Source organism: Abrus precatorius, unplaced genomic scaffold (assembly GCF_003935025.1).
Source record: "Abrus precatorius isolate BTA unplaced genomic scaffold, Abrus_2018 Scaffold3, whole genome shotgun sequence".
Lineage (NCBI taxonomy): Eukaryota > Viridiplantae > Streptophyta > Magnoliopsida > Fabales > Fabaceae > Abrus > Abrus precatorius.
The window spans coordinates 14,302,760-14,446,938 of NW_020874373.1; the positions used below are offsets into that span (position 1 = coordinate 14,302,760).

Below are 144,179 nucleotides of genomic sequence, written 5' to 3' on the forward strand. Positions count from 1 at the left end.
AAAAAATTAGTTAGACAGTAAAATGAAAAAAATTATAAGTAGTAATTTGAAATAAGTCATATTTAGAGGTAATTAAAATATATTTAAGCCTTATTATCACCATCAAATTTGAATAACAAATAAGTTTTTATTTTATAAGATAACTATATTATGCAATAACAATTAATTGCATAGTTGTTGATTTTTTGGATGACATAAGGTTTTTTTATTTGAACATATTTTTTTACTATATTTAATATTACTTCTAGTTCAATTATTAATAAAGAGAGATAAAAACAAATTTTATCTTTTTTTCATTGCAAACCACTATCGTCTATTACTTTTTACCTTATACTTGATACTGTCACTATTATCTTTATTCCTTATAATTAACTATCATTATTAATATTACTATTATCATTGTTGTTGTCACCATGGTTACTCACTCACTGTTATTATTGTTACATAACTATTATTTACTATTGTTATCGCTATCAAATTTGAATAACAATTAAGATTTTATTTTGTAAAATAACTATATTAAGCAATCATGATTGATTGCATAGTTATTAATTTTATGAATTACAGAATATTGTTGCATTTGAACATATTTTTATTATATTTAATATTATTTCTGGTTCACTTAATTATGAAAAAAGATAAAAAAAGAATTTTATTTTTATTTATCTATCTATCTGTATGCAAATTTAACATAATATTAATTATTATTCTTTCACTAATACTATTTTATCTATTTAAAATATTTATTTTATTTGTATAATTTAAGAGTCAAAATAATACCGTAAAGGATAAATTAGTAAGTTTAACAATTAATATCAATAAAATATTAAATTTATTTATTTATATAATTTTTTTCTAGACAAATAAATAAAAACAAAGGTAGTATTATTTTTCTTGATTATAATTGTGATAGCATTAATTAGTAAAATAAGAATGCAAAAGGATTCTTTTGAATTTATTGAAATACAATTTGTTTTATATTTTCATCCAATTATGAATTGCTATATCATTAAAAATTGACTTCTGTTAATTAAGGGATAATTTTAAGTATCTAAAAATAAAAAAAAAATTGTTAAAAGATAATGTTTATTACACTTTAATATTTTTAATACATATTTTTTAATAAAAAATATCACTTTTAGATGCTTATTCTCAACTTCAAAATTGATTTTTTTTTTATATGCAACATGATTAAAAAGTTCTACCCAAACTTCATCTAATGAAACTCGTATATAATTCACCAAGAAATAAAGAGGGTTAAAAAAATGATTGAAAAGAATGTTACTAAGTAAGGAAACCCTTCAATTGGAAAGGCATGACAGCGTATTTACTCGTGTTGATGTGCATTAGTCAACATCTAATCCACTCCACAATCCACATGTTGAAAGTTGAATTGTAGATGAAATCATGTACCTATCTATATCCAGAGACATACATGTCAAGGAAATGGCAAAACGCTAAACATCAATGTTCATGTCACCCAATCAATGGTGATGCTCTACACGTCAATTACTTATAACCATATTTGTCTCAGTTTGGAAGATATGAATTTGTAGATACCATGGATTTGAGTATTATTCTTTATTTTTTTACACTAGTTAGTTTTTAGTTACTGTTATCGATTATTTTGCATTTAAAATTAAGCACCATTAAGACTCTTTATTCTTTTCTATTTGTTTTTACAACGTCAACCTATATTACCAAGTGAGCGATACTTCAGAGTTATATTTGATCAGAAGAAGGTTAGCAACATATTTTGTGACATGCTTTTTTTAAAACCTTCAAAATTATTAAACAAAATTTATTCAAATTATAAAAATATTAATTTAATGCTCTAATGCTTCCTAATTTGCACTGTTCTTTTCACTGCTTATGTAATGGGATGGCACCAATGTACTAATAATAATGGACAGGGTCCAATGCCAACAACCAAAGGAAGACAGTAATTGTAGAAGACAAAGAAATAAATAGGACAACCTCACGTTTGAGATAAAATCTAGCCAAATTTTGGGTCCATCAACCAAAATGTAGTTATTCTCTGTCAAACTTTATTCCAACTTCCATAAAAATAAACAAACTTTGGAATACTATAATAAAGTAAAATGTTCTTTTTTTGGAATAACATAATGAGCATGCACAGAAAAAAAAATCGTTAAAAATCTTGAAAAACATAATAAAAAATTGTAAACGATTATATTTTTCTGAAAATAAAATGAAATGATGGTAGGGAAACAAGTTCATTCTGAACATAAATCTGGAAAAAGAATTAACATTTTCATACAAAGTGAAAAAAAAAATGAATACGCCATTGAAATATTATATAATTTTATATTATATTAACATTTTATATTCTGATAAAAATTTAGCGTTTTCCTGATAATATTTTTAATGGTTTGATAAAATCATATTTATCAGTATTTAAACTGTATAAAGTATTAATGACCAAAAATAAAATCGTATTCATCTAGGAAGCGATAATTGTTCCACACGACAATTTAGTTTCCATTTGAAATACTAATAAAAATAGTTCAGTTGTAAAAATATTTTGATAACTGCTTTTAATTTTGAAAAAATAAAATTAATATTGGTCCTATCTTCAACAAAAAATTAATGATTTTTTAAGAGGTTAAAGGTTTTCCAACTTCAATTATATAAGTGTAATCTGAGTAAGCTTACTCGTAACGCGAGTATGCTTTTTTCAACCTCTAAGCTGATTAAGGGTAGTCGGGAAGGAAATAATTTAATTGATTTATCCTTAATTGAGTGGAGTACTCGGAAGGAAATAATGTAATTGATTCACCTTAATTGAGTAGGGTACTCGAGAGATAATAATTTAATTGATTCATCCTTAATCTAGTGGGATACTCGGAAGGGAATAATTTAATTGATTTATTCTTAACCGAGTGGGAAACTCGGGAGGGAATAAGCAAAAATTCATAATAACCGAATACTTTGTAGAAAAACGGTAATTTTATTGATGAAGTGTCTCGTTAAAAACATTCTTAGAAAAACATCTTTTAATGTTCTTTTAAGAGGATAAAATCTGAGCAAGGAAAAGAGTACATTGAATTACATAATAAGCTTTAACTGAAATAATGTTTGAGATGTGATACATCCCAGTTGGTTGCAAGTTTCCCTTTTTGTCGATCTCGTCTTGCTTCTCCTGTGGCTATCCATACTAAGTCTTCATCCTGAAATTGCCTTGGTTTAAGTTTTGAATTGAACTTTCTCACCATTACTTTTCTACGGGCCTCGGTTATGATTGTTGTTTGGTCACGTATTTCGTCCAATATATCCAAGTTAATAGCTAAAGATTCAGCATTAGAGTATTCGTCAAAGTATTGCCTTCGAAAAGACGGTTCACCAATTTCAACTGGTATCATGGCATCAGTACCATAGGTTAATCGAAAGGGTGTTTCTTTCGTACTGGTTTGAGGAGTACACCGATATGCCCATAGAAATTTTGGTAGTTTTTCTATCCATTCTCCTTTTGCTGAGCCTAGTCGTCCTTTGAGTTTGTGCAAAATGACCTTATTTGCTGCCTTAGCTTGTTCATTACTCTAAGGATGCTCAACTGAGGTGACCCGATACTTTATATGCAAACCTTCTAAAAACTCATTGAAGCATCGATTTGTAAATTGTAACCCATTATCTGTAATCAAAGCATGTGGTATGTCAAATCGTGTGATGATGTTCTTCCAAGTGAATTTCTGAACATTATTCGTTGTGATGGTAGCAAGCAGTTTGGCTTCAATCCACTTGGTGAAATAATCCACATCGACAATGAGAAATTTGCATTGTCCTTTAGCTAAAGGAAAAGGACCTAACAGGTCCATTCCCCAAATTGCAAAAGGCCATGGTGAAGTGATCGGATGAAGGTTATCGGCATGCTGGTGTATGTATGGGCCATACTGTTGACAAGGGATACATTTTTTGACAAAAAGATCACAATCTTTGGATAGGATCGGCCAAAAGTACCAGCTCTTAGTATCTTTGTTGCCATTGTTTGGCCTCCTGAGTGAGTACACAAATACCCTCATGAATCTCCTCATCACATAATTGTCTTGGTCTTCACTGAGGCATTTCAACATTGGGGTTGAAACCCCTTGCTTGTATAACTCATTGCCGAGGAGGGTGTATTTGGTTGTTTGCATTCTTATCTTTTTAGCCTGGGTACTATCATCAAGAAGTTTATTGCTGACGAGATACTGTATGATTTCGATCATCCAATTTTGAGGCATGTTGTTTATTTCCATGTATTCTTGCTCCAAAATGTTCGACTTATGAATTTATTGTTGGATCATACTTTGAAGTTGGTCGGATTTCCTCTGACTAGCCAACTTAGCGAGCTTATCAGCTTGTTCATTCTGGGTTCTTGATGTGTGCCGGATATGTACTTCGTCGAACTCGCCTTCTATTCGTTTAAATTCCTGATAGTATTGTAATATGACCGGATCTTTTATCTAATACGTACCGTTAATTTGTTCGGCCACAACTTAGGAGTCGCTCCAACATGTGATGCGTCTAACCCCAATTTCTTTTGCTAATCAAAGACTAGCAAGCAACGCCTCGTATTCGAATTGATTATTGGATGCCTTAAATTTGAACCGTATAGATTGTTTAAGTACCACTGCGTTCGGTCCTTCCAGGATAACTCTAGCTCTATAACCGCGAAGGTTTGATGACCTATCTACATGTAACTTCCACATATTGTTAACAACCTGCACACGATTGGTAAATTCATTGATGAAATCTGCTAATACTTGAGCCTTATGACTTTGGAAATAATGCCTTAACCGTCGTACTAGGACTTGCTTCGGTTGTTCATGTAATAAGACTGAATTAATGGCTTTATCTGATATGGGTAAATAGATGACCATTTCCTGCCCTTGTCTTGGCTTTGTTAAGATGGGAGGTGTTGCCAACATGTTTTTGTACTGAACGAAGACTGCTTCACACTCGTCCGTCCAAATGAATTTTTGGGATTTCTTGATGAGGTCAATGAAAGGTCGAAATCTTTCTGCCATTGCAGGTAAAAAACATAATAATACAGCTATTCGGCCAGCTAGTTGTTGTACCTCTTTTACATTACAAGGACTCATCATATTAATGATAGCCTGACACTTATCTAGATTTGCCTCAATACCTCTTTCTGAAAGCATGAATCCTAAGAATTTTCCTCCAGCTACCCCAAATGTACATTTCTCAGGATTAAACAGCATCATATGTCGTCTTAATTCATTGAATACTTTAGCTAAATGTTTGACATGACTGTTGATAGAAATATATTTAATTACCATATCGTCGATGTAAACTTCCATACACCTCCCTATTTGTCTTACAAAACTCTTGTCCATCAACCTTTGATATGTTGCTTCTGCGTTTTTAAGACTGAAGGGCATAACTTTGTAACAAAAGTTAATTGAGTCTATTATAAAGGCCGTCTTTTCTTCATTCGGGAGATATATACGGATTTGATTGTATCTGGAGTATGCATCCAAAAAGGTAAGTATCTTGTGGCCAGTAGCTCCATCGACCAAGGCGTCGATGTTGAGAAGGGGATAAGCGTCCTTTGGACATGCTTTATTTAAATTAGTGAAATCGGTGCACATCCTCCACTTTCCATTTGTCTTTCTTACCATAACAATATTAGCCAACCAGGTGGAGTATCAAACTTATCAAAAAAGTCAGCTTGTAATAATTTGTTAGTCTCTTCCCGAACCGCTCGTGCTCTATCACCACCTATCTTCCTCTTTTTCTTGGCGACTAGTTTGGCCCCCCTTGTAGACTAATAAATGATGGCATAATAAATTGGGGTCTATGCCTGACATATTTGAGGCTGACCATGCAAACAAGTCAACATTACTTGTCAGTTAGAAATCCACATTTTACCATAATTTTTAGTATGATTTTGTTAATAAATAAGTAGTAAAATGCTAAGTAAACTTGAAAATATCATAAAAATTGCATACTATTTATAATTGTATAAATAATTTAGAATTTTAAATTTTAGTCCAATTCTGAACAATTTAACTCAAAAGTGACTGAATCCTTGTACAAAAGCTTGAGCTGAGAATTTGAGTTGAAGATTGAAGTGAAGAAAGTAGAGGAATTGAGCTTAAAAGATGAAGAATCAAGTGTTATATGAAGGGCGTAATCACTCTGAGTACATAGAGTGAACAATTTGAAGAAAAAAGTTCATGAAGATCATCAGAGTAGCTACTTCAAGTGTTCAGAGTAGCTACGCAATTGAACGCGTAGCCACTTCAAGTTCCCAGAGTACCTACGCACAACGCGTAGCCACTTAAAGTGTTCAGAGTAACTACACACAAGGCTAATTCAGAACTGTATAGTGCGCGTAACTACTTCCAATGATCAGAGTAGCTACGTAGTTGGCGTAGCTACTTCAAGTGCCTAGAGTAGCTACGCAAAAATAACAGAATTTTAAATATCACTTCTACGTGTCAACTTTGAATGATTTAAGTTCTTAAATCAGATTTAGAAGCTTCTAGAAGACTTTTGATGCTAGAATTCTTAGAGAATAACATGTGGAAAAGCAAAAGGCGGAAAAAATCATATAAATAGAAGTTAAAGGTTCAGAAAAAAGGACTTTTGGTTCATTTTTGTTATTTTTTACTTTGTAACTATTTTAACTTCCAAGAGAAGTCAGGGAGACAGATTGGGAGCAACTTTCAAGCTTCATTTCTAGAGGAATCAAAGTGAAGATTGGGTCTTTGGAAGATGTTCTTCTGCTTCTTGTCTTCTTCTTCTCTTACTTCTCCTTTCTCCATTGTAATGTTGTTCTAAACCTTTTTGGTTAGGGATCTATGGATCCAGATTTGATGTTGTGATGTAATTGTGGATTGAATCTTGAGATTTTAATTGAATTGAGTATGTGATTCTGTTCTTAATGCAGTTGTGAACTAATCATTCATTCAATTGAATTTAGAGGAATTTTCATCAATGGAAATTGAGTTTGTTTCTCATATCTAAATCATATGCCTAGGTTATTGAGATCTTAGGAATAAGTATCACGATCTAGTAATCTTATAATTTCCAGAACTTAATGCAACATTTGATTAAATTTCACCTAAGGGATTAGGGAGGTTTAATTAGGTATTAGGATCAATGAAGCAAAGAATTGTCCTTTGGTTAAAGAAGTGAAGTTGATTAGAAATCAATTAAAATTCTCAGAGTTCATAGCATGATTATATTGCAATTGAAAATCTGGTGAAGTGATTCCTAACTATTTTCTATATAGTATTCTTAATACAAATTTTGTATTTTGTTTTTACAGCAATTCCATCACCTTTCAATTGTCTTTATTTCTTACTCTCACATGTTACAAACCTCTCAATGAAATTTTATGTTCAACTAATTGTTGAATTGTGAAATGGTAATTGAAATAAAATCCTTGTGGATGATACTTGGGGCTCATATTGAATTCCAAATTTTATTACTTGCTACAACTACCTAGTACACTTGCTAGTTAGTTCTCAAATTTTGTGACAATCAGCACCTTTTGGAGTGTCTGGTGCTCGTCCGAGGACAAGCCTGCTTCGAGATACGTGATCTCCTCGAGTTTTTTTTCCTATTTGAAAAGGTTTATTATTCTCGTTGCGTTCAACCCGAAACCCTTCATCTATTCTCGGGTCAAGTTCTACATCTAAATCAACCTCTAACCAAGGAGATATGATGTTGACATCTCGTCTGTGTGAGGGAAGCGGTTTTACACATAAGCTTGCAAAATAACAGTCTCTGGTCATCTTCTGGTCTGCATGGACCGTGACAATTCGGCCTCTGTCTAAAAAGAATTTCAAGGCCAAGTGAGGAGTAGATACTATGGCTTTCAAGTTGTTGAGAGATGGGTGAATGAGCAGTATATTGCATGACGTGCTTGCATGTACTACTACGTAAGTTACCTTCATAAATCTTCCATCCTGTTCTGAGCCGAAAAGGGTGTATAGATCTATGCATCCTCAAGTTTACACTCACTCACCTAAGAATTCGATAAGTGGTTCATTATATTCCTTCAATTCTTCTTCTGGTATACCCAACTGCTTTAAGGTATTCTAAGAAAAGATGTCAGCCAAGCTCCCTTGATCAATTAAGATTTTACAGATCGTGCAATTAATGATATCAACACTTATAACCATGGGATCATCCTAAACAAGGTCCACCCCTTAGAAATCTTTGTCAGTAAACATGATTGGAGGGATTCAGATTTCGCTTCCCAATGATATATAATTTACTGATCAGACATGCCTCAAATGCCTTTTCCTGGCTGAGTTAGTAGACCCATCTCTAGCAAATTCTCCTGCTATAGTGTTAATGACGACCGCGAGAAGGCGAGGGTACTTCTCACGCTCGTCATGATGTCTAACAGGTGGTTCTTTCGATCTATTGCACTACCTTTTTGTTCTTTCATCATATCTCTTTGAGGGTTCAGACTAGTAATCCCTACCCCTCTCAGTGCGTGTTTGTACAAATCCTTGTAGGTGTCCAACTTTAACAAATACTTTGATATGGTCTTTAAAGGCTGTACATTCTTCAGTGGCATGCCCCCTATTTCTGCGGTATCGACATAATTTTGACTTGTCTTCCCGAGGAAGGGTATTGGCACGCATAGGGATGGTTAATATCTCAGTTGTCGGTGCTTGCTGGAGTACCATTGACCGATTGGTGTTGAGGGTTGCGCAGGTGGTGTATTTGGGTGCTCTCATTGATCGCTCAGTTTCACCTGTTTGGTCTTTGTTTTCCTGCCGATTTTTGAATGGTTCATTCATGTTACCTTCTCTTGGGTTTAACCCTAGTTCCATTCTTTCTTAACCTTGATATTCAGCCAATTCTTCCATCTGCATGTACTTGGCTACACAACTTCTCAATTCATCTAAATCATCGGGTGGTTTTTTGCATATACTGTTGACGAAAGGTCCCGATTTCAAAGCTGTGGTAAGGTGATTCATTGTGACTGCCAGCTTTAGGTTGTGAATTGACAGAGCCACCTTGCTGAAACATTCCATGAAAGCTCTAAGTGTCTCTTTCTTTACCTGACAGATATTTACTAATGCCAATGACGTCAATGGTGAGGATGACTTGTAGTAAACTGCAATTTGAATCGCCTAGTAAGCATTGCAAAGGAATCGATAAATGAAAGGGGTAACTTGGTAAACCAGTTGAGAGCTGGTCCTTGAAGTGAGGTTGGAAAGATCCGGCATAACAAGGCATCGTTCTCAGTATACAGGCTGACTTAAGTTGTAAAAATATCCAAATACTCTTCTGGGTCAGAGGTTCCATCATACTTTTCCAATGATAGGTCCCTCCGATTTTCTAGTAACTTAGCTTCCAAGATAAGTTGGATGAAAGGACTCCAACCTAATGTTCTATCTCATTCAATGGAAGGAGTAGTTCTTGTTTGCAAGCATGTTTTCGGCTTTTCCTACAAGGCCAAAGATTCTCCTTGCTCTTGGACGAAGGGGATAGTTTGAGAAGGAATGTAAGTTCTGATTTTTTTTCCTCAAATTGGCGTTTCCTTCCCTAAATCTGACAACTCAAGAGTGTCTTTTTCTCTCAACCTTTGTATCTCCATCATTTCATCCGTCAATTGTCTTACTACCAAAAAGAGGTTTTCATCTCCTCCCCCTTCGACAAAAACTTCAGGTATCGGTGGGTTAGGTATAGTATCCTCATGCTGATGAGAGGCTCCCCATTGTTGGCTCTGTTCTTCATGCTGGCTCCTTGTTAGTACCATGATTGATCTAAATTTGAGGCAAATCGGGCCCCACAAAGGGCGCCAAAATGTTCCTACTTGGGATACACTGGTCATCTAGAAACTCCTCTTCTGCGAAGGAAAACGACATCCTTATAAGTATCTCTGTCTTTTCTCTGTATGACGTGGGTGGTGTATCTGTAAAAGGTACTTCAATGATAAAGTCAGATGTTGATTTAAACAATAAATCCTATTGAATATTCGAAAGTCAACATTTTGCTTGTACTTCTTGCTTTCCTTTTATAGACAGTATTTTGGGCTAATGGGCTTCATGAGTTAACCTTGTCTTAGGCCTTCTGTTTAGATATATAATTAATGATTATCTACCTTAATCTATTCCAATATGTCTAATTTATCTTAACTTGACTGGGTGTTTGTCTTTGTGCCGAGAGGGTACTCAGATTCCTTTTCTTTTTTTTTTCCAAAATGGCCGAGTAGTGCCTTGTCTAGTACAGTTCTTATAATCTATAAAACCAAAACAATACTTGAAAATATGGCTTTTGTTTTTGCGATAAAATGATTAAAACCTCAAATTCATCTCTAAAAGATAGAAAATTCTTTAATTTGATTTCTAAAACAAATAAATATTAAAATTAATAATTAAATGTATACTTTTTCATTTATTTTAATTCTTCTATTAAAATTCATTGATCAACTCTTAAAAAATGGTAATGTAACATTGTAACACATTAGGTGTAAGTCTTGTATAAGTCTAGAACAATTGCCTCCTAGTTTGACACCTTGATGGGAAGTGTCAACGTGTTTCTTAACACCAATCCATAATACCAATCATTCCTATTCCTTCCTAAGCTTATGCCAACGTGCCATTTATGTGTTAAGATAGAGATCACCTTGTGAGACTGTGTGATCATTAGTATAATCGTGTCATTTTGTTAAGGTTCATGGCTAACTAACCTATCACTATGTAGCATTTGCTAAGTCGACGTAGTTGTTTGGGCTATATGCATTCTTTTGTGTAGGATCCACTACCATCAAAGTGAAGGCATCCATGGATGAGGCTATGAATCTGATTAACAAGTCATTCACATGTAATTGGGAAATAACTTGGTTGAGAGTGCATTTCACAATTCCCAATATCATCACAAAGTTGAAGAAAATGAATGCTTCTTATTTTGACATTAGTTTTGCATGAATACATACCTATTTAATGTTATTTTAACATTTATACCCACAATGGCGTATCTGTATAGAGTTAAGGTAGGCAAATGTATCTTCTTAATTTTGATAAATTATTTTTAATAATATAATTTTTTTATATTTTGTACCCCCTAATTTTATATTTTTGTACCTCTTAATTTTTTTATATTTTTTTTACTTTTATAATTTAAAGTTGATCAAATAATTAAGTTCAAGCCCAAACTTAAGTCCAAGTCAAACTAATTTGTAATTCTTTAGAATGAAACATGCTAAAAGTTGAAATCAATTAAAAATAATAATTTTTTATTCTTACTTTTTTACTTTTCTTCTCCAACAAGTTTGTAAACTTTCTTTTTACTTTTCTTCTCCAACAAATTTTGTAAACTTTCCCTAAACTTCTATTGGCCTAACTTACGGTAAACTTCCACACAAAATTACTTTCAAATGAGCAACAATTTTCATCAAACCCTAAAGAATCAAGTTCTCAACCACAACAAATTGAGCTCAACTTAGAAGACTTGCCATCAGATCCAGGAAAGCGCATAAAAATTTCAACCTATAATCCTAATGATAATGATAAGATTCGAAGAGCATATTTGCAAAAAGGACCTTGCCAACTTACTTAACATAACTTTCCCCAAAGAAAATTTGAGAGTTCTTTAAGAAGATTTTCTCTGTCTTGGTTTAATGAATTTGGTAATTGGTTGGAGTACAGTATTGAAAAAGATACAGTTTTTTATTTATGTTGTTATTTTTTCAGGCCTGAATTTGGAAAGCAATCTGGTGGGGACACATTTGTCACAAGGGGTTTATAAGTTAGAATAAGAAAGAAGCACTCTCTTCTCATGTTGGAAGTCCTAATAGTGCTCATAACATTGCTTGGAAGAAGTGTCAAGATTTGATGAATCAAAATCAACATATTAAAGTTGCAATTTTTAAGCAATCTAAACAAGTTCGTGACTTATATCGAAGGTGTTTAACTGCATTCGATTTCTATTGAAGCAAGGATTAGCATTTTGTGGCCATGATGAATCAATCAATTCTATTAATCAAGGTAATTTCCTTGAACTTCTCAAGTTTCTTTCATATCATAATGTTATCTTAGGAAATGCACCTGAAAATCATCAATTAATTGCTTCATTGATCCAAAAGGATATAATTAATGTTGCAGCATTAGAAACCACAAATGCTATTATTAATGATATTGGAGAAGAACTATTTGCTACTATTGTTGATGAAGCTCGTGATATATCAAATAAAGAACAAATGGTTGTTGCTTTGTAGTATGCTAATAAAAGTGGAAGTATTGTTAGTGCTTTGTTGTCATGGTGCATGTCTTATCTTTGAAAATGGCAATTACTGAATTATTTTGCAAATATGGGCTTAGTGTGTCAAGAATTCGTGGACAAGGGTATGATGGTGCTAGTAACATGCAAGGTGAATTTTTTGGTCTTAAAAGTTTAGTCTTGAAGGAGAATTCATCTGCATTTTATGTACATTGTTTTGCTCATCAGTTACAACTTACACTAGTTATTGTAAAAAATCACATTCAAGTTGCCTCTTTTTTTAATTTAGTGTCTAATTTATTAAATGTTGTTGGGGGATCTTGCAAACGACATGACATGCTTCGTGAAAAACAAATAGCCAAAGTTAGAGAGGCATTGAGAAAAAGGAGAAATTCTCAGTAGACAAGGTTTAAATCAAGAAACTAGTGTCACACAAGCTATTGATACTCGATGGTGTTCACATTATAGAACTTTGATAAATTTGATTTTGATGTATTCTTCAATCATTGATGATCTTGAAATTATAAAAGAAGATGGATCAAATGCAGATCAAATAGCCGAAGCCAATGGTCTTTTAAATTCGATAAAAGATTTTGATTTTGCATTCACGTTACATTTGATGAAAAAAGTCTTAGATATTTCAAGTAAACTATCACAAGCATTACAAAGAAAAGATCAAGATATAATCAAAGCCATGAATTTGGTTAACATCACAAAGCAATGATTACAAACCATGAGGGATAGTGGATTTGATTCTTTATTGAAGGAAGTAATTTCATTTTGTAATGTGCATACCATTCATATTCCTAATATGGAAGATACTTTTTTGTTCAAGGGAAGATCACAACGCAAAGCTCAAGTTGTCACAGTAGAGCATCACTATCGAGTTGAATTATTCTATACTATTGTGGACATGCAACTTTAAGAACTTAATTATTGTTTCACAGCGGTAAATACTCAGTTGCTTCTTTGTATGATGTGTTTAAATCTAACTAATGGCTTCTCTGCTTTTGATAAAAGAAGACTAACTGACTTTGCCAAGTTTTATCCACATGAGTTTTCTTCAAGTGATTTAGTAATGCTTAATAATCAACACGAGACTTTTATTATTGATATGTGTGGTAGTGTCGATTTTGCATCCTTAAAAGGAATCACCATGCTTTCAGAGAAGTTGGTTGAAAATAGAAGATATATTGTTTATCTTCTTTTGAAGTTAGCAATGATTTTACCAACAGCCACAACAACAGTAGAAAAGGCCTTTTCTGCTTTGAAAATTATAAAAACTGGTTGCACAATCGAATGAGAGATGCTTGGATGAATGATTGTCTAATAACTTATATTAAGAAAGATATATTCAATAGCATTGATAATGAGCTAGTCATTTAACGATTCCAAAACATGAAATTACGCAGAAGACAATTGTAAGATATGTAATTTTTCTTTTATTATCTATTATCAATATTAGAATTTTAATATTGATATAATTATTTTTATATGATGATGATATTGTAAGTCTTTTAATTTTTTAAAATAAAAAATTTGCAATTCCTAAACTTAGGTCTTAGATTCGTCATTGTACACCTGACACCTTGTATAAATTAAAAAGTAGTTATGTTGTAGTTGTATAGAATATTTTATACTTATACTTAAATTAGGTATTAAAATATCATTACTCTAGTTAAAGTGATAATGAGCAGAGATGAATATAGATTGAATTTGAATAAAAGTAATTTAAATTTATTTAAAATCTAATTATACATATTAAATTTTAAACTAATCTATTTTAATTTTTTAAAACATGTTTAAAATTGATATTTAATTTAAAAATAGTTTTAAAAATATTCATATGTTTTCAGAAAAATTAATATGAACATTATAGGATAAAATGTATTTTTATTTTGTGTAGATATTATTTTATTTATTTATTTATACTTGTTTTAATAATTTTGATTTTTCATAATTTAAACTGTTTTAAAATAAGTTTTATCATTACTTAATAATAAATTAATATGTGTTTAGTTATATTATTTTAAAATATTATTGACTTGACATAATTAAATGTATAATATGTTTATTAAATAATGATAAGAAATAATTTTAAAAGGTTAAAATAGAATATATTTATAAAAAAAAAACTATAAATAGACTATACTAAAATCTTTAAGATAAATATAAATATACTAAGTAATTATTTCATATAATATTTCATTTTTGTCTGTAACAACTATATAGTGTTAGAGCTTGTTTGTTTACTCTTTTAAAATAGAATTTTTTATTTTTAAAATTAAAAAATAGAAAAACTTGCTTGTTAATATAAATTTTTTAAAAAATTTATTTTTAATTTTTAAAATTAAAAAACAGAATTACTATTTTAGGTGTTTTGTTTTTATTTTTCTAAAATTAACAAAAATTTAACCAAAAACAATTTTAAAACCTAAATTATCAAACAAACTTTATTTTATCTTTTTTCTTAAAATCAGTTTTATAAAATTATTTTAAAATACAATTTTTAAAAATTAAAATTTAAAACTAAATCAAACAAACCTATAGTTGGTGGGTTATTTTAGGCATATATATTAAGTCATTACTAAGGGGTTCCATTGATCAAGATTTATCTATTTTGATATAAAATTATGATATTTTTATAAAATTATTTTATAATAATATTATTTTATAATAATCTATATAAACATATAAAAAAAAAATTTGTAAATTTAATTGATTAATTTAAATAATTGATAACACTAATATTTTATTAAAAATTACCTTTTTTTAGCTTTAACATAACAAATAATTATTTAATAAAAAATTATTATTTAGATATTTAAACTCAATTTTAAAAACTAAAATTTAAAAAATATATATGTTTTGTTTTATTAATTAGAAAATACATATAAAAAATATTAATAATTTTATCTGTTTATACTTTTATACGAGTTGTTATAAAATAATTTTTATATAAATATCATTCCACTTTGACACACAGGCAATTCATTCACAAACTCATTAATTTGTGTTCGTGACAATAGATGTTGAGTAGATATAAGTTCAATAGATAAAGAAGAAATCTGGTTTTTAGTAAATTAAATTTAAATATATCTAAAAAAAACATTAGGTATATGATTTCTTAATTAAAAAACTTAAACTTTAAAATCTAATTTAGTTTGAGTTATAGATTGGGTCTACATATTCAAATTTTTTTGCCTAAAGATGAGGCAAAAAATTGATAATGACATCTCTTGAGATATGTTTAAGTCAAATTTAGATTTCTTTTGGTTATGGCAGAGATTAGACATTTAGTTTTATTTTTTATTAAGCAAAAATTAATTTGTTTAAGCAAAAATATAGAAAATGATAATTTTTTTATGCAAAATTAGGTTAAGCGATTTTTTTTTTTGCTAAAGCGAATCTGCGCTTAATCGAATTTTGCATCTTCTCTTTTCCTTCTCCTCATGCCTAACACTCTTTCTTCAACCTTCATCTTCAACTTTCTTTAACCTTATTCAACCTTTATATCCAATCTTATTCCTTCTCTTGTACCCAACTTCTTTCTTCCTCTCCCAACTCCCTCTTCCTTCTACCTCATGCCTAACCCCTCTCTTTCACTTTCCACTCTCACCCCACCTCATATTTATCTTTCCCTCTTTCTTTCATACCCAACTCGCCACCTTTCTCTACCTCCACCATTATCTCTATACCACCTGCTCTCCTTATCTCCATCCATCTTCAGTCCTCTCTTCCTCACACTCTGCCTCCACCTTCTTAACTATACAAAATTCGCTTAAGCCAAAATAATTTGCTTAAATTAATTTTGCATAAAATTTTTTATTGTTTATTGTATTTTTACTTAAGTAAAAATAAAATTGAATATACAGTTTCAACCGTAATTGGAGGGAATCCAAATCCATTTAACTCCTATATACTAACACTAGTATGTTGCATGGTTGATTCTAAAGTTGGAGAAATTTCTTCACATCTTGTTGAAGAGGTAACTAAATTTTGTAAATAGATAAAATTAATTAAAAAAGAGTTTGTACCACCTATTTTTACTATTCGTACCATCTATGGTCTTTTTTGGAATTTTATTTTTAAATGCATGTCCAATACATTTTAGAAATTAAATTATAAGCTATAATTATTAATTATGCAACACTTGTGAAGGATAAAACTATCTTCTAACTTCATGTTAGAGGAAGAGCTTATTTGCTTTGCATCTCAACCTTTGTCTCGAAAGAATCACATATGACCAAAAGTAATAAATTGTGGTTGAGTCTCTTAAACTCATGAGGGATAAAATAAAAAACAATAAATAAAATATTTATCATATATTTATATAATTAATTATTGATAATTAATTGACTAAACTAGCATTTTAGTCTTTGAGAGAGTTTGAGTCCAGCATTTTAGTCCCTGAGACATTTAAAATATCACATTAATCTACAACTTCCTTCTCTGTTATGCATTTTAGTCCCTGACGTTAGACCCCATTAAGAGACCGTCACAAAAGGCTGAGTTGTCACGTTAAGTGCTACGTCAAAATCCCTGTTGGCAACAATGACGTCATTTTGGAAGCTAGCGTGGCAGAGATAATTGCAAAACAGTGTCGTTGTCATTGAAACCACTTTTACCCAAATTGAATCAAACATTTTCTCATTATTGTCGAAGAGCCCTACCCTAAGTCCAGGCTCTCTCTCGCCCAAATTCTTATTCGTAATTGTGTTTGAGGGTGAAATATTTCAAGATTGAATTTTATTGTAGTGGAACAAGGGCCAACAGATGGAGAATTCGGTAAAAAAAAAAATTTTTAATTCATTGAGTCAATTTTTTAGTTTAGAGACGAAGAACCTTAATTGTTCAATATTTTGGAGACAACAAACCATAAGTGTTCAATGTTTTGAGGATGACGAACCCTATCTGTTTTCTTTCTCCTTAATCAATGTGAATGTGGTTATTGAAAAATATTTTTTGTTTGTTATCGAGAAAACAACAAGGGATGGTAGGAAGTGGTCCCTGGTAGGTAGTGGTCCCCTATGTTTCCTACAACTTTTTAGCTTTTAAAATTAAAGAAGATAATGTTAATGAAAGTGGTCCCTTTCTGCATGGTTTAACCCATTTTTCCATGTGCGTGCTTGACTTTCATTGTTTATTCAGTAAATTAGTTTAAAATTGCAAAAGGTTGCTAACTTTTTTTATAATTTTTTCTCTGTAAATGTAGACAATTAAGTTTTACATTCACTATAGAGGAAAATTTTTGGAAGAAAATAGAATTAAGAAGGGGTACATGTAGGATAAAATTGAGGTTTGGACTGATAATGATGAAGATATGGTAGATATTTTTAGCTTTATAAACTTTGCCAAGGCAATAGGGTATTTCACTAACATAAAAAATATATTCTGGTCTGACCTTGATAAAAAGTTTGATGAAGGTTTGAAATTATTAAAATATGATGCTGATATGTTGGAAATGGTGACTGTTGATAAGAGAAATAGAAGGGAGATGCATGTCTATTATGAACATGAGATTGGTACACCACAATTGCTTGAAGACAGTGAAATTTTAATGTTGGAAGGCCCTGAAGGTGATATTGAAACAATGGGAGAAGAAATTTAAGTAGAACAAGCAACAATAGAAGAAGATATTCAAGTTGAACAACCAACAATGGAAGAAGTACAAGTTGAAGATGTTACAGCTGAACAATTAGAAGTTGAAGATATAATACCAGTCCACAAAGTACAAGTTGAAGTTAATAAGAAACAGCAAAAGAAAAGGGCAAACGGAAAAGGAAAAGGCGACTCTAGTAAATCAACTAGGGAAATAAGAAGAAGAAGTTTAAGAATTGGAGCCATGAAAGAAAACTTTCAATCTACTACATCAGAGAAAAAATAAAAAGAAAAAAAAAGCATGGGAAAAGAAAAAGGAAAAGGGAAAGAGGCAAAAAAAATTGAAGGAAAAGGTAAAAAAAAAATGACCTATATTGATGAAGAAGATTATTTACATGAGGAACTTTTTGAAAATAGCATAGAAGATGTAGAAGAGGTAGGTCATAGGGAAACTCCAGAAAGAGAAGAGCATTCTAAAAATTCATGGTGGTCTGAAGAATTAAGAACTCCACCAAACTCAGATGATGAAGATAGTAACAAACAAGTTTTTCCCAAATTTAATGAATCTGCAAAATTTGGAAATGTTTACTTGGAGCTGGGAATGGAGTTTGAAAGTTCACAATCTTTTAGAAAAGGTGTTAAAGATTATATAATTCAGATGGGAAGAGAAATAAGGCGGGTAAAAAATGACAAAGTCAGAGCAAGAGCTAAGTGTAAATATGAAAACTGCAAGTGAAAAATATATTGTGCAAAAAATAATGTCATACATAGCTTCCAGATCAAGACTTTTCTCAGTGAGCACAGTTGTGGCATGGCTTTTAAAAACAAACAGCAACACAAGATTGGGTTGTAGGTAAGCTTGTTATCAAACTAAGGAAATACCCCAATATGAAACATTCTGAAGTTGTTGAGTACTTTAAAAAAAAATTGGTGTGCAGATAGAAGATACCAAAATATATAGATCAATGGTTAAGGCAAGAGAGATTGTAGAAGGAAGTGAGAAAGAACAATTTGGAAAGTTGTAGGACTATTGTAGAGAACTTTTGAGAAGTAATACAGGTTCAACTGTTAAAATGGAAACTGATCGTCAAGTTAAAGATCCACCGCAATTTAAAAGATTGTATATATGTCTTGCTGGGTGTAAAAATTGCTTTAAGGCTGGATGTAGACCAATGATAGGGCTTGATGGTGCATTTTTAAAAGGTTATTACCGAGGACAGTTGTTGACAGTAGTGGGACAAGATGCTAATAATCACATATGGGAAAGCCTATGTTATTGTGGATGTTGAAAATAAGTAGAATTGACAATGGTTTTTATCATTCTTTCATGAAGATATGGGATATTATAAGCAACATGGTTGGAATTTCATATCTGACATGCAAAAGGTAAACATCTACATAAGATATAGGTATTCATTACTTAGAATTGATAAGGACTTAATTGCATGAATAATAAATAAGTTAGGGACTAAATTGCATGATTTTTATTCTATCAAAGACTAAAGTGAACTTCGTATTTTATTGTAGGGTTTGATTCCAACTTTGCAAGAAGTGATGTCAGGTGCACACCATAGGTTTTGTGTGTGGCATCTATGACAAAATTTCTATAAGCAATGGAAGGATAAAGTCTTGAAGCACCTTGTATGGGAATGTGCAAGATCAATCACCATCTCACAATTCAACGCAAACATGTATACAATAAAGACAATGAATGAGAAGGCATAGGCATATTTATGGTTGTTGTAAACTTTTCTTTGGCAAGAACTTTTCAATGATTTATTTCCACTAAAGTGTTATGACTTAGAATGGCTTTAAAAATCTATTTGTGTCAATATGTCATCTATCAAATGATAAAAGAGTTCAAAGAAAAAAATAATATTTTTTTCTTCAATGCTCTCCTCTTTCCTTTCAAATCACACATATTTGATCTACTTATAATGCATTCTAAATTACAAACTCATATAGCCTCCAAGTTACTACTACTTGTCCAATTACAAATAGTATTTTCTAACAAACATAAACCATTACTATCGCACATCCTGAGATGACGTATTTATTATTCGCTATGTACAAAGTTATCACTTATTAGTACCTGACAGAACAGGCTAAAAAATTGCTCTGTTTCATTCTTCTTTTCATCAATTTTTTCACTAAAATATAAACAAAATGAGGGTCGATAATGATTACAAAAATATTCTTTATTAATATTAAAACAAAATTTTATCATTATCTTACAACAAAGTACATGACAATACACATCAAAATATAAATAATTTGTACGAACAACTTTAATTTCTTAATTTTAGCCTCTGAATATGTTATTTTTGCAGCCAAATTCTTCATCCATTCTTCATTCACAGCTGTTGCACTTGTAAGAGGAGATGTTACTTGAGAGGTTGGATAATTAGCAGCATTATACATATCCTCCATGCTATTTTTATTATTAACCCATGCAAAATAATTGCAATGTTCACCAACCTACATCATGTGTAAGAAGTAATTTAATTTAATTTAAATTATCATAAATGACAATTGAACACAACGATAAATTAACTTTATTTACCATATATTTGGGACATCCAAAGAACAATCTTCCAAGATTAGCTTCTGTTTGTGAAATTCTAACAGCTGCTTTCAACTTACAATGACACATCTTGCCATTTTATTTCTTATTTTGTTCTGATGATGACCTTGAAGCAAAACTCATCAGAGGGTTTATATTGCTATTACTAGCCATATAAGTGTTGGAAACCCAAATCGTGCAAGGAAGGAAGAAACCTAATAATAGAAGCAAGATACCCCAACAATAGAGGAACGGAAGAAACCCAACAAAATTAAGTAACCCAATTGCAACCATGAACCCTAACCCTAATGGTGGAAGAAGACCAGAGGCACAACATATATTTTGACATGTTTGATTCAATTTGGGCAAAAGAGATTTCAATGACAATGACACCGTTTCGCAATTATCTCTGTCATGCCAACTTTCAAAACGACGTCGTTGCTACCAACAAGAATTCTGACATAGCACTTGACGTGACAGCTCAGCCTTCTGTGACAGTCTCTTAACGGGGTCTAACGTCAGGGTCTAAAATGCATAACGAAGAAGGAAGTTGTGGACTAATGTGATATTTAAATGTTTTAGAGACTAAAATATTAGACTCAAACTCTCTCAGAACTAAAATGCTAGTTTAGTATTGTTCGTCGTTCTAAATTTTAATTTACAAAACATACTAATTAACGCGAAAGGAACAATTTTTTTAAGCTCAGAAGGAATCATATTCGTTCTGAAATTTGGTTCATTTCCCATGGACACCATACCATGTCTTGTTTGTCATATTTTTGTGTGTGCCTATGTCCAGCAATATCATTAGGATAACATAATTGATTGAAACGGGAAAAATCATTTTCAGATTCAGTTTGCCCGTCGTTTTCTTGTTTCTAGTTCAATTATTGGAACTCATGACTCTGGCTCACTAATTCGAACATGCAGCTGTGGGCCTAAATCTTACCCAATAAACTTTCTTCAGTTTACTACGTTTCTTTCTTTTATTTTTATGTCTGTCGTACTCAACTTTTATCTTTCCAATTCATTAAATTAATGTTTTACAGTTTCATTAGATTTTCAATTTGTAATTAAAAATTTTCAATTCAATATCATTAAATCTCACTAACATTTTATTTTATTATTTTAACACGGCCTCATTGCTTGCCACTGACTTTCTCAGGGAGTGGTTGAGAGGAGGAGAGAGAAAATAAGGTAAATTATTAAATATTAATATATTATGTTTATTTCGTAAAATGAGAGAAGTTTTTGTTAATTTATGAAAAAAAAAGAAAAAATTTATTTTACTGTTATATCCTTATAATATCATCAATAAGCAGCTGAAAGATATTCCTATAGATATATAACCATTAGAGAAAAAATTTAACAACTTAAATTCTAGTGAAAATATATTATTCACTTTTTCGTTTATACAAAAAAACATCAATGATTTTCTATGCTGCTAATAAAATATTCAATTTCTAACAGTAGATTAAATTCTAATTTAATTTACGATTACATTTTTCATATTTTATTTTTCTATTATTTATTTTAATTCTACCATTATTATAATTAAAATTGTAATGATTTCATCTAACACTTAGTTCACTACAACAAAAGTTTTTTTTTTTTTTTTGAGCAATTACAAGTAAAAGTGATGATCAAACTTTCGTAAAGTCTACTTTGCAGCAGTTACCAGAGCGTGCAATCTTCAGTTTGAAGACCAAATATTGCCACAGCTTATGAAACCATTAGCATGTTAATATTGGCAGTTTGAATTGTTGCCAAAATCTACTGTAATTATTTACAATGCATTTTGAAAAAGGTTAAAAAACATTTTTTTAATATATTTTTTAACTTACTTTTGATTATTAGTTAAAATTTATTAAATACTACTAAAGTAGAAGAAAAAATATTAAATTAAAAGTAAAGAAAACTTAAAGTTACATAATTTTTGTAGTTTTTAATAAATTTTAACTAATAATTAAAAATGTGTTAAAATAAATGTGTTTAGACAATATATTATTAATAAATTTTAATAAAAATACATTTTATATAATTACAATAATTTTGCAGCTGTCGTTAAAAAGAATGAAAATAAAATACTTGTAACAGCAAAAAAAAATGTAATTTGGTAGAAAATGATACGGTGATTTACTTGCCAAATTAATAAAAATTTGAAAAAATATATAGAAATTTTAAATGGCTACAAATATTAAAAGAAGTAATTTCTTAAAATTGTTTATGGCAGTTTTATAATTACCTCAATTTTTAAATATTGCATCAAACATAATTTATTTTTTGTTTTTAAAAATTTTAAACATGCTTATAAATTATAAAATATTCTCTTAAAGAGTAATATTCAATAATAAATCTAATATAATAGTTTATCATTTTTTTAAAGGCTATTTAAGTGTACTTGATAATATTTTTGATTAAATTTATAACTCTAATTATCTAAGTTTTTAAACATTCACAATTTTTAACTTAAATTATATAAGAATTATGTTAATTACTGTTATTTTGTTAATTATAGAGTTGATTAATTAAGCATTCAAGTTATTGGAGTCCAAATATCACAAAGTCCAAAATTGAGAGTTTCATTTCCAAGACTTAGAAGTGAGCCTTCCAACACTAGCTTCATAAAGAGGATATTAGGTTTCTAACCCCTAGGTGTTCCAACACCCAAGAATGGGTAATCCAACACATGGAGCTTAAGTTGTCATCAAAGCCTGCACATTCCAACATTCAAAATTAATTGTAGAAAACTTGTATAAAGATCTACAAGCGATCTAACTTCCATGCATGGTTGGCATTATAATGCCAAATAATACTCTAAACTCTATAAATAGATATCATGTGAGTAAATTGTAAAAGATTTAGTGTAATTTTTAATTTTCTAATTCTCTAAGTTTAAGTTTAAGAATTCTTTTTAATCTTTTCTTTTATTTTGTAGTCATTTAAAATACTTTTTTGTGTCTATATAAATTACTATAAAATTTATCTTTGTATTTTATATCAGTTCCTTGTCTTATCTTATAAATATGTGTAGCTAAATTATTTTAGGTTAGAATGAGATAAACTTCTGTTTAATTCTCTTATATTATCAATAAATCTTTATTTTTATTTTATACAATTGAGTGAGTTTTTGCTCTTAATTCATTTTTTGGTTTAACTAACTTTAGAATTATTATAAATTTGATTTTCCAATTGAAAATTTGGTTTTTGAGTTTAATCTAAAAAACTTAGCACAATTTTTGATATATTGTGAAATTTGCTCAATGATTATGAAGTTTTTTTGAGTTCTTGAAACATAATGCATGTGTTAATTAAGCAAGCTTAAGGAATTAGGATGTTTTGGTTAATTGTATAGGAATTTTTCGTCCAAAAAATTAGAGTTAATTCAACATTAAAGAACTTAATCTTCATAGCATGAAAAGTAAAGCACATGAAATAAATTACAATATAGGAGAGGCAAATAGAAGTAAATATAATTCTAACTTTTGTTTATTAATTTTTCTGTACTTTTTGTGCTGTATTTATATTTATTTTTTAAAACAAAAAATGTCAAAAATATTTCTATCAATTTCCTTTATTTTCTGCACTATATGTCTTTCTACTATACTTTTAGTTCAAATAGAAGTCGAAAAAAATAATATTTGTGCTTGACCATAACTTCATGGGATTTATCTAACCTATACTTAGTTAAAAAGATTGGTGTAATTGTTAACATTATTCACATACGTAAACAGACTGTTTAAAAATTAAGCATACTTATTGTCAATAAGTATTGATGCAAGCTCATCAAATCATGCCTTAATTGAAAAATCCTATAATCATTCTTTAAGATCTATCTAAATTGTAGCGTCAGTTAAGGCATAAATTACACTTGTAGTGATTTCCTTACAAATTAAATTAAGTAGTAAAAAAGCAACAATGTTATTGTTACATTGCCAAGCCAAAGAAATTGGGATGATTTTCATCAAGTTCTAGGATAGAACCATCCACAAAACTCAATATTTTACCGGTTAGTGCCATTTTTATGACATGAGACTATGATATATAATTGTCACCGATGAGTATCTAAGAGAAAAAAAAAATAGAACTAGGATTATCTGCCGCATGAAGATTGAAGGATTTAATTGATCCTTCATGCTAAAAAAAATTGTACACAATTGAGGGAAAAAAATTAGAGAGATATAGAAATATTTTCATTGATACCTATCAATATAGAACCAATAGAAAAACTATTTATTCATAAGAATGTAAGTATTTATAACATAAGTACATAGTTATCCTTTCATAAAGACTAACTAACTTAACGAAAATAAATAATTACATCATATCAAATTTTAATCTCAAGTTTTTGATCTTATAACGATTATGAATTAGGGCTTATTTGTAGTTGACACATCCAAATCATTACTTTTAATAGAGTAAATTATTAAGTGGTTGATGTGAAACTTTTGGTTTCAGTCTATACCATAATCCTTGTAAATATCTAAATAAAAAAATATTTAAATTAATAATAGAATTTGCTTATACACCTTATCCGAATCATGAATTATCTTTTTTAAAAATAAAAATAAAAATAAAAACTATAATAAATTGTAGCATATAAAAAACTATTTAATAATTTTAACATATTCAGCGGAAATGAATTAAGCTATTCCATGTGACAACAATAGCAACCACAATTCAAATAGAATGCTTAGACTTACTTATGTTTTCATTTTTTATTTTTTTTTACATTACAGGATAATTAGATATACTAATCAATCATGCTATCATGATCTACTTATTTATATAAATAGGTTGAAATTTATTATTTTATAAATCATACATTCTATTTAATTAAATAGTTAATTGATAAGAATTTGACTTGTTATTATAATGAAAAACAAGTATTTTTATAATTTTAATATAAATTTATTGATTATAGAATTATAGAAAATGAACATCAATAATTCAAATAAATTATATATATATATATATATATATATATATATATATATAATGATATTGGTTAGACAAAGATTAATAAATCTCGTTTATTAAATTACATGTATATAAATGATACATATAATGATATTATAATTGAAATGACTTAAGGAATAATTCTTGATGATTTATATTACTTTAAAGAGTTAATAGAAAATTTTCATGAAAAGAAAATACTATTATTTCCTTTGACATTATCACAGTAAATAACATGTGATTTGTTATAGTGTAATTCTAAACACTTAATGTCTTTAGAGATTAGTTAAATAGATATAAGATATGATTAAATATTTATAAAATTATTGATTAATTAAGAAAAAAACTCGTCAATTTTTTATAATAGGTTTGAACTATGTAATTAAGACCTTGATCATGACAATTGAATAAATAAATAAAATAATGAGTTTCTTAACTTGCTCATTATGTGTTATTAGAGTTGACAATATCATGCTTTCAAGTCAATTTAAAGGTCCAATTTTTTTTTAAAAAAAATCATTATGCTGCTAATAATTTCTAAAAGATAAAAATTTTTATGTCATGTTATATTGACACTAAAGAGTGTTGTTAAATACAAAGTTTAATTAGTAAATTAATTTAATTAACTTGCTTCCAGCTTTATATTAAATATATGGGATTCCCACATTTAAGTGTTTTTATTTTTATTAAAGAAAATTTATTATTTAATAAATTATCTAATTTAATCAAATAAATAAATTATTTTAAGTGAAATATTATCGTATTTTAGCTAGCACTAAAAATACAAGTAATATAAAAATTGAGCACCTATTTAGAATAAAAATTCAGCTGATTATGTTTCAGTCAATTTTTTCAATGGTTTAAAAAATAAATATATTGTTGTAAACGGTAATTTTTGCTCAAAATTGCAATATTTAGTATGACTTAAATCAATTCAAATGCTATTGAGAAATTTGATGCTGGCAACCAGCGAAACTGTATGACTTGGTCCAACAATTTTAAATTGCTAAATGGATAAGAGATAAGAGTTTGCATTGTGGCTCCTGAAAGATTGGAGATGGTTGTCTCTAGTGTGCTCAGATGGCCAAGTTGACAGCTTCTCATTTTCCCCCTCTCTTCATTCATTTTATGAGACTTTATTTTAAGAGTAATTAAGAATTAATTTGGACGTGAATACCGGTGAACTCTTCATTTTTTTTAATAGAATTATGAGACTTTATGAGCTACATCCGAATATTTATATACATTCATTTTATTAGTTCAATATAATTTAGATATAAAATAGATCTTTTTATTCGACTGCATGGGTTGTGAATACTAATTTATCCTACAATAATTTGTAACCAGATTAAAATGATTATTAATATTTCATCACGAGTAAAGTCATTAGTTAAAAAGGAAAAATTCAGCATTGTCCCACAAAGAGACTCACCGTGTTAGAAATGGACCACTATGATTTTTGGACATCTAAGAAACACAGTGGACACACTTGGTTTGGTTGGACTATGAAGCCCTTCGTTGGGTAATCATTAATGGACTTTGTTCACCCAACCTATCCCGTTTTGTCACTTATTGCCCCAAGTTGAGCGTCCACTTGTTCACGTGCTGTTATGTAACATTGATTCTTTTTCTCTCAATATATATTTATAAAGGATTTGCATAAAATGGTGCAAAAATAGCACCTCTTAATTACACTTGTCCCAAAATTTAGATTGTCATCTCAGTTGAACCAGGGAACAGGATCACTTTGAAGTTTGAATTGCAGGACCATGCAGTTGCAATCCTTACCCTTCAACATTTCTGAGTTTACCTTTTTTTCCCTATTATTATATGTATAAAAATATATTTTAATGGCATAGATTTGTACAGTTGAAACTTCAACTACAAAGAATCCAAATCCACTTAGTAGATATTGTTGTCTATGCCGCTTTTCTTTTCGACATAGGCTGACGTGTATTTTGAAACATCGATGGCAGTGATGGTAAATAAGATGTTATTCTTTTGACTGATTAGTGCTGACAGGGCATGAAAGAAGATTCCAAGTGAGACAGAAACGTGAGCTTGCTTTGCATAGCCAAAAAAGAAAAAATAAAAAAGGAAAAGACATTTCATGAGAACAAATTTAAGTAAAAAGAGATATGATGATGATTGAGACAACATTGCTGTTATTTGAATCTTAGAACTTTCAATATTCACAGCTTGTGCGAAATTATTTATGTAAGCTATTATCATTGTGGGATTGACTAGCATGTTACATGATTTTTAATCGAAAAAAATTTTGTAATTAGGTCCGATGAGTGAAACATTAAATAATAAAAAAAGTTTATTTAATGAAAAGTAATAAATGCAGGAAAAAAAAAAGGTTTGTGCACAAATCTAAGTATTTGTTGAGTTTAACTTATTTTAAAAAAGAACAAATGAATTTTTATAATTTTTTTGAAAGAAATTTCACAGAAAAAAAAAGAGAAATTACTTCTAAAAAATCCCATGCAAAAATTTCGTATGTATTTTACTTTAATTCTTTTATATTTTAGTAGACTTACTTTTGCTTTAAATTGAATTTATTTCCTCTTAGCATATTAGAGCTTAGGACATGCATTGTGACAAGACATCATACCAATGCATGTTCCGAGATCCCATCCACATATCCAAAGCTCTTAACACTGACTAGAAAAATGGCAAAAAATGTGATCGGACAAACTCTGCCTCAAACTGGTGAAACTGATACCGGGTCCTAACCCACATGCAGCCAAGCATTTGCAGGAGAAAATCTCTACTATTTATTTATCAAAGTTTATTTAACGATAAATATTTAATTATAAAATGATAAATTTAATTGTATAATTGCTTAGTCAGGTGTTATATTTTAATTAGATTGAATCAGTGTAATAGCACTCTTAAGATTTTCGTTTCTGATATTGTTAGAGAAGTGTCTGCTTATTATTGTGATGTTAATGACTCTAGTAACTTGTAAGCAAATATAATTGACTTTTTTAAAAAAAATGTGTGTTTGATAATATTTTTGAAATATAAACACTTATTTTGTTTTCTCAGAATTTTTAAATAAAAAGACAATTTTTTTCCTTAAATTTTCACTTCCAATCATGTGTAAAGGAGACGTGTTGATTGTGAAGTGTATGATTCACATGATTAAATTCCATGAGACTACAATGGACCCTCTTAGAAACATTTTATATTTCCCTTTAGAAACTGCATGCTGGCTTTAAAGTCAGATAAAATTAATTTTAAAAAGGGAGAAAAAAATTGCATTAAAATATATTGTTTTCATTAAAAAGAGCAAAAAAAAAGTGCCTACATCTTTAGAATTTGACAACACCAATAGCCATAGCTAACCTTATAAACAAAAAGCATAGGTATACACTCAAGAGTGCTGCTCCTAAGGATTTATCCAGCCTCATATTCTTCTTTGGCAATATGACGAGGGCCAAAAGCACCCCAGCCATCAAGAACAAAATTGTTTCGTAGAGTGAAGGATCCTTAGGAATAACATAAGAGTCTGGATGTTCAGACCATGCTGAGAGAACAAGAGGCAAGCCCAAACCCATCAAAGTATTAAACATAGGACCTGCATAACACCCTGATATAGCCATTTGGACACCATCTGACCCACCATTCAAAGCCATGGCACCATTGGCTATCAAATCCCCAAGTGAGTTACCCCAAGCTAGCACAGTTAACCCAAGGATTGAAGGACTAATACCAATGATGTTCCCTATTGAAACCAAGAGGGAAACCAACTCCTCAGCAATTATATAAGTCCATGTTACACTCATTACAAAACCCCCTGCCAGCCATGGAAACAAAGACTTTCTTGGCGGGCTACACCTCTCAGTTGTCACGCATGCCATGTTGCCCAAAACTATCCCAATCAAAGCAGCTATTATGTAGATAACTACATTGCTTCTTGAACTTACATTTTCCCTTTGAGTATTGAAAAGAACAGCTAATAAAACTGGTGCTAATGTGACAGATATAACTGCATATGGTTTTGACCATTTATCCTCACTCACCACTGGTATTGTAAGCTTTCTTGGTAAGCAAAGAGGTAAATCTAGTACTTGTACAAACTTCCCCAAGCTAACACAATCAAATAATGAATTATTACCAAAATTCTCTGGCTTTTCCTCCTTATCTTCAACAATCACTATCTCTGCCAAACTTTGCTTCTCATCATCAACACACCCCAACAAAGGTATGCTAGTCTCTAGTAACTCATCAGAAGACACTGAGTATCCCCTTTCATTTTTGCCCTCTCCATAGATAAGGTGTGTGGCAGAGACAGCACACACATAAAGAAAGTAGATACAAACATAGCAGACTGAACCCAACAAGTTAATTGTACCAATGTAAATGATGACAAGGAGGATGAGAAGAGAGAAAAGGAAGAAAAGGGTGTCCCTAATGAAACTAACTTTATTAACTGCAAATTGGTCTTGGCTAACAAGAATGCTTATAATCCCCAAGACAGCACAAGACACAAAGAAAGACCCTCCCAAAATGCTGTTGAGTCCAACAGCACCATTGTTGGATGATCCAGTGAAAGAAACAACACTAGCAAAAAAATCAGGAGCCCCATTTCCCAAAGACAAAAGGGTCACTCCAGCAATGGTGGGAGAGAGCCTCAAGATGCTGGACAAACCTTCCAAGGAGTTGCAAAAGTAGTTTGAAGCTGTGTCACCCAATAGGTAGAACAACACCACAAGCCATAAGGCAAGAAGGACCTGTCCCGAAATTGGATATTTTCCTAGATTACAATAGAATATTTGAAGATAATTTATGTACCCTTTTGACCTGCAATCAAGATGGTTTTTCACATATAAGCACTTAGAGCTATAATCTGAATAATTGTGTAGGTTGGTGCAGCCTTCAACACTAATATCTCTAAGCAACCTTGCACGGTTGAAGATTGTAAGAGGGGCATTAGAATGGCCTTGAAAGTTTGGGTTATAAGGGTGAAGATAATCATTTAGAAGAAGAAAGAGGAGAATGATGAAACACAAGTTGAGGACAAGAGTGAGTTTTCTTGATTGAAGCTTGAACTTGGAGAAAAAGGGTGCCATATAGAAAGAGCAGTTTTTTAAGGATACGGTAGTTGTGTCAATATGTGAAGTGAGAACTTAGAATTGGTGTCCATATGAGGCAGTACTAAAAAGAGAAGGAGTGCGAGCAAGAAGACATAAATAGGAAATTTAACTCTCAAAACTTTTAAGAGTTCTTGCAGCATCAAGGTAGAACAAACAATTTTGTAGATTGTCCATTAGAAAGCAAAAGCTATAAAGTGTTTAATTTGATGTCATTGCTTTGGTATGTCCCATGTGTGGGATTAGAGTTAGGTATATTGTACTCACTTGTGTGGATAGCATGGGGACGTACAAAGGGAAAACGGATAAAGCCAAACTGCAATTACCAAAGTTTTGAAAAGACTTCAGATTTAAGTGGTAGTAACATAGCAATGTATTAAAGCAAAGCTACACAGAAAATGCTGCAATAATTGGTGGTGGTGGTGGAGGAAGTGATCAAATTGTAACCTGAACAAACTTCATCCATCTGACAAAAGTTTTACCTAATTGATCATTATCCTCAACCCTATGCTAAGTTTAATAAAAATAAAATTAAGGAAAAACTAAATTAAAATTAAAATTGAAGAGAAAAAAAAAAGTTATTTTAAAAAAGTCTTTATTTTCTCTTCAATCAAATAAAATAAATAAATGGTTACCAATATTTTCGTTTTCTTAGAAATAGATGGTACAATAATATAATATTGCAGTGTTTTTTCTACATCATGATATTGCAGTTAGCATGTCGTTTACTTTTTGTCCTTTTACATAAATACCCCTTTATTTTAATCTAGAAGTAATTATACTCTCTACTAAAAGTTTAAATATACATCAAGCATTTCCTCAACCTTAATTAGAATCAAGAGATTTACCTATAATCACATAATTGAGAGCTACTTCGCTCTGGTGCACAGTTTTAAATTATGTCACAAAAATTTCCTAATCTATTGATAATTGTTGTATTTTTATTATTTGAAGAATAGAATAATCCATTTGTCATTTGTTGAAAATTTAGAAGTCCAAATATTAAAACTAAATAATAAAAAGTAATATTCTTTATCAAATAATTAATTTTTAAAGAGTTATCCACTCTTGTATAATAAAAATAACTTATATTTTTTATAAATGACATCCTATATATCTGCCCCCATATAACAAAATTATATAATCATTTTATTTTTATTTTGTTATTTGGCTTTGTGTACAAGAATCCAGCGAAAACATATGATACACAATGTTTGGACTAGGGTGGAAATGGCCAAAGTTAAGCCAGATATTTAAAATTCAAGTTTGATTTATGAAGAAAAAAAATGTTTAAGTTTGATTGATTTATTTAAATAATCTAAATTTAAAGTTTGAATTTAACTTAATTAATAATTTTGAAATTTGAATTTAGATCTTTATTTTGTTTATAATTTTTTATAAGTTTTAAATAATATGTTATTAATTTTGTATTTAATGAATATTTTTGTTAAAAAAATTAAAATGGTAATAAAATGTAATTTTATCTGCATAAAATGACTTAAGTTTAAAAATAAAAAATAATATAAAAATAGTATATTTCTTTTAAAATAATTATAGTTATTTGTTTAAAATACAACTCTTGAAAATTAAAATTAGATAAAAGATACACACAATAATAATAATAATAATAAAATAAATATAAATTTTAATAACTATAATAAATAAAATTATAATTATTTAATTATATATGTATATTATGTGAGCGCGCACGTAAGGTATTTATGAGCTATTAATGTTAAGTTTATAAAGTTTAAACTTAATTTATTTAAATAATTGAATCTACTTTTAAATCTGAACTTATTTATTTAATTAATTAAATGATCCTACTCAAACATTTAACGAGCCAGACTTGAATATTTTACGAGTAGTTCTACTATTTCCATCTCTAATTTAAACCATTCAAATCAAACATATAATTTATGTGAGCAAATTCATTGAAGTCGTAGAAGTGTTCCGTAAAATATTTTTGTTAAGTTTTAAGATGATAGTAATTGAAAAAAATGGTGAAACATAAAAGTAAGTTAGATAACTAAAGTGTAACTTAAAATAAACTTAGAAGATTAAAATATTAATTAGTTTTACTTATTTTTAATTAACTATGTAATAAAAAAGAAATTTTGTTTCCCTTAATTACTTTTATTAAAACATAATTTTCTCCAATTAAACATTACATATATAATAAGATGTTTTCGAATTACTATTGAAATAAATTATCTAGCATTTAAATAAAGAATTTTTTTAGATTTTTCAGAATTAGAAATTTGAAATCTTCGTATTTTTAGAGTAAATTATCTTTTTAAAACTTTAAAAATCATATTCCCATCCTTCGATGAATGAAATTAAATATGTTGCACTTTATTGTATTTTTTTGCAAATGAATTTCCTCATGATGATGAACAGCTATGAATGAGTTTCACATGATATTTCTTTTTTTTTTTCTCTAATATTTTCATTGTTATCCCAAATAAATTTAAAGCACCATATTATTCATTTTAAGATTTTATAAAATGAAATGTAGTTTAAAAAGTAAAAGTATTGTATCTTATATTTATACGATACTATGATAAGGTTAAGGGAAAGTAGCTTTTATATGCAAATACAATAAAAATAATAATATACATATAATATAGGTTTGCTTGGGTTCAGTTCAATTCAATAATAATAATAATAATAATAATAATAATAATAATAATAATAATAATAATAATAATTGAATTTTAATAAAAAAATTTAAAAAATTATAGTTTTTTATTTGATCAATGTTTTTTTTTAACAGTTTTAAAATGATTTAATTTAATTTTGAGCACCCCTAAACTTCGTTTAATAAATATTTTTTAGTCCTTATTTATCGTATTTAAATAATTTACAAATACTCATAATTACTTTCTTTTTTGTTAGTAGTACGTGTTAAAATAGTGGGTGCATTAGTATGACTATGAACATATATAATTACAAAATGATATGGAAGTATACACTCAAATTAGTGGTAAAACAATCTACAAAATCAGAAGCAAGACAACTATTTTATTTAGCTCTTTTATCCTAATCAGGTTTAAAATTCAACCATTATTTTGGGAAGACAAATATCCTATACAAGAATGATAGATATATAATCTTATTGTTGTCATGAGCGTATACTTGTGTTCATGTTAAGGCAGACAAATATCTCTCGTGGCTTCAATTGAAAGTATCTGGTGTGGGTATGGGAAAAGGTACTTTTAATGAAAATGAAACTATTCAATCATGGACCACATTCATTGTGAATAAGAGGAAGGAATGAAGCTTCCAATGTCCATTAAAAAAACAGGTTAATTTCTGCTTTTTGTTATGTTTCCGTTGTCTTCATTAGTGAGGCATAATAATTCCATATCTTTGATATTGAAGGCCATGCAAGGCATGCAAAAGACAAAGGATCAAGTTTGTAGCATTCATTGAAAACATGCAATCCGTAAGAGAATCAACTCATTAGCTCAGCTTATTAATCATAGAAATAATTACCTTTCTTAATTTTTAAGCAACTAACTAATCCCTCATTAAAATTTCAATAGAATCACTGAATTAGCAGTTAGCACACATGTGTAAGACCTTCTACCTGTTCTCAAATGTATAACAAAATTACTCAGTAAAAATTTAGATCTTCTTACACTGACAAGTAACAATACCATAATATGGTTATGTTAAAAAAATACATATTTACATCAAATTTATTTCATGGAGTCTGTAATTAATTATGATACGTCCTTATTTGATAAAACTTATATTTTCTCTCTCTAACATAATTATATTATATTACTTAATAATATGAGGATATTCAAATTTCTTAACTAATTGTTATCCTATTTTCAAATTGATAAGTATATCACTATCACTATTTTCCTCCTATAATCTTATTCTGTATGATTTTAGTTAAGGTACAAAATAGAGGATAATAAAGGAGACAAGAAAAAATTAATAAACCCAAGTGTCGCTTTATATTCGTGCACTAAGCTCAAGTTTCCCATCATGGAGAACCTCCAATATAAATTTAATAAAGGAAACTTCCCAAGAAAAACAAGAAAACAGCATTGAATATTTACTTTTGATTTTCATCTCAAGTTTCCTGTCTTGAAGCGCCTCTACAATAGTAACTAATAAGCCGAGGAAACTTCTTATGATCGTACAACATTGTCAGCATTGATTACGTTGTTTGATCGGTGATTGGATTTGATATAACTTATACTCCTGTTTTGAATCATCAAGCATTTTCTGTGGCATTACTGTTGTTATTCCGGTTGGAAAAGAGAAACGTTATTTCTACACTAAAGTTGTTGGTTTTATTTTATATATATATTAAGAGAAATAAGAAGAAAAGAGAGAAAAGAAGTGATTATATGAATAATGGGATGGAGAAACATAAAAAATATATGTATTGTTATAGAAATTTATCATAAAAGATATTGTAAATAAAATATAATTCGTTGAAAATTGTACTGTAAAGACAACAAAATTTGTGGTATTTTTAAAATATGAACATATAAAAGTAAATAATTATATACAATATTAATTTTTAAAAATTCAAAACAAAGTAAGATTTAAAACTAAGATTCATTACTCTGTTTAAGTCCAAGGTAATGCACTTAATTGTTTTAGATTTAGTCTTTTGCAGTCAAGATTTATCAACTTATAGCTCATTAAAGAATAAACATCTCTTTATTTTAATCCTTCTTTTAATTCAGTTAACATATTTTAGCGGCATCAACTTAGTATTTTGTTAAATATGACGCCTAAACGTTAATCATACTATTTCTCTTATGATTAAATCAACGTACATTTTCTTGAGAACGATGCACTCTTTTTAATTACTTCTTTTTTTTATCTAACTTCTCTTTATTGATTTTAAATTGTTTCTAATTAATTATGTATATCTTTTTATTACTTTAGTTTTTTCCTTTTCTAATTTCCTTTTTAAATTCTATCCAAATTAATTATATTTAATTTTTTATAACTTTAAATAATTTATTTTTTAACATTTTTCTTTAATTTATACCTTTTATTTTTTTGAATATAAAATTTGTAACACCTTAATTTAATTTTCTAAATAAATAATTTTCATAAAATTAGGAATAATAAAATTTCATTCAAATAATTTTTCAGTGCATAAGTTCAGTAAAGTCTTTCAAAATAAAGATGTATTACAATTCATATCAAATCAATACTACACAACTAATTTAAATACATCAAAATTTTCAAATAAACTTCTAAGTCCTATAACAGTCTCATCCATCTTTTTACTAGGTTCGCTGATCGTCTTGATCACCTGAAAAATAAATATAAAGGTGAGTACTCTACACTATCATATACAAACACAGAGACTCACCTTGCACATTTTATATATATATATATAGCATAATTCAAATCAAATATAAACAAGCAATAATATTTTTCCATTTTCAATTCACAACCAAGTGCGCTCACTGTACCAACAAATAATCCATACACACGTACACTCACTGTACGCAGCCACGTTCACTGTGATACTGTGATCACAGTTTCCTGACGTCCTCAACCTTAGGGACTTACTCAATTCCACATCATGGATGGTCACTTAATAGCTCCCGCCCCACGGATATAACGTGTGCAGTCACGAGCTCATTGGTAAAAGTATTAGTCAAAGGTCAAGTCAGGAGGAGAGTGTGTGGCATGTGATGCACTCACGCTCATTGTTGGTGTCACCACCACGTTCTCTTCCCCAAGATATTTCTACTGCCCCATCTTCCACACCCAGTGTATGGCTGAATCATTCATAGTTTCCAACATTTCAAACACACCACAATCACATTCAACATGCTATCCACACTTATTTCTAATCATTCACATTATTAAATCATCAATCAATGGCATGTCACAATATACAATCACCCACAATGGGTTCAACCATCTCATCCAACATCACATTGTATTCAAACACAATAATTTTCATCAAAACACATATTTTCTACTTTCTATCTCAGCCACATTGCAATAATTAGCAAAATAAACGGTATTTAAAACACAATGAGATAGGATAGAGTCCCTCTTACCTCAAATCGAAGACCCAACGCAATCCAACGATAGAAAACGTCCCTCACACGGATTTTTGTTTTCCAAACTCAACCACAACCTTCAATCTTGCTCACAATCGGCTTTGGAGGTAGTTTAATCAATGAAATAGGGTTGGAAGTCGAGAGAATCAAAGAGAGTTTGAAAAAAGGGATGAGAAATGAGCTTCCCAAATCCTAAACTCCTTAAATACCCCTTCTGATCGCGACATTCTCGCTATAACGAAATATTCTCACTGCAGCGAGGTTCCTTCGCTAAGCGACACCCCATCTCGCTACAGCAAAAATCTCAGAGGAAATTGTACTTTGTCTTCTGCAGAATCTCGTTACAGCAAAACTGCATCCAGATATGCACCCTCTTCTGTTGCCTTCTCGCTCCAGCGAAAATGTAATAATTTCAAGTTCTACGTACAGAGCCTTCTCGCTACAGCGAGAATGTCCCTGCAACACACTCCAATCTATATTTTTTCAAATAGCCTAGTCCAATCACAATTCAAACATGTTCAATCTCCATTCGAATCAATATTCACATTCATACTCTCATACACATAGTCATACACTTCCACGTCATCACACATATATTCAAATCATGCATCTAAACACCACACACACACATATATCCAAATAATAACTCACTTATTAATAATAAATAATTTACAAAACTTGAGGCATTACAAAATATTTGTCTAATTGTACCAAAAACTGGCTACTTAAAATATTGTCTTAGGATAAGTTAGTCTTCATTTAATTTTGTCTCCTCTAAAATAAATAATTTCAAAGCATAAAACATCTTAGGATCTGTTTGTATTATTTTATAAGTCCATTTTTTTAAATAAAAAATATTACTACCTTGAGATGTACTTTATAAAGCGAATATAAATTGATTTCAATCATAAATCTTGCTTCATAAATCCAAACATGTTTTCAGTGGTATTTTTCTTTTTTTATGAATACCTATGTTTTTTCACCATAATAATGAAAATTTGAAAAGTATTTATCATATTAAATACTTTAGAAATTAATTATATTATTATTATGATAAGTTAATTTAACAATAAAAGTATTGTGTGGAACAAAAGTAAAAAATAGAACATACCAAAGCATAATAAGTGACATTTTGTGGTGTATGAAGCATGTTGAAGAAGCACATTTTTTTCTTATATTTAATTAATTTTGTTAAATTTTAAAAATAAAATGAAGAGTAAATATTATGTTGAAATTTTAGACTATTTACATGGTTTTGATTCGTGATTGTATAGTTAATATCATTAGAATATGGTGTTTGATATTAATTATAAATAAAAAAGAGAAAGTTAATGTTTATATCTCTTAGACTTCTAAGATAACTACTAGGTAGTTATTTCTAATGGTAACCATCAAATAATTATGTTTTATAATTTTTTCTAAAAAATTCCTCTATGTATACATAGGACTTATATTTTATCATGGATGATGATAAAAATTTGGTTATAATATAATCATAACATATACATCAAAGTGAAAAAGTGTTTGTAAAACTATTTTTTCTTTAAAATATCGACAACACAAAACTGAATTTACCTTGTGTTCTTATTAGATGTTAATTCATAAAGCGTGAATTATCATTATTAATCTTCTTTATATCTCAAAGAAAAATTTCGTGATACCCCACACTTTTATAAGAAATAAAATATTACTTTTAGAAAAGTGTGTATTCACCCTAGAAGATTATATTGCCAAGTCTCAATTGTTATAAATCTCATTTCCCTTATTCATTTTAAAGTTCTAACAGATTAATAACTGCGTAGAAAGTTGAGTGCAGGAATCCATATTAGGGTTCTTTGTTTTTATACGGGAAAAAATTATTAAAATATAAGATTTTAGACAAAATACTAAAATATGAAGAATTTTTAAAAATTGTCATCAACAAATTTTGGTGTTTTAAATTTTTTATTATTTTTTGAAAAATCATCATTAATGATTTGTTGTTTTTAAAATTTTATTATAACCTTTTGAAAAATTAATATCAGTGATTTTTTTTTATAATTTCTTTTATTTCTTTAAAAAATTGTTATTGATACTTTATAACTTTTATCTATTCTATCTCTGAAACTTTATACTTGCATTAAAAATTGACAATCTTTGTATCTCATATTTTTATAATTTTGTTAAATTCTATATTTTAGTATATATTATTTTTAGATTTAATTATATTTTTAATCCTCATAAAAATAACACTTTTAAAAATAAGTCATTAAAAAAATTTGTTAAAATTTAATACATAACATTTTTAAAATATAAAAATTTAGTCAATATCATAAACTGTGTTTTGTTAATGAATGATGAGTTGGATAATAGAATTAGTTTTTAATATTTTTAAAATGTAATGTTAACAATAAAAATTAAATCTATATATCTTAAAAAGTTAAGAACTAAATATTAACACATTTTTTTAAAAAATTTATCACAAATGGTGCCATATTTATATATATATATATATATATATATATATATATATATATATATATATTTGCCTTATCTTTAAGGCAAATACAACAAAACCTCTATGTTAAAAGCACCGTGGAGGGAACTATGTTTCAAAATTAGACATGAAGGGCAGAGTGAGACAGCACACAACAAGGAAGCAATAAGTGAAGGGTTGATTACTTGTAAGGCTTTATGTAAGGGCGTCACACCCTTCTGTTTTTTTACCACAAAATTTGAAAACTCGTGAGACTAAAATATTTCACTTTCATCCATTTTTTAACTTTGACTTTCTTCTTTCAGGGGAGTAATCGGATTGTGGTGCTTTTCAAGTCCCACCATCACCATTTTTAAAGATAAGTGGTCCCCTACGTTATTTTATAAAATCTACTATTTATTTTGTATTATATTATGATTTATTTTCAAGATGTATTCCAAATTTACTCTATGTTTGTTTTGTATTAATTTTCTGTTTTTATTTTAAATATGTGTGAACTTGTTAAAAAAAGAGAGAAAAAAAATATGAAGTTAATGTTATAATATTTTGACCTAACATAATGACTATTATTATTTCTAATAAGATTAGTAAAAATTTGTTTACAATTTTGAGAGTATTTAGACATTTTAAATATATTAATTAATAAATAATTTTTAAATTTATATTATTCTGATCAATTTCCCGAACAAGACCTAACATGAAAAATAAACAATTTAGGTAGAATTTGCGTTAAAGCCTACATATTGCCCTTTACCCTCAGGACAAAGGCATGTAAGGCCAACCCCACTTAGGTAGAAAAAAAGTAACATTAAAAAAGAAAAAACTATTTTTGTCCAGAGTACTAGTTAATTCATATAGTTTCTTATAAAAAAAATTAGTTAACTAATATAGTGATATATTTTCAATTTTTTTAAAAAAAGTAACATTAAAAAAAATAACTATTTTATCAATTGAATCTTTTTTTCTAAACTTAATTATGCAAATTTAATAGTTGATTCTGTATTAAAAAAGCAAACAAAAATAAATAAATAATCTTCTAAATTGTATATTTTTGTCCAGAGTACTAGTTAATTTAAACAACTTCACACCAGTTGATCTAAAAATTTTAATAATTTTATAATATATATTATAAAATACTAAAAGGCCCTCATGAATTTTTATTTACGGTCTCAAATACCTTGACCCAAACTTACCTTTCTTCATTAATTTTTTTCTAGACTTCAAATATTAAATATAAATTTTGGGTAAGTTTTAAAATCAATAACAAGTGTATTTAAAATTTCATTTCATTTTCTAAATTTCTACAAATAATAATAGAGTTTAAAATTAGCTGTCAAAGTTAAATGGAGGAAAATATTATGCGAGAATTGATAATAATTGCTCGCCACAATTAAAATTATCATTTACATTAAAATATAATAGTTCATCCCTTTAAAAAAAAAAAAAAAAAGGGAAATGTGAATTTTTGAAATTTGAAAACAGAGCAACTTGATTTGAACATCTCTCCAGTAAACAAAAATTGTAATTTGCCAAATTGAAAAACACAACTTCGTGAATTATAGGCATTTAGCCTGCCACACCCACTTGTTGGATGTAGTGATGTCTATTGTGATGCTATATAGATGTTCTTTTTTGTTTTTCTAGAAATTGCTGTTATAGATTTAGATGCTCCAATTGATGCTTCTTCTTGTGCTGGTGCAGCTCAAAACACTAGCTTGTTTTTCTAAAGATGACAAAAAAACAAGGTTAGTAACGACTTATAGCAGTCTCTTGAAGAGAAAATTGTATTTATTTACCTTTTATTTTTTCTTAGTGCAAATAAGTCCCTTGCAGTTCCTCTTATTGTGGCCTTCAACCCCACATTGAAAGAGGTGGCACCTTCATTTGTATAAAAGCAATGGGTTCTAAATTCTTGTCTTTGTGCATAGAAGCCTTTGACATATCTGTTTTTTGGGTCAAAAAGCTTATTTTCTTGAATGACTGGATTGTTGTTTAGCTCATTTATATCCGATTTCTAAATAAAAAATATTCAATTATTTCTTCAAATTACATTAATGCCCATACACCATTGTGAATGTTGAAGCTTGACGTATAAGTGACATAAAAGTTTCACTGATTTGAGCAATAAAAATACTAGTAACGTTATTTTAGACACATTCTTAAACGCACACTTCATAATTAATCTATTTATTAAAAAATTAAAATATTTATCTTGTAACTTGATAACATTTTTTCAAAATTATCTTTATTTTTAAAAAAGTAACTAATTATTAAAAAAAAAAAAAAGAAACCATCCTTTTGAGGATAAATCTGTAAGCTTTGGCAGTATACGTAATTGGAAGGAAAAAAAATAAGCGGCTCCATAATATCAAAAGTAGAGCCACGTAATTTTAAAGAATATAGCCCGTTCTTTAAAAGGCACAAACAAAGTCTCAATGTTATCCAACGATTAAGAACCCCTTCTATTAAATTGAATTCTAATACGAAAGACTTGCATCAATCTCACGAGAAATACAACTAATGCTGTAGCCATGAAAGCAAAGCAACAAGACACCCAACAATATCTTGAACAGAATATTACCTCTACCAAGAAAAAAACAAAAAAAGGCATCACCTATGCAAAGAACCCGTTTAAGGAATAGACACCATCTTAAAGTCAGCGACAATTTAGCTATAAAATGAAGATCAAGGTGACTCATATCCCACTAATAACTAACTAATGAGACAACCCACACACCCATATCCATATACAAAACAAGTGCTTTTAAACCATTGACGCAATCTTGGACTGTGAACCACTAACAAGTAACAACTAACAAGAAATTTGAACTCTTAGCTGAAGTATGGGAAGCAATTGGACTCAAGCATTTACAACTTAACTAAGCTACTTTTAGCATAATAATTCGACATGTGTTGAAACTAGTCACACTAAAGCGTTCTTCACACATCAGTCAGATACTAACTTAAATTAAATGCTCTACCTCCTAAACAAGTAAAGTGCTCACTGAACCAATCCAGCAATATCATTTTTTGAGTTGTATAGCCCTATAATCAGAATGAAAGGTTCCATATCTATGCCACAAAATCATCACCCTAATTACAAGGATCAAAATGAATCTCCAAGTCCATTCAACCTACCATTACCAGTTAGTCCACGGAAATTAGCATGAATCATTGTTTCTTGTCCTCCAGCAGTATTCTTGGAGACTTCATACCGTTGCATTTGTTTGGATGCATCACCTGGAAAACCCAATGTTCAATAAGAAGTTAAAGAGGAGCCGAGAAGAATATCAGGAAAGTATCCTTACCCCTTTCTAACGCATCAGCCAGTTTATCAAGTGCTTCAATTATTGCTATTTCTTGTTCCTGGAGCAAATTAAATATATTCATATAATTTAAGGTCAAAATTGTTTAAAGAGGGAAAAGGCAGAAATTACCCTAAGAGTCCGTTTAGCTCTCTCAATGTCAACCGGATCAGGTTTCTCTCTACTGAAAAGCATCTTTTCAACCTGCCAAAAATAAGGAATTATCACATTGCAATGAGAATCATAGAAAACCTGAAATTACAGAATATGTTAATTGATTGCTAAATGCATGATGTATAAAAAAAAAACGTAAAAGATCCTACAAAAAAAGAAAATTAAAATTGAGTAGGCAAGCAAATCATGAACCAAATACTTGGAACAGTCCAGAAACCTTGCATAATTTATTGATAAATAATTTAGTCTATGAAAAAAAGCTATTTAATATGAAAGCTTCAAATAATTTATAAATCTTCATTTAAAAATGAGCCTTCTTAAACACCACATTCTTGAAATTCGTTGTTCTAGGTTGACAACAAAATAACATGCCAAGTACAATAAAATAACTGTCCTACCTTAAAATACATTTCATTTCTAAACCCATTCATAGGATAATTTAACAAAACTTATTTTATTCATTAATAAAAATAAATGTAAATAAATATATGATAGGATCAGGCTAGCAGTTTCCAAGGAGTATCATACACAAATACATGTGAGGCACAACTAGGACAGCATTCTATTTTTTAAACCTTTCTTTTTCAGTCTGGTTAAGTGTCGGACAATTTTTATTTTATCATCAGAACACAAGAAAAGTCATCAAAAGAAGCTCCAACAGCATATGTATCACCAAAAATCCTCAAATATCGCCACAAAAACCTCAAATATAACCACACAATGAATCATGATATAACCTCAAAGATTCACTTTAACTTATCTTGTCCAAATTATACAAGATATTACAATATGAAATCCATGGATTTACCAATGCATTATTGGGCAATATGCCAATTCTCAGATGCTTTACCAATGCATTTCATGATTTATTTCATCAAATAAACAGTGGAATAATGTTCCATTAATTGGCCCTCTATTTACATTTGTACTCTTATCATTTAATAAGGTTATATTTCATAATTTTACTATCCATTCCAGGATTATGAACACAGGAACAAAACATCAGTGTAATTTTTAGAAGAAAAAGCGATTAGATTTTAAGGAAAACTACAAGTGTAATGTAATACTTTAGTAAAAACGAATATATGTAATGTAATATTCATTAGCTATTAGAGGAGCCACCCCTGCAGACATACTAAGTACCAAGATATTGAGGATTTAATAAGATAGACAAGAATCATCAGCATTTAAACATGGCTTTATCCATTACAAAATGTATTTTCTCGCAATCTTTTCATATTCATGAGTTCTATGAATTGCCAGTGAAAATGAAATTAACAAAAAGCAAATACAAAATAGATACAAGTAAGGATTTTGCTTACATCATGGATAACCCTATCTGTTGCACGAATCTGAATTAAATCAGATCTGTTCTTTAACTTGACACAGTCAGATCTGTGAAAATCCTTCTCTAATTGATATTTTCCTTTCAGCACTCTTCCTCCCCCAATAGGTGGTAACTGAACATTATAATTGAACATTTCTGTAGACTGCTCCACATTCCCATGGGAAAATTCAGCAGTCAATGGATCACCATTAAATTTTGGCTGCACAGACAAAATCACAATTAATGAGCCTCAAGTTCAACTGTTTTTATATTGTAATTTTGACTGATCATAGATATCAAATGAAAGCATGTTATCAACTGTCCACATACTATACCTGGCTGGTAATGATCCTGAGAAATGCCAATCCAAGAAAAAAAGAAAAAACTACCAAAACATGCTGTTCTAATATGAGGAACATTACTTTTATTGCCTTGTTAAACATAGTAACATACACTTTGTTTGCAAAAACATTCATAAACACATAAAACAAATATCCAGCTAATTATCTAAACCATACACTCCAACGTAACCTTAGTTATTTTTATAAGTCCCTCTAAATTTTGAGGATGATTCTTCAAGCATCTCTTTTGCAGGAAAAACAATTAGCAGGCATGGCTATGCTACCAAGAAAGTGGTTAAACTCTAAATACTAATGAAATTTGTTGAAGTTAACAATGTATGAAATTTATTAGAAATCTCTTACTTGGTCAAAGGTATGGTAATCAGTCATTGAAACAAGTGATTCTGATTTTGAAGATATGATTTTGTACAAAATAAATTTTAAAATTGATTGTGGAAGCATAGGCTTTTTATTAAAAAAAAATCATTAAAACAAGGAGAAAAAATTACAAACAGAATGAAGGACATGGAATCTTCCTTAACCCAAGATCAAACAGAAAACACCTAAAAAAAGAAGGGAAAAATTAATGGAGCAAAGTTGTGCAACGCCTCAATATATCTGCTAGGAAAACGACATAGAAAAGCCCTATGCCTTACACCAAATAGAAGACAAAAGCCTAATCTTTATCCTTAGGTCAAGTATTATACTGTAGAAACCCAAAAAATGCGAATTATGCTTAAAGCAACTGCACTAAAATGTAGCATTGAGGAAACATTGCCATTTTTGCCTCTTTACATCTAGCAAAGCCAGGAAATCTAATCATCAATAATTGGTCCAAATACCTAGGACATACACAAGATTCAATTTATTAAAAATGGCAAATAAGGAATACCATAAAGAAACAGAGGCAGAATAGTGTAAGAACAGGTATGGAACTGACTTAACTGAGTCTGAGTAAACACCACAAATTACACATAAATCAGGGGAACAAGCTTTTTCCAGTCTACATGTCATCAGCACTGATTCTATAAAGTATAATATACAGTCCAAATAAAAGACTTGACCTTAGAGGGAGCTCTGGAGTTCCAAAGGGATTTAGCAAGAAGAAAAGTAGCTCCATTCAAAGAACGTGTGAGGTCTTGGAAAAAACAAAAGACTTGCATAAAAATCACCACAGAAGGGTCAAGGGATCAAATCATTTAATATGTGCTAGAAGACAAATGAATAGAGTCAAATTGACTGTATAAGAATTGATCTTAGAAAGGTAAAACATCTTGGATATTATTGCTAGGCAAAATTTCTTTTCAAATAGCAAATTACCAAGAAGGTGTTTTACACTAAATAATTGTGAATTCAAAATAAGGATATTTAAGTAAATATGTTGTATTAGGAAGTTTGAGAATTGATTTTGCAAAGCACAAGTCACAGTTTTTCACTTTTATTTTTAGACCCGTAGTCAATTCTCAAACTCCATAATTGTTTGCATTCTGTTTAGGGCATTAATCTGGCATTCATTCAGGACTGTCCAGAATCTATATCAGAGAGACTCTAAACACAGACATTCCAATATAAACAATTTTAACATATGTATTGGGCTTGATTTTACTCACGGGCATCGAAGAAGGAATAGGAATAGCAAGTAGAGAAGCTTGGCTCCGTGATATTTTCTTCTGAGGATAAAATGAAGCAGAGGATGGAGTTTTCAGTCTTATTGAATTTCTCACTGAAGCAGAAGCACTAGCCTTAGTATAATCCTGAGCATGAGATGCTAATTTCCTCTGCTTCCTGCATCATTAAATGTCAAAAGTAGTAAAGATTCTACATCGCCATAACAATGAAAATAATAGTGCATCGGAATATGAACAATAAAACAAATACCTTATTTTTTTAATTAACTCATCTGAATTTATTTTTGCCAGGATTTCTCCATGTTCAACATCTGTCACATTTAGTTCCTTGCGCAGCTCAGTCATAAGCCCCTCTTTGCCCTGCAGCCACAAACAAATTTTAGAGGACACTTTACACAATTTGTGACAATTTGCAAGAGTATACGCAACAAGGAGACCAACTTGATCACAGAGAACACGTTTAGAATACATATTTACCCATGTCAGAAGATCAGATTGAGCAATGAAAGCCTTCAAAATAGAACTGTAAGCCTCAGTTTCCAAACAGTGAATATGATGCTGCAAGTCCATTACATCCCTTATCCCATGAGGTTCTGTAATCAATGCAATTAAAAGATCAATCATCAACTTATATTCCATCAACACACAATGATCTACGTGATATAAATTCACATAATGCATACCTTTACTTACATTGAGAAAATCAAAAGAAGCAGCAGTAATTACACACAAAAAGAAAAAAAGAGGCAACAGTAATACATAATATGAGCAGCCATGTACATTGTACAAAATCAATGGCATTCAATTACGTGCACAATTCTAAATTGGGTCAAGTACAATATCTTATTATGATATCAGATATTAAAGGACCAACATAATAGAAATCATTGAAAGAGTCAAATGGGGCACAATAGAAAAAGGCAGTAATCCCCGCTACAAAGCGATTAATGGGTCCATTTTTCAATAAACAACACTACCAACAGCCACAGATCCTTTAATAAATTATTCCTCCATTAAAATATTTAAAAAAGGAGATATCGTTTCCCTTTCCAGGAATAATGTAGAAAATTCAAAGGGCTGACCAAAAGGGTCAACTATATGTCACCAATAACCTAGGCAACACACAAGTACTGTCGGCCACTGTAAACCTCATACATGATCACACTTTACATTGTACTAAACAAAACTATTTTATCATTTAATTATTTACTACACTGTAAACCTCATACTCATGATCACACTTAAAATTATCTATTCAGTTTCATGAAATAAAAAATCAGGCACAACAAACAACACAAACAAGGAGACATTGGCACAACCCAAATGCTCAGTTCCAAAGCGGAAAGTTTAAAGCTATTTTGGGTTCTGACCTTTGAATTTGACTTTTTGGGGTCCCACAGGCATTTATTTATTTATCGGCGGCCAAAGAGAAAGAAAATGTTGGATGAAAGTTAAGAATGAAAATAGAAAAAGAAGAGAGGCGAGGGAAGGTTTACCAATAGAGCGGTGCTTGGTGGTGTCGTAGGTGAAGTCCATCATCATCACTCTCCAACCTACACTTCCTTGCTGCGCTTAGTAGTAGTGCTGACCCACATTCCTCAAATGCTAAACCAAATTTGATTTCAACTTCAATTACTTTTTCACACACAAAATTTCCTCTTATTTCAACTTTTATTTTGCCTCTTTCTCCTTCTTATCAATCATTATATTTATCTTTTTTTCCTTAAAAAATAAGAAAAATACTTTTATATAATATTTTTAGGAGTTACTAAATACTTGTAACCAAAATCAGTTTTTCTCATTGTGTACATATTTTAATATAATAAATATAGTTAAAATTAATCTAAATACATATTTTAACTATATTTAATAGTTTAAAAATATATTTAAATTAATTATGTCTAATTTAAAAATAAATAGACCTTAAAATTATTAGTCAACATCTCATTTTAACTTTTTTTTATTAATTTATTTTTAAAATATATAAAACATTACTAATTTTCTCTTTTTTGTCTCAATATATTTATATTTTATATCTTGAAAATCTTTAATTTATTAATATCCTTAAATTTATAAAATTATTTATAAGAAAGCAAATTTATGAATATAAAATTTCAATATATGATATAAAACTAATTTTTATTTTTTATACCATCACAATTCTTAAAAACTAACATTGTTGTCCTGTAATAAAATATAAAGATAGTATTTTTATGAAGTTTTAAAATGTTATTTCGTAATTCAATGATATTTTTAGTCATTTTCTTTTGTTATTTGAATTTGAAAAAAATACATTAATCTTTGTTTAAAATTTATCTATCAATAATATTTATTTTTAATTAGAAAATCTAAACCCTTTTAGAATGTGTATCAATTTCATGTTAACTTACTTTTATGTTCAAAATAACGAGTATTTAAAACTTTGTTTGATATTTTGGAAGGAAAAGAAAAAAAATTGGTTTAAAGAGTGCAGAAAGGAAAATGAGGGTTAATGAAAAATCTTTCAAATAAAAAAAATATTATATTATATATATATATATATATATATATATATATGATATGGAGGGTTTATAAAACTCATCTCTTTCACGTTAAACTCTTAAATAAAGATTATCACTAAATAAGTCTTTCATTTTTTCCTTTTCTCCTAAAAATTATTTTTCTAAAATATTTTTAATTTAATTTAATTTAATTATATTAACTCATCATATGTTGCACTAGAAAGAAAGAAAAAAATTGGTAGCATGTTTGTCTTCGATGAGACAAAAATATTAACTTTTAGTAAAAATGAGACTTTCAATTTTAATTTTTTTAGTCATCAAATTTTTCTTTAATCCTTGGCTTTCTAAAGTTGAGTTATGCTTGAAGATTCAATAATATATTGGTATAAAGTGCTTTTACAGTACTATACTATGCTTTTTTGCTTTGCTTTATTTGAGAGGAAAAAAAAATTACTTCAACAAAGAATGGATTGGTGCTCTAAGATTGAAGCAAAATGAAAATACAACCTAAGCATTGAGAAAAATAAAATAAAAAAACAAGTAAGTTAATTATAAAATTGCATTTTTTGTTGTTAAGAATGTGTAGATAGGTATTGAATTTTTCTTTTCTAATTTTATTTTAAAGGTTGCATTTTTTACCATAATATTTAATATTATGCTTGTGAAACAAAAATATAAAATTTTCTTAACATTACTTTATCCCCAAAATCTATCATTTGTCATTTGTTATGATTTTTTATAAGTTTAAAATATACAATTCTACATGTTCAATAATTTATATTTTTAGACGATACTATTGACATTGGACTATAAGATTTCTAAAGTTAATATAATTATGATCAAAGAACAATCCAGATTATCCATATTAAGAAGTTTTATACATTTTCAATATTTTTGTCACATCACACAAAACTAAGTGCGATCAACAAATAATTCAAGTTATATATACCTAAGAAGTCTTATCTATTGCAATATTTTTGTCCATCACACAACTTGCATGTCTAAAACATTCCATGAATATTAAACTCACGCTATACAACTCATGCTCAGTGACTAACATCAAATGATAAAAACAAGATAACATAAACGAGGAGCAAGAAAACTACAAGTCTCACATATGCTACTCATTTTTCTTACCTTACACAATTAACATATAAAAAATCTTATGATGTGATCCAGCCTGAGCACCTAGCAGAGGCAATGGAGTTGGAGGCTTTCCATAGGCCTATAACTAAGGCTAGGGCCAAGAAGGCCCAACTGACATTATCCACTCTTGTGACACATTTAAAGGTCCATCATATGGAGACTGTAAGATTATACATGTATATATTTTTTACTTACATTATTCATGTTTAGAGTAGGATTTTTGGGTCTTGTATTTTAATCATGGGCCTGGGTAGCCCATTGGGATTTAGGGTAAAGTCTCTTGTATTTTTTTGGGCTTGTATTGGGCCATGTGTTTAGGGCATGTATTCAACCCAATTTTTATCCTCTTATTACTTTTTGTTCACGGACTATTAGAAATGTATTTAGATCTAGAGTTAGCTTACCTATATATAGGTTAAGCCCCTTGTGAAATTCAGATTAAAATTCATTTGTTTAGTTTTCATATATGTTGTGAGTTTGAGTTTTTTAGAAATCCTCTCTATAATTTTTTAGGATTCTCTTCTTTTATCATGAAATTATTTCATGTGGCGAGGCAAATTGACTTATTCCTACTTCTTTAGGGTGGTGCCATTCATGTGTAATCACCTCTCTAATTCTCTCATATTTTTTTTTAATTCTTCTTCTCATTTTTGGTTCCCTCTAATCAGTGATCTACTCAATCAAAATTTCTGCCTCATTTGGTTTGGTTTCTTAGACCTACACAAGCAAAGAATTGCTACACATCCTCTTAAAGATCCATTTCCTTGGACTTTTTTGAAGAATGCGTTCAAGAAACTCTTTATCTTCTCTCACTTAAAAGTGTTTATGTGCATAAACCCTATTGTTTTTTTTTTCCCATAACTATACTATCATTTGGTACCACTATTTTGTGAAATAGTGTCAGCTCTCAATAATTGTTCACACATAAGTAACATGTTTATGTTTCAAAAATTAAACTTTGTATATCATTTATAAAAACTTGCATAACATGAGTATATATATATATTTATTATTTATACATGCTTGATAATTCTCAAATTTTCTTATTTTGACATTTATTAGGCCTGTAATTATATACCAACTCATATATATTTAAAGAAATATTTATTAATGTACATTTAATTTAAAAAAAAATTATTTTAACAAGTCATATTTTAAGTATACTTTAAGAAAATTAAAGTTTTAACTTATTTAACATTCTTCTGAAAAAATAAATGAGTGTTTGCTAGCAATTATGAGGGCTAATATATACTATTTTTTTATATTAGAGTCTAACAACTTATATTTTTAGTTTATTTTAAAAAGTAATTATAATTTGCTAAAGTATTCCTTTAAAAAATAGATGAGTGTATATATGTGTAGTTGTAAATCTTACTCAAATTTTTTTAATATATATTCATTTGAAATAATTTATTTTTAATTTTGAAGTTTGATTTTAATTAAATTATGCAAGCACTCATGGTAACTCTTTATGTAATTGGAGTTTATATCGTTACTCCTTGAGTTTTATGTAGTTCATTTTTTAATGAATAAATGATTTCATTCGTCTAATTTATATAGCTTATTTTCCAACAACTTGGGTTACATGCCAGTTCTTACTGATGAAAAAAAAATGACATTTGAGCATCCATAATAATGTAAAGTAGGAGAGGGAGAATGAGGATGAGAGCAAGTTAATATTTTTATAATTATATTAGAACTTTATTATAAACTTCAAAAGTATAATTATTTTAACCTTTGATATATTTAAAGTTAATCATTTTAGTATTTGAAAAAAACAGGAAATCATTACGCAATGAATTTGGGTGGATAAATTTAACATGGACGTTCTATTGTATTTAATTTGTTGAAATGACTTAATTATTGGAAATTTTTGTTTTACTTCTACATCTATAAAATAATTAAAAAAATAGTTAAATTTTTTTCAATATTGTCTAAATAATTTAAATTCAGAAATAGAATGAAATAAAAAATATTATTATAATTATTATGAGAAATTAAACAAGTATTTTCAAAATCATTTCTTTACAACTGTTGAATTTATTACTTCAACTTTAAATATAATAAAATGTATATTAAATAAATAATATAACGAGAAATGACAACTCTAAAACAAAAATGGGCTGAAGTCCCTAAAACCGAATTACAAAGCCCAAATGAGTTACCATGAGCTCAGCGCGCGTCTGAACCAAAGAGCAGAAGCGGATAACGGCACTTCCTTCACCTTCTCTCCCCTTCACCTGTGTCCCATACTCACTCCCCATTCACCACTCACCACTCACTACTCACTCACACTCAACGGCTTCCTTCAAATTTGAAAACCCTAAGAGCGAAAGAAGAAGAAGAAGATGCTAGTATGTCCTAGCAGCTCCCTCCATGGCCTCGCCACACTGCACCGCCATTCCCAACCCGCTCACTTCCTCCTCTCCAACCCTTTCCTCTTCCCTCCTTCCTCTCGCTTCGCCGCTTCTCGCAAATGCAGCTTCCCTTCTCTATTTTCCGGCAAGAACCGTCACCGCTTCCGCGTTAGAGTTTCCACCGATTCATCGGAGGTTTCGGAGTCCGTCGTCGGCGACGCTGCTGGCCCGCACATTCCGCTGCAACCTTATTCCGTGAAGATTCCTGTTGGTGATAGACATGTAGGTAGTTTAATCATGTTATTGTTAATTTTGTTGGATTGAAGCATTTTGTTTCTGCTTTGTGTAGAAGTGTTTGTGGCTTGTTTGGGAATTGGGCTGTGTGTGTTGGAGGTGTGAATTCAATTCAAATGCATTTGACAGAATGGATTTTGTTTTTTTCTTTTTCTTCTACAAGGTTGAGTTAACCGATGGATAAAGTTGATTTTGTGACATTTCGTTAAGTTGAAAAGTTTTTTCATAGAATAGTGATGCTCGCTACGTGGATTTTAAATTGTAGATATATTTATAGTTCGGTTAATAAAGGACTGAATTAAGTTTTGTATAAAATATATGAATGGATGAAAATGTGGAAGAGGTTGCTAATCTCCAATAACTGGGGGGAGGTTAGCAATCCCCCTCATGTGGGTGTGCATGCACGAAGTTGGTGCCTGAATATTGTGAAATATGAAATTGAAATCTTCTTTCACTAATCTACTGTCACGAAAGGTTCTTTCAAATTCAATGTACGTGAAGGATTCTAGGAGTACTTATGCTTGCCCTCTTGTAACTGGATGTTTGAAAGATTGGCAAGATAGTTGATAGTTGACTGTTGACAGTTGACAGTTAATAATTAAGATGGGGTGTATCTTTCCTTTTAAATGGTCTATTGACCTTGTAATCTTGTTTAGACTTGATTGTAAGTATCATGAGCCATATATATGGTTGACAGTGAAAGATTTAGGATGGATCATGGTGTATTTCTTGTTCTAACCTTGAGAAGGAGTCTAAGCCTTGGGTTTGATATTATGTTGCCTAAATACATAGCCCATTTTGTTAAATGGTTGTGATAGTCACCGGGATACCTATATATATTTATGAGAAAGTCAAATGTAAATATGAGTAATATGACCAAATTGATAATCAAGATTTTCATTTTCTGCCTATGTTAATGTGTCTCACAAAAAAAATTCCAAGGCATCATTTTCTAGCTAAATACATGCAGAAATGGAATGGTTTAATAATTTTTTATCTTTCTATTGCTGGAGTAAAGTTTGTTTCCATTTATTTGCAAGACTTTACGCCCTTGATAAGAGATTTTTTTTGTTCCAAATGGGAAATCTTCATAATATGTTATTTTTACATTACTGTTGTACCTGGGGTGGGTTGTTGCAGTTTGCTAAAATAGATTTATGGAGTAAAAGAATCACATTCAGTACTAGTTTGATTTACGTATAAGGATTTGTGACGTTCTACAGATTTTGGTTGAGACTGGTCATATAGGAAGACAAGCAAGTGGCTCTGTTACAGTTACGGACGGAGAGACTGTAAGTTCCCATATTTCTTCTGTTGATTAGGTTTTCCATGATTGTGGACATTGTCATATAGATCAAAATTGTGTTAAAAAAGAAAATTTATTTCTCAATGCTGGCTATGAATCATACACTCCAAAAATATTCCTTTTTTGCAAAAAAAGCACTCCAAGAAAATTTGTCATTTTGTGGCTTCAAAATATTGTTTTTTCCATTTTTGTAAAATAAAGTAATGTACATTTGACTATCATTTATTAGCTTGCTCAAGTAAATAATGTACTATTTTTTTGGCTGTAAAATGATATTTTCTTGATGCTATATAGAGATTGTCTAGTGAGTGTTAAGGCCCATACACTAGCATTTGACTATGAAATGTTTAGTCAGGATTAGAACATTGAATAAATTAATATGTTGTTTTCCATAATGCAATGGAGAGTATGGAAATTGGAAAGGAATTCTTATGATGATGCGTTGAAACATGCCACAAATTCAATGGCACTTACCATCCTTTTGTTTATTGAAGAAAAATTTTGTCATTAGGATGAAAACTTCCATTAACTTATGCTTCAAGAACTCAGCTTTTATTTTATTTTTTGAAAAATTCATCCAGTTGGTTTTCTTATTGCAGATTGTTTACACAACTGTTTGCTTGGATGATGTTCCCAGTGAACCATCTGATTTTTTCCCTCTTTCTGTTAATTATCAAGAGCGTTTTTCAGCAGCTGGTCGCACTAGGTATGACTATTGCACATTTCCATTTCCTGGTGCTATTTTACTTGTTGCATCTGCATGAAGTAAGATTTTCTTTTTTTCTTTGGTGTTTAATACTTCAATTACCTTTGTTTCAGTGGTGGTTTTTTTAAGCGAGAAGGAAAGGCAAAGGATCATGAGGTTTGCTTTTCTAGTTATTAACTTTGGATTTACAAGAAATTTGATCCTGGACACCCATCTGGGATTTCCACAATTTGAGTTCTGACTTACATTGGCAATTTGCTTCGAGAATAACTTTTGCTCATGAACAAACCAATTCTAGTGTACACTTGCATTCTAGTTTCCAATCTGGAAAAAAGTGAAATGTTTCCAAGAGTTGAGAGACTGGAGAGCTTAATTGCATTGACAAGCCTGCTTCATGCCACTTCCACACTGTTTTGTTGTTATGCTTTTCCCAAGGGGGATCCCTTATCTCCTTTTAAAATAAAAATAAATAATAGAGAATATTCAGTGAAAGATATTTTACTAAAAGTCTTGTATATACTTCATGTTGAGAATCTCTTTAATTCCATTATTAATATAGTTACCTTCTTTCCTTTTATATATAAATCTGATTGATTATGTAAATAAGGTAATTAGGGGTCAGCTGTAATTACTCATTCAATCCCTATAATCAAGGGATTCAGTCTGTACAAATGTAATTATAAGGACTGCTGAATGACAATGAGAATACTCAGATTTTACCCTAATTATTTTCTGTGCTTTTGTCTCAAGTCTTCAAAATAAAAAGATTCAAGGGAAACAAAATCCAAATATTTTGTTTCCTTTTGTTCATGGTGGTGACTGATGTTTGCTTTCTTAGTTTTCTGTGCACTTATGCACTTGGTGAAGTCCTTTTATCCACTAATAGAGCCTGATTGGATATCTTTTCATCATTTTATGTGAAGGGTAACATAGTCTATTATCATTCCCTTTGACAAAAAAGGTGAAACCTTTTTATTTGTTATTATCACAAGTCATGACTCATTCAAGGTTGATGTCTTGTCCTCTAATTTGCTCTTGGTTTCTTGACTTTCTCCTCTATTTTTTTGGCACCCCTGCCCTAAATCTGGAACATGTGTTGATTCCCTCTTCTCACTGCCATTTATGTTATGCAGCCTTAGCTATCTCTTTTACACAATGAGGTGGCTTGGCTGTTGTTAAGTTGTTTTGATTGTTTGGGATAAGATTAGGCATATGGTTTCCACATAGTGTAAAGCTCATGGGGTGTCCCTTAGGGATTGGGTTGATTTACTTTGCTGATTTCCTTTGTTCCTCGATACATACTTTTTTGTTTCCTCTTTTTTAAGGAGAATTACCCATCCACCATTTCCTCTGTATTCTTCTTTTGTTTAGGTTGTTTGCAAAATGTTGGATTTATCTGCCTAACTTGGATACCTTATTTTGCTTGTTGTAGAAATTTAAGAGTAGAAATAAAAATAAGGTGCCACTTTGTAGTTGTGCTCTTTTAGCATGATTGAGTGCTGTGGATTTGGTTGTAGTGGGAATGCCAGCATTTTTAGCCTGAGATAATTTCCTCCTCATACTCAGTGGGAGGGTCTTTTTCTTTCTGGTGGGCTTGAACACTTTTTTTTTTTAATTTTTAGGGAAGGAAAAGGATTTGCTTGAATAGCTAATTTTGGTGAATGCTCCTGTCTTTTATGTGAGGATTCTTGATTCTCCTGCAAGCTATTACATTTCTAGCTTGATGAAGTTTTCTTTTGGTTGGATATAAGACCAAAATTTTGATTTAGTAAATCTAGATCATTCTAAAATCTAGGGATACTATGGTATTTTGAAATTCAATAAGACTAGGAGAAGAATTCTATTGGTGTATCTTGAATGCAATCCTCATTCTTGGTGTTATTGATAGGAACTCTTGTTTTAAGATTTAGATAACTGAATTTGGTTTTGCGTTAGCTACTAAAAAATTAGCCCTATATTACTTCAGTTAACCACGTACCAACTGAATTGCCTATGTTTTATTCTTATGTGGTTGAATGGGACTGTGCTTAGTTAAGTAATTTGAAATGTATATCCTTGTGGTATATTAGAGCTGGGCTTCTAATATTCATATTTGCCGAACCTTCTTGATCTTAAAAGTTCAAACAAAGGAAATATGTTTTATCTTGATACACAAATACAATATTAGTATTGGATATGATTCATATACGATACTTCTTTTCTCTAAAAACATATGATATGATACGTTTAAGATTCATATATAAATTTATATAAAAAATTCACAAAATATAATAAATAATTATTTTAATTAAGTTACAACGAGGCTACTGGCTTAAATATGGAAGAGAGGGAGTGAAAGTTACTGGGTGCTCGCTGTTGGTTCGAAGCTACTAAAGTGTTGTGATCTCCATTTTGAGAAGTAGCAACAGTCCCAACTCCCAATGATCATGGTCTTCCAACTCATTTATTATGATTAATAAGGAATAGTTTCACAGAAGAGTTATTTGATAGTGCATCACTTAAATGTATTGGAATGTCAATGGTCAAGGATTGAAGTGTGTCAAAGACATATTGAGGTTTACTTCGTTTTATGAAAAATGGTTTCCATACTTCTTGAATATGCATTAACAGAGTGTCAAAGACATATTGAGCAAAACGGATTAAGTACAAAGGCTTCCTCCCAAGATGTTTGAGAGCCTGGTCTCTCCCTTTCCGAAACCACTCAAAAGTTGCCTGCCCTCCTTCCTACCTCTTCTCCTATTTTTATTCTACTCGTAACTGCCTCAGGCAGTTACGCTTGTCCCCACTAATTAAAATAGCAACTGCTAAAATAATTAATAACTGCGAAGATAATTCAATCCTATTAAAAAACCTAAGTCTTGGCTCTCTTCTTATAATATTTACTTATAAGGGGCCTAACAATACTCCCCCCCAAAAGAGTCACCTTGTCCTCAAGGTGAAAAGAAGGAAATTGCTGCATGATGGTTTCCACTGGTTCTGAAGTGGCTTCAAACTCTAGTAGGTCAGTCCACTGAATAAGCACTTCGGCAGTCCTGTGAGTAGTGTTATGCACTGCTTTCACAGCACCTGGTGTTACCCATAGTAGTCAATAGCGGCCACTGTCGAGGAGGAGCGGCAGGTCACACCGCTATGGGGAGCTTATAGCGTTGTGTTTCAGTGGAGCGGCCATCGCGCTGCGAATAGTGGCCAAATCGCGGGAGAATCGCAGCCATAGCGGCTGCTATTCCATCCCTTGCCAAAACCCGACTTTGCCTTTGCTTTCTTAACGTTAGACATCTTTAAATGGGGGTAATCTTGGGATTTCGCCCCCTTTTACATTTTTTATATCTTCTTCCTCATGACTCACGACTCACGAGCCCTAATCTTCATTTTTGTCTCGCAGTTTTCTGGTTTGTTCTTCTCCTTCTTTCTTCCCCATCTTCATTCTCTGCGACATTCTCTTGCTTCCGGTGTCCTTCTTCTTCTCAGGCAAGGCTTATGACGTGACAGAGTCGTCCACCGGTTATCTTCTTCGTCTCCGGCAAAGCTTCTGACATAACTTAGACGTGTTCTGGTCGTCTTCATCTCTGATTGTCTTCTTCAACTCCGGTGAAGTTTCCAATGTGATCCAGGCATTTTCAGTCATCATCATCTCTGATAAAACATCCGATGAACCTGCACATTTGCTAGTGACTGACCAATTCTCTATTTTCTTATCTGGTTTTTATTTCTCTCTGTTTTGGATATTATTTTTATATTAGGCATAATACTTAGAACTTCAAAATAGCGGCTATCCCGCTATCCGCTATAGCGTTTTTTGGGTCGGCCACTCCGCACCGCTATCCGAGATTGACTACTATGGTGTTACCTGCTATTCCAACTCTTTAGACAACATAGGTGGTAAAGGTTGAGGATTTGCTGAGGGGGAGAGGGCCTTCTTGAGTAACGAAACATGGAACACGGGGTGGATTTTACTCTCTCTGGTGGAAGGGCTAACTGAAAAGCAACTGCTCCAATCTGTTTGGTGATCTGAAAAGGACCATAGAAACGTAGACAACTTCTCATTTCTCTTCCGAGCCAATGATCGTAGCCTGTACGGCTATAACTTGAGATAAACCCAATCGCCAATAGCTAAGGATGTTGGGCGCCTAGATTGGTCAGCATACTTATTCATTTGATTCTAGGCTTTGATCAAATTTTCTTTGAGATCATGTAACATTTGGTCCCTGTCATAAGTCATCACGTTCACCTTTTCCATAGTTGACGAAATAGTGACTCCTTTCAGAAGATGGGGTGGGTCGCGGCCACACAATGCTTTGAAAGGAGTCAATTCCAGAGAGCTGTTGTAGTTGGTGTTAAACCAGAACTCAGCCCAACTCACCACCTAGGCCATTGCTTAGGTTTAGTTCCGGTGAGGCACCTCAGATAAATCTCTAAGCACCGGTTGACCACCTCAGTTTGGCCATCTGTTTGTGGGTGGTATGCAGAGCTAAACTTGAGTTTAGTGTCGGCCAACTTGAATAATTCTGACCAGAAGTGGCTTAGGAATATTTTGTCATGATCTTATACAATAGAAGAGGGGAAGCCATGCAATTTAACTATCTCTGTGATAAAAATTTCGGCAACCTCTTCGGCAGTAAAGGGATGGCTAAGTGCAATGAAATGAGCGTATTTAGTCAATCTATCAACCACTACTAAAATGCAATGTTATCAATGGCGGATGGTAGAAACCAAAAAAACTGCCATAAAGTTATAGCAGCTGTCATGGTAGGTTATTGTAGATTTATGGTGGATATAATAAAATATATAAAAAAATATTATAGGTAACTCAAAATATATGTAGCTTAACCTACAATCCAAAGTATAATTTAATACAAAATTTGCAAGTATCAAATGTCAAGTTAATAATAAAAATAAAGATTATCAATTTATTCTTCTTCAACTCCAACATAATCATCCTCTTTCTCATCCACCAAGGCATATCCCTCCTCCTTTTCTCCCTCAGATTGTGGAAGATTAATTTCTAATTCATCTTCTGTTTCTTCCGACTTCTCTTCATCTACTAATTCTTCATCATCATCTTCAAGAACCATTTTCTCTTTTCCTTTTTGCCGTTGAACATGCCTTGATTCTGGAAACTTTTGCAGCTTTGATAGTGATACGACTTGATGAACTCTTTCTTTTCTTAGAATGATGCCTAATATATGTTGTAGGCTCTCCAATTCCAGAAACTTCATAAATAGTTGCCCAATTTAAAGTGTTATCACTATAAAAAACTAAGTCATTTCCAACATCTTCATCATGATCATCATCATTTATTTTTCCAACCAATCACTCATTACACTCATCAATGTCATTAAGTGTAATTGGATTAATTACATCTTTAAGATTGTAACGTTCTTTGAGTTGTTGATTATATTTCACATAAACTAAGTCATGTAATTTTTTGTGATCAAACTTATTTCTCTTCTTTGAATAAATTTGCAACGTGAATTTAATTAAAATAATATTAATTAGTTTCTTTCTAATTTCTAGAAGAAAGTAATAGGCTTGAGAGATGAGATATTACTTGCTTAAAAACACTTTAGTTGCGTTCACATTCAGATTCACTACATGTCAAGCTCAAAATTTTGAAAGCTAGTTGCTACAAATGTGAAGTTGAATGTCCATACATTCTCCACCATTGAGCTATAAAATGAAAGATAAATTATATTTGAGAAGATGAATTATATCCTTAAAATTAAAATGTTAAAGACTTTGGTGAATTACCAGGAGCAATACTTTTTCTTTGTGATTTTGCAAAGTCTGACCCAAACAGACCACCGCTACTCTTATAAATTGGTAATTCAAGTAGTATGCTTTGTTGCACATCGCAACTTGGCACTAACCTCTTGATACAATCATACAACCCATTTGTAACTTTCAAGTCAAATTCTATTTGAGGATTGTCATAAAAGAACTCCGGGTTTAAAATGTGACCAGCTGCATGTAATGGACAATAAAGCTGACAAGTTCATCTATTATCAATGATTTCAAACCCATCTTTGTATTTGTTTTCATTATTTTTGAATGATTTCAGAATAGCTTCTTTACCTTTCTCCATTGCTTCATAAATATATTTCATGGCTGGTCTTCTTTTCTCATCAACCAAACGCAACACCCGAATAAGAGGAGCCATGATTTTCAAAGTATATACCACATTATTCCAAAATATAGGATTTAATAGAATTTTTTTTGCTTGCTTCCCTTTAACTTCCTTTGACAATTTGTTTTTACACCACTCCTCAGAAGTAAACATCTATCTAAGATTTGCCTTTTCTTAATGAAGCCTTTCTAATGATAGAAAAGAAGTTGCAAATTTAGTAACTGCATGCCTCACCAATTCTCTCTTGTTTGAAAATTTTCTCAACAAACTCAAGGTACTTAAATGACTGTAGATAAAACCAATAACAGATATTCCCTTTTGAATTGTCTTCTTTATCAAGGAAAACTTTCCAATATCTTCAAGCATCAGATCTATGCAATGAGTTGCACAAGGAGTCCAATAAAGATGTTATCTTTTTGCTTCCAACATCTTACCAGCCAAGATATAATTGCTCCCATTATCCGTTATCACTTGCACAACTTTATCTTCTCCAATCTCCTCTACAAGAGCATCAAGCATCTCAAATAATTTTTCACCAGTCTTCACAAAATTAGATTCATCAATGGACCTCATAAACATAGTCCCAATAGGAGAATTGACCAAGAAATTAATTAAACATCTTTGCTTTTGATCCGTCCATGCATTTGACATGATAGAACAACCATGTTTGCTCCATTGCTCCTTATGATTTTTCATCAAAGAATCAGTATATTCTAGCCCTTTCTTAAGAAGTGGAACTCGAATATCATGATAACTTAGAGCTGGTAAATTTGGACCAAAGGTACTAGCAGCTGTGAGCATTTCTTGAAAGTTCTTTAGTTTAACTAGGTTAAAGGAAATGCCAGCTTGATACCAAAATCGAGCTATGTATTGATGGACCCTTGCCTTGGCTTCTTTGTCACATCATTCTCTTATATTTGTTTGTCTCAATTTTTTCTTTTTTCTTTTTTCAATGACACTTTTGGGCTTTCTACAAAACAAGTCCATTGGCCCTTTCTGATTTCCAATGGCAACTCTATGGGTTTGGCTATCCTCTTCATCCTCACTTTCATCATAGTTTATACCTTCTAAACTTCTCACGTTTGGCATCTCAAAATTATTTTGACTCTTTTTTTCTTTTGATATGTTTCAATCTCTTTTCTAACTTCTTCTGGACACTTGGGACAAGCTTTCACGTTACCCTTCTTTCCAATTAAATGTTGTTACACTTTAGTGATTCCAGCACTCATAACTTTTCCACACGTTCCATTTCCTGGTCTATAACATATCTCAAAATCCAAACCGAGTTTAGAGGTCCATCTAAAATATTCCTCGCTCATTAGTCGTTGTTCGGTCAGAAATTTGAGGCTCTTCTGATCAGTCAGAATTATGAAGAATTATGAAGTGTCTTCCCAACAAGTAGTGCCTCCATTTTTGTACAGCCATCACAATTGCCATTTAGATTGTGCCCTATTAGATAGAGTCTGGCTGAGGAAAGCCACAGGCCTGCCCACCTGCATTAGAACCGCCCCTAGCCCTGTGTTTGATGCATCAGTTTCTATAGTAAACATTTTGGAGAAATCGGGGACAGTCAGTATAGGTAATTCGGCCACCAGGTTTTTTAATTTTTTCAGGGCAGCTTGTGCTTCATCATTCCACTGAAATTTATCCTTCTTCAACAGTTGGGTCAAAGGTCTGACTATCTTACCATAGTCTCTAACAAACCTTCTATAGTACCCTGTCAATCCCAAAAATCCCCTCAAAGCTTTAATATCCTTAGGTATTGGCCAGTCCAGCATAGCCTCAATTCTTTGTGGGTCTGCTGCTACCCCCCTCTATTGAAATGATATGCCCTAAGTAAAAAAATTCGTATTTCAGAAAGATTACCATATATAACATAAAATTTCTCCGCCTATTTTTTCTAATTGAGCCTCTCGATCTATTATTATACCTCTAGAAGTTGAAAGAATTACAATCCCCATGCCTCCTAAAATTTTAGGGATTCGTTGATAATTAGAATATATTCGCAGACCAGGTGTACTGATCCGTTTTAAATTTAAAAAACTTTTATATGATCATTTTCTTATTTATTCTATACCGTAGAGTTAAAACTAAATAATATTTGTCGCTTTCCCTATGTTTTCTGATGTTTTCAACAAAACCCTCTCGTAAATAATTGGTTAAAAGTACATTTTTTCTTATTAGCAAATAATTGGTTCTCCTTCAACAGCGCCAAAACAGCCCCTAAATGCCTTTGATGTTCCTCCTCACTCTTACTGTAAACCAGGATATCATCAAAGAAAATGAGTACAAATTTCCTCAAATACGGCTTTAGCACCTCGTTCATAAGAGATTGAAATGTGGAAGGGGCATTGGTGAGTCCGAAAGGCATGACAACAAACTCATAATGCCCTTCATGAGTCCGGAAAGCCGTTTTATGGATGTCATCTTCCTGCATTTTGATATGATGGTAACTGGATCGTAAATCCAACTTAGAAAAAATCACCGCTCCTCCCAATTCATCCAGCAATTCATCAATGATAGGAATAGGGAACTTATCTAGTATAGTAAGCTTGTTAAGAGCCCTGTAATCTACACAAAAATGCCATTAATTCAGCCAAGCTTTCTGTTGGATGGAGCTTTAATTACTTCCGTGAGGCCATTAAAAAATATGCCCTTCAAGTACACTGGTTCTGCACTCTTCAACTGAGCAGCGTAGAGTTCAAACTTCTCTCTGTGTTCTTCTATTGAACCTGTTTGTTTGAGACTCAGCAACAATTCAAAAGGATTTTCAACTTGGGTGGAAACGCCTAATAACCGCTGCCCTAAAATCCACCTAAGTTGGTTGGTGCGTCGAGAACTCCCACTATTGATACCAAGTTAGTGCTTTTCCTTCCATCGCATCGCCACCATAACCGCCTGTAATTTTTCTTCTCTCGACATCCCTTTTAAATCAAAATATCTCTCAACTCTGGTTGTTCAGTTGTACGCATCCTCTCCATCAAAAATAGGTATCTCTAATTTTCTCTACCTATCCACCTTGTATCTTCCGCCATTATGGCTTACCTGTGTTCCGCCCTAAGGAATTGTCTGGCTTCCATTGCTGTTCTCTTCCTCCTGTCTCGCACAAATTTCTTGCACTGAGGCTTGCACTTCATTTAATTGTTCAGTGCTCTTCTCTTTTGTTTCACGCATCGCTAGCAAGCCTTCGAACCCCCTCTCCAATGCCTCCAATCTTGCCTCCATGCTGTGCGTCGACATCATGAATGATCTCCAGGAACTTGTTGCTTTGATACCAGTTGATGGACACCAACTGGTGTGAGAATAAAGACTAAATGATATTCAATTGAACTGATATGGAATTAAAAATTACATAGGAAATTGAGCAAAACGGCTTAAGTACAAAGGCTTCCTCCCAAGATATTCGAGAGTCTGGTCTCTCAAGCTTTCGAACCCCCTCTCCAATGCCTCCAATCTCACCTCCATGCTGCACGTCGACACCATGAATGATCTCTAGGAACTTGTTGCTTTGATACCAGTTAATGGACACCAACCGGTGTGAGAATAAAGACTGAATCATATTCAATTGAACTAATACGGAATTAAAAATTACATAGGAAATTGAGCAAAACGGCTCAAGTACAAAGGCTTCCTCCCAAGATGTTCGAGAGCCTGGTCTTTCCCTTCCCGAAACCACTCAAAAACTGCCTGCCTTCCTTCCTACCTCTTCTCCTCTTTTTATTCTGCTCGTAGCTGCTTAGAGGCAGTTACACTTGCCCCCACTAATTAAAATAACAACTGCTAAAATAATTAATAATTGCTAAGATAATTCAATCTTATTAAAAAACCTAAGTCTTGGCTCTCTTCTTATAATATTTACTTAAAGGGGGCCTAACACATGTTTTAAAGCTGGAGTACTGGTTGAATTTCTTTTTGGCTTGATGTTATTAATCTGAAAAGCCAATTTCAGAAGTTATGTACTAGGATTTGTGGTTGGAACAAGCATATTTGAAAAATAAAAATTTAATTAGTATTGATTGACTTCTTGTTATTATTTGCAATTTGGATGAACTTCGTTCTATTGTGTGTTTTTTGGAAAAAGGAAGAAATCCTATTCATATAAACATTTGCTATCTGTACAAGGTTTTGTTTTTAATTATTTTCCTTAGTTTTTGATTGTCATCTGTTGCTTTTCAGGTTCTTATTTGTAGATTGATTGATAGGCCTCTACGTCCTACAATGCCTAAGGGCTTCTATCATGAAACTCAAATATTATCTTGGGTATAGTCCTTATAATTTCACTTCTTAAAATTTATTGTTAGTGTCTACTTCTACTGGTCATCCTCCAAAGTTTTATAGTTTACTTTGCTTTATGTGTTGATAGTTCATATTCATTCAATTGGGATTGAAATGTTGTGAAAGAATGTGCTAAAATTAGATGACAAAATATACGGAAATTTTAGCAGCCATTAAACTGATAAGTAAACATTTTCAAGAAAATATTGGATCATTTTTATTCAAATTGACTTAAATTCTTATGATATTTTTAATTAAATTCTCTATAGTTTTAATAAGTATCACGAGCAAGGTTGTTAAATTGAAATCCTACATAGGATTAGAAAAAGTAGGGAAAAACGCATAAGTCATGGAATCAGAACATAAATCATGACATGCTACCTATAGTACAACATTATATTTAAACACACACGAGCTTGTGACTTATGAGTTGCGTCCACCTACTAGTCAATTTTCAATTTAATTCTAATTATATATTAGTTGTAATTTAAAGGTTAGTTATCATATCTATGTAATTTTATATGCATGCATACATATAAAATTGCATAGATAAGAAAATTAGTCTTTAAAATTGCCTATAAACCCAAAACTAACTTTCTTTATTTGGAGTATCCAAATCCAAATCCAAACCCAAACCCAAACCCAATAGTATTTGAAATTCCATCTGTATGCCCAACCCAATTGTCATCAGAAGGAATATCATCAATTTTACACTCTAGCTTCTCTAGCTCAGGGACAAAGTATGGGGAAATGAGGATTTGTAAATTTATCAAAAGTAGAGAGAGAAAATCTACAGATTTGGACCAAGTTAGATGTAATAAGGATGAAGAAGAAAAAGTTTTTTGGTTTGGGATCAAGACATCAAAAACGAATGAAAGAAATATTTCTATAAACTTTTTAGAAGAGCAAGTGAATGAGCTAAATTTGACATATTATTGTAGGATTCAAGTTGGAGAAGTAAAATAAGCTCTTAAGAGGATGAATAATGGTAAAGCATTTGGGAAACAAGGATTGGAGTGACTCATTAAGCTCTTTAATGAGATCTTGAGATCTGAATATAGATGAATGGAGGAAGAGCGCTTTGGTTTGTATATACAAGAATAAGGGTGATATCCAAAATTGTGCGAACTATAGAGGAATTAAACTCACAAGTTGTACTATGAAGTTGTGGGAAAAGGTGATTGAATATAAATAGGGAGAAAGTTGAGATTGTAGAAAATCAATTTAGTTTTATGTTAAGAAGATCTGCAATAGAAGCTATATATCTTTTACGAAAGATTATGAAAAAATATTGCTAAAAGGAAAAAGACTTACACGAGTTTTATTGACTTAGAAAAGACATATAATTGGGTAGTAAGATAAGTGCTATGGAAGGCTTTAGAAAAGAAAAAGGTTCGTGTAACATGTATTCAGGCTATACAAGACATGTATGAGCGGATAACTACATGTGTGATAACTTCTGGAAGTGTATCTAAGGACTTCCTAACTAGAATATGTTTAGATCAATGTTGTTTAATATTGTTTTAGATAATAAGATGTACTTACAAATGACTATCCCTTGATGCATGCTATTTGCATATGATAAGTATTGGTCGAGGATTAAAAAAATTTGTTAATGTTAAACTCGAGTTATGGAAGGAGACTTTAGAATCTAAAGGTTTTTGCTTGAGTAGAAGTAAGACTGAATACATGCATTGTAGGTTTAACAAAAAGTCAGATGAGGATCATGCATTGAAAGTTAAACTGGGAAATAATATTATACCACAAATTTCCAATTTTAGATACTTGGGATCAATTATATAAAATGATGGAAAAATTAATGAAGATGTTACTCAGAATATAAGCTGAGTGGTTAAAGTGGAGAAAGACATCGAGAGTTATTTGTGACTAAAATGTCTATCAAGCTGAAAGGAAAAATTTACCGTATTGTAATATGATCAACTATTCTATATGGGAGTGAATGATGGACTTTAAAGGAACAACATGAGAAGAAAATAGGAGTTTAAAAATAAGAATATTAAGGTGGATGCGTGAACACATGATAAAGGATAAGATATAAAATGATAGTATACGAGAGAATATTGGAGTAGCACCTATAGTGAAATAGATGACTGAAAATCGTCTAAAGTAGTTTAATTATGTGGAGAGAAGACCTTTGGAGACTCTAGTAAGAAGAGTGGATTGTACAACTCTTAGTTCGGTAAAAAAGGATTGTGTGATCCATATTACCTTAGACGAAGTTATTAAAAGAGACATTTTGATTAACTAAATTTATGAAAATTTGGTTTTTGACCGAACCCAATGACGTTGTGTGATCTATGTAGCCGATCAACTTAGTGAAATAAGACTTTGTTGTTGTGGTTGTATAGCTTCTCTAGCTTGCTTCTTCTTGAATAATTAAAAATTAGCCATCACAAAATCATCCTTCATTGTCTTTGCAGTCGAATGGTTTCTTCTTTACTTGTAGAACCTAAACAAATACCAAAAAATCAAATACATTGTTAATATGTCCCACATTGGTTAGGAATAGAGACAGAATACTCTTTATAAGGGTTAGGGCAGTCCTCCTCCTATGACCTAGCTTTTGGGAGTGAGTTAGCCTAAGTTTTTTAACATGGTATCAAATCCTATTCAGTTTGAATGTTGGACTGTCCACAGATGTCTAGTCTTGTTGGGTCCACCCATGCAGATGTGTGGACCCATGCAGATGTCCAGTCTCAGGCGTGGGGGTGTGTGTTAAGATGTCCCACATTAGTTAGAAATAAAGTCAGAATACTCTTTATAAGGGCTAAGGTAGTCCTCCTTCTATGAGCTAGCTTTTGGGAGTGTGTTACGCTCAAGTTTCTTAACATGGTATCAGATGTCTTGCAAGTTTCATGCACCAGATGTCCAGTCCTGGGTGTGAGGGGGGTGTGTTAATATGTCCCACATTAGTTAGAAATAGAGCCAAAATACTCCTTACAAGGGATAGAGCAGTCCTTCTCCTATGAGCTAGTTTTTCAGAGTGAGTTAGGCCCAAGTTTCTTAACATACATGACAATTGGTAGGTAATTTTAAAAACGAAATACAATGCATATTTCCATATTTTTAAAATTTACCATCTTATAGGCACTCTAGTTATGCTTACACCCAGAGGAAGGAACTTCATGTCAAGTTTAATATATGGATAGCAAATTTTTGGTGTTCATGATGTTCATCTCCATATGAATTCCACCTCTGCTGGATTTTTTATTAACACCAGCCATGGCTACTACACTACCAATAACTTTGATTGACTCCTGAATCTTAAAGTTGAGCAGCAAGCTTAATTATTTCTTCAACACTCATTTCCATACTACATTGCAGGTATAATAGCTTTGCAGTAAAATTTTCTCTTAAGCTTGAACAGAACTTTTTTTTGTCACAAATAATAATCAAGACACTCCTTTTTGTCTAATATTTGTATACAAAATTTATAGATAGATAGTTTGGGAAAACATTGAATATTTTTATGTTTTCTTGTTGGCCTTCAATGTAGATTTTAGGGAATACTATATGTTGCCTGTGGTAATATAGTATTGGCCGCCAATAAATTGGCTGGTGCACTGAATATACAAGTTTCTGTTGAAAATACCGTAGCTGTAACGGTGTAACCTTCCCTGGCAATAAGAGATAAGCAGGACCAATACCCTCTGCTTTGTTGTTTGTCTCTTTACAGCTTAACAATGTTCATTTCACATCTGCTGTACTAAATGATTGATATATTGTGCTTTTCTTTTGTTGCATTAAAATGACTCCTTGTGGAACTTTCACATGCTATTTTCTACCATAAAATTTTGCTTTTAGGTTTTAAGCTATGATGGGTTGCACTCCCCTGATTCTTTGGCTGTCACTGCAGCTGGTATAGCAGTGTAAGTTGATCATTTTACTTTGCTACCACTATAGGGCTTTTAGACCCCATGCACAATGCTATCTGTTTCTATTTAAATATATAAAACCTTACTCTAAAAATTTGTTTACCAAAACATGATAATTTTATAAAAAGCACATAAGAAATACAGGCAGAAAGGTCCAAGGTGAGAGATCTTGTAAAGATGTGAAAATAAAGTACATAAGCATGATGTCACACACATGCTAACACTTAAGTTAGGTCTGAGGTGTTTTAAACATGCGTAATGCTATCAATGCATGCCCATAAGCACTGTGTGCATAACTAATCTTTATTATTTAATTTCCACAGTGCACTTTCAGAAGTGCCCATGTCAAAAGCAGTTGCAGGAGTTCGTGTTGGTCTAGTTGGTGATAAGTATATAGTAAATCCTACAACTGAGGAGATGGAAAACTCAGAGTTGGACCTCTTGCTTGCTGGCACAGATAGTGCAGTATTGATGATAGAGGTAAAACTGTCATTATCCTTTTTTGTGAACAATAACATGTTAGAATTTAGGAATATGCCAATGGTACATGTTCAATAATTGTTCTGTAAATAGTACCAATGTTAATAAAAGCATGATAGTTAAAATCCCAATATAATTGTAAAATCCTACGGTTTCGGAAGCCTTACCAATTTAAATCGTGGCTGAGTAAAATTGTAAAATCCTGATTTAAATCATAAAACCCCTCAAATTATGGAATTTTACGATTTCACTTTGATTCTGAAAATTCTCAATAAGCCTCTTTTGTTGAACCCTAATGTAGTTGACACCTCTTTCATATCTCTTTTTTATCTAACCTCAATTTGCCTCTAGCAGCTTTGAACCTTAATTTCATTGTCAACATTCAACAGTGCTCTCACTGGGTGCAGCCTAGCCTGCAACTAAACCCAGCAGTGTGCTATTGCTCTGAGTTTGAGTCTAGTGCTCCTGTTCTTGCATCTTTTCTATTTTGGTCTATTTTTTACTCATGCTGATGCATGACATTCTTATGGAATATGGATTTTGATTTGTGAATGCTACTTTATTTAAGTGCTTTTACTGATTTTGAAGGTTTCCCCCCCCCCCCCCAAATTTATGCTATTTTACATGCATAATATGAACTTATATGCATGTATATGAATTTTGTAAAATCTTACAATTCGATACTAAATGTTATCTTGTTGAAATTGTTGGAAGCGACTCAGGTTTAAATTTTGTCCCTCTCAATGTTCTCTTTTAACTTGAAACAAAAGTAGCTTGTAAAAAATTAGGATCAATTCTGAATTGCAAAATTAAGCGGCTTCCATGAAAGTCTACTGAGTGATCTTTTGGAGCTGGATTAGTTAGTCTGTTGAACTCCTCCATTGTAGCACTAGCAATTAATATTGGGAAAAAAAGTGTCACGGGAAATGCCAAAATCCTAAAACGACACTCTGTCTCTGGTCTCTCTTTTCAACATGGATCTCTTTGTGCACTCATATTTGCTGGAGATGGCATCATCTCTGGCCATTTTCTGGTGATGGTGAGTGCAGCAAAGGACTGCAGTTTTCTCTTCCCAATAGAACATATTGATAGGACTACATCTTCTCCCATTGTAGCATGCGTGTCGCCCAGGGCATAAGGGGCATGATGACTTGATGTCATCCTCACCTTCCTCTGGCTTATCACCGGCAGTCTACTTAGGGTTCCAAATTCAACGTTGGCAAGTAAACACGAGGGTTGCCACAAATAGTAATCTGAAGAATAAGAGTTGCTTTTTAATTATTTCAGATTGATTGGAATCAATACAAACCAAATAGATGAAACAAAAAAAAATAAAATTGGGACGCTATGTTATGTATTAACAATCTTACCAGTGACCACCCACTGTTGTCTCTTACTGATTTCTGCCTATGTCTTGTTTCCAGCCATAAAAAGCAAAATAACCTTGAAATCACATACTTTAACTAAACTTAAATCCATTACAGACCATAATTAGCAAAATGAGTAATAACGGAAGTTTTTCCTTAAAATATAAATTCATATATCCAACATTAGTACAATCACAGAAAACTATAGAGACCAAACTTGTAGATGCATTGGAGATAGCAGCCACAGAAAACTTGAAAAATGCCGAGAACACAATAGTCTAAACAGAGAAAACAATCACAAACAGAGGAAGTAATGCCACAAAGAGGATGCAGTCGTAGTTGCACAGAGTGCACCAAGCAGCGTTATAGAAAGCTGCAAAGCCAAAGAAAAGCAGAAAATAAAGAAACCCAGATAGCAGCACAAAACAGAGCATCCAGATACAAAGAGCATGGAGCTCTGTGGAAGCCTTTTTAAAACAGACAAGAGTGTGACAGAATGATTTGACATAAGGTTGGAGGCGTTGTCAACGAGAACAAGGTCTATAGACATGAAAATCAAGGAAAAAAATGGAAAACATGCATTTTCAAACTGTATCATGAAATCTGACATAGAAACCCATCTCCATGAAGATTGGATCTAATTGTGGATCTTACAATCAAGCTGTAAAAGATTGCAATCTGCTGCCATCCAACTAGGTTACAATCCTGCAAGCAATTATGATCATAGACGCCAGTGAAGATTGCATGATTATGCCATCTTGATTACCATGTCAGATGCTATGATCAACTATTGACAACTGTGGATTTAACTGAAGATTTACATGTGGAATCAGACATTAATTTTGAAGCAAATTTATTCATGAAAACAAATATAAATGGAGTTATATGTCATAAAGATCAGGTAATGGAAACCCCTAGTTAAAATGTTTGAAATAATGTAATCCTTATTCACAACTTGCAAACCCAGCTATTGAAAAAATTTATCAAGCTTGGCACCTGTAAGCAGAGAGAACAAATTCTAAAATTTTCCTACTCTTATGATTTTCATTGTTTTGAATGCAAAGAACTGTCACCACTTTCAGCTGTGTGAAAGACAGATTGCAGGAATCTGCATTTGTGGGTATACAGAATGATGATAAAATCATATCTTTCCAAAATCTGATATTTGTAAATCTTAATTCTTAAAACTCTTATGGTTGTACTTTCATGATGGTATCTGAACTGGTATAAATTTTTATTGCAGGGTTATAGCAATTTTCTTCCAGAAGAGAAGTTACTTAAAGCCGTAGAAGTTGGTCAGGTTGTTACCTTATGTTACTATGTAGACAAGCTTACCAAATCATTAGTACATTTAATGAATTTTCTTCCCTAAAGCATATGTCCATGTTGTTTAGATTATTGTTGGTTCTGCATCATGTAAGACACATTTACTTATGGCTGCTATACACAAGAGCATAGAAAGCAAGGAGTCACCACAGAAGATTGTGATCTCTAGAATTATCCTTCATCCTTAACCTTTTGCAAATGTAAAAATCTTGTTATTTCAGGACATCTCTGAAAACAACCATTTTCTGGGGACATATAACTATTTTTTTAAGATCTTCAATTCATTTTCTCTATGACTGTTATGCCATTGAGCATTTGAAATATTCACTAAAAGTGGTGATATGGTACAAGAGTAAGCCATTTGTCTCCGTAATGGATTTTGTTTTAATTATAGTGTGATTAACATGCTCTACTTTGTAGACTTTCTCATTTTTGTGTCCTTTTTTTATATAATTTATGAACTGCTGTATACACATTTACCAATGCTTCGTCTTTTGCTTGTTGTTTACTGGTCAGGATGCAGTGCGAGCAATCTGTAATGAAGTAGAGACTTTGGTTAAGAAGTGTGGGAAACCGAAGATGTTGGATGCCATCATGTTGCCTCCTCCTGAGCTTTATAAACATGTTGAAGTATGATCTTTGCTATTCTTTATCACTTTCTGCTATTTCTTTTATCTAAAACTTCTGAATTATTCCTGATTTGTGAAATCTGTCTAGGGAGATATTATTCACTCCTCAACATTTCCTATATTACTTGCCAGTTGCTCAATAATTTGTATATTACAACAGTTCCTTATTTGTTTGGATAATGATTAATGCTATTGACTTCATCACGGACTTGACTGAGAAAACCCAGCTGAACAGCTCAAAACAGGGCCAATCAACCAGCATAACATATCATTCAGGTAGTAACAGCAGCCATTTGGGGAAGAAATAGTGAAACAATTGAAAGCAATTCATAAAGAGGCAAACAGCAAGAATGTGTTTGCTGAAAGTATAGGGCTGAGTTTAGGTAAGGTAGGAGGAAAGGTACAGAACAGAGACCCCTCTCTGATGTGAACGGAGCAAAGGTCAAAGGACATGAAAATATAGACTATAGAAACAACAGAACAGTGTGCCTCTGCACCAGAGTATTGTAGGTTGTTGTTAAGCTGGAAACTCTGCTGGTGCTCAACTGCTTCATGTTTATGGGTTGTGGCCAATGAGCTCAGTCACAGCCATTATAGTGGAAAAATTTGGCTGTCACGGCCATTATGATGAACAGGGGCTAAACCCTCATTTTCCTTTTGATTTGAATTTTCAAATCATTTTCCGGTGATAGTCTCAAGATCTTGCTATAATGTTTTTGTGGCTGTGCTCCATGCTGCTTTTCTGGCTTGATTACTATGCCTTGAATTAGCTTGGGTCCTCCACCTGGGTTATATCTGCCATTGAAACTTGAGCTGATATACTGGAAGAGTTTGGAAGCATACAGCATCTCATCTACATCACTGGATGCATTTATGGTTTTTATGATGTTGTGGGGGTCATGTGTCCACACTCTGCATTTCACTTCTGTCCCTGTTCTTCCAAAATCTCTTAGCACCCTGTGATGTTTTTCATTTGGTGTGGTGTTGCATGCAACTGTGTGAGAGGAATATGTATTAACTTGATTACATATTTTGTTAGACAAGATGATTGAAGAGTGAATACTTTATTAGATAGTTTTCTTGAATATGGTGGTTATATTAGAAACTGAAGGGACTGGGAACGTGCAGGAAAATACTGGTGATGATTGGTAAAACTACTTCAAATTAGAAATTTTTGGAACATCTATGAAGTTACATTTTTTGTTTCTCTGTTGCTATTGATTGTTTGTTGCATGCACGAGTGTATGAGAGAAATATGCATTAACTTGATTAAATATTTTGTTGAACAAGATGATCAAAGACTTTATGTAAGAGTTTTGTTGATTATGCTGCTTAGAATATAAACTGAAGTGAGTGGGAATGTGCAGGAAATTGCTGGTGATGAGTTGGTGAAGGTTCTTCAAATTAGAAACAAAATACCAAGAAGGAAAGCCCTTTCATCATTAGAAGACAAGGTTCTGAAGATACTTACAGAAAACGGGTTTGTTACAAATGATTCAACACTGAGGAGTAATTCTGAAACCATTGCGGAGATTCTTGAGGAGGAGGATGAAGATGAGGAAGTAATTGTTGATGGGGAAGTTGACGAAGGTGATGTTCATATAAAGCCAACACCACGCAAACCAGCCCCTTTAGTAAGTACTATACTTGTAGTTTCAAGGGGTTTCTTTTTCGTATGGATTATATAGAGATACATATATGGGAATTGTAGGTTCAGTGCTCTCTGTTCATGGTTATTTTGTATGGGTGTTTCCAGGTGAGACATGCAAGCAGATTGGGTTGCTCAAATGAGCCGATTTTATCCCCTTCCTTTTGTTTATGTAGTTTCTGTGTAGCCATAGGAGGATTGCTAATCCTCTTGTTTTTCTCACTTTTCTTTCTTAATAAATTCATTTGTAAAAAGAGGTGTAGTCTGGTGATAAATCTGTTAGAACTGCTACAACAGTTGTTTTTGTTGCTTCATCTCTACTTGTGTGCATAAAGCTTTTCAACATATCTGTCAATAAAAGGAATTGAAAAATACACATAAGGAGGTTTGCAAGTAGGAGGTTATTTCAGAATTCAGAATACCTTCGTGTTGGGGGCAAGGTAGTCAAAATCGCGTTTTGGATCGTAGAATCGTACGATTCTACGATCTCCATCCATGTCTTTGAGCTGAATCGGTGCTGGGAACACGAAATGGTGGAATCGGTGGGATCGTTCTTGCTGGGTCGCAAACTCATTGAAGACGTACGATTTCGACGCGCAGAGATAAAGGCTTTTTGGGCCAACGACCTGCGACCCCAGCCCAACCTCATTAAAGCTTTTGGAATCCTAAAATCCCATAACCCGCACTGCGACTTCTCCTTTCTTCTTCACTCTATTCTGTGAGATTGGGCGTCACTATTGAGCGACTTCTCTGCGAGGCTTTGGCGACTGCGATTTGGTTTCGACGACTGCGATTCGACTCCGGCGACTGGGCTTAGCTCCGACGACTGGATTTTTTCTGTGATTTGGTTTGGGCTTTTTTGCTTTTTGTGCTCTGTTTTTTTCTTCATCTTCATCATCTTGGCTGCTGCGTGTAATTGCAATTTTCTTCATTTTTTGCTTCTGTGCTCTGCTTTCTGTTTTATGTGCTATTGCTGTCTACGACAAAATGACTTCAACTAGTAGTCAAGCTCCTCCCTCCAAGTCATTACCAAAGAATGCACCGGGAAACAAAAGTGATGTAGCATGGCAACATGGGATTGCAATTGAAGGTACAAGAAAAATTCAATGCAAATATTGTCAAAAAATTGTAAGTGGAGGTGCTTATCGATTGAAGCATCACTTGGCTCAAACAGCCAAAGATGTTGGAGCATGCAAATCTGTTCCGGATGAGGTCAAAAATCAAATGTGGAATTTACTTGTAACCATTCAAGAAAATTTGAATAAAAAATAAAATTCTTTTGCTGAGAGAGAAACTTTATATACAAGTGATGGAAGCAAAAGAAAATCAAGTGAGAATGAGATGACTGGAGGAGGAAATATTTTTCGGAAAAGGACCACCCAAGCAACAATCAACAACATATTCAACAAAACTAGAAGAGAGGAGGCTTGTCAAGCTATTAGAAGGTTTTTTTATAATAATGCCATATCATTCAATGTAGCAAGAAGTGATGAATTTTTTGTTATGTGTGATTTAATTGCCAGCCATGGTCCTGGATTTAAACCATCAAGCTATCATGAAATTAGAGTAAAATATTTGAAGAAGGAAATATAGTTAACAAAGGAGAGATTAGAAGAACATAGAGCTGAATGGAATACTGTTAGATGCACATTAATGACTGATGGGTGGACTGATAAGAGGAGAAGAACAATATTGAACTTCTTGGTAAATAGTCCTAAAGGAGCTATTTTTTTCAAGTCTATTGATGAATCTCATATAGAAAAAACAGCTGATAAAATATTTAAAATGATTGATGATGTTGTTGAAGAAATTGGTGAGAAAAATGTAGTCCAAGTTGTGACTGATAATGCAGCAAATTATAAAGCTGCAGGGAAGATGTTGATGCAAAAAAAGAAACACTTGTATTGGACCCCTTGTGCAGCACATTGCATTGATTTGATGTTGGAGGACTTTAAAAAGAAGATACAGATTCATGAAGAGACAATTCTAAAAGGTAGAAAAATTACAACCTACATTTATTCAAGGACAGGTCTTATTTCTCTATTGAAACATTTTACCAAAGGCAAAGATTTGATAAGGCCAGGAATCACTTGTTTTGCTACATCTTATTTGACTCTAGGATGCCTTCAACAAAATAGAGCTGCTTTGATAAGAATGTTCACATCTAATGAATGGAAGTTCTCTAAGTTTGCTAAGACAAAGGATGGGAGAGTTATAGAAGAATTGATTTTGGATAGAGAGTTTTGGAAGAATATAATCACTTGTTTGAAGGCCGCATTTCCTCTTATCAAAGTTCTTCGAATGGTTGATTCAGATGAGGAAACTATGGGCTTTATATTTGAGGCAATGGATCAAGCTAAAGAGAATATTCAAATTGCTTTCAATTGTGTTAAGAAAAGGTAACTAACTATACCTACTAATCTATCAAATTAAATTAGTCTCCATTTTGTGATCTATGTTGTATTGTATATTTTGAATCTTTGTTGTTTGCTCTTTATCAGTTACGTACCTATATGAAATATTATAGATGAAAGATGGGATAAACAGCTCCATAGGCCTTTGCATGTTGCAGGCTATTTTCTTAATCCTAGGATGCACTATAGTCTTAAATTTAAGGCTGATCTTGAAGTTAAGCGTGGACTATATAATTGTTTGACAAGAATGGTGCTTGATCAAGATGAACAATGTAAAATTGATTGTCAACTTGATTCATTTACAAAGCGAGTTGGTAATTTTGGGAGTCACTTGGCTAGAAAAACTATTGATATGCGTCTGCCAACTGATTGGTGGATGTCTCATGGAGATGAGTATCTTAAGCTTCAAAGATTTACTATTCGAATACTAAGCTTGACATACAGTTCTTCTGGATGTGAACATAATTGGAGTGCCTTTGAGATGGTAAGTAGAAATTCTTTTTTCGAATATTATGTACTAGGCTAGCCAACTATTTTTTTGTATCTTAAATTATAATTTAATATATTATTATTTGATAGGTGCATATTAAAAGAAGAAACCATTTGAAGTAAAATACAATGAATGATGTGGTATTTGTTATGGCAAATTCAAAATTGGCCAAGAAGAAGACAGTTAGGAGAGTAAAGGATCTTCACATAAATGTAGATGATATTTCATCTGATAATGAGTAGATAGTGGAAAATAATGATAGAGGAAATCATGAAGATTTGGGCCTAGAAGACAATTTGGGAGATGAGGACATTGAGGTTTATACTCTTACTGAAGATGAGGACTTAGATTTAGATCAAGGTTCAAATCAAGATGTTGGTGTTTGGTGATGTTCCTAATATAGACAATTTAGATGATGAAGGAGATGATGGACCAAATGAAGAAGTTGGGCCAAATGAAGATGATAAAGGATATGATGAATTTTTTTGATAATCAAAATATTTTAGATATGATAAAATAGATATTTAAAGTTTGGATATTGATTTTGTATTTGGTTTAGAACTTTGGAATATGCTTATGTTGGATATGTTCTTAATATTCATCTTTTAAAGTACTGTGGTTTGAATTAATGTTTTTATTTTCTTCTTATTTATATACTATTTTATATGTATATCTACAATTTTGTAAGATCTTACGTTCTGTGTTACGATCCTTGACCTCTTCTCCGATTCTACGTAAAATTTCGATTTTGACTACCATGGTTGGGGGTGGCTAAAGTAGGAGCCCATGGATCAGGCTTAGGGTACATTTCCAGTGCTGGAGAATGCATACAACTATTTTACAGTGTTTCTTCAGAGGACAAGAGAGAGAGAGAGAAACCAGCAACCGTTATTCATGCTGTAACTAATTTCTGGTCTGGTGATAGTAGCATATTGGGAAGCACCAGCAACAGACCATTCTAGTGTGTGCTGCTGAGAAAGTAAGAGAAAGAGATAGAAAGAGAACGAAATAACAGAGATAGCAAGGGAGTAATCTAATGAGAAAATGATATTCTAACATATTTGAACCTTGTGATGGTACATACAGTTTGCACTAGGAGCAGTTATCTCTAAGTTTAACAGTCTGTTTCAGACTACCTAACTAACAGTATTGTAACAGAGTGCTGACCCTTTAACACACTTCCTTTATGTGAAGTATTCAACTATTGTAACATACTCAAGTGGGATTAGGTCATTTCTCTTTGAAGGTTTCTTGATCTTGGTATCAAATCCCAACCCGGAAGTTTTGGGATCATGCTGCAGCAGCTGTCTCAGGGAAAACTGTGAATCTGTGAAAGAAAAAAATTGTGTTGTTTTAGGAGAACTTCATGATCCAAGAAAGTATAGTTGAATTTACAAATGAAATTGTTGAAGAATTGTTTTGCTAGTTTTTTTTTTTTTTCAGAAGCACTCAACTTGGCTTGCATTGCATTGAAAGCATCTCCCAACTGGATGCATGGGGATGTCCTTTCCACAGTATCAGCAATGCTAGCTTGAAACATGTCCAACAATCTATCAAATTATCTTTGTTTATTCCCACCCGACCCAAGAACTGCGGCAAAATAAGGATGTTACTCAAGTTTTCTTTTCCCTTGTTTTGTGTATATAGTATCCTCCTGCTGGTCAAATTTTTTGCTGGCAATGGACATTATGTTCTTTCTAATTTATTTTCCTGTATTTGAGCGATTTATAGTTTCTTACTTTGTTTTGGAATTGTTGATTGATGTCGAAATGATGCCCTGCCTTGTTGTATGCCTGTTGTTTTGAATTCATTTGATTTATCTTCTTAACATATATCTATTTTTTTTCACTCTGTACAGTTTTTAGAGGTAGATGTGAAGTTGGTATTTAAAGAAGTTACGTCCAAGTTTTTGAGGAAGCGCATAGTAGAGGTATGAAAACTAAATAATTAAGATTACTATCCAAACATAAAAATTTAAGCTTGATTTGTTACTATCTTGGTGGGACACTGGGACTTCAGTCAAATGGTCTACATGACTCAATTTCTGTTTCCTTCATAATGGAATAGCTCTTTTACTATAATTGAAACTTGAAAGTTTTTGTTATGAGCCATAGAACATCTGATAGTTGAGGCAAACACATCTATGTTAGTCTTTGTGGAAGAACAAATGACAGAATATTCCATTATAAGTCTTCTAGGACTGACTGTTCTCAACTGTTGAAATTGAAACTCCTAATATCATTCCATTCCATGCTATCTAAATGGATTAATCATTTCATATGTGTGATGGGTTGGAAATGCCTAACTATTTAACATGACCTTGCTATTGCAAACACAAGAAGTCCATTTAATATTAAGTTATATATGGTCTTCACATTAAACAGTTGGAAGTTGTGGATTGAATTGGAGACATGGTGTTAGACTGAAACAATCCTTGCCAGCCCTGTTCTTCAAGCCCAAATATGAGGTGGCATGTTTGATGTAATATCAAGCTTTTAATTTAAGTTTGTCCTAATAAAGAAAAGCATAGGCTTGCACTTGAGCATGTTGTTGATTATTGGTTCATTTATCCCTTTAGATAATATTTTTATTTTTAATTGCTTGATTTTGTGGAGCTTTACAACAGTACTTATGATAGAAATCTGGTGTTTCTTCTAATTATCCTTGCTTGACTAACTAATTCAGGCTAACTAATTTATATATTGTAAGTAACTAGTAAAGGGTAACTAACATATTTAAACTATTTACTTAAGGGAGGTTACCTAACAGCTTATTGCATATGCTGATTACCCATCTTTTTATTATATTATCCTTTTTCTTCATTTTGGTTGAACGGACCTCTTTTCTTTCTTTGATTTTAATTGTGGGCCAACATTTCTCATGCTGAACATGATGGTAACATAGGGTGCAGGTTAATGAAGTTATTCCTCTTTCCGTCTCTCCTTTATCCCTTTATTCAATCAATTAGGGTTCACTTAGCATAATCTCTCTCTCATTCTTGTCTTCGACTTTGATATGGAATAAGTGTTTACATCAGTATCATATTGTACCTCTAAATGTGATATAGAGCACAGTCTGAGACTCTGAGCAACAGAGATGTTCAGTTACAATTTTTTGTTGTTCATCACTTCCAATTTATACCAGTAGAAGATAATGTGACTGCATTGTTTGTTTCAATGTCAACTATTGGTAGATAAGTATACCCATCGAAAAGTAATAAAGAGTTTTAAAAAAACAATTTGATTTAATTGTTTAAACTAAAAGGACGTGTAGTGAATTAAAAACAAGAATAATTTAAATTTAAAAAACAATTAAAAAGACAATAATGCAATTCTTGATAGAAATTGGACAAGATGAGCCTAAGATATAAGGTTTCACCTATTACACTTTTTTATGTTTTATTTAATCTAATTCCAATATCAATTTTCCTATGTTTGCCTTTGCCAACCACCCATATTTATTTTATTATTACTCAATGATCATGCAAGGCAAAAAGTAGAAAAAACATAAAGACTATATGGGTTTGTTAATTCAATAATAGTTGGAAAAGAATAATTAAGTTTGATCTACTTAATCCTTTGTCTCATTTTATTCTATAGTTCCATTAATTACATGTAGTACAACTGTCTATAATGCAACTAATTATAAGATGCTAAGGTTGATCAATTCTTAACATGTAAAATATAATTTAATAGGATAAAGTCAAACATTAAAAAGAGACCAACATTGTTCTTAAATATAAAAATCTAGAGTATGCAATAAGATTCACTATAGCTCTATCTATGAATTTAGTTACTTATAGTAAAGCAAACAATAAAAATCATTATAAATAAATCCATAAAAACTCAAAAGGAGAATTCAAATTGAAGGAACTTAAATAGAAAAAAGATAAAGGAAGTTCTCGTTCTCCAATAAGCCCTCAATTACTTGCTTGGATTCTGAAGAAATGTTCGCCATTTTTGCCATTAATCTCTTATTCTCCAATAACTTTCTATGGTTGATTAAGTCAGGATTTAGAATGTGTCTTTCTCTAGAGCACAAGGCTTCTTTATATATGGTGTGACATGAGATATAAGATTATGACCTAATTTCCAAGACATAAGCTCAATCTTTAAGAAAGGAAATTTGTTTTGCCAACCTTTAGAATCTCAGCTTAAAACCAATTTAAACCTTTAGATCAAAATCTAATATTCAAATTCCTGATTTAAAAATTAAATTTAGAATTTGAACTCAAATTCAACTAGCACAACCGTGCATAGCCCCCATCACAGCTGTGCTCGAAGTTTCGAAGCACGCCAAGATTAGATTGCGAAGCAAGGCCATGCTTGCTCATGGACGAAGTTCTAATTTCAGCTAAAATTATTCAATTTTTGTTCAAAATATTTCCATAATGCTCTGATAACTGTTTCAGACTCAACTGCAATAATTAATAATATAATTATTGTGAAACACCCATAAAATAAGCTTTAAATGTATAAATATAAATCATAAAACATATGAATATAGACTTATCATCAACATATCTATTCGGAGGATTGAACTCCTCTAAAGTGGGGGAATGTGTAAAGTGAGAAAGTGAGGTTTGATTCACCTATGATTTGAATTTATTCAGCAATTGAGTCTAACACACTCAAAAGTTAGCCAAAAGGAGGGGTATTATCCAAGCTTTATAAATAGTATTTTGGCATTTTAACACACACCCTTCACTTCAGGACTGGATATCTAGTGTGTGAAGTTTTTAGGAATGAAAATCTGTAGATAGCCCAAAATTCAAACTAGATAGGCTTTGATATCATATTAGAAAACTTGGCCTAACTCACTCCCAAAAGCTAGTGCAAAAAAGGAGGATTACACAAGCCTTATGAGGAGTATTTTGACATCTTAATAGAGTTGAAGGATTTTATATATATATAACTAATTTGAAATCAATGATGAATATACAACCCTCACTTTCTGAGAACTTTACATATTCTCTCACTTTATACGAGCCAAATCTCCATTTGGATGCTAAATTTGCAGATAAACCTACCCATAGTGACTGTAAGGGGATGAGCTAATAAAACTGTTTTATTTATATGGTACTACTGCCTTAAGACTTGTTTATTATAGAGGTTATTTAATGAGTATATAGTTATTCCTGAAATTTCTAAATCACACAGTATTTTAAGCAATTATCTTGGCCATGCCTATAATTTAAAGTTCTTATCAAGCATTATAAACAATTCATGTATCTCCTAATAGCTTAATCTTTGGGTTGAGTTTATCCTTGACAGAAAGATGTAACTATTTTTGTAAGTCTGGTAAATGTAGTTGTGGCAATGATGTTGCAGTGGTTAGAAGCTTGTCTGCACGAACACATTACTGAACTGAATGGATCCATGTTTATTGATTTATTTTCTTTGTATGTGACAGGGTGGGAAAAGGAGTGATGGGCGAACACCAGAAGGAATACGCCCAATCAACTCTAGATGTGGCCTATTACCTAGGGCTCATGGAAGTACTCTCTTTACAAGAGGCGAGACGCAGGTGTGTGATATTTATTTTGTTTTTCTGTTTATGCTTTTGATGATATGTGTTAATGTCTATATATGCTTCTGCGGTCACATTGCCCCTTCTCATTTTTTGATAGTTTTGTTAAAGGGATACAGAATGAACAAATTACGAGGATAAAAACTAATGATAATAGACTCTTTGGACCTTTAACGCTCTTTATGTTTAAAGCCTCCAATTTTGTTGTCCACCTTAACCAACTGATATATAATATAAATTTGCAATTGGAACTGTGTTGAATACTCAGGTTTTCACAGGCTTGCTGACAATGCAATAGTATATTATCTGTTGACATGTGTAAATTTTTGCATGGAGCACTACTATATCTGATAATATTTGATACTCTTTTTGGGATACATGCATGAATTTGTACTTGTGTTTCTGAGGTATTCCATGTTAAAACTGCTACTTCATTGCTGTCCCCAAAAAGTAGGCCACCCTAGGAAGAAAAACATTGCTTCTTCAAATTGCTCTTCAAGGGTGCTAGACACTCCAATTGTGATTTTGATGTTTTAAGAAGCTACTACTATCTACTAGTACTAGTAGAAACGTGTAACTTGTAACTTGACCCCAAACCATAACAATATGTTTCTTTATTAACAATTTGGGTCTGGTCACAAGTCGTCTATCTTTGCCCCATTTTGGCTATTTGGGGTGATATGAACATCTCATGATTGCTAAACACCATCAATAGTTTTCTATTTTATTCAGAGTTAGACTTTCAGTACTTCTCTAGCAATATTTATATCTGCATCTTAACTTGAGTGATAAATTGGCTTTGTCTGGTTGGTAGTCCCTAGCAGTTGTTACCCTTGGAGATAAACAAATGGCGCAAAGAATAGACAATCTTGACGGTGTTGATGAATTCAAGAGGTTCTATCTGCAGGTCTCCTCAAAACTTGACTGCTTTTATCTTCTCTTATATTTGTGTGAATGTCATCTACTCAGAGAAATTTGAGCAATGTTTGGAAACCCAACTGGACTGGTTGGTTTGACTTGTTAACCAGTTGTATGTGAAGTTCAGTGCATGATTAGAACTGTAAAGCCCAAAGCAAAGATAGAAAACACACTGAATTGACATTCGGATGGTCCAACCAGTCCTCAGTTGATGACATGGCACTGGTTGTATCAATTATCAAAGGCTCCACACCGCCTTCAAAATAAATGTCTAGGGGAGCCAGGAGAAATTAATTTGTATATGTGGGTCCCTAAATTATTTGGGTACTTTTAAATAAGTCTATAGTTTAAAAATTTATAATTACGTCCCTGAACTTTGAAATCATTTTGTTAATTGATGACTTGAAATGTAGAGCTATATTTAGCTTTTGATTATTTGGCGTAAAGTTCAATTTCTCTTATAATTTCTTTAGCTGCATATAATTTGGAAGGTGAGTGATACGCCGCAAGTGCACAGGTTTTGTCAAGTAATAAAAATATATTGTCTCCATAGGATAAAAAAAAAATCAAAGAAGATTAAAGAATACAATTAATTTAAATTGGATGAATTCAAATTTAAGACTTTTAAGAATTAGTTTCACCTCAAATTTGAATTGACAACCTTAAAGGGTGAATTACCCTTAGGTGATTTTTTTTTTCATAATACAATAATTAATTATACTAACTTTTCATGGTGATTATATTTTATTAAATTCTTTAAGTTTTATGGTGATTTAGTGATTCTTCGAGAAACCTAACTAACATTAATAGTCTAGAATTTCAATTTTAATTTTTGAATTTTTAATGGCAAGGTTCACTTTTTCTTCTTCCTTTAACATTCTTAATGACTTGCTAATGGTGTGGAGCCCTTTGAGTTTTATAATTGCTCTTGGCCGATTTAATTTCACTGAGGAACTTCTAAAACTAGCCCAGGTAAACATGGCCATTAACAAATAGATTTGCGCTTTATAAATGCTTCAATGATCTTTGTGTCTTCCATGGACCTTTAAATCTATATATTTTAGCTACCAAAATGCACTCACCTACACACTAAATACATGAAAGCAGTGACTTCAACCAAAACAAATAAAAAAAGCATGATGAACACAACCTAAAATGCATAATTATCAATGATTTAAATGTTAATTTGAACTATAAACTTATGCATGATTCAAGTATTGAATATATAGTAGTTGTAGTTGCAGATACATAAGTCTTAAGCTGAATCACATTTGATGTTTATATTTTCACTTTATTTGCACAAATTATTATAACACATTTTTAACTAGGTCCCTGACCACATTTCTGTTAGGGTTCTTTTAAGTATAAAAACCCGATTAAAAACTTTCAAATAATTCAGGGGCTTAGTAAACAATTAAACTAATGACTTGGTTCTTGAATTATTTGAAAATTTTTCATTGGGTTCCTTTACTTAATGGAACCCTAATGAAAATCTGGTTGGGGACCTCATTAAAACTAATTTAAAATTTAGAGATTTAATTACAAACTTTTAAAGTATAGGAACTTTTAATTACAATTTATATTAGTTTTTACTTTTTCCTTAAAATTTTCAGGATGCAAATTATTATGACTGACTGAAACAACATTTGCAGTATTCATTTCCTCCTTCATGTGTTGGGGAAGTTGGCCGGATTGGTGCCCCAAGTAGAAGAGAAATTGGTCATGGGATGCTCGCTGAGAGATCCCTTGAACCAATTTTACCTTCCGAAGATGATTTCCCTTACACCATACGTGTTGAGAGTACTATCACAGAAAGTAATGGCTCTTCAAGGTGAGTTTTATTTACTTTTTTCATTTTATGTTACTAAAGTTACATTCTTTAATTGTTTGTCATCATTATTCTCAAAGAAAAAGTGAAGATTGAATGAAATTGTTAGGCTACCCACATGTTCTGGTATTTGTAGATGTTGAATTTGGGCTTTAAGCCTAACTCAACCCCAAAAGCTAGCTCGTAAGGTGAGGATTGCTTTAGCCTTTATAAGCTCTTATTTAATCATATCTATAGTCGACGTGGGACATTAACAGTAGATTAATATACAGTTAGAGTGGTAAAAGGATTAATTGTGCTAATCACAAACTAATATCTAGCCTAATAATTACTGAGTGTGCTAAGCTAGTCAAGGTAAATATAGTTGACCATATATTTACAGATGTACTAAATCTAATACTTCTCTTGCTGGTGCATACATATCGCACACATAAGGTTTATGACAAAAAAGTGAGCCTGAGGTCTGTTACAAGGAAATTAGTTAATATATTGGCTGGCTGATGAGTTAACAAAGCAAATAGTAATATCTCCTAAGAGGGCCCGTTCTCTAACAAGATGGTAACAATGTAAAACAGGGTTGGAACTTGGAAGAAAAATGTAGGACAGCTTGGTTGTTATACATTAGCTTCATTGGTCCGGCTTCATCCCAATTTCATTGCTGAAGACTTAAATGGTTGCTTTTACTATGTTAGTTTGCATACTGCTGTTGCCCTAGCTTGATGTTCAGCCTCTGCATGCATCCAGCAACTTCTTTATGCTTTTTAATTATTAGAAACAGATCACTCACTCACTCTAGAAAGGTAACTAAATGAGGAGTACTTTGGGTGTATATTCCTAGTCAATGAGGACATCTAAGCACACCCCTCATGCCAAGACTAGACATCTTGAGCTTGATGTTAGTAGGATTGGACATCAGCAGGTGGTCCAACATGAAGACTGAACAGACTTTAATGCCACGTTGAAAATGTAGTGGTGGGCTTAACCCACTTTCAAAAGCTAGCTTAGGAGAGGACGATTATCTAAGTCATCATTTTAAATTATATGAAATTAAGTTACCTCCAGCAAACACAAAATAGCCTTTGATTGAACACTGGTATGATGGGGATCCTGCCTAATGAAAAACTAACCAAGCCAATATAAAAGGTTTAGGAAGATGGGACAACTATATTTGCATGTAGATTTCAATCTTAATAAAAACATTGGAAGATGGGACAAAATTTTAAATAACTTTTCAATAGAATGAGAAAAATCATTGTCAATAGAATTAATGAAATTTTGAACAGCCAAAGCGATGGTGACACTGTAAATATCTAAATGGACTGAAACAAAAGGAGACATAACTTATTTATTGATTTGATTTTGACAGAAACTATGGATATATTTGACACTCCATTATTGATATTTTAAAAAGGCTTGGTGCCAAGGTTGTCAAACTTGAGAGTTAGTGGAGCCTCCATGGACTACTTTTAAACTTGCAAGAGTTTACCTAAGACAATAATTTTTTAGAACATTTATATTGTAACCAAACAGAATTGAATACTCTATTCATAAAAAAATATTTAACCTCAAACTTCATACTAAAGCAAACCACAATAACAAAGTTTTAGACAATTTGTAAGCAAGCAATAAACCAGCCAAGATGCGTTCAACACATAAATCACAAATAGGATTGTAGTGAAGTGCACAAACAAAGCATAAAGTTTGCAATTGATCGACAAATTCACAAATAACGAGGTTCGAAATTATTAAAGCTTGGAAGTAGTGGTGTACATTTGGTTCACCTTGTTGGAGCTGGGTTCAGCTTGTCCAAACTGAGTTTGTTCCCCTTGTCAATCTGCTGGGTTCATTGTAGTTTGTAGGAATGGTTCTGTTCAAACCTGCTGGTGTGTGACTTCATTTATGCTTGGAGCTGTGCGGTTGAGAGTTGTTGCAGTTTTATTCACCACCTTCATTGCAACTGGGTCCACACTAGGATTTTGGATGCCACTGTGGAGTCCAGGTCATGCAGCTGTGAGGATTAAGTTTTGTGTATGATGAGTCCTATCATTCAGCTTCTCCATTTCAATCATTGAGGGTTTTTCTTTTTAACAGTTGAACACTGTTGTGTACGATGCATTTTATTGCTGATCACCATTCTGTTTTAGACCCTTTCAATTGTTCTCAAACTCACAATTCTGTTTTTGTCAATACGAGTCCACCCATTTACACTAAAATGAGTTTTAGAGTGAAGTGCATGTTAAATATGTCTTGAATGAAAGAAATGCTTGCTGGGAAGAATTTGAACCTTCTCCCAAAACCTGATAAAATATTATCATTCTAACTAAAGAATCGTGTTGGCTAAAAGAATATATCCAGGCTAAATGAGAATTCAGTGTCTCTCATGAATTACTTTGATTGTTCTGAGGTATTCCTCCAATTTTGAGCAAAACTCTGAAACTTCTTTGCTTCCAAATGTATAAGGAGCAGAAGACTTTCTGAAGCTATGCGCTTTTTCCTTTTGTTTAGCATTTATGTATAAATTGCAAATTTAAAGCTCATGGCTTTTTTGAAGGTGATGTAATGTTTTAGGAGGATGTCATATTACCACACTTCAGACTCTCTGTTTATAGTTATGCACATGATACAATTGTTATTCTTTTTTTTTCTTACAGAGCTTTAAAACCTTCCACATTTAACATCAAAATTTTCATTTTTTTAGCATGGCTTCTGTTTGTGGTGGCTGCTTAGCATTACAAGATGCTGGGGTTCCTATTAAGTGCCCAATTGCTGGAATTGCGATGGGTATGGTACTGGACACCAAGGAATTTGGTGGAGATGGAACTCCGCTCATTCTGTCTGACATAACTGGATCAGAAGATGCATCTGGAGATATGGATTTTAAGGTTTAAATTTACATAGTTTAAGTTGTATTTATTTGTTCACATTTTCATTTGGATGAATAAGTAATAAGGGGAGTTTGGTTGGGTTCGTTCTGTATTTTCATTTCAAGTTCATTTATATTTAATCAACATGATATTCATATCATAATGCAAAAAAGATGTTTTGACAATGATAAAATGCAGGTTGCTGGAACTGAAGAAGGCGTAACTGCATTCCAAATGGACATCAAGGTGAAATAGTATGAACATTTAAATGCTATGTTATGTTAATTTCGTTTCTCATTTGCTTGAATTTTGAAAAACTGCTTATTTTATTTGAAGGTGGAGCATTTTTTATTTATTAATTTCTCCTTCTAAATGAGTTATTTTATTTGGTATCAAAGATTTATATGGTACTGTTTTCTAATGGCTATTAATATATCATGTTGCAGGTGGGTGGAATTACTTTGCCCATCATGAGAAAGGCACTCCTACAAGCACGAGATGGCAGGAAGCATATACTTGGTAAAGTTAAAACAAAACTTACTTCATGGGGGTATGACTAACGACGTATGGTGTTGTTAATGTACATTTCATATCTTGAGTCTTTCCTTTCCTTGATTACAGAGTAAAGACTGAATAGTGTTTAACAATTTTTTTAACCTGATCTGACTGTGTTGTGTCAGAACTCAGAAGTGGAACCTGGGTTTGTTTCCTGAATTATGGATAAAATAAAAAAGAATAGTTTGTGTTTTCATTGCTCTATGAGTGGGTGCTAATCCCAGAATCAGTAAAACACATTACACAAAGCAATGGGAATTTCTTTTTTGTTGGTTTATGTTAATCTGCAACATTTCATTTATGTAAATCCTATGCAATTAAGTTCAGTTGATGGATTTCAACTTAGAGGGTGCCATTGACATCTGAATGCATTTAGCATGTTGAAACTTGTACACATATAGAGGATGAGCAATGATTTGGAGTTACGAATTGCTCATTTACAGGAAAATACTCTAGAGAAAGAGGAGTATAAAGTCCAATCTTTCCTTCTTTGCTTGAGAATTCCATTTCCTGGAATTGCCCGTTTTCCACAACATGAGTGATCATGATTTATAAGACTTTTGATATAGTTTCCACGATGACAATTCTTGGTTATTTGTAATCTCTAGGATGCTTATCTTTGAACTTCAGACTCTTCAGGATTGTTCTTCTGTACATCCGCTTTCCACTTCTTATTTCTAACTTTTATCTCTGTTTTTCCTTCCCAGTTCACATGTTCTTTTTGGAAGGTCAATTTTCCCTCTATGGTTCAGGCTTTAATTATGAAAGTAATGCTTAATATGATATTACAGATACTCTATCCATAAGTTTTGAAAAAAGTAGCCTCCTCTTTTTTTGTTGTCAGGTACTTCGACAGTTTTGGTGTAAGCTGTTGGGCTGTTTGGAGTCTGCCAGCTATGTCCACCTAATTTGGACATCTTTTTGTCTAGGTTTTGATGCTAGAAAGAAATAATAAATGTATAATTATGTCCAGTTAATTTCTGTTTCCCTTTTTCCTTTTACTTTTGATGGTGTCATCTTTAGTCCTTAAGGATTTCTTATCCTCTTTCTGTACCTTTCTTTTCCCATCATAGAAAAATATTTTCTTATCAAAACTCTATTTATGGGAAAAAAGGTCCAAGTCTTAATATCTGCTATTATACCTTTTCATTACATCAGTTTTTCTTGATTTAAATTTTGTGCAGTCCTTTATGGCTGGAATGGAACGTAGAATCCTTCACCAACTAAGCTAATTCTTGGATGTGTCACTTTTGTACTAAAATATGAATTATGTGCCTTTTTCTATGCATTCTTAGATCCAATTTGTCAAAGATATTCTTCCATACTTTTCTGTACAAGCTATTAGTCTTCCAAATGAGGTTGAGCCTCAGTAAGGTTATGCACATTTACCCCTTCCCAGTCCCTACTAGGTGGGAGTCTCATGTCAGGTTGCCCTGTGAGTGGGATGAGAATGGGCCAGGCCGCCCATCAAGGGCCTATGGCTTAGCCTATTTAAGGCCTAAGCGGGCTCGGCTAGTTTATTAAAAAAGGTTAGGCTTAAACTTTTGAAAAGGCCTATTTAAATAAAGAGGTCAGACTTAAGCTTTAAAAAAAGCCTTTCAGGCTTATTGGTCTGGCCCAATTAAATAATTATATAATTTTATAATTTATATTTATTTATTTATTTGTAACAATTTAATATAATTATAATTGTCCAGAAAAATTATATATATATATATATATATATATATATATATATATAATATGTAATGTATAACATAGTTTAGTATTTATACTTTAATAATTATAATTATATGCATGCACAACTTGAAGTGATCACGTTGAAACTTTGATATTTTGCTCAATGACTTGGCAATTGTTTGTTGGGTTATACGTTCTAGTTTCATTTTTTGTTTTCTTTTCATAATAAACATCCTAATTGTTAGCTTGGTATTTGAGATTAAATAATATAAACATATTACCTTTTGGATTATTTGAGATATAAAATTTTGTGGAGTTATTGAATATGGTCATTTTGAGATATGATATTTGTGAAACCATTTATGTATGTTTGTTTTTTTTGCTAAACATAGTATTTAAATATAATTACTTATCATATATTTTCTATTTTACTAATAATAGGCCTTTTGGCTTATTAACCCGTTAGTTACTAGTTCAGTGACCTACTTGCCTGATAAATTTAAATTAATATTGTTTTTTGAAGGCCTTATTGTTAAATAGGCTATTGGGCCAGGTCAGACTTATAAAAAGGTTAGGTCAAATCTAAAAATTTTGCCTATGTTAGGTCATAAGCCTAGGCTTAGAATCTAGTTTTATGTAGTAGGTCAGACCCATTTAACTTCCGGCCTAGCTCGACCTAATCCATTCCCATTCCTACATGTGGGTCCTCTAAAGGATGTAATTGTTTCCTAATTTCATTATTGTTGGAAATATGGACTTTAGATATAGTATGTTCATTATCTTGTGATAAAATGCATTTTGGACTCATGGGTATTAGTATATAGGAAGTTGTACTCAATTAAAGTTATCTTAGGAAATAGTGTCCAGTCCACTAAGTCTATTAAGAGCATAAATATCTGATGTCTTGCATAATCTATGTACTCGAGAAGAGTAGGAAAGCTTTTCCATTTGCTAATTTTCTCTAGATTATTTTTTTGCTATATCTCTCTCTTCCTGCCCTTCTAAATTCATCATGGTATCGGAGTAGTTCCATCCACTTTGTGAAAACATCAAAAGAGGTAAGGAGTACCGAATATGGGGGTAATGAGTCAAAAGTTCTTTTGTCAAGAACCTAAACTAAATGGTTTTCTATTCGCGCTAGTCATGCCTATATTTTACTCAAAAGTGTTTCATGTAAGGACCAAAGTATAAGTAGAATATTTCTTCTCTTTTGTTTTACAAAGCAAGGGAGGTGAAAATTTTCAATATTTTCCATTCATCGTCTTTGCAGTTGGGAAATAAATACCACTCTTCATCCTGTTCATGACCTTTCTATTTTCATTCTGCTTATACTTCACTCTTGATAAAATAAACGTGATCTACATGCTATTTTGAGAGCAATATTCGTAGTTCTATAAAATTCAATAATCTGTTCTGTATTTTTGAGTTTTGAAGTTTTACATTAATTATCTTTGATTATTGTTGACAGTTTATGTACCTTTGTCTTTTGTTTCCCTTTCTTTTGTTACCTAATCTAGGAGCGATGATGAATTCCTCGCCCCCTCCAACCAAAAGACTTTCCAAGCATGCTCCTTTGATTCATGTTATGAAGGTCTGTCAGTTAGGTTACTTTCCTCCCTCCCCCAAAAAATTGATTATCTCTCAATCATGCATTGATTATCTGATATTTATATTTTTTGTAGGTCAAACCTGATAGGATAAATCTTATAATTGGTTCTGGTGGGAAAAAAGTGAAGAGCATTATTGAGGAATGTGGTGTAGAAGCCATCGATACAGAAGATAATGGCACTGTATGAGAACAAGCTTATCTACATCTTTTTATATTATTATTACAGCTAGTCTTCAATTTATAGACAATGTATGACTCTTCTGTGGCTTTTGCAGGTGAAAATATTTGCAAAAGATTTGTCTAGTTTAGAGAGGTCTAAAGCTATTATTAGTAATTTGACGATGGTTCCAACAATTGGTGATATATATAGGTATTTTATCCCTTTCTTTTCTGCTTATATTGGTTTGTTGCTTGCACCAAGTTTTATTCCACTTGATGATGTTAGCTACATAATCACATAACACTATGAACTCAGTAAAAAACTAAATTATCTGAGATATTATTTATCACTAAATCTTTGTTAAAATTTCATTTGAGTCCCCATCTATTCTTTTTTATTGGACTAAAAGTCTCAAATTTAGGAAAGTAATATCATTGCTATTTTATGAGATACATCAGATTTATTTATATACATGAGCCTGCTGACTATTTTGAGAAATAGGGACAGCTTATTCTAGAGGACAAATCCCTGTGATTATGGGGTTGTTTCTAAATATACTAGCATAGTATTAATACCAGGATATAGTAAAGATAAAGAATAAAAATACAGCAAGGCTAATATAAAACTTCCTGAAATACATAAGGAGCAACATGGTTTTGACAAAAAAGTTATGTCATTCACTCTTCTCATCAACACCTTTAACTGCCTTTCTTTGCACATATCCAAATTATCTTAAACGATTTTCTCATTTTTTTATAATAGGTGTCATGCTAATATTTTTTTGTATAGTCATTTCTTGTCTTTTTTTTTGTGATGATCACTCATCTATCTTAACATTCTTATTGCTGTAACTTTCACTTTTTTCTTGTATTTTTCCTTTAAAATCTCGCATTCACTACCATAAGAATAATTGGTTCTATAAATAGGTACTTATAATCACAAAAAACTTTCGATGCCATTCTCCACTTTAAACCAACGCTAGTCGTTATCTTGTTTTTTGCTAAAATTACAATGTATATGCTCTATTTTACTTCCTTTTACGCTAAAACCATTAGATTCTAAAGTACATCTCCAAAGTTCAAGTTTAAAGTTGTTAAGATGTTTCACATTGGTTAGGAATAGATATAGAATACTCCTTATAAGGGTCAGAGCAGTCTTCTTTTATGAGCTAGCTTTTGGGAGTGAGTTAGGCCCATATTTCTTAACATGGTATGAGAACCTATTCAATTTGAACGTTGGGTTGCTCACAAATGTCCAGTCCTGTTAAGTCCACTTATGCATATGTCCAGTCCTGCAAGTTTCATGCACCAGATGTCCAGTCCTAGGCATAAGGGGGGTGTGTTAAGATGGGCAGTCCTCCTCTTATGAGCTAACTTTTGGGAGTGAGTTAGGTCCAAGTTTCTTAACATGGTATCAGAATCTATTCAATTTGAACATTGGGCTGCTCACAAATGTCCAATCCTACAAGTTTCATGCACCAGATGTCCAGTTCTAGGAGTGAGGGGGGGTGTAAAGATGGGCAGTCCTTATAAGACCCATGCAGATGTCCAATCCTAGGCGTGAGGGGGGTGTGTTAAGATGGGCAGTCCTCCTCTTATGAGCTAGCTTTTGGGAGTGAGTTAGGCCCAAGTTTCTTAACGAAAGTTAACTTCTTTTTATGATTTCTCAATCAAAATGTTATCTGTGAAGAACATGCATATAGAGATAACTTTTTATATATTACTTATAAGTACATCTAAGATTAGGTTGAACAGATAAGGAGTTAAAGTTAATCCTTGAATTAAACCGATGTTCCTATAAAGAAGTCCTTAGATACGCATTCAGGGATTCCCAAATTTGTAAATACCTTATTATACATGTTTGGTGTAGCTCGAATCAAATATATGTTATATGAATACCCGTCATTTCTAAAATTTCTCACACCACTTCAATTGACACACAGCTATATGTTTTTTCCAAGTAAATGAAAATCATTTAAATTCTTTTCTTTTTAACAGTATATTTTCATCTACTATTGTTGACCTTTCTAGCAGAAAACTAAATTGATTCTCAACAATTCCAGTTTTTTCTTAGTTTATGTTCAATTATCTTTTTCCATAATTTTTAGTGTTATTTATAAGTTTTATCTCGTGGTAATCATAATTTTAAATATTGCTCTTGTTCTTGTGTATAGGAATTAAAATGTTCTTTCTCGACTCATTTGACATATTTTTATGTCTCAAACTATGATTAAAGAGCTTAGTAATCTAACCAATTCTTATTCTCCTATACATTTCAAACTTCAATACGAAGCTTTACCATTATCCATCCTCTTGAGTGTTTCTTTTTTTCTTCTCCAACTTGAATTCTGCTATAGTATGCCAAATTTAGTTCATCTACTTGAGTTTTTAATCCTACTATTTTACCATTTTATCCTTGTCCATTATTAAAAAGTTTATAAAAATAGTTCTCATATTTGTCTTTGTTATCTTGATTTGTAATGAAAACTTTCCTTTCTTCATCATTGATACATTTAACTTGATTCAAATCTCTGAATTTTCTTTTTATATTTTTGGCAAACTTGTATATCTTTCTTCTGTCATTTTTTGTTCCAAAATCTTGGTAGAACTCCTCAAAATTCATAGATCGTATTTTACTCACAGTTTTTCTTGTTGCGTTTATGACATTTTAATATCTTGTCCAATTTTCTACATTATTGCACTTGTGTAAAACTTTAAAGCACTTCCTTTTCTCACTAACCTTCTCTTTCACACGTTCATTCCACTACCACCAAGATTCTTTAATCCTTATCTTTTGATATAGAGCCTCTAAATTCACCTAAATTTGTCTTAACAACGCTCCTGACTTTCTTAGACATCTCATCTCAAATGATGTTAGCCTCCACTGACTAACTACTTAAAATCCAACTGAATTACAAGGAATAGATTGCAACTTTTTAAAAACAAGTAACAAAATGAAAAAATCTTGATATTTTGATGGTCTACAGATATAACTTATCCAAAAAAAATTCCCTTTGTTTTTCTTTACGGTTTTCTCATTTGTTTGCAAAAGAGAACTATATTAAAAAGTGAATATAATTGTTCTGTCTTCTATAATTCAGGAACTGTGAAATCAAATCAATAGCACCATATGGAGTTTTTGTAGAGATAGCACCTGGACGAGAGGTACATGCTTCCACTTAGTTGCCAACAGCATAAGTATAGATAATTAGAAACATATACCATTAGATTGCTTCTTAAGCATGGTTGAATTTTTTGGGTTTTCTAGTTGTAATATCTTTGCGTGTATTAGAAAAATGTATTTCCCTTTTAATATTTGCATTTCACTTCAGAAGGACTTCAATAATTTTGCAAGAAAAAGGTCATGCTTCTATAGAATAATGAAAATATCATACTTTATAACTATTTGGACATTTCTTATTATTGTATGTAGGGACTTTGTCATATCAGTGAATTGAGTTCAGGTTGGCTACCCAAGGCAGAAGATGTAAGCATATTATTTTCATTCCATTTTCCAAAGAAAAATTATCATTATATATGCAAATAATGCTGGGATAATATTTGACTTGCATTCCTCTAGGTTTTCAAAGTGGGAGATCGTATTGATGTAAAGCTTATAGAGGTATATCATTTTACTTATTGTTAGCTTTAAAAAAAGAATAAAAAAATTACCAATGCTTCTATACCCAATATTGTAGTTTTCTTTCGTTATCTTTTTCATCATGATGGTGATTCAACATAGCCAAGCTGTTCCTTCATTTGATGTTTGTCCTATGTGCTGGGTTATTCTAGTGAGGTATATAACCTTGTTCACAAGCTTTTAAATTGAGTCTCACTCACTCCTAAAAGCTAGCTCAAACGAAAAGGGCTACCCAAGCTTTATAAGTTTTGTCTCTATTCCTAGCTAATATGGGACATTTTAACACAGTGAAATCTTTTATTTTATTTTATTTTGAAGTTGGTGAAATTTCATTACGGCTAAGGTAACCATCTTGTTTTTGTAAAATTTTATTGTATCTGAAGGATGTGATTTGTTGTTTCATAATATTCAATTTTACCTTATTGTGTGGTGGGCATTCTCTCTTATGATTTGAAGCATGCACTGCAGATAAATGATAAGGGGCAGCTGCGCCTTAGTCACCGAGCTCTTCTTCCAGATACGGATCCAGACAGCTCAAATGCTAAACAGTCTACTGGCAAACTCACTGAGGATGGTTTAGCGGAAGAGAAGGTTGAACAATCTAAGGATAAGTCTAGCACTCCCAAAGTTACAACCTCTTCTAAAAGGAGTTCAGAGGACGATTCTTTACTTCCATCAAAAAAGTTTGTCAGGAGATTGGTAAACTCATCCCAGGATAAGCCTTTCACTAACAAAGACAAGACAAAGAAGAGTAACAACAAAACAGTTGGTAGTGTCTCCAGCAAAGATGAAAATAGTTTGGTTAGTGGAGAGGCATAAAAGTGCGCCAAAATATTTTCAAGTAAAGCGGAAAATAGTGATGCTATGAGAAAAATTTTGGTTTCATATACACAAAAAGGCTGTGGTTGGTAGCGCTTACAATCTACACATGAATGGTATGAGCAACCTATATCAATTTACTGCTGATTCGTTGTTGATACACCTATCCACAAATGCTCAAATTCTTTAATCTTGCCTTAAGTAACTTCTATTTTGATAACACAAATATAAATGGTAAATAAGAGAAACTGGCTAGAACTCAAACTGTTCAGTCCTGTTCAATGTATACCAATTTGGTAGCCACAGAACTGAGGCTATTTAGAGTGCAAGCCATGGCTCAATGATTAGGTTGTTGCATTGTGATGTGGAGTTCATGCACTCTAGCTGGGATTCTCATGCCCTTGGTCACTCTTATTAAGAACTGAATTTTTTTACAATGACAATTTCTATGCCTATCTGGCAGTTGAACTTTATGTATATCATACGAAGTAATCACTAACAGATATGATTGTAAGTTTTTGATCCAAAGTTTTGTTTGCTATAAGCAAGATTCAGGTTTTTGTTTTGGTGGCATGTTTTCTATTACCGAGTTATTTACTTGCCCACTGATGGTACTGATCCTTTTGGCAGTGAAGATCTTTTGATACATGCTGGTGCCTGAACTGGAAAATAGAAACCCATGTGACTCTTGTGTCTTTACAAGGCAGATAACTTTGTTTAAGCAAGAAAGGTGAAAGAGCTTACTATCCAACTCTCCTTTTGTATAGTCCATATCTGACTGCAACGCTTCAGATGTTTGCATGGGATGATGAATACACCATGGAAATTTTGTCTGTGTTTCTTCTCCCGATGATACCTCTTTGTCTTCGATCTGTTGTTATATGCTTCATAGTTTTTTCTTAGGTTATTATTTACTATGATGCTTCCCTCCTGTGGTTAGCTCTAGTTACGGAGGTATCAAATGTAAATCTTAGTACAACAGTACAAGGTCGCTTTGTATTTAGTGTCTTTTTTAACAATTAAAATTATGATGTTTGTTATACTCCAAATTGCAAGTTTTGGCGTGCAACCTCATTGGTAGTAATCTCGTTAATAGTGCTGCTATTTCGTGACATTAATATCCTTTGTAAGACTCGTGCACGAACTTAGAACTCAATGGATCACTTCGAAGATATTCTGATAGAAATGTTGCTTGTTCTTTTCGTCAATTTAGGCCATGTCTTGATTATGTTCCCTACTATATAAACAAAATGAAACCGAACATTCATTCAGTCATAAATGGTAATAATATTTAGGGTTTAATAACGGTAATGATTTTGATTTGTCGAATTTAGCCTCACAAAATCAAACCAAATTAATCAGTTATCTTTCGAGTTAATTTATTATAAACAACCATTTCCCAGCTTTTATTTTTCTGTTTGACTTGGACAAGTTACTGTCATCGAACCACCAAACTACCCGTATCAGAGAATCTATCATCATGTTAATGGATTGATTGAAATAGAAGTATCAAAATATTATATAATATTATATTTTAAATTTTAAAATTAAAAAAATATAGCTTCATTTTGTAATGATTAAAAACACAATTGCTATGACTATAGCTAAATTCAGTAACAAGTAGAACACAAAATCTTATAAAAGGTGAAAAACAATTATGTATAAAGAGTAAAATTTCTTGACGTCAAGTGTGAAATTTATATGCTCATATCACTTAAATAATTCTTTATAAAATGCATGATTAACTAATTCAACTGCTGGTTTGAAGGTTCTTAATAAGCAACTTAATTTTATGGTTTCATACAAAAATAAAATTAATAAATACTTCATTGAGTTATTTTATTTTAATAGTATAATTTTATTTTAATTGGTAATATACTTTTAAAATATAAATAAATATTAGTTTTTTATAACATTCAAATTATGTAAAACTTAATATTCATAATCATAAAGATAATATAAGATAAGTCAATATTTGAATTGATTATTCTTACATTTTATATTGAGTGGTTTGTGTGGAAGTTTAACATCTAATGTCGATAGATCTTGATTCATATATATGTAAGCTATTATTAAAATAAATATTCATATCTTAATTTTTACTTCCAATTTTTGTGTGATAGCAACTTAATTTCTATTGTAAAATCTTTATTATTATTTTAAGGATTTAATTGACCTTAACTCTTAGAGTTGAATTTAAGTTTTTATAAATAGAAAAAAAAAATTATCAAAAAAGTGCATATTTATTGTACTAAACTTATAAAAGTATAATGAATATTTTTTTAATAAATATTTATCATTATTAATTGTTCATCGTTGGTCAAAGATAATATACTCACTTCATCAAATATTTAAATAAGAATGTTATAAATATAATAAATGTAAAAGTTACATGAGCAAATCTTTTCTTAATTATATTATCATTATTTCAAAAGTATACCAAATAAGCTCAAATTAAAAAAAATTTAAGGTATGCTTGTTTGTATTTATTTTTTTTAAAAAAAAAAACTCTTTAAAAATACGAATAAATATACTTTCATTTTCTTTTTTATTTTATTTTTAAGTTGAATAAAAAAATTGATCTTAATGAATTTTCTTTTATAAAGTATAATAGTCAACGGAAAACTCTCAACAACAACTTTTTATACCAGAGTTGCAGTTGAATCAATATCACCAATATTATTTTCATCCAGATTGTAAAGAATGCAATGTGGATTCGTTAGTTTAATGTCTTCTCGTCATGGCTACAAAAATTAACAATAAAATAAATCAAACAATTAGAAAATAAAGAATATAAAAGGCAAGGGTATGTCCTCTCTAGGTTATTATGGATCAAAACTTATAAAACCATACAAGTTTATCCTAAAAATATGGATTTGTTTTGTTTGAGAACATCTTTATTTGCATATACATAGGAAATAGGAATAACATTATTTGTCAACTTTGTTAAAGATACATTTAAAAGATCTGAAAATTTTTTTAATTTCTTTGTGTCATCAACAAAATTAGCCATAATCTTAATTAACTTTTGTGATTTTAATTTTTAATCAAATGTTTTCATCAAAATAATTAAAAAAATTAGCAAAAAGACATTTATAAAAATAGTCATTTAAAAGTTTGTTACATTTAAATAACAAAGACTTATGTTATAAACTTAATTTATTATAATAAGTTTAAAAATAACTTATTTTGATAAGTGACGTCAATAAATTCATTGAAATAAACTAAAAACAGTTTATGAAAGACATAAATTATTTTTTATAAGTTGTTCATATGTCTTTTTCAATAAGTTTTTTGTTGATTGAATACATAAAGTGTGACTTGATAATACTGTTATTTATCTTAATGAAATCATCCTTGTTCTCTCTCTAAGTTTCATTTTCTTTCACAGCATAAACAAGTAGTCAAAAGTTATTTCAAGTTTTTTTATAAATAAAAGAATGTGTAAGGTTCAAAATATAAACCTCTTCGTTAGAATCATTCTAACTAGCTATAAGACAAAGGTTGACCGTTTCCTCCACTTCTTCTCCTAATGACCTTTTGCTTTTGCTTAAATTATTTCACGTAGTCATTTTGGTGTTCTTATTAAAAGGCTTCTTGAAATCCTTCTTCAACTATGAACAATTAGTTTTGTTAATTCTTTGCTAGTTACAAATAGTAAATAATTTTTTTTTGTTATTGTCTTCAACTTTTAATATTTTTCCTCTCAATTTTGTTTGATAATAAAGACCAATTTGTTTGATAATTTATTAAAATCTAATTAATATTCAAGTTAAGAGCAAAGGACTACTAATTATGATAATACTAATAAAAAAAACTTTTAATGTCAATTAAAAATAACATTTAATGTAGAAAGCCAAGACATTTTTACATTTGTTATACATCAGTCTAAAAATGTTATGCAAATGATATTTGTTTGTATAACAATATTACTCTTCATATCACTCAACAAATTCAATATTTTATGTAAAGACATGTTTTAGTAGCGTGTCACTTCGTTAAAAAAAATATTTAGAGACTTTACTACAATCCCATCAATTTTGGCAATTGTCTTTTTTATATTTGAAGTCTTCAAGTGGCTTATATATGTAACAAGTCTAAGATTTATATGCTCTCATTTGAGGGAAAGACTTAGAAAGGATGTTAATTGTAGGTTAATTTTATGTTGTATATTACTCCCATCAATTCTATTTATAAGAATATTTTAATTAAATCATTACACTTAAAAATATTTCAAATTTATAAATACATAAAGAAATAATAAATATTTTTCAAAATAATTTTATATTAAGACTACCAAAGCTAACAAATCTTTTTAAATTATTAAATAATGAAAATATTAAATATTTTTTATGATTTTAAAATAATAAAAACATGTAATTTTTTATTTAATAAATTACTAATTAGAAAAAAACTAAACCTAAAAAGAAAATTGATAATCAAACCAACCCAACAATTTTTTTTTTGCTTTTATCTGGTTTTTTAACATTGTTAATTTTTTCAAAAAATATATTTAAAAATGATTGTTAGGTCATTTTATTTATATCTAATTTTATTTATTAACAAGTTAAAAATTAAACTAACTGATTTAACGAATCAAATCATAAATTAATTATATTTTTTCTTTAACTTTAACTTTAATTAAATTATCAAATTAACTTGGTTAAACAAATCACATGATCAGAAAATTTCATTGATCCAGCCTCTAATTTGAAACAAAAAAAAATATCTTTTTTACTAATCCCTCTACTTTCGTTTTATTTATTTAGTTCACATTTATATTTTATTTATTAACTATCCTTAAAAGAAGCTAAGCTCAAAATGCCCAATTGAAAAACCACAAGTGCATAGCCCAATACAACTAAAACCCAGCCCAATTACAAGCAAAACCAAACTAAAATTAAAACACAGCAGTTGAACTAAAAATCAAAAGTAGTAGTAATATATATAAAATTTTCAAGTCCAAAACAGTCTTCAGACCTTAGGGCTGCAAGGTTTGTGATTTCTCACAACCGCGCCGCCGCTCAACAGCCACTGTCCGCCGACAGCTACCGTTTTCAGGTTCTCTCTCTTTCCCTAATGATTCCTTCTATGTCACTCTCTCTATGGTTTCATAAACCTAAACATAAAACTGTGTATGCAGAGAAGGAAACTAGAAAACATGGCAGAAGAGGATTCGAAGCCTCTGACCTATATTCCAGAGGTTATGCTGAAGAAGAGGAAGAGTAACGAAGCTTGGGCATTGAGAAAAAAAGCACAATTCCAGAACAAAAAGTTCCGCTCCAAGGACTCCATCAAGAAGCCCGAGGATTTCGTTCACGAGTATCGAAACCAAGTAAAATTCAATATCTGAATTTCGCTAATTTTATAACTTGTTTATCCAAAATCCCTAAACTAGACGCATTTGATTAACGACTTGCGTTGCTATTGTTGCGTGAGAAGGAGGTGGACCTTATAAGAATGAAACGGAGGGTAAAGAGGAAATTGCCTGAACAATTGATCCCCGAATCCAAGCCGTTAATAATTATTCGGATACAGGGGTATCTTATATTTCTTGGTTTTTATTTTTATTTTTTGATTTTTGGCTCTGTGAAAAGGTGACAATATTTTTGTACCCATTGTTTTAGGAAAAAAGACATGCATCCAATGACCAGAAAGGTATTATACAGCTTGGGATTGAGAAGTGTTTTCAGTGCTGTGTTTCTGAAGCCAAATGACGGAATAATGGGCAAGCTGCTGAGAGTGGAACCATATGTAACCTATGGGTAAGAGATTAATGTTTTTGATTTTGTGTTTGAGGGCGATTCTGATATGTACCTTATGGATGTTGGTGGAAGAGTAGGTTTCTAGAACTTTCATATATTTCTGGGTTAAAGGCAAGGTGAGTTGGTTATATTATTCTTATGTTCTCCTGTAGTTTCGTCTATTGTAACAAAATCCAAAAGAAGCTTCTGGTCCGGAATGTCAACATAAAAATTTCTTTCTGGGAAGTTTGAGGGGTCTATAATATTGATTAGGAATGTTAATGGCAAAGTGAGTTTTAGTATTTGGTGTCAACGATCTTATAGCGCATGCCTGCAACTTATTCAAAGGGAAATGCCGACATCTTGACTATATGTACCGAGCCAACAAATAACAGTGTTTTTCCTATGCTTTTTACATGCTTCAAATGTATTTCCCACGATGTGGAATGCTTTCAATGCTCTTTTCCACATTGGGTGGAATAGCATTACCCTTTCGAAAACCTTGTTTTTATGTTTTCTTATATTTGTATGTTCCTTTATGTGTGTTGTATTCCTAACAGTAAGACAGAGATAGTATATCACCTGCTAAGAATTATTCTTAATTTTTTGCATGTCTGTTTCTTTTGAAGATATCCAAATCTTAAAAGCATTAAGGAGCTAATTTACAAGAAAGGACATGCAAAAATAGATAAGCAAAAAGTTCCCTTGACAGATAATAACATCATTGAACAGGTAATATTTGGTGTTGCTGGATTCCTGGTTTTCCTTTGACTTTTCCCCCATAAGTGCACTTGTGATTCTTCTGTCTTTTGCCATGTAGGAATTAGGAAAGTTTGGTATTTTATGCATAGAAGACATGGTGCATCAACTCTATAATGTTGGTCCACACTTTAAGGAAGTCGTCAGATTTTTGTGGCCCTTTCAACTCAACAAGCCAGCTGAAGGATTGAAAGGATCAAAAACCCTATACAAGGATGGTGGAGACACAGGAAACCGTGAGGATCTCATCAATGAACTAATCAATAAAATGAATTAACTTTGGCCTCTGTAGTATCAAAATTTTGATGTTTATGAATTATGATGTCCCTCTGATTATCCTAGGTACAAACATCTCATTTTTGAAGTTACGCGTTAGAAAATTTTTTACAGACTCTTGTTATAGTCGAATTTAAGTATGTATTTATCTTTATGCCTTCATTTACTTCATCTACTTCTCATTGAGTTCCATTGGGAGGGCTGGGAAGAAGGGGATGTGTAGAGTGTGCTTTGGGGCTTGAATCTGTGTATTCCCGTTATGTAATCAATGTCACTCAAGAACAACGATTAGAGCCTGAATGAAGTTTTGATTACAAAGTGGACCGAAGTGTGACAGTGATGATAATCAAGAAAATTGTTGTTAAAGAATCTTAGTATTGTTTGTGATGATCTATAACGATTTAGAACTTCAAAATTTATCAATTAGGAACTTTTAATTGTCAAGTGTTTATTGACTTAATATATGCTCATGAAATCTTGTCAAAGTTAAATAAAAAGTTTGTTCTATCACAGCCGTTTGCTTCACCATTGTTGCTGCATAAGATTGCATTCTAGTGGGTTATAGTAGAACTATATCTGAAACTAATGAGTGCAATTTGTGTGTGATGTTTGGATCGATATGCATTCATAATTATGATCCATTTGCTTTTGGCTTATCTAGCAGGAATCGGATCTGTTGTTGATTTTGGACAGCCATGTGCAATACTTTCTCCCTGTTATGAATGCTATCTTCTGTTAATGACATCTTCTCAATTTAGAATCAATGAAAATATGGGGTCATTGGAGGTCATAAACTTCAAACGGTGTTAACCATAGTAGAGATCATGATGTAACCACAAAGATTGTAATAACCTGATTTTGTATAGAACTTTGCTGTGGCCATTTCTTTTCTGATTGCTGGATTAGCCGCTGCTCTTAAACCATTTTCCTATGCTTTTGGCTATCCTTCTGCAGGGGAGGGCGTATCACTAGTCATATTTCATACATGTCTTGGGGGAAAGGGTACTGCACTACTTTTTCAGTGTCTTTCATATTATTCATTCTTATTTTTGTTTGTTGTTTCCTAAAGAATTGAATTTGGTTGCTAGACGGATTCAAATTATATCAAGATCAATTTAAGTGTCAACTTAAAAATTCTTTTTATGGTTAGTGGATTTCAACTGCCTCATTCTGCGACGGAAAATGGATAGATAAATAGGTTCTTATTAGGTTAGTAGTTATATAAGCGTGCTTTCGGATAAAGACACAACGCAAGGAACCATAATTAGAATAGTTTCCTCTAGTGTTCTCGTTGTTCCAAGAAGGAAAAAGATGAATGAACAATTGAAAATATATAAATTACGAATTCCATATTTACATTTTTTGAACATGCTACAAGACACACACAGGATATATCATACTAATGGTAAATAATGGGGAATGAATGAGATGTAATTTAATGCATACTACAATGACGTTCTTCCATAGAAGAAAATTAAATAAATGCACGACCCTATGCTTGAGAAGCATTTCCTGTACAGGGATTATATTTACAATTTACAAATGAGGCAGGTGCGGTATTTTCCTTGACTTGGGTTGCAAGCAATATCAATACACACTTGGACTAAGCCAAATTTGGTTTGCGGAGATTAGGCAACAGAGTTTTTGGAAGTCTGGCAAATTTCACCCACTTGCTTTGCTGGCACATAAATTGCATCTTTTAGAGTGCTATGGGTTCGGCCATAAAACAAATAAACTAATAGTCCTGTCGCCAGCCATATAGAAACCCGCAACAATGCACCATCTCTGAAAGAATGATATACAAGAATTAGAGTGTCATGCAATTCAAAAAAGAATCTCAACAGAGAAATGCTGATTTAACATAGTACATTGATAACTCGGATGAAGTGTAAGTTTGTCACCCTGAAGGCAGACATAGAAGAAAAAAGAAAATACCAGATATATCCTAATATTCATTTTTTAAAAAATAATTATATAAACAAAAAGCACCCCTCTGAGTTACTTTTAGTCTTGAAATCAAACCACTTCCTTCTTTTAAGGCTTCATATAGGTGCATAAACTCAATTTTCCAACTGGTCCCCCACTCCATACATAATTATAAATGCTTACCCAAGACTAACAAGTAAGTAGGAGTTGATGAGAATGCAAGCTATGGGAAGCAGTGGCACCAATGGGCAAGTGAAACCTGACAAAAGATTAATAATAGAATTATTTCTCTTAAACTGAACATTCTTAATGGCCAACCTATTTTCTACAGTTTTTTAATGGTATACAACATTTTTTCCATACATTCCATGTCTGACATCTGCATAACATCTACATTAGTAGTCAGGAATGAGATACCCTCCAACAGTACTCATAAATTTATCAAACACAAGTGTTGATTGGAATGACCTGTGAAGCTGCCAAATGAATTTTTAATTTTTCTGACTTTTAGACAATAAAGAGTCAAATATTTGTTACGATCAAAATATTTGATTTCCTTTTTTTTGGGCATCTAATATGTTTATCAGTAGTAGATTTTTGCACATTTATCTTCCTTATTTTCTGTAGAAGTACATGATTTGCATTTCAATAAAATAGAAGCCTTTGACAAATTCAAATTTTTCTTTTGTTCCCTCTTGTTCCAACTCTCTATGTGTTATTTCAACAACCAACAAATTGGTAATCAAAGCTGTTTTCTTACAGGATCTGTGAAATGGACGCTGAAGCAAATTTTTCACAAATTGCTCCTCCTATCTTTGATGGAGAAAGCTATGAGCTTTGGGATGTGAGAATGGAATCCTACACGCAGGCTTTAGATCTTTGGGAACCCATGGAAGAAGATTATGATGTTTCTTTGCTACTAGACAATCCCACCATGGTCCAGATTAAAAATTAGTAGAAAAAAAAAACAAAGAAGACAAAGGTAAAAGCATGTCTCTTTGCTTGTCTCAAAAATCATTTTCACTAGAATCATGACCCTCAGCAAAAGCGATTTGGGATTACTTGAAAGAAAAATATGCAGGAGATATGAAATATGCAGGTGCTAAATTTAATAAGAGAACTTGAGTTACAACGAATGAAAGAGTCTGAAACAATTAAAGAATACTCAGATAGATTGCTTAGCATTGCCAACAAGATCAGATTATTGGGCACAAAATTTCTTGATTCTAGAATCGTACAAAAAATTCTTGTAACAATACCAGAAAGATACAAATCTTCTATAGCCACCTTAGAGAACACAAAAGATCTATGTACAATCACATTGGCAGAAGTGTTACATGCATTGAAGGCACAAGAGCATAGAAGGCTTACGAGGCAAGAAGGATCTATGGAGGGTGCCTTTCAAGCCAAGTTGCAAATCAACAAGAGCAACAAGCCTGGAGGTTTTGCAAATAGCAAACACAACAATTAAAACAACAACAATCAGGTTTATCCACCTTACCCTCATTGTAAAACACTAATCATCCACCAAAAAGGTGCTGGTGGAGGCCAGATGTCGTAAGTGTGGTCAGTTAGGGCACATGGAAAGGATATGCAAGTCTCAACAACAGCAAGAAGTCAAGGTTGTTGACGATCAACTATAGGAGGAACAATTATTTGTTGTGTCATGCTTTGCTACCAATAGCTCTACAGAAAGTTGGCTCATTGATAGTGGTTGTACAAATCATATGACTTATGATCATGATCTTTTTAGAGAACTTGATAAAACTGTTCTTTCAAAAGTCAAGATTGGAAATGGAGCATACATTGAAGTGAAAGGCAAAGGAACTGTGGCAATTGAAGACCACATAGGTTTGAAACTGATTTATGATGTTTTATATATTCTTGAAATCAATCAAAATCTTTTGAGTGTTTCTTAGGGATGACAATAGATAAAGTACTCGATGGGCATTCGCAAAATTTACCTACAAATTTATGTGAGATGAATGTGGGTATGAGTATCTAAGTACCCACCCCGCCATATATATATGTTTGAATTTTGTTCTACAACTATGTATTAAATTTATTTATTATTTTACATTATTTAATTATGCTAATACAATTTAATTATTACATAGTTGATATGAGATTGACTTTTTTTAAAAAATATTATTTATATATGACAAACATAAAATATTTTTCACCTAAATATTTTTGTCAATAAAGTCATATTGATATTTAAATCATAAAGTGAATGATAAATAATAAATATATTGTAAATATTTTATAAATTATACAATTACCTACTATTATAAAAAATTTATTATTTATTGATAATATTTAAATTTTATTTTTTATATTTTAATTTAAAATAATATTTTCTTATGTAATATATGCATTACAAGCACAACTATAATTTATTGAATCTAAATAATATTATTCTTACTATTTATTTACCTTCAAAGAAATTTTTAAAAAGATATAAAATATAAAAAATTATTGTTAATTTTTATTTATTAATTTTTTCTTTAGATAAAAAAAGTATAATTTTTTTTATACACACATATATTTCTTTATTATAAAATTTTATTGTGATTATTTATCTTTTATTCAAATTTTTTCTTTTAAAATTTATATACATTATAAATATTTAATTTATTAAAATAATTTTTTAAAAATTTGTATTTTTGGCAAAATGTTTTCATATAATATATGAGTTAAAAATACTAGTATTAATACATATATATATATATATATTATTTTAATTAAATCTATTATTTTTCTTACAATTTCAAATTCAAAAGTTAAAAAAAATATTTTATATGTTCACTTTTCGTTGTTAGGACTTAAACTTCTTTACTCTAACTTTACTCTCATTCTAACCGTTGTCTCATTAAAATCTAACAACTATGAAATGTTATTTATTAGAATTTGTTGGCAAAGCCGCCACAAGAAATCATCAAGTGATCCCACACCACCCATTGTGCAGATCTATTTCGTTATCGCTTTGACATTGTCGATCGATCGAATCTCACACAAATAGGGTTATCGCAAACAAATAACTTGTGTATTTAGTTTTACTTATTGTTTCTAAGAATTATAGTTTAGAAAATTATTATATTAAGATATATTTAGCACTTGGGATATTTGAATATTTATTTTTTATCTATATTTGTACCTTGTCCGATAAGTACATATTGAATTTTTGTATTATTAGACTATTTATGTGAAGTTATATAAACATATTATTTTTTATAAATATTTTTTTCTAAAATAAGCACGGGTAATGGGTACAATGGGTATGTGGGTACCCAAAGAGTACGAGTACGGAGATTAATATTCATACCTACGCGAGTATGGGACTAGATATGAGTATTTTTTTAAAACGCGGGTATGGGGATGGGTACTATAGTACCCTACCCATTGTCATCCTTAGTGTTCCTTAGTTGCTGGAGAAAGGATATAAGGTGTTGTTTGAAGACAAAAATTGCATGATTAAAGGCTCAAAAGACAGAGAGGTGTTCAAAGTTCAAATGAAAGGCAAAAGCTTTGCCTTGGATTTCATGAACAAGGAGTAAGCTGCAGTACACAAAGAGGTTAGTAGTACAGAACTTTGGCACAAGAGATTGGGCCATTTCCATCATAGTGCTCTAATCTTTATGAAGAAAAACAATCTTGCAAAAAACTTCCCTGAATTAGAAGAAGTTCCTGCATGTGCTACTTGCCAATATAGAAAGAAAACAAGGCTCCCTTTTCCACAAAATAATGCTTGGAGGGATTCACAAAAGCTGCAATTAATACATACAGATGTTGGAGGACCCATGAGCATGCCATCATTGAAAGGGAGTAAGTATTATATTGTTTTCATTGATGACAATACAAGAATGTGCTGGGTTTATTTTATGAAGTTTAAATCTGAAGTTGCTGAGATTTTTTGGAAGTTCAAAGCTTGGGTGGAAACTCAAAGCAAGTGCAAATTGAAGGTGATCAGGTCCGACAATGGAACTGAATATATCCCTGAAAAGTTTAATAAGTTTTGTGAAGATGCAGCCATAGAACACTAGTTGACAACACCTTATTCACCTCAGCAAAATAGCATTGTAGAAAGAAAGAACAGGACAATTATGGATATGGCTAGGTGTTTGCTTCATGATAAAGAATTGCTAAAGAAATTTTAGGCAAAAGCTATAAATATAGCAGTTTTTTTGCTGAACAGGCTGCTGACAAAAGCATTGCAAAAAAGGACACCATTTGAAGCATGGTATAGTTACAAACTTGAGTTGCTCAATCTGAAGATATTTGGTTGCTTGTGTTTCTCTTATATTCCTAAGGTTAAGAGAGACAAACTAGACAAGAAAGCAGAACTTGGAATTTTTGTAGGCTATAACTTAATTTCAAAGGCCTACAGGATCTATCTACCACACCACAACAAAGTAACTGTCAGCAGGGATGTCAAATTCTTGGAGTTAGATAGCTGGAGTTGGGAAGAAGACAAGAAGATTGAATTTCAAGGGGAGAATGAAGATGTAGATGAAGAACCTGTCAGATGAACAAGATCCAGTCTTCCATGGCAAAACAAAACACTTCAAGATCAAATTTTTTTTTCTAAGAGAAGTTCAGAAGGATGCAGAAGTGCAGCTTGTCTATTGTAGAACTGAATATCAAAGTGCTGACATTCTGACAAAGGCATTTCCTAAAACTAGATTTGAGTTCTTGGGGAAAAGACTTGGAGTATGCAGCTTCAGTGTCAAGGAAGAGTGTTGATTGGAATGACCGTGAAGCTGCCAAATCAGTTTTTAATTTTCCTGATTTTTAGGCAATAAAGAGTCAAATATTTGTTAAGATCAAAATATTTGATCTCCTTTTTTTGGACATCTAATATGTTTATCAGTAGCAGATTTTTTGCACGTTTATCTTTCTTATTTTCTGTATAAGTACATGATTTGCATTTCAATAAAATACAAGCCTTCAACAAATTCAAATTTTCCTTTTGTTTCCTCTTGTTCCAGCCCTCTATATGTTATTTCAACAACCAACAACAAGGATATATAATTGTAAGGCATACATACCTCCAGAGTGCCCAAAGTTGTGTCTTGCATCATCTTGATCTATGTAGGTTAGGTAAACGAAACCAGACAAAAGAAGAAAACCACCAACTCCACCCATTGAAAAGCGAACAGAACTGACAATAGCATAAAACAATGCTGTAAAAACTAAGAACATTGAACAATCCTCAAATGAAATGATAAATACTAATGAAGTGCATAAACTTATTGTAGATTCTTCTGTTTCAATATTGTCAAACCACTTCCCTTCCCAGAGGATAGGACCAAGTCCCTAAATATTCCACTTCCTTGCGTTTCAAATCAGCCACCAAACTATTTAGGGATCTTGAATCCTTGACTTTGTATTATAAAATGTCATTTCATGTGAAGCTTTAGAAAATCTATATAATCTGCTATTAGGCTAACCTAGTAAGAGTCAAATCTGAAGCTGCATATGTAAGGATAAACGCCCCAAAGCTTATGAATGCTATGCTCCACCCAGTGACTCTTCGCCTATTACCTTCGGTTAGATCTGCAGGAATAAACAAATAAATAAAGTAAGGAAAAGAAAAGGAAAGGATGCCAAATGACAAGTGAATTGATGTTAGTTACGTGAGCAACATAGTCATTGATTATATATCTTGAGCACTAAATTTACATTATTTAAGAATTATGACATAGATTGTTGGTAAAGGAGAAGGTAAGTCATAACTCACGTTTGACTACAGCAAGATGTTTAGCAATAAGAGGATGATCAATCGAAACATCCTCGTTAACAATTAAAGGTGCTGTATCCTCACTAGTACCAACATCTGTATCTACATTGCTCAAGCTATACTTCTTTGACACTGAATCAATCGAATTCAGGAGGGAAGGAGGCAATGGGACTTCATCTGGAGGGATATATCTTAGGATCAAAACAGATATTGCCACCACAGTGAATGCTAAAAGCGTACCCACACTAACCTGCAGTAGAAAAGCTAAATACTAAATAGTAATACTATAGGCATTTACGCATGACATAAAAAAACCATCCTGAGAAGATCATATATGACATGGGAATTTCATAACCGCCTTTGAAATGTTTAATAATTTCAAAAGAGTATGGAATCGGAAAAAAAGAATATATAATGCCTGGATTTAGAATGGAAAAATTAATGGCTTTTTTCCTTGGGGATTTAACTGCTCTTGCTAGATTGAAATTATATTGACAAATTTAACATTGTTGAGATAATATGCAGCCACAACTTGTTAATTAAACACATTCATTGTAGACTTGTAATTGAAGAATCATGGCTTCTTGGTGGCATGACCCATATTGCCACAGCATGTTATTACAGGTACTTGCCAACAATACATTCTTTAAACACACTATTATCAGTTCATTGTTTTAAAAGGTCAATTTAGTTACCTCATAAGCAGACTACTATTCAAAGCAAGTGCTGAGTGAAGGAACAAATAATGAAAGTATTTAAGAATGTGTTACTAGCATTCCTCATTATAGGAATGTCATATACTATAATGCACAACGTCAATTATTAATGGAATTTTGTATACATGAAAGCTCACCATCCCTGCCAGTTGAGAGACTTCCATAGAAAATGCCAAGACGGCAGCCAAAGCGCCAGTAGCTATTGTGCCTTTAACAGGAACCTGACTCTGCTTATTGATGTCAGAAAAAAATGGAGGTAGTAGCCCATCCCTTGCCATAGACATCAATATTCGTGGCTGAGAAACATTAAACAAAACTCATCATTTATAATTTTCCCTAGAAAATTAAATACTTCAAAAGATAAAGGAACAAAATGTGTGATAACTTGAACAAGCAATGATAGCATAAACCAGCAAAAGAAATGCAACTTCTATTTGAATATGATGCTTCAAATAAAATTCACTAGACTACTCCTTGTCCTTGCACGATTCTCTAAGAATCAAGCTAACTGACTGGCTAATAGAAATAATCAAGTTACACAAATCCCAAATTAACACGTACCATTATGTACTCATTACTCATTTTGGCTCTTCATAAAAAAAAAGATGTATCAATTAATCTTGTTAGGTATCATTAACATCAGAATCTAGAGTTTTTCCATTTTTGTTTAATACAAACCTTACACTGCCATTTCATATCCATTATGATTTATATTTACCCATGATAATGATAATTTAATAAATGCCTCAACAATTTAAAATTTTTAACTTCAATTTATATTCAAAATATGAAGGTGAATAACTTCATAGAGAAATTATCTAATAGTGACAATGTGAATAATAAAATAATGAACACTTTCAGAGGTTTATGTCTAGAAACAAAGCACATAGGGGTTTGCATTATTTTACCTGGGGAAGTATCCCACCCAACAATGCTGAGCACAGAGCTGTGAAAGCTCCAGCATTTATAATGTAACTGCAATCACAAACAAGAAACTTGTCTTTAGCAACTTCTACATAGATTGAGCCATCAAAACTTGATGAAGAATCAAATGCAAAATTCCAAACTTACGCTGCCCATTGCATCCCATGTTCAACAAATGCAGAGGATATTGGGGTATCTGGATCAATTGCATAATAAGGTACTAAACCAACTACAACAATTGACACCATCATATACAGTCCACAACAAAGAAACAGTGCACCACCAATACCAAGGGGTAAATCTCGTTGAGGATTTTTCACCTGTTGATCAAGGGAAACATTATCACTACGTTTGAACAATTGAACATCCTCAATTTTTCACCTGTGTGTGCATGTTTTGTATAGTTTGTTTTTGGAAAAATAACAGTTTTTTCTAGAAAGCTTGAGCAAAAAAAGTAATATGGTTACAATAATAATAAATAGCCTTATCTCACTAACCGAGATCAATTACATGGATCACTTGATGCTATTTGGCTCCAAAACAAAATTCTCAGATATATGATTATTTCTCCAAAGTAAGCTTAATAAAAAAAACAATGACATTATCATTGTATACCTCTTCAGCAGTGCTAGCAACTGCATCAAAACCTATATATGCAAAAAATACTGTTGCAGAACCAGCCAGCATCCCATCAAAGCCAAAAGGAAAAACCTGTCAAAGCAAAAGAGACAAATTTTCATTAACTAGAGACCAAACATATAATATGAAGGAAATGCAAAACAAAGATTTAAAGTACCAATTAGCTAGGAATTTTGTCAAATGAAAAAGTACCCCATAGGAAGTTCATATCCACCCCATCCAGACTTGAATCCCACGTAACCACCAAACACTATGACAAAAAGCAATGCACATACATTCAATGATGTCACTATGCCTTGTATCACTGTACTCTGCATGTATTCAGCATCAAAGTTAAAAGCAACTCTCAACCATACATTTGGATTTTTAATTTAAAAAAAATAAAAACAACGATTGGACGGACATGTGCATTGCCCATGGCTCACAATCCGTATGCAGAGGATGCATACCATAAGTTACATTTACATGAACCAAAATGAAAGGGAAACTCTAGCTCATACAGCCAGGAAATATAAACTTGGGTCTATAAATCCCTATACTTTCTCTAAATTTTCAAACAAGTGTTTATAATATATAATTTTCTCTACATTTTGAGTACTACCGGTACTCCGCATCAATAAAATTACTTCTGCTTATAAAAAAAATATGTTTCTATACTGTAAAAATCCCAGTACTTTCGCTGATAGTTGTTAGAATTTCATTCATTTTTGATAAATTATTGAGTCTCTTTAAATATTTAGATAAATTATAGGAATTTAATTCACACATGACATCATTGACTAGGCCATTATAATTTATTGGAGTAACAAAAATGTTATGGACAACTGGGAGCCAATATTAAAAATCTTTAGAAATATACTCTGGTTAATAGGAACTTACCTCCTTGATCCCCACGCACAAGAGCCCGGTAACAACTAATGCCAAAATTGCTGCACAAGGGTCCACAACAATATCTATCCCAGGAATATGCTGGCGCGATAAAAAGAGGGGTAAATTGTCGACACCACCAAAGAGTGCAGCCTAATCATACAAATATATTTATATTTGATGTCAATATTGAATGAGTTTTACGTGCAATTCAAACTAATAAATCTGCTAAATTGTTTATTACATAAAGACGTGCAAAGCATTCAATAGAAATTCTGAACTTCAAAAGCCAAAATTGAAAGAAGAGTTTCCACACTCATACATCAACAAATTTATTTTAGTCGCTCAATACTGAAGAAATAAAAAGATTTTACCAAATGGCATGCCATATTATTAGCCTTTCTGATTCACCTTGTTAATGAAAAGTGAAAATGGATAAAACTGAAACTAGTAGAAATATAAAAGAGCAATCACAAACTCAAAGTTGGACTTGGATGATGATATGATCAACACGAAAACAATTAAAATGGCAATATAAGAACTAAAAACAACAGCGTACCAGATGGGGAGTTATGCCACGAGCAACAGCAGCGCTACCAATTGTATATTCCAGTATCAAGGCCCAGCCAATCAACCAAGCAACACTGCAAAAAAAGTAATAAATTATTAATCAACATAAATCAATTCACAATCAGCCATGTCATCAATTTCTTTTATATATGATCGTGTAAATTTAATTCACAAAGACCTCAATCTGCATATTGAGAAATTTTTTCAGTCTTCCTCAAATTCACAATCCTTTTCTGTATATAGTAATACCCACCTTTGCATGGTTAATTTTTCCTGATCTAAATTTTTCTTAGATTAAAAATAAAGAGGAAGTTATCAAATTAAAAAAATGTAATCGCAAGAAAATTTGTATTATAGGAGTACCGAAAATTCGCTCGCTATATAGAAACACCTTCCCCCCAACGAGGACATGGCCAGTTGTTAAAAAGAACCTTCAGATAGGTTTATATCCATATCAGCATCACCATATTATGACAAATAAGCACAATAACTTTAGTACTGAACTAATATGCAAAGTCAACATTTAACCTTAAAAGGGCAAAAGAAAAATAATAATGATCAAGGTTTTGTTAATGAGTACTTTAAAAGTGCTAATTAAGGAATCAACAGATAAAATTAATTTTTTTAGTTTTGGTTCTTATATTTTAATAAATTATTGTTTAAGTCCTCTAGCTAACGTAATCTAATCGAAAACAGACATTTGATAACATCTCGGTGAACTACATCAACAATAGAGACTAAACAAAATTTTATGAAAGAGAAAGTATTAAAACAAAAAATATTTATTTAAAGTTATTAAAATAAAAAAAATTGCAAAAATGTGAGGATTAAACACATATTTAGATCTTTAAAATATAATACAAGTACATTAATAATATTTTAATTTTTTATTACTTTTGATTCTTTAACCAATATCTAAGTACACTTCTAAAAGAAAGAGTACCCTTCTCCCAGACATATATATGAATAGTGATATGCACTGCCAGCAGAAGGGCAGCGACTAGCCAACTCTGCATAGCAAAAGGCAGAAAGAGCAGCTGCTAATCCAGCAATCAGAAAAGAAATGGCCAAAGCGGGTCCAGCATGCTCTCGTGCAACTGTTCCCACCAGAACATACACTCCAGCACCAATTGTTGAACCAACACCTGATCATCAAATTCAACTTGCAAAACATTTCATAATAACCAAACAACATGCATGCTCTAATAAGATTAAATTAAATCCAACATTCAAATTTTCAAGCAAATGTTGTTCTGTCAATGAGAAAATTCAAGGCGGGAAAAGTTTAAAATCCGACAACATCGTCCAATCATAGACAATAAAAGGAAAGGGTCAAACATGAACATGAACCAAACATTTTCCACCGAATTCCAAGGACAACTACAACAATTCCCCGGAACCCCAGATGAAAACACGATTAAAAATTAAAATTTTTTTCTTGAAATTAAAAAAAAATTGAAATTGAGCTAATTAATCACCAACTGCAATGAGATGAGGAACCGTTAACTCCCTGGCAAGCAAAGCCTCTGTGTTCCTACATGCAGAATCAACCTGCTTCCTTCTAGTCAAAAACTTCAAGGAACACCTTGAAACCTTTTCAGATTGTGAACCAACCGAAACACCCATCAAAGAAAAATAAATTATAAAACTTTGCTTTACCACAAAATCAAATCAATGATTGTGGCCAATTAATTAATCTTATATACAAATTAAAAATGTAATCTCAAGTGACCAATTAATCTTCTCGCATTGCAATGACAAATTGCTCTAGATTGTGGACAGAATCTCAGAGAGCATAGAATTTCCCTGCTTTGTTGTTGTCGTCTTTGTGTTCAAAAAAGGCAAAACTATGGGTGCCTTTTAAAAGAAGAAAGAATTGAAATTCCGAATTTGGTTTTGTGTTGTTTTTCATTTTAGATTTTTTGTCGTAAGAAATGATTGCGAAGCTAAGAGGATGATGATGTTGACCGATGTAGACGAATAAGAAAGACGATTGAAAGGGTATGCTTTTCGCAACATGCCATGCTCCATATGCTGACCCATGATCCACAGGTTTGTTTATAAGTAGGGATACTTATGTATGCCAATGTCCTATTTATGTCACATTACGTATAAGACGTTTCATTTGCTTAAAATAGCAATTCTATCAACAATTATATTTGTACAATTAAAATCTGTCGTAGAATAGTTAATATAATAAAAACAATGATATCGTAAAAAATATGATATCAATAATATAATTAATTTCATTTTATTTTCAACATTGTAAATTTATTTGTTAGATGATATTTGTTTCCTCTCGAATATATATATGTCTATATTGAACAAAATTTTATTGTGAAGTTACACCTTATTTTCATAAGGTAAAATTTATAGTACTATGTTTAATTGAGAAAGTTTGATATTCTCTACTATATGTAAAATAATCGTTACTGTTAATTTTGTATTAATAGGCAGTAGTTTAATTAAAAACATATGCTAATATCTTTTAATTTTTAAGATAATAATAAAATTATAGTTGTTAATTTAAAGAAGGTATACCCTCTCAAATTTATAGGTACGGTAGCTACATCTTTTTATATTTGATTTAAGAACATTTTGTATTCAATTTAATGATATGTTATATTTATTTATTAGATTAAATTATATATTTAGTCTCTATAATTATTATATATCTATAAATTAGTTCTTATATTTTAATTTTTATATAATTTTTTTATTGTTTTACATTTTAGTTTTGTAGTTAACGATTTGGTCTGTACCGTTACAATAATGTTATTGATAGAAGAAACCAAATCATAACTAAATACTTGTGTAAAGATTAAAATATTAATTGTTTTAAGTATATTAGTTATTTTAAGTATAGACTAATAGGTAAATTTTTTAAGTATAGATATTAAAACGTAAGTTTTTTTTTTTCAAACATAGAGACATATTTGTAAACATGTTAAATATATGAATCAAATATATATTTTAACCCATTATAATTTTAAAAAAGTTATATAATTTGAACTTAAGTATCTTAATTAGATGTTTATGCAGCTTTTATAGGGACGAAATACTTAATCAAGCTTATTTTTTTATATGATATATCAAATTTATAATATCTCTAAAAAATACTTTTTTTATATAAGAAATGAAATATTTATTTTATCTGAGATTTAAAATTTTATTGAATCAATTTTATTATATGAATAAATTTGTAATTTTTTTATCATAATATAAGTAAATAATTTTTATATATCAATTCAAAATTTCATTATTTAATTTTTTATTATTTTCTCTATTAATTATGTAAAAAAAATATATGTAGATATATCTAGTTATCTAATTTTTTAATTCTATTATATCGACTCAAAAGATTAGTATCTTTGATATTTTTTAACTGTTATAATTTTTTATCTATAGTGAATTATTTTTAGTATTTTATTAACTATAATTACTATTTATTTATTAATTTATGCGTCTACTAAATTAATAAATTTTATCAATTAATATATATATATATATATATATATATGATTTTAAACTGTAAATGGTATTTAACTTAAATATATGAATTTTCAATATTTTTAAAATTCATAATTCTTTTATTTGGTGCCTTATTTTTCAATTTTTTAAACAAAATCACTAAAAATCTTATACTTTAATTCTTGGTTAAAATATACTTTTAATCTCTATATTTAATGCTTATTTATTAATTAATTTTTACATTTAAAAAAAATTATATTTTAGTCTATGTATAAATACTTTATTATATTTTAATCTTTATCATTATAACATCGTTAATATCGTAACAAATTGTTACTATAACAAATTGCTGTTAACAAGGTTTAACAAACAGTTTCTTATTTAAATTCAATCTGCTATATAGAATATATAGGAGTTGTTATTTTAGATTTATTATTTTTTAAACGTATCTGTTAGAATTGTTAAATTTTTCAGCAACAACTTCATGTATTTATACAGCATATTATTGAGAAATACAACATTGCAGAAAACTATTTTACATGGTATCAGAGCGTGGCCGAAAACCTTGAGACCTGCACATGGAAACCCCAACAAATGGTGGTGAGAGTGCTGCGACATCTTCAGCAATTGAAGATGCTCAAAGAAAGAAAACTTCCCCTTATGATCTCAACTCCAGTGACAATCCTGGAAACATAATTGCTCAAGTGCAATTGAAAGGTGATAACTATGATGAATGGGCTAGAGCTATGAAGAGGTCATTGAGACCCGACGCTATGGCTCTCGCCGTTCAAGCAAATGTGAAGGCGAGGGGTCGTGACAACAGCAAGGTGACTTGCACTCACTGTAACCGAAGTGGTCATGAGGCAGCAGGCTGCTTTCTGCTCATTGGATACCCAAAATGGTGGAGACCGCACTGCTGCGCACCGACACCCACAAAATGGCAGCGATGGAACTGGCTCTCACGCTCCTAAAGGCCCTGTCCGTGCCAACTTAACTCAGAATATAGGGTCTAATCTTGGTAAAAATAATGTGAAACTTGGAGGTTTGAGTAACGAACAGTGGAAAACTTTGGTAGAAATGCTCAATTCATCCAAAGTCTCTCCAAATGAAAGCATGACTGGTAAGTCTAACAATGATGCATGGATTCTTGATAGTGGGGCATCAAATCACATGACAGGTAACTTACATCATTTGCATAATGTGAGAAACGTCTTTGGATGTCCTGTTGGGCTCCCTAATGGGCAATGTGCTCGCTCTACTAAGGAAGGAACAATAAAGTTTACTGAAAATTTACACCTTCAGCATGTCCTTTATGTCCCTCAATTAAACTGCAATTTGATTTCTATTTCTCAATTATCCGATGAGTTAAATTGTAATGTATTCTTCACTAGAAACATATGTGCCATACAGGACCAAACCTCGAAGATGCTGATTGGAGTGGGTGAACGACGGGATGGACTCTATTTCTTTCAACCAACCCCTAAGAAGACAATATGCAAGGTTGAAGGAATGCATGAACTAGAAGTGTGGCACATGAGGTTGGGACATCCTTCATGGAAAACTACTCAGTTTATTTCAAAGGACAACAGTGTTAGCAATTTTAATAAAGTTTGTGATACCTGTCAAAGGTCAAAGCAAACTAGAGACACATTTCCCTTGAGTATCAATCAAGCTTCTAATATATTTGATTTGATTCATTGCGATTTATGGGGTCCATATAGAACTCGCTCATCTTGTGGCGCTTCTTATTTTCTGACTATTGTTGATGATTGTTCGCGTGCAGTGTGGATATTTTTGTTAACTGATAAGAAACAAGTCACGAAAACGTTGACAAATTTTTTTTCTATGGTAGAAAGGCAATTTGAAAAAAGGGTTAAAACTGTGCGCAGTGACAACGGAACAGAATTTATCTGTATGAAAAATTATTTTTTGGACCATGGAATCGTTTTTCAAACTTCATGTATAGGCACACCTCAACAAAATAGGCGAGTCGAACGCAAACATCGTCACATTCTAAATGTTGCACGTGCTTTACGATTCCAAGGAAATTTGCCAATTAAATTTTGGGGCGAGTGTGTTTTAACAGCCGGTTATTTGATCAATCGAACTCCAACCACAATACTAAAAGGCAAGACCCCATATGAAGTGTTAAATGGACAAGAGCCTTCCTATACACATCTACGTGTTCTTGGCTCTCTCTGTTATGCTCACAATCATAATACTCGTGGTGACAAATTTACAAGTCGAAGTAGGCAATGTGTATTTATGGGATATCCCTATAGGCAGAAGGGTTGGAGACTTTATGATTTAGAAACTCATGAGTTCTTTGTATCAAGAGATGTTCAGTTTTTTGAAAATCAATTCCCCTTCACAAATTCAGAAAACGACCTTAGTTCTTCTCTTCTCATACCTACTGAGCCCAAGGTCTTCGATGATGAAGAGCACTTGCGAGTTAGGGGGCACAAGTCGTTCTATAATGGACGTTCCTACTGCTACATCAACATCTCCTGCAGCACACATCAGGGACATTGCTATCTCTTCTTCTGCTGCTACTATAACTGAACCTGCAGCTTCCTCCACTACTGTCGCTGAGTCCTCTCCTGTTGTTGCAAGCACTGATGATTCTGCCCAGGACCTAGAGGCGCCAGAAACTCTGAATTCCTCTCATGATACACCTCCCTCTTCACTTCTTGGACGTGTCAAACAAAAATCCACCAGATTATAGGGGTTCGTCACTAATACTGCACAAATATTGAGTCCATTCCCGTTTTCATCAGCTCCATCATCGTCTTCAGGTACTCCATATCCTATTGCTCACTATGTTAATTGTGACCGATTTTCTGTGCCCCATAGGCAATTCCTTGCAGTACTTACAACAGAGAGAGAACCTTTGTACTTTCATGAGACAGTACAAGATCCTCGGTGGCGACAGGCTATGCAAGATGAGATTGATGCTCTCGAACGAAACGATACCTGGACCATACAACAATTGCCTCCTGGTAAGAAAGCTCTTAGATGCAAATGGGTGTATCGTATCAAATACAATTCTGATGGTACCATTGAGCGTTTTAAAGCTCGCTTAGTAGTTCTTGGAAATCATCAGAAGGAAGGCATAAATTATACAGAGACCTTTGCCCCAGTTGCCAAAATGGTAACTGTACGCACTCTTCTTGCCATAGCAGCAGCCAAGTCTTGGGAACTCCATCAAATGGATGTACATAATGTGTTTCTCCACGGGGATCTCCATGATGAGGTGTTCATCCGCATGCCTCCTGGTTTTACCGTTTCTTCACCTCACAAGGTGTGCAAATTACGCAAATCTTTATATGGCTTGAAGCAGGCTCTGCGTTGTTGGTTCACTAAGCTGTCTCATGCTCTTGTTTCCTATGGCTTTCAACAATCATGTCTTGATTATTCTCTCTTCACTTTGCATCGCGACGGCATTCAGCTTGCTATTTTAGTTTATGTTGATGATCTCATTATTGCGGGAAATGACTCTTCTGCTATCCAAAGATTTAAAACATATCTTAGTGACTGCTTCCACATGAAAGATCTTGGCACATTGAAGTATTTTCTGGGCGTTGAGGTTGCTCGTAGTCCTACGGGAATTTTCCTTTGTCAGCGCAAATATGCGCTTGATATTATCTCTGAGGCTGGTCTTCTTGGCGCCAAACCAACTGGCACTCCATTAGAGCAAAATCACCATTTGTCCTCAGACTCTGGGCCACTTCTTGATAACCCGGAGCGTTATCGTCGCTTGGTTGGGCGCCTGATCTATCTTTGCTTCACCCGTCCTGAGCTATGTTTTAGTGTGCACACTTTATCTCAGTTTATGCAGCAACCTCATACTGTGCACTGGGACGCTGCTCTCCGGGTGGTTCGCTTTCTCAAAGGCAATCCAGGACAAGGTATATTACTTTCAAGTAGCTGTGATCTCCAGCTTCACGGGTGGTGTGATTCTGACTGGGCTAGTTGTCCTCTTACCCGTCGCTCCGTGACTGGTTGGCTTGTCCAACTGGGCCAATCTCCTATTTCGTGGAAAACCAAGAAACAACATACTGTCTCACGCTCTTCAGCTGAAGCTGAATATCGCTCCATGGCCACAACTACTTGTGAGCTCAAATGGTTAAAAGGGATTCTTTCTGATCTTGGCATTGCTCACCCCAAACTTATGGTCCTTCATTGTGATAGTCAAGCGGCATTGCACATTGCCAAAAATTCGGTGTTTCATGAACGCACCAAACATATTGAAGTTGACTGTCATTTTGTCCGCAATGAGGTTCTACAACAGAATATCCTTCCCACTTATGTCTCTACAACAGTACAGCTCGCAGACATCTTCACCAAGGCGTTGGGCAAACCTCAGTTCGAGTTCTTGATGAGCAAGTTGGGCATTCTGAATCTTCATGCTCCTACTTGAGGGGGGTAATATCGTAACAAATTGTTGCTATAACAAATTGCTGTTAACAAGGCTTAACAAACAGTTTGTTATTTAAATTCAATCTGTTATATAGAATATATAGGAGTTGTTATTTTAGATTTATTATTTTTTAAACGTATCTGTTAGAATTGTTAAATTTTCCAACAACAACTTCATATATTTATACAGCATATTATTGAGAAATACAACATTGCAGAAAACTATTTTACAATCGTCATTGGTAGTGATGAAGACCAAAACTTAATAAAATATGTGTAAAAATTAAAATGTAATTTTTTTTAAGCATAGAATATTTTATAAATAAATGTTAATTATAAAAACTAAATGTATAATTTAATTTATTTGTTATTTTTTATTAAAGTTGGAGATTAACCGTGTAAAAAATATTGAAAGTTCTCTTACCATTTCGAATTTAAACTGTATTTTGAGTGTGATGTACTGATGCGTACGTGAGCCATTGTTGCATCTCATTCTTGTTAAATATTGTGAGAGGGTGCGGTTGAAATACGGATAAGCTATACTCCATATTCATTGAACTGAATGTTTGAACGGATAATGAAGATGAAGGGCATAGAATGAGTGAATGGATTGGAGGATCCTTGCCCACGGATTTGCGTTCTGCAAGTGGCACCAATTATTGCACCAGCTATTAATTAGGTTCCAACAAAATAGTATACTGTTTTATATTCATATTTCAAATAAATATATATTTTTCAGTGTTACTAACACTTGACTTTAAACTTATATTATTGATTTTAATTTTTTAGAAGGTAGAATGAAATTTTAAATATTTCATTATTGATTTTGAAATCTTGTAAAAATCTTACGTTACATAACCCAAAATTAATTAGTTGTTAATCATGTTGAAAAATCTCTATAATATCCCAAAATCCACCAAGTGTCCATGCAAAATGCATAATATTAAGAAATGTACCTTTTGATTGAAAGAATAGGCTGTCATGGCTATATAAGCTAAATAAAACTTGTATTTAGATGAACGTGAAATTTGGACTCCCAATTCTGCAGCATTTGAGACGAAAAAGGGGATTATATAATCATTGTAAGTTTATAATTTGAGCTTTTTATTTAAATTAAATCTAATAAATTATAATTTATTACTTCAATGACTGTTAAATTTAAGTTAAATAAAAGAATCAGATTGGGTGTATAAGTCTTAGACTTATACTAATATAAGAATATCCTTCCCTATATATATATTTAGTTGTTAAATATACATACACATAAAAAACAATTAAAAATATATAATAAATTTTTAGTGATAATTTAATTATCTAATAATATTGGTGTTAACTTTTTTATATATATAATGTAAATTTCTATTTTAGATCTCTAATAACACTAAAATTATAGTTTAGTATCACGGTGGTAAGAGAGTCTAAATAATCCATCATTATTAATCGATAAAAATATTCAAACAATTATATAGATATTGTTTACAATTAATATATAATGTATATTTTTGTATGTTTCATTCTTTAATTATTTATTGATTTGAAAGAAAAAAAAGTCACAATAAATAATATCAATATATCATATTAATAAATTTGGATATGATTGTACACTTTGCAATATCACTCCATCAAGAATTAGATATATAACTTCCGTAATTGAGGACAAATCTCATTTAAATACTTTTATTCCTCAGCATAATTTATGACATGTCCAATAATTATTAAGAGTTAAAATAAGTTATATTAAATTAAACTTTCTAAGGCTTAAGTTAAATTAAGCTAAACTTTCCAAGACTTAATTTCTTAATATGGGTCTTGTTTTAAGACTTGCCCATCTAATTTAGTATAAAAGTTCATTTAAAGGCTTATTTTACAGTAAGATTTACTAAATAAAGTTATAATATCAAAATAGGAATATGAACCAATATAATTTTTTTATAAGAAATAGGAGACAAAACAAAAAACCTAATAAACTCATAGGGAAAAACAAATCTTACATCACCCTCTCTAAGCAAAGAAACAAGAAGGAAAAGAGGAGAGGATAAGCAACAAACTTCATCTAGGATAATATGAGCCTAGTTAGTAAAAAAATCAACACAACAATTATTTTTTCTATGAACATGATAGAGACTAATAATTCTAAAGGACTGAATTAATACTCTAATTTTCTAAATGATTGGGTAAAATCTATGATTACAAGTAATATCAAAACTAATTATCTGAAAAGCTATTTGGAATCTATTTCTATGTTTACTCCATCTAACTCAAACTTGTACACAAGATAAAGGCCAAAAAGAAGAATTCAAAGTTCTACATGAAGGGTAGAACAAAACTCAAGTCTCTTCGCAAATGCAACTTGAAATTACCTAGATCATTTCTAATTAATCTTATACCAAATTTTGATTTTTGTTGAAGATGAACTAATCGATCCACATTTAATTTGTACTTGCCAACTTAAGGAGGAGACCAACCAATTAAGAGTTTCTATTTACAAGTCCTATGAGTAAAAAAGCAACATAAACCAACCTCAAATTTAATGAAATCAACATAATTATGAATTTTAAAGATAATCTCTTTCTATTTAAGACTACTATCATTGAAAATCCAGTCATTTATAATTTTCTAAAGAAACTATTTAGTCACAACAAACTGTATATGAATTAGTAAAATTGAAATAAAGCCAATTATCCAATTCAATACTAAAGAAAGGATACCAAATTTTTTCATGGATCAAATTATTTCATATTCTCACAAAAAAAATAAAAATCATGAAAAACATGCATAACAGACTCGTGAACTTACTAACATAGTTTCATGTTGTAGAATATAAATCAAGCTTAATAGGGGTTGAAAAATAGGTTCTACAATATGATTGTAAACAATTTTAAAGAAAAAAAAAATTCTATTAAGAACAGGATACCAACTAATTAAGTCAAGAGCAGAAAAATTAGGAGTAATTAAAATTTTTAAGGAGAAGTTTTGTTTCTTTAAAGATAAAAGGGGAAATTTATTTGAATCCCATTGATTTTGAGAAATAAAACAAGTAAGAGGATGATCTTTATTAGATTCATGAACTGGAAAAACAACAATATCAACTAAGCATTTATCACATGGAATCCAAAAATCAAGCCAACATTTTTTTTAAAGTCATTCCTAATATTCAAGAATAAACCTTGTTTTGAAAAAGACCAAGAGTTTAAAATTACCTACGATTCAATGCTGCTAGAAGGAGTTAAACCCTCCCATATAACATTTGCTACTGTTTTTAGTGCATGTGGTGCTTTAATGGATGCCGATTGTGGAAGGAGAAATCATGGGCTTGTAGTCAAGGCTGGTCTTGAGAGTAATATATATGTGGTTAATCCTCTTTTGTGCATGTATGCTAAGTGTGGGCTTAATGGGGATGGAATTCGTGTTTTTCGGGACATTCCTGAGCCAAATGAGGTTACTTTTACTACAATGATGAGTGGATTAGCGCAGACAAATCAAGTTAAGGAAGCTTCAGAATTGTTTAGACTCATGTTGAGAAAAGGGGTTCATGTTGACTCTGTCTCATTGTCCAGCATATTGGGTGTCTGTGCAAAAGGAGGATTCGGGGAAAGAGATATTGGTTCCTGTGATTACTATCATGGCTTCTCAATGAATGCACAAGGAAAACAAGTACACACTCTCTCAATTAAACTGGGATTTGAGAGAGACCTCCATTTAAGCAATTCCTTGCTTGATATGTATGCAAAAGTTGGGGACATGGACAGCGCTGAGAAGGTTTTTGTTAATTTGAATCAGCGCAGTGTTGTTTCTTGGAATATAATGATAGCTGGGTGTGGGAACAGATGCAACAGTGAGAAAGCTGCAGAGTATCTTCAGAGAATGCAGTGTTGTGGATATGAACCAGATGATGTTACTTATATTAATATGCTGGCAGCATGTTTCAAGTCTGGGGATGTTAAAACTGGTCGTCAAATGTTTGACTGCATGCCTTGCCCAAGTTTGACTTCATGGAATGCTATACTGTCAGGTTATAACCAGAGTGCAGATCACAAAGAGGCAGTTAAATTGTTTAGGAAAATGCAGTTTCAATGCCAACGTGCCGATCGAACTACTTTGGCTGTTATCCTCAGTTCATGTGCTGAATTGGGACTTCTTGAGGCTGGAAAACAGGTTCATGCAGTATCTCAAAATTTTGGATTTTATGATGATGTGTATGTCGCTAGTAGTCTCATTAATGTGTACTCAAAATGTGGGAAAATGGAGCTATCTAAGCATGTATTCAGTTAACTGCCTGAACTAGATGTTGTTTGTTGGAACTCAATGTTAGCAGGGTTCTCAATCAATTCTCTTGAACAAGATGCTCTGTCTTTCTTTAAGCAGATGCGACAACTTGGCTTTTTTCCTTCTGAGTTTTCTTTTGCCACCGTAGTGAGTTCTTGTGCAAAACTTCTTTATTTTAAGGTCTACAGATTCATGCTCAGATCATAAAAGATGGTTTTGTAGATGACATATTTGTGGGGAGTTCCATCATAGAAATGTATTGTAAATGTGGGGATGTAGGTGGTGCTAGATGTTTTTTTTATATGATGCCAGGTAAAAATACTGTTACATGGAATGAAATGATACACAGTTATGCACAGACTGGATATGGTCACGAGGCTCTCTGTCTTTATAATGGCATGATTTCATCTGGTGAGATTCTACCTTATGATATCACATTTGTTGCTGTTTTAACTGCTTGTAGCCACTCGGTATTGGTTGATGAAGGACTCGAAATATTCAATGCCATGCCTCAAAATTTTGGAGTTGTGCCAAAGTTGTATCATTATACTTGTATAGTAGAAGTCATTCTAGATACCATGCCTTGCAAGGATGATGCACTTGTATGGGAGGTTGTGCTAAGCTCATGCCGTGTTCATGCCAACTTGAGCTTAGCAAAGAGAGCTGCTGAGGAACTCTATCGACTAGACCCACAGAATTCTGCAAGGATGATTGTTTTCCTATTGTTGAAAAATTTTGTACACCAGTATACACTAGATCTCTTACAGGATAATCTTATGTTTCAAAAATTGCTATTCATGTTTATTCTTCATTGGTTTGTAGAAGTTTTGATGGTCTATCTGGCTGCAAAATGTTGGTCTTCACTGATGAGAAGCACATGTTAAAAGAATTTATAAAGATTGTGTCTTCATCTGACCCGGATATTTTGATGGGTTGGGATATTCAAGGGAGTTCTCTTGGTTTTCTGGCAGAAAGGAACCAGAGTCTGGATTTTATTCAGATCTTGTTGTACTTGAGTTTCAGTCTTTATATCCATCCATGATAATTGCATACAATCTATGCTTTTGCACATGTCTTGGTAAAGTTGTGCCACCAAAGGCCAACACACTTGGGGTTAGTTCATTTTCACCAGAGCAACACGTTCTGCAGGGTTTAAAAGATCAAATATTGCTCACTCCAAATGGTGTTATGTTTGTGCCTTCCAAGGTAATTCAGTCAATCTTTTTTCCCCCATAAATAGTCATTAATGATGTCTTGACCCACTCCTATATATATTTTGGAGTCCTGGACTTAATAATAATGGACTTGAATGAATGCCAAAGATGGTCGATTTGTCAGAATTGTAAAATGTGGGGTTAGTTTCTCTTTAGCAGATCATTGTAATTCAGTTAATCTTGATGTTTCTATTGAGTAGCCTTGATTCTTTACCCACAATCGTCCATCTCCTTTCTATTTCATTGTACAGATTGAGCTTTAATGAAATTGAATGAAGGACATATATTTTCAGAACTGTAGCTTGCTGAAAATATGGGGCCAGTTTGGTTTAGCTGGTTACTTTCCTAATCCCAAAGACCATACCCACAGCATTCTGTTTCATCAAGAGTAGTGGAAGCATTGTTTGTCTGTCTTTATTCAGCAAATTGTTATATCAACCTTTGCCAACAACTCAATTTGATTTTATATATTTTATTTGTATCTTTATGGCACAATTAATGTTTCATGTATACCTTAAAGAAACCCTTGTGAAGAGAATGGATTAACTTTACTGTCATACAGGTTCGAAGAGGTGTACTGCCCCGTTTATTGGAGGAAATCTTAACAACTCAAATAATGGTAAAACAAGCAATAAAAAAGTTGGCTCCTCCGGAGCAAGTTCTTCAGCGGGTATGGATGTGAATAGGAATTGAATGTCTTCTAATTGTGCTCAGTAGTTTATTCAATACTATTAATATAAACTGTAAAGAACTAAAGACCATGTCCATATGATTATAAATGTTTACAATCTATGTTCTTCTCAAAGCATCTTTTTTCTTTTTTTCTATTTTGTAATTTTGATTGCCCAGACCGTACCCAAAAAAAAAGTAAATTATGATTCTTCCTTTGATCTGGACTCTGGAGAATTTTCCAAAAAGCATCAGAATCTTTTTAAAAAATAGAACAGAAATTTTATGAAAATTTTCCAACCAAATGCATGCTAAATATTTTTACCTTCATAGGTTACGGCTTTTCATGAATTTAGTTGTGTTTGCTTTGTGTGATGTAGGATATGGTTCTTTTATATGCATAATTTAAAAGGATTTACCAAGTAGTGCAATTTTCTTTTCAGATATATAATGCAAGACAGCTTGCTTTGAAGCTCATATCAAATGTAACATATGGTTACACTGCTGCTGGATTTAGTGGTCGCATGCCTTGTGTAGAACTTGCAGACAGTATTGTTCAATGTGGCCGTAGCACACTGGAAAAGGCTATATCATTTGTAAATCTACAGGAAAAGTGGAATGCTAAAGTTATTTATGGAGATACTGACAGGTAACTAGTATATCACTAATTAGAGTAAATTGCAATGCTCTCTCCTGAGATTTGACCAAAGCATACTCAGCTCTCTTATTTCAAAAGTACACTGATCTCTGTTTGCAAATTTTCATTGGAACAAGAGGATACCTAGCACCTACAGGGTTTGTATGTGTCTGGATAAAGTTTGACTGGGGGTATTTGTCTGGTAAAAATTCAAAATAGGAAACTCAAAATAGGACAGGTGAGTAATTTAAGGGAAACTCAAACTAGGATTCATGATTGTTTTTGTTTTATCAAGCAATGATTAGTCAAGTGTCAGGGCTGTAAAGAAAAAGACAAAATATTAAGGTGTCTGTATTTTCTGCAGTATGTTTGTCCTGCTTAAAGGACGCACCATCAAAGAGTCCTTCCAAATTGGGAGTGAGATTGCTTCTGCTATCACTGCTATGAATCCTAGTCCTGTCACCCTGAAGATGGAGGAAGTTTATTACCCGTGTTTCCTCCTTACTAAGGAACGATATGTTGGCTACTAATAGACACCCAATAACACCCGAACCAACAAACAGTGAAGAATTAAGAACTGTAAATGTGAATAAAATGAGGGATGCTATATTTATGGAATATGTAAGGAAAGGAAACTCAGAGAAGAGAGATATCTCCTCTGCCAAGAGCTAGGCTCCTACGCCAAGGCAATAACCGTAAGTAATAACCGTATCCCCCTCCCACAAAACGTGAATCTATATATCACTGAATCTTCTCTCTTCCTTTCCGAAAATCCTCAAGCCTCGTCAGCATTTTTCCTTCTTCCTACGTTCATACACGATCCACTGTTTTGGGCCTCCTTTTCCTTCATGGACCAGTGGTTCTATTGACCCATGGTGAACTCGGGCCTTATCAGCTACAGTTATGAACGCCCTGATTAAATTGAACCTGATTTTGATGCTAAAGGTATTGAGACAGTACGCAGGGACACGTGGTGCAGTTGCAAAGGTTATGGAGCAGTCTTTGAGACTCTATTTTGAGCATCAAGTTTTATTGGAGGTATAAATGCTAGCAGATTGCATCTTTCCTATATAGATCTTATTGAATGCAATAGTTGTTTAAAAATGATTATGACATCCCCAATATAGGCTAATGCATATTTGATTGTGTGGAAAATAAGGTAAGGAAGGAGTTAAAATTGGGTTTTATAGAAAGGTTTTGATGTATTGTTCACTCGGCATTACTCGAAAGAGGGTGGAAATTCAATTTCAGCTCACTTGCATACCACGAGAATTAACAATACCCTTTCCCACTAGGTGGGTCAGCTACATGAATCAATTGACACTATAGTAATCTGTTGTGAACATGTTTAAAGATAAACGATTGACCTTTAAATCCTTTAACTGTTTTGATTATAGTTTTCTATGGTCTCATCTTGCTTCTAACTAATAGGCTACCTTCTATCTAATCTGATCTACTCTCCATACTAGGACTTCTACAGGCATTCTCCACACATGCCCAAACTAATTGTGGCGAGATTGTACTATCTACTCTACAATAAGTGCCACCTCAACTTTTTTCTAATGCATTCATTTCTAATCCTTTTTTGTGTAGTATGTCCATTCATCCAATGCAAAGATTCTTATCTCTGCTACATTGAGTTTGTTCTCTTGTTGACTTTGTACTGCCCAATTCAGTTCCATACAGCATTGCAAGTCTTATCATTGTGCAGTACAACATTATAAACATTTTTAACACATAACACCTGAGGCACTCAGTCTGAAATGGTCTACATCTCCCTATATTTCTTCGTTGTCTTGTGAGGTGGAGTATATTTTTTTGGGGAAAATTCATAATGGAAACTTAGTGGAAAGTCTCTCTGCTGGGATTCTCCAGTCAGATTCATGCCCTTTTAATCTCCCCCCTTTTTCACACAATTTCTTTGTAAGGAAGAGAAGATGCAAAGAAACAATTGAATTTCAATTAAGTATTCTGTATATTTCATCTGAAAAATTACGATATTGGTTAAATCTGAATTCATGCTTATCACTTTTTATTCCTGCCTGCAGGTGAAGGCTTATTTGCAACGTCAGTGGAAGAGAATTCTTTCTGGCAGATTTTCCCTTAAAGATATTATCTTTGCAAAGGAGGTTCGCTTGGGTACCTACAGTGCAAGAATTTCGTCACTTCCTCCTGCTGCAATTGTGGCCAGTAAGGCAATGAGGGTTGACCCTAGCGCAGAACCACGTTATGCTGAGAGAGTACCTTATGTTGTAATCCATGGAGAGCCTGGAGCCCGCCTGGTTGATATGGTTGTGGATCCATCAGAAGTTTTGGCAATCGATTCCCCATTTGGAATAAATGATTTGTATTACATTAATAAACAAATATTACCTGCTTTACAGCGGGTATTTGGGCTTATTGGTGCTGACCTGAACCAGTGGTTTTCAGATATGCCCCGCTCCATAAGGGAAGCTTCTACAAAGCATACATTCAATCCAAATATCCATCGAACCAGAATTGATTATTACTATCTTTCAAAACATTGTGTACTGTGTGGTGGGTTGGTCCAGGCATCAGCCCATTTATGCAATCAATGTTCTGAAAATGAAGTAGCTTCTGCGGCAGCAATTATTGGCAAGACTTCAAAGTTAGAGCAAGAGATGCAACATCTTGTTGCTGTAAGCATATTTCTCTGTTTTTGATTTAGTGTTTAAAGGATTCTTTTAGAGACTGTTGCTCTAATTCCTTCTTTCTCTTGCTAACGAGTTGTTCATGTTATTTCATGCATGGGTGAAATTTGTTTGAATATGATAGGTTGTTCATTACTGTCTCATTAGTTTCTAGTTTTGGTTTGCATTAGATTTTCTGTTTGTAACTTATGCTACCTCAGGTCAGGTTTGATGGAAGTTTGTATTATTGTATCAACAACCCGACCTTCTTGTTCCTATCCGTAAATCCCTTAAATTTGATGCTTTGTAATTTTTTTTTTCCTTTTTCTTGTAGATAAGTCACCAAAGTGGAGGCGGGGATAGGCTTCTCAAAAATGCTGTGAAGTGCACGTCCATTTCATGCTTGGTTTTCTATGATAGGCGAAAAGTTCAGAAAGAACTGCTAGCTGCCACCCATATTGCGGCACGTAAAGGCTTATATCGGAGCTGCACAGTGGAATGGTTCTGAAAATCTGTTTTCCTTGCTAGTATATCATATTTCCTTCACAAAATGGTAAAAATATCTCCTCTTTGCCTTAAGCCAAATCAAATTGTATATTTTGCTCGGTTTTAATCAATCAAATGTAGAGTTAAGTTAATTTATGCTGATGTGTTTTCCTCTCTGGGCACTCAGCATCGCAAGCAGTTTTTTTATTATATTTTTCATTTCTTTTTTCTTTCAATTTTCTTTCATCAGGGTATTGTATAGGGTGTATATTCGTGCCATTATGGCAATGCACACAGCAATAGAAATAGAACATGCGGGGTCGATTTTTTTTTGTTAAAATTATATATTCTGAAATATGTGAAAGATTTTTTATTTAAAAATAAAAAATGTCTTTATATAATTTTAAAATTATTTATTTAAAACAAACATGAACCATATGATCGTTTGCTTAACTTCTATGAAAAGATGATGTTATATGAATATTAATTAATGAGATAAGAGGAGATATATGAAAAGACGATGTTATCTGAATATTATTAATAAATGAGATGAGAAGAGATAATGACCACATGATTTCAAAGCAATCTTGTTTAAGTGGATGGGTCTCACTTAAGTGAGACATGATAGACTTGTAACAAGATAAAATGGTCAACTCGTTAGACATCTTCTCGCTCAAGTGAGAACAATCCTCGCTCAAGCGAGAAGGTGTCTCGCTCAAGTGAAATCGCGCAAGTTTGAGGGGGATTTAAGGAATTTTCAACATAAAAATTTTCATTTTTATTTCAAGTTATATTTTCTCTGAACTGTCTTTGAGTTCTCACCTCCTTTCCTTAGATAAAACCCTCCAAACTCGACTGTCCCTCAAATTCAAACTTTGTCGTCTAATCTGAGTAACTCTAAGTAAGTTCTCTAAGTTTGGTTCTCTATTCTTTGTTCGTTTCTCTTCGCTTTTTATTTTTTCAAAGGTGTTCTATCTTATGGTACTTAGGAAAAACTCTTGTTCCTTGAACGATAGTCTTCACCAATCTTTTTCTAAATTATCTTATTGAGGTAAGGAGAACATTATTTTATCCTTAGAACATAGCGAATATTTGTGCTCATATAAGTGCTATTATATGTTTCTTGTGTGGAAATATATGTTTGAATAATTTTATTGTTGTAACACCTTAATTTAATTTTTCAAATAAATAAATTTCGCAATAAATGGGAATAATAATAATTTCATTCAAAGGTTTTCCAAACAGAGTTTCAATAAAGTATTTCAAAATAAGGATAGATTACAAGTTTGAATCAAATTATTTCTACAGGACTAATTTAAATACATCATTTTCAAAAATAAACTATTTAAGTCCTATAACAGTTTCATCCATCCTTTTACAGAGTATGGTGCTGATCGTCTTGGTCATCTGAAAAATAAATGTAAGGGTGAGTACTCTACACTATCACACACAAGCATAGAGACCCGCCTTTGCACATTTTACAACAATCACTAATATAATAAGATTACATTTAAACAAGCATCAATCCATTCTCTCAACAATGTTTACACATATTTGCACATCCATTCACACATAGGTGCGCTCACTACACCTTCAAACACTTCATACACACACATGCGCTCACTGCACGTTAGCTACGTTCACTGTGGTATTGTGATCACAGATTCCTGATGCCCTCAATCTCAGGGACTTACTCAATTTCACACTATGGATGGTCGCCGGATAGCCCCCACTCCACAGATACAATGTGTGCAATACTGGACCCCCTAAGCAAAGGTGTAAGTCAGAGACCAAGTCAGGAGGAGAATGTGTGGCTTGTGGTGCACCCACGCTCACTGTTGGTGTCACTACCACCCTCTCTTCTCCAAAGTATTCCTAAAGCCTTCATCTTTTGCAACCTTAGTGTATCGTTGAACCATTCATAATTTTCAACCAATTCAAACACAATCACACTCGGCATGCCATTTGCACCATTCTCTCCCTTTTCATATGATTCGACATCGATTAATGGCGTGTTCTCACATTTTCACCCCATTGTAATCAACCATTAAATCACAATCATCACATTTCATCACACATCATGCTTAACATCAATCACATTGCATTCCACACCAAGATTTTCATTACAATACAATTGCAATCATGACATTCTAGTCACACTCATCATCCATATTTATCCAATGTTTATCACACTATACCCATTTTTCTATGTTCTATTCCAATCACAACTCTACAAATAAAAATATATACGAAATTTTAACACAAAAGATAGGGTAAAGTCCCCCTTTACCTCAGAATGAAACCTAACATGAAACTCAACAATGGAAATACTCTCCACACGAATTTCATCCTAAACACATGAAAAATCTCCATAAGAATTCAAGAAAATAGAGAAAGGGACAAAGGAACGAAACCTTAGCCTATAAAATTTACCTCCAAATGCTCTAAACACGATTTTAACCTTCAATCTTGCTCCCAAACGGCTTTGGAAGCAGGTTAATTGATGAAAATGAGTTGGGAATTGAGAGAATCGAGAGAGGGATGAAGAGAAAGAGTGAAAAATGAGTTTTTCGAACCCTAAACCCCTCAAATATCTCATGAGTCGTTACACTCTCGCTACAGCAAGACATTTCTCGTTGCAACGAAAATCTCAGACAATTCTGCACTCTAATTTCTGCAGAATCTCACTACAGCGAGACCCTCTCGCTATAGCGAGACTATACCCAGAAATACATCATCCTTTGTTGCTCTCTCACTTCAGCGAGAAGACTCTCGCTGCAGCAAAAATGCAATGGATGCACGCCCTTCGCCCGTAGCGAGAATGTCCTTGCAACCCACACTTAGCCTATTCTCAATACAGAATCAACATTCACACTCATGCTCATATACACATATTCATATGCATCCACGTCATCACACACATATATACTTATATTCACATCATCATATACCTTAAATATACATCCAAATAGCAACCCACATATTAATATTAATAATCAAAATAGTTTACAAAATTCAGGGCATTACAATTTTCGTGATGAATATTGGTTAATCTTGATGTTTGTGCTATAATTTTGTGATTTATGTGAGGAATTTCTCTGGAAATGTTATGCGTAAGTATGATCTTATGGTTGAATAACATGTAATTATGGTGAATGATTAATGACGCATGATTGACTTAGTTTGAATATTAGAAATGTATTTCGAAAACATAATGTGCTATGGACTTAGTCTGGAAGTGCTTTAGGGTATAGAGTCCAGAGACGATATGGAAATATGGGAAAAAGTAGGGCGGTGAGCGACATTTGCATATATGTAAACACTCTTTCTGAGAGCGAATGCGTCACATAACCTCATACTCATTTCCTGACTGGATTCCTAATTATACCTTTGCTAAGGGGCCCATTATTGTATATATTGCATCTGTGTGCATGAGCTAACCGGCGACTATTTACCTAGTTATGTAAGACCTCAAGAAGTGCTGAAGGCATCGTTTATCTGTGATTACAGTACACTAGGAGTGCGTAATTGAAAAAGAGAAATGTAATGACTAATGATGAAATCTATGTATATGTGATCATGTGAGAATTGTTGATATATTGTTTTGTGATTGACATTATTAAGTTTCTTTTATTTTATGATTATGATTATCTTGTGATGTTAGTCATTAAGATTGATTTATGTTTAATGATAGAATGAATGCTCATCCGTACTAAATATTTTAGGGAACAAGGATGATGTCACCCTCTAGACAGATTAGATTAGTAGACTATCTTGTACATTGTAGGATGAATTATGTATTTAGAGAATACCAATGCCTTTGTTATTTTAATTTTATTATAAACTGTGGAAAAGAGTTAGATAATGTATAGAATATAAAGATACATATAAAAGGTTATTAATATTCAAAACAAGAAAATGATTATTTGAAAGCTTAAATTCTCACATGATAAATAAAATTATGGATTCAACTTCCTTTCTCTTATTTTACATGATTAATACCTTAATTTCCTAACAATATTTAACTAATATATATCAAGTTTTCAAAAATACGTGTTACTCAAATTTTATCGATCGTTATTTACTTTCAAGTCAAAAGTCAAATACGTGAATTCTCAATATCTATAACAAACTTAAATCCTAAAAAGCTAAGCTATTAATGTAACGTAGGGCAATGAATTCTTTTAAATAAAAAGGAAAGAAAAACCTTGTGATTGATTTGCTCTATAATAAATACCAACTCTAAGATGAAGAATGTTACCTCTTCGAGATCCCTTGGATGCAATGATCAAAAAAAGATAATGAGATTATGTGGATATGAATGGTAGAAAAATTTTGGATGGAAGGCTTAGCGTTTGAGTATGGAGGAGACACAAATTGTAACATCCTTATTTTATTCAAAATAATAAGAAAATAATTTTAGAATTAAGAAGGAAAAATTTAGTTAAATCCATTTACCGACCGAATATAACAAGTAGAATCATAAAATATTCAGTTTATTTTGCTCAAACTTATAAAAACTTAAATGACAAAGTAATAAGAATTAAACTAATTTTAAGAGAAAACATCAAAATAACATTAATATACATTCTTCTTATAATGTACAAGATATTGACATTTGCAAAATATTCATCAAAATATATTAGGAATCATTTACAATATTTACAAAAAAACAAAATATAACAAGTCCTATCGAGCAGTCTATCTACCAAAAAAATTGATAAAGATACTAATCGTCCCCATGCCATCCTTCTATCTCTGCAATGTTGTCAGAATTAAGATCCTCATCCGATCTGAGATATTGATCGCCTGAATCCGCTGTGGCCTGATGAACGGATTTTCGTTTTGCATAAAGATTTGTCGTCAACCTTCATCAAAGTATGCAGAAAAATTTGTAGTATCTAGAATGTAAGCCTAGGTTGTCTCCGATGACTTTGGTTTGTAACATACATTGAACATGTTATAAACATTTACTATAAAAGCAATTAAAACAAGGGGATTTATGTGATTTCAATTTTAATGTAAAGGCAAGTGATGAAATTAATGAGTCCAATCAATGAAATGTGCAATTCTTAGTTTGTTTATGTAATTCTATCCCTATCCCTCTCAAGATTCAATACTTTTCCTCTTCCTCTGAATTAGGGTAACTCAAAAAGTAAGAATTAACCTTAAAGTCTCATGAATTAAACAATTTACATGGGCTCCAACCCTTTTCCCTAAAATTACGCAACCTTAGAAACTAACTTAGGATTAAGCAAACTAAGTTAAGAATTTCATTAAAACGAATTAGGGTTAATTAAGCAATGTCCCCCTCGTTCAAACATTAATTCAATTCAAAGAGTTGGAAAATATAAATTCATAAAAGAAAGGAAATTATATTGACATTCATACCCAAGAATTCAAGAATCCATGAACTCACTAAGGATTACAAGAAAGTTTAGCCCTCCATGAGAATGGGTCTTACAAATTTAAGATGAAAGCAAAAGGAATTTAATAACATCAATGCAAGAATTAAAGAAAAGTGAAGAGAAACTGTAAATCAAACCCTAGATTGACATTGGCTATCACCCAAGGATCCTAAGCTATGCAAAAATGCTCCCAAGGTGGCAAAAGAATCTAAAATTATGAAAAGATTCGTACCCTAATTTCTAAAAATCTATATATACTAAGTCTGACATAGCCTCATAGTGATCACTCTATAAACAAGAGTGATTATGCGCAGCAACTTCAGATTTTTCGCTTTCTGGAGTGATTACTCTCACTTCTAAGAGTGATTACGCTCAAGGCTCTTCATCCTGAAGCTCTCTGGAGTGATCACTCTCACTTCTGAGAGTGTTTACGCGCAAGCCTGTGATTCTGGAGCTCTCTAGAGTGATCACTATCACTTCTGAGAGTGATTACTCGCAGGCCTGGTGGTTCTCTTTAACTTTAGAGTGATCACTGCTGCTTCTGAAAGTGGTTACTCTGGCCTACCCCTTGGAATCAGCTCCCTGGAGTGATCACTATGGTACCTGAGAGTGATTACTCTCAGTTCATATTTTTTCCAGACCCAAAAATTCATGAAATTTGTCTAGAATTTCCTGCACAATTATTCAAATAATCAAAATTACAAAATATATTCAGAAAAATTAGTGAAAATAAGACAAAAATTAAGAAAGTTATAATATTTTACCTAAATGAGGTTTTTATGTTATTTACAATCTCTAAGTCTATTTTTCATATTAAAATTCTATAAAAAGCTAGACAAAATATCTATAAATTGTGGATTCATCATGGCCTGCCACTAGAAACGCGCTCAAAAGTCTATTGAGACAATCTTCAGAGAAGATCGTGATCATGGTAGGTGAATAGGTATGTCACAATTGTTGGGGTTCTAACTGTGCCATTATAGAGGTACATACACAGGGTATGGTAGATTCTATTGTTTACAGTAAAATCAAACGGTAAACTATAGAATAGTTCCATTTCTAGCATCATAATGTTACGAGGTACATTATCAGCATGTAAGGCCAACTTAAAATAACAAAATTTATGATACTCATTAAATACATAATTTAACTTATATTGTACAAAACTATCTATACACCTAATGCCCTCTCTGGATGCTATCATCCTAGTCCCCTAAAATATTTATGTAAGAATGAATCTCTAATCCCATTACCAAGCACACTTTCACAATTAGTCACACGACACAACAACGGTACTACAACAATCAATCATATGACAAATTCGTACTCATATACATGCAACAATCTTTAAATATTCAGCTTATTACTCTTCATCTCTCTTTTAATAGTCAGAGTCCTCATTATGTATTTTCACTGCCCCTGGAATCCCTCGAGGTCTTCCTTAGCATAGACAGTCTATGGATAGTCATAGCTACACGAATACAATGTGTGTCGACTTGACCCTTTTTAGCAAAAGTATGGTCAGAAGTGTTAATTAGGAAATGAGTGTGAGGCCTGTGGTGCTTTTACTCTCACTTGTCCACCACCCTCATTTTCCCAAGATTTCACAATCGTCTCCATCTTCCACACTCCTAGTGTACCTCTGAACTATCCATACTTGTTCTTATCGATTTCTTTCTCATTTCATGTCTCTTTCCATATTTTCTATCTCATCTCTATATTTTTCATTATATGTTTACTAACATATTATTCACGCTTTTATCTCTCTATTTTACTTTAGTTCATTATTATATCATCCATCATATACATGCATATACACTCAAATCAAGGATCATACACTTCATCAAACACCACAAAACATGCTTCAAACATAACAAAAACATATTCTCATCCAACATATACTCAAAATCATGCATTTCATCACAACATTTTCATGAATACAAACATACCACTTTCTTAGTAATAAAATAGAGCTCTCCTTATCTTGAAATGGAAGTTTAGTAAAAGGTTTTCGAAGGATTTTTCCTAGAATGTCGGATTCTTCCAAGGAATAAGGAAAGTGAACTTCCAAGCTTTGATCAGAGAAAGGTTGAGATTTTTCAAAGATTTGCTGAGAAAATAAGAAGAGAAGTTAGAGAAAACGTAGAAGGTCGTAACTTGGATTATAATCCTAGTTTCTCAACTTGGAAATCCTTAATTACCTCTCAACTCACGACATTCTCACTAAAACAAGTGATTCTCGCTACAACAAAAAAATCAAACAAAATTACACTTTACTGTCTGTCATTCTAGCTACAGAGAGAGCTCATCGTTACAGCGAAAAGATCCTTATTACAACGAAACACATCTTGCTACAGCGAAAAATCCTGCAACTCACACATCTAAAACTTTCCTAATTTTAAGCAACATGTATTAACAACTCTCACAAAATACAAAATTAATAAATAATAAAAATAGGGTGTTACACAAATAGTTGAAGTTGCTAATTCCAGAATCTCTACTCAGAAATATAAAATTCAAATACAAAATTTTAAAATTTAAAATTAACTAGTGTAGAAATCACTTGTTACATTGGTTAAAAATGACAATTTATATTGTTTATAAATTGATCTAGATATAACCAATATAGTAGTATATACATTTTTTAAATCATTATTACAACGAAGGTAAAAATGGTGTTTGAGATCAATTAAGGATAACCGGTCTACAAAATGTGTAGATTTTGTACGTTCTGGAATTGGAATGAGATTAATGTTTTTCGTATCTAAAATGACGAACAGAAGATAGATATCTTGAAAAGAGATTTGCACTTTTTGTTGATTCTGTAAATGAAGAACACAAAATGCTCATCAATGTCATACAAAAGTAAATGGGTTGATAAAGATGAAAACACAGAATAAAACTCAAGATGTTTGTCATTCATGTACCTTAACTAAAATGAATTAGTGTTTGTCAATGACGTGCCCAAGAACACAAAATATTGACTTGCTCATTCTCATGATAGTAATAGCGAACATAATGGTTAACCAAGTCCTTATTGGTAATGTATTTCAATGATAAACTATAATAATGTCTAGCAAAACTTTTAAATGGAGGTTGTCCATCTAAAGTAGCCACTATTTGTTATTTCATTGTATTTCCAATATAAAAATCACCCTTCATTTGCTGCAAAACCACAGTAGGTGTTGTCAACATAATAGTATGCAAGTCACTTCTCCTGTGCTTTGAATGAAAAATAGGCTGGTGGAAAATGAAGAGGAGGAAATGCTAATGTACTTGGCCTCGATATGAAATACATTATCATGTTCTACCTTCATATTCACTCGGACCAATCACATCTTCCCATAGTTCATGCAGAAACACACCATGTGGATAAGGAGAAATTCAGTACTTCAAAACTAATTGTTTGAAGAAACAAGTTGAAGACCTGTGGTTCTGCTTCTACACTTCCACGTTAAGCAACAAAGGTGGAACATATTGTTACATGGTCTACGTACATAAAAAAATCAGGTATATGTATTTCAAATTTGAAGGTCTAAGCAGATTTGGAGAATGCAAGATTTTATCATAAACCTATCATAGCGCTTGCCTACTTCGTACATGTTGAAGTCTCACGTCAAAAACAAGTATGGCTAAAGTAAAATTTATAAAGAGTAAAGCAATCCTCATCTTATAAGAAAACTTTTGGAGTTGAGTTAGTTCAAAGTCCAAATTTAAGAGTATAGGACTAAAACCTTTTTACTTTTCATGTTAAAGGCAAAAACAAGAAAAAATATAAATGTGATGATGAAAAATTCCTGCCTTCGTTATTGAACCGTAGTGAAAGACTAGTAGTCTTACATGCCATGAATACTATTATAGTGGTGTTATATATCATGAAGCAAAAGTCTTTTTGTTATTGAACTACTTGTTTGCTAAAAATTAATTTTGAACTAGTGAATGCTTAATTAAAATGTATGCCTAAAATAACCACAAATTTTCTATTAGCATGAGTAGTTGATTTTTTTTTATTATTATTATGACACGATTTAAGTGTAGTACCATAGATATTTGTATGTTGTTCTCCAAATAAAATTGAAATTTTACTTTGATAGTCTATAATAACATTTAATGCAATTTTTTTATTAAAATAAACCTCTAACTTTAATTGGTAACAACTCCTAAAGAACAACGTATAAGTTTTCTTCCTTTATTCTTAATGTAAAACAAAAAAGCCATAAGTAGTTTATTACGTGCAAATGTAGTATAATTAATTAGTTAGATTGATATTGACTCTTGGTTACTTTATCCTGAATATACATACCCAGTGAAATATCCCTAGTGATAGTTATTATAAAAATCCCCTTACTTTGCGTTTTGGATACTACACTCAGTTCTTTCTTCTTCTTCTTCTTTTGTCAATTTTACCTCGAGTTCTCAAACGCAAGTACAATTTTCTATTGCAAATCCAAACTGATGAAGGGGATGAAAACCACACCCAGAAAAGAGTCGCCTCTCATACTCATACAAGCCCAAATACATAGAGCATTGTTATTAATAAGCCCACAAAAATAATTGGTAATTGACTAGACCTCCTTCTGATGTTCAACTTTTGTTGACAAAAACAAAATGATGTTCAACTTTTAAGCCAAAAGAAAAAGTTAAGTCTGCTATATTTACATGAAACTCACCTATTGTCTTACTTCCGAAGTATTGCATTTTATTTGCAAATATGAAATACTATATGATATGATACCGCTTGTTTAAATAAACAATTAATAATTTGATATTTATTTACAAATTGGTGTAAGACATGTAAGGTGACAAATATGTAACAAATGGATAGGGACCTGCAGTGTGATAACTTTGGTAGCTGCCATGTCAATACTAGGCAAGATGAAATGCTTGAGAACGATAGATTTCATCAGCATATGCTGAGGGAACATAGATTGCATGCAACAGTGAGCTGTGTGTCCGGCCATAGAACAAGTATACAAGCACCCCTATCAACAACCACACCGAAACTCGTAGCCATGTAGCAAATCTGAAATACAAACACAAGAATGATTAGATGTTGATATCATGTATGTTATGCATGATGCATGCATGCCCCCAAGCATGGTTGTCAAGAGATTTCTCACCCAAGATCAATTAGTAAGTAGGTGTTTATAAGAATGCATGCAGCAGGTAAGAACGGAACCAATGGGCAAACAAAACCTGAAATACAAGGTAGCAAAATCATTGTGTAAGATTTAAAAAAATCTTGTTATGCGGAAATAAGAGAAGAAACACAGTCAACTATTTAATAAGATAATTTAATCATTCATTTGTTGATCCTTGCAGCTTTGCTAATTATAATTTGTGATTCTTTAACCAATCCATCAAATTCTGTCAGGTTTAGCTATTTTAGGCTTGTCCCCTGCACATACATACCTCCCGAGTGTCCAAAGCTGTGCCTCGTTTCATCTTGCTTTATGCAGGCCAACACAATTACACTGCATATAAGAAGAATTCCACCCACTCCGCATAATGTAAAACGCAAAGTCCTGCATTTGAACAATCACCAAAAGGGAACAGAAGTAAGGATAAAGCACAAATGATAATTTTGAAGATATAATCAAATTGCTAACTTGAATGAACCACTATTCTTTTTCCATATTGTATTCGGAGAGACTATTTCGGAGAAAATCATTCCGCAAAAGAATACCGGGATAATATCCACATTATAAATTCAAAACTACGGAGGATTGAAAGAGTTCAGACCTTGGACACCACTCGGCTGAAGCCGCACTGGTAACTATGAGAATCCCCATACAAAGAAGAGCAATGGTCCGTGTAGCAAGTTTCCGCCTATCTCTCTCATTCTGTTCATCTGTACAAACAACTCGAAACCCAAGTTTTTGTTAACTAGCACATCATAGAAAACCGAGGTAGTGGTTGATACAAAGAATACCCAAGATACACCAAAACCTTTTCACAGAATATTTATAACCAAGATTGACACTAGGCATGTGTGTGTGAAATACAGTTAGAAAATTTCAAAATTATAAGAGTTCAAAAAATAAAGTGAAGATGCCTCAAAGAAATTTCCTCAGCAAAATGTGAGCATTATGCTGTTCTATATTGACTCTTCAAGAGTCTATTGAGTCTATCCCCAAAGGGACTACCCCATCAAGTTGGGCAGTCGACAATTGCAGACCATCACAGTATCACATGATATAGAAGCACTGGTAGACTACTTCTATTAATGTTCTAGTCAACCTGACTAATTTACATAGCCAATCTCATCATAAAGAAATCATCAACCAATAAATGGGGGGTCTTCTATCTACATGTAGAATTGCCGATACTGTAGATACATTTACAGTCTAAATATTCTCCAAAATTCATGGAAAGGTAATAAGATTCAAAAAATAATTACCTTTGGTCACTTCTTTTATGATTAAAGGATGTCCAAGCAGAGCCTCGTGTAGGTGATTATTTTCACAATAACTAGCTGGATTTACA

General features: G+C 32.0%; 6 protein-coding genes and 1 pseudogene across 15 annotated transcripts in view; 3 read left to right on the forward strand and 4 right to left on the reverse strand.

The window, feature by feature from the left end:
• The first annotated feature begins 9,798 nt into the window (after positions 1-9,798).
• LOC113862227 lies at positions 9,799-13,638 on the forward strand (annotated as a pseudogene).
• A 15,012-nt stretch (positions 13,639-28,650) lies between these two features.
• LOC113863133 (cation/calcium exchanger 1-like) lies at positions 28,651-30,573 on the reverse strand. Its single transcript, XM_027496576.1, has one exon. It carries the CDS (start codon positions 30,415-30,417, stop codon positions 28,657-28,659), a length of 1,761 nt encoding a protein of 586 aa, XP_027352377.1. The 5' UTR covers positions 30,418-30,573; the 3' UTR covers positions 28,651-28,656.
• An 11,252-nt stretch (positions 30,574-41,825) lies between these two features.
• LOC113863600 (protein EMSY-LIKE 4-like) lies at positions 41,826-47,378 on the reverse strand. The gene is made up of 9 exons (XM_027497237.1): positions 47,248-47,378; positions 47,122-47,133; positions 46,229-46,344; positions 46,002-46,111; positions 45,734-45,908; positions 43,778-44,002; positions 42,414-42,485; positions 42,285-42,342; positions 41,826-42,216 (listed from the first exon to the last, which is right to left on the reverse strand). The coding sequence occupies exons 1-9, from the start codon at positions 47,291-47,293 to the stop codon at positions 42,083-42,085; spliced, it is 948 nt and encodes a 315-aa protein (XP_027353038.1). The 5' UTR covers positions 47,294-47,378; the 3' UTR covers positions 41,826-42,082.
• A 4,157-nt stretch (positions 47,379-51,535) lies between these two features.
• Positions 51,536-97,492, forward strand: LOC113863455 (probable polyribonucleotide nucleotidyltransferase 1, chloroplastic). 4 transcript variants are annotated; one of them, XM_027497041.1, is made up of 25 exons: positions 51,536-52,037; positions 53,273-53,341; positions 53,955-54,061; positions 54,175-54,217; positions 64,362-64,445; positions 68,286-68,350; positions 68,680-68,836; positions 71,447-71,503; positions 72,046-72,159; positions 73,526-73,792; positions 78,569-78,640; positions 82,123-82,236; positions 83,054-83,146; positions 84,810-84,988; positions 87,684-87,867; positions 88,048-88,095; positions 88,296-88,368; positions 91,602-91,675; positions 91,767-91,874; positions 91,969-92,063; positions 94,954-95,017; positions 95,286-95,339; positions 95,433-95,474; positions 95,961-96,427; positions 96,942-97,492. In XM_027497041.1, exons 1-24 carry the CDS (start codon positions 51,747-51,749, stop codon positions 96,309-96,311), a joined length of 2,805 nt encoding a protein of 934 aa, XP_027352842.1. In that variant the 5' UTR covers positions 51,536-51,746; the 3' UTR covers positions 96,312-96,427; positions 96,942-97,492. The 4 variants fall into 4 exon arrangements, with proteins under 4 accessions (XP_027352842.1, XP_027352844.1, XP_027352843.1 ...); XM_027497043.1 differs by having other exon boundaries at positions 51,570-52,037; positions 73,526-73,807; positions 96,942-97,490; XM_027497042.1 differs by having other exon boundaries at positions 51,570-52,037; positions 96,947-97,426.
• Positions 97,493-101,267: 3,775 nt separating this feature from the next.
• LOC113861212 (60S ribosomal protein L7-1) lies at positions 101,268-104,212 on the forward strand. Of its 3 annotated transcripts, none has more exons than XR_003504152.1 (7): positions 101,294-101,372; positions 101,455-101,646; positions 101,754-101,851; positions 101,939-102,076; positions 102,685-102,787; positions 102,876-103,156; positions 103,755-104,211. XR_003504152.1 is itself a non-coding variant. In XM_027493883.1 (7 exons), the coding sequence occupies exons 2-7, from the start codon at positions 101,473-101,475 to the stop codon at positions 103,898-103,900; spliced, it is 834 nt and encodes a 277-aa protein (XP_027349684.1). In that variant the 5' UTR covers positions 101,294-101,372; positions 101,455-101,472; the 3' UTR covers positions 103,901-104,212. The 3 variants fall into 3 exon arrangements, 2 of the variants coding, with proteins under 2 accessions (XP_027349685.1, XP_027349684.1); XM_027493883.1 differs by having other exon boundaries at positions 102,876-103,050; positions 103,755-104,212; XM_027493884.1 differs by lacking the exon at positions 103,755-104,211 and having other exon boundaries at positions 101,268-101,346; positions 101,446-101,646; positions 102,876-103,197.
• Positions 104,213-104,718: 506 nt separating this feature from the next.
• Positions 104,719-116,098, reverse strand: LOC113862228 (cationic amino acid transporter 2, vacuolar-like). Its single transcript, XM_027495329.1, has 14 exons — positions 115,951-116,098; positions 115,416-115,617; positions 114,462-114,546; positions 113,915-114,055; positions 113,226-113,346; positions 113,012-113,106; positions 112,544-112,716; positions 112,381-112,447; positions 111,610-111,768; positions 110,757-111,006; positions 110,467-110,572; positions 110,065-110,177; positions 105,200-105,275; positions 104,719-104,875 (listed from the first exon to the last, which is right to left on the reverse strand). The coding sequence occupies exons 1-14, from the start codon at positions 116,096-116,098 to the stop codon at positions 104,719-104,721; spliced, it is 1,893 nt and encodes a 630-aa protein (XP_027351130.1).
• Positions 116,099-142,152: 26,054 nt separating this feature from the next.
• LOC113860719 (cationic amino acid transporter 4, vacuolar-like) overlaps positions 142,153-144,179 on the reverse strand; it is a 6,859-nt gene continuing 4,832 nt past the window's right edge. For 2 of the 5 annotated variants that reach the window (XM_027493219.1, XM_027493221.1), the window contains 5 exons: positions 144,094-144,179; positions 143,436-143,544; positions 143,106-143,218; positions 142,814-142,889; positions 142,153-142,716 (listed from right to left, as the gene is read on the reverse strand). The exon at positions 144,094-144,179 is cut by the window's right edge and continues 167 nt beyond it. In XM_027493219.1, the coding sequence (XP_027349020.1) occupies positions 142,560-142,716; positions 142,814-142,889; positions 143,106-143,218; positions 143,436-143,544; positions 144,094-144,179 (541 nt within the window). In that variant the 3' untranslated portion in view covers positions 142,153-142,559. Of the gene's footprint in view, positions 142,717-142,813; positions 142,890-143,105; positions 143,219-143,435; positions 143,545-144,078 lie in introns of all 5 variants that reach the window. The other 3 variants (XM_027493222.1, XM_027493220.1, XM_027493223.1) reach the window with 3 other exon arrangements.

Coding starts and splice junctions, on each gene's coding strand:
- LOC113863600 (XM_027497237.1), bottom strand. CDS start 47,293: ATGATGATGGACTTCACCTACGACACCACCAAGCACCGCTCTATTG. Junction 42,486..43,777: donor CAGATAGGGTTATCCATGAT/GTAAGCAAAATC, acceptor TATTTTTGGCAG/GTTGAAAAGATGCTTTTCAG. Junction 42,343..42,413: donor GAGCTAAACGGACTCTTAGG/GTAATTTCTGCC, acceptor AATTTGCTCCAG/GAACAAGAAATAGCAATAAT.
- LOC113862228 (XM_027495329.1), bottom strand. CDS start 116,098: ATGGGTGTTTCGGTTGGTTCACAATCTGAAAAGGTTTCAAGGTGTTCC. Junction 112,448..112,543: donor CATGGGATGCAATGGGCAGC/GTAAGTTTGGAA, acceptor TTGTGATTGCAG/TTACATTATAAATGCTGGAG. Junction 105,276..110,064: donor CAACTTTGGGCACTCTGGAG/GTATGTATGCCT, acceptor ATCTTTTGTCAG/GTTTCACTTGCCCATTGGTG.
- LOC113863455 (XM_027497043.1), top strand. CDS start 51,747: ATGCTAGTATGTCCTAGCAGCTCCCTCCATGGCCTCGCCACACTGCAC. Junction 82,237..83,053: donor TTACAAGAGGCGAGACGCAG/GTGTGTGATATT, acceptor TCTGGTTGGTAG/TCCCTAGCAGTTGTTACCCT. Junction 95,340..95,432: donor GGCTACCCAAGGCAGAAGAT/GTAAGCATATTA, acceptor GCATTCCTCTAG/GTTTTCAAAGTGGGAGATCG.
- LOC113863133 (XM_027496576.1), bottom strand. CDS start 30,417: ATGGCACCCTTTTTCTCCAAGTTCAAGCTTCAATCAAGAAAACTCACT.
- LOC113861212 (XM_027493883.1), top strand. CDS start 101,473: ATGGCAGAAGAGGATTCGAAGCCTCTGACCTATATTCCAGAGGTTATG. Junction 101,852..101,938: donor ATAATTATTCGGATACAGGG/GTATCTTATATT, acceptor CCATTGTTTTAG/GAAAAAAGACATGCATCCAA. Junction 102,788..102,875: donor ATAATAACATCATTGAACAG/GTAATATTTGGT, acceptor TTTGCCATGTAG/GAATTAGGAAAGTTTGGTAT.